This window comes from Gymnodraco acuticeps, unplaced genomic scaffold, assembly GCF_902827175.1.
Source record: "Gymnodraco acuticeps unplaced genomic scaffold, fGymAcu1.1, whole genome shotgun sequence".
In the NCBI taxonomy this organism is placed as follows: Eukaryota; Metazoa; Chordata; class Actinopteri; order Perciformes; family Bathydraconidae; genus Gymnodraco; species Gymnodraco acuticeps.
Window position 1 is genome coordinate 1,104,145 of NW_022990334.1, and position 144,179 is coordinate 1,248,323.

General features: G+C 41.3%; 9 protein-coding genes across 9 annotated transcripts; 7 read left to right on the forward strand and 2 right to left on the reverse strand.

The window, feature by feature from the left end:
* The first annotated feature begins 10,962 nt into the window (after positions 1–10,962).
* tbx22 (T-box transcription factor 22) lies at positions 10,963–17,960 on the forward strand. Its single transcript, XM_034223274.1, has 8 exons — positions 10,963–11,232; positions 11,628–11,886; positions 13,067–13,168; positions 13,239–13,413; positions 14,963–15,127; positions 15,821–15,885; positions 16,108–16,193; positions 17,080–17,960. Exons 1-8 carry the CDS (start codon positions 11,013–11,015, stop codon positions 17,580–17,582), a joined length of 1,575 nt encoding a protein of 524 aa, XP_034079165.1. The 5' UTR covers positions 10,963–11,012; the 3' UTR covers positions 17,583–17,960.
* Positions 17,961–28,368: 10,408 nt separating this feature from the next.
* LOC117550735 (charged multivesicular body protein 1b-like) lies at positions 28,369–36,085 on the reverse strand. The gene is made up of 8 exons (XM_034223255.1): positions 35,967–36,085; positions 35,545–35,642; positions 35,310–35,456; positions 33,708–33,776; positions 33,522–33,629; positions 32,069–32,112; positions 31,387–31,459; positions 28,369–29,173 (listed from the first exon to the last, which is right to left on the reverse strand). The coding sequence occupies exons 1-8, from the start codon at positions 35,980–35,982 to the stop codon at positions 29,126–29,128; spliced, it is 603 nt and encodes a 200-aa protein (XP_034079146.1). The 5' UTR covers positions 35,983–36,085; the 3' UTR covers positions 28,369–29,125.
* Positions 36,086–37,669: 1,584 nt separating this feature from the next.
* LOC117550689 (bromodomain-containing protein DDB_G0280777-like) lies at positions 37,670–43,057 on the forward strand. The gene is made up of 3 exons (XM_034223179.1): positions 37,670–37,994; positions 40,564–40,878; positions 41,185–43,057. The coding sequence occupies exons 1-3, from the start codon at positions 37,977–37,979 to the stop codon at positions 42,775–42,777; spliced, it is 1,926 nt and encodes a 641-aa protein (XP_034079070.1). The 5' UTR covers positions 37,670–37,976; the 3' UTR covers positions 42,778–43,057.
* Positions 43,058–51,492: 8,435 nt separating this feature from the next.
* On the forward strand, positions 51,493–54,858 carry LOC117550695 (piggyBac transposable element-derived protein 3-like). The gene is made up of 4 exons (XM_034223190.1): positions 51,493–51,695; positions 52,201–52,434; positions 52,535–52,675; positions 52,851–54,858. Exons 1-4 carry the CDS (start codon positions 51,638–51,640, stop codon positions 54,410–54,412), a joined length of 1,995 nt encoding a protein of 664 aa, XP_034079081.1. The 5' UTR covers positions 51,493–51,637; the 3' UTR covers positions 54,413–54,858.
* A 7,858-nt stretch (positions 54,859–62,716) lies between these two features.
* On the reverse strand, positions 62,717–65,992 carry LOC117550700 (non-histone chromosomal protein HMG-14A-like). The gene is made up of 6 exons (XM_034223194.1): positions 65,819–65,992; positions 64,829–64,861; positions 64,614–64,643; positions 63,923–63,970; positions 63,719–63,838; positions 62,717–63,623 (listed from the first exon to the last, which is right to left on the reverse strand). Exons 1-6 carry the CDS (start codon positions 65,831–65,833, stop codon positions 63,576–63,578), a joined length of 294 nt encoding a protein of 97 aa, XP_034079085.1. The 5' UTR covers positions 65,834–65,992; the 3' UTR covers positions 62,717–63,575.
* Positions 65,993–66,804: 812 nt separating this feature from the next.
* On the forward strand, positions 66,805–76,444 carry sh3bgrl (SH3 domain binding glutamate-rich protein like). Its single transcript, XM_034223193.1, has 4 exons — positions 66,805–67,107; positions 73,726–73,911; positions 75,117–75,197; positions 75,585–76,444. Exons 1-4 carry the CDS (start codon positions 67,063–67,065, stop codon positions 75,618–75,620), a joined length of 348 nt encoding a protein of 115 aa, XP_034079084.1. The 5' UTR covers positions 66,805–67,062; the 3' UTR covers positions 75,621–76,444.
* A 1,850-nt stretch (positions 76,445–78,294) lies between these two features.
* Positions 78,295–80,359, forward strand: si:dkey-237j10.2. Its single transcript, XM_034223192.1, has 2 exons — positions 78,295–78,528; positions 79,186–80,359. The coding sequence occupies exons 1-2, from the start codon at positions 78,369–78,371 to the stop codon at positions 79,875–79,877; spliced, it is 852 nt and encodes a 283-aa protein (XP_034079083.1). The 5' UTR covers positions 78,295–78,368; the 3' UTR covers positions 79,878–80,359.
* A 2,117-nt stretch (positions 80,360–82,476) lies between these two features.
* LOC117550697 (sodium/hydrogen exchanger 2-like) lies at positions 82,477–90,041 on the forward strand. The gene is given in 14 exon segments (XM_034223191.1): positions 82,477–82,729; positions 83,325–83,547; positions 84,565–84,805; positions 84,883–84,948; positions 84,950–85,134; positions 85,747–85,964; positions 86,065–86,261; positions 86,380–86,469; positions 87,422–87,492; positions 87,691–87,828; positions 88,314–88,410; positions 88,511–88,624; positions 89,022–89,085; positions 89,816–90,041. Coding segments are annotated over 14 exon segments (2,154 nt in total). The 3' UTR covers positions 90,013–90,041.
* A 472-nt stretch (positions 90,042–90,513) lies between these two features.
* Positions 90,514–101,017, forward strand: LOC117550740 (transmembrane protein 182-like). The gene is made up of 5 exons (XM_034223262.1): positions 90,514–90,814; positions 92,375–92,498; positions 92,762–92,860; positions 97,066–97,203; positions 99,469–101,017. The coding sequence occupies exons 1-5, from the start codon at positions 90,647–90,649 to the stop codon at positions 99,687–99,689; spliced, it is 750 nt and encodes a 249-aa protein (XP_034079153.1). The 5' UTR covers positions 90,514–90,646; the 3' UTR covers positions 99,690–101,017.
* The last annotated feature ends 43,162 nt before the right edge of the window (positions 101,018–144,179 follow it).

Consider the following 144,179-nt stretch of genomic DNA (forward strand, 5'->3'; position numbering starts at 1 on the left):
TTTCCAGGCTGAGAATGGATCTCTTTATTAACACTGACGGAGGCTCATTATCTATAAATACAAGCGGGAGCCACTAATAAATCATTTCTCATGGCCCTGATAGAGCACTAACCACAAGGCATTAAGGCATCGTGAATGCAAACCACAAGTTGGCAGGCAAGTTCTGTGTGTGTGTGTGTTTGTGTGTGTTTGTGTGTGTGTGAGTTACACCACGCTTTGGCAGGCAGGATGATGGGGCTAGAACGAGGCTTTTGATTGAAATAGCATGTTGTCTTTTGAGTTCCCATTTCGGCAGCGTTTAAATTATAGTGTCGCTACAGGGCTGCAGAAAGTCTCTTGGGGTGGGAATAAAGTCAGAAATGTGAAAAGGCTTTTCTATACATGTGAGGACAATCTGGATGTGACTAAATAGTTGTTGAATGTCTCTGATTTGTCTTGTGAAGATTGACTTCAGCTCTGCAGGAGCAGGATTAATTAGTTTCTACAGATATCAATGTCAAAAGACCTTTTTGTGGATTTCTATGTGTACAGGTGTTGTGTCACAAAGCATCACTGTTGATGGCTCCAAGAGGAAAGAAAGAGATGTGAGTTCTACCAGCTACATGAGAAACCATGACGTTTATGTTTAAAATCCTTCCTGTTACTAGCTAGTTTCTAATTAGTGACTCAATATATGGACATATATGTTTGTTTATATCATTGTGAAGCACCTTGGGGCAAAAGCTGTTTATTTTGAATTTGCTAAATAAATGAAACAAACTTGAATTCAATTAAATGTCAAACTTAAACTGTGTTGCACTATTTATACTTAAGGAATATGCTGGCTAAAGACTTGTAATGTGTGAATCTGAAACATCTGTAGCATATCTAATTATGGGGCAAACGATGCATCAAACTTAAATGTCAATCATTTGTTAATATCAAGGCATATTGTGTTTTAGGCTTGGCATTGTTCAATCAGTTTAAAATATGTGGAAAATATCTGATGATTATAAGTTAAAAGCCACTACAATTACATTTTTAGTGAAATGTTATATAAAGTATTCCTAGTTAGGCTACCTATAGTTTTATGAGTTTGTTCAATTATGCTGATCCTTTAGCAAGAAGTTATTGGCAAGTTTTCGTAATTCTAAATACATGTTGTCTTATTTTTATACATTAAAAATCCTCCCAGTTTACCTGATGATGAAGCAGTATTTTATCAAGTGACGGGTCAGATGTATAGACCATGTTCCAAACGACCTAACTTATCCCTCTCATCGAACAGGTCACATCCGTAGACTGTATATATAAATGGACGTAGGGTCCGTGACGTCACCCATAGGATTCTGCAGAGTTGCCGTGAAGCCCTTGGCGCGAGAAAGCGCCAAGCCTCAGACACGCCCAGCTTCAAGCTTTTTCGACGCCTGTAGTGTAGACGGGCCGTTAGAGTTCAACTCCCGCCTTCTCCAAATAAGGGCAAAGAGGCGGAGCCGAGGCGGGACCTGCTGCCACCGAGCTGAAAGTTCCAGAGCTAGCTGAAGCTACCAAGCTAAGCTAACATGCTCCCCATCTGCACGCTGCCGTCGCATTTTACGTTTCTAAGGTAAGCGGACATGAAACTATAAATAATAATCTAAGTTATTGAGTTTTTAGCATAATACTTCAGAATCTTAAAACCCCTTAACGTTTGTATGCAATTGTGCTAAATTCAACACTGGAATCAAGCAAATATTAATATGTTTGCATGACATTAGTTATTTATATTTTGATATCACTTAACTATATGTTTAATACATTTAAGTCAAGCTAAGGTACATGTGATGGTAGCTAGTTAGTGCTCTTACCTGTGAGGCCTCCTCCAAACAGCATAATAACCAGACTATATCATTAAAACTAAGTACCAGTTCTAGATCATTGACTTTAGACAAACAATTCAAAAGACAAAATGTATTTAAAGACCAATCTTTATTTGAATGTGCCTCTTAACCTGAGATATTAGTTATACAGTAATAGTATTGACAATCTAAAAAAACTGAGCAACTCAACAGTCAACTTTATGTTTCTTATTGTCTAAAGCATTTATTATTTTCATTTTCCCCTTCTCATATTCAGTGTGGACAGATTGAGACAGCATGGTGTCCAGAGAGCTGCAGAGACTTCAGGGAGAAATCTCCGTGTGATGGACGTCCTGTCTGTTGGTTTGGAGAGGACTGAGGGTCTTTCCTCTGCGAGGAGGACTGAGGGTCTTTCCTCTGCGAGGAGGACCAGGGCTGATGGAGGAGCCCATGCTGGGCAAAGCTGATATCAACTACACAGGCCTAGTCTGTCACTTTATTTGACTAAATGTGTTTACTTATACATTTAATAGGTTTACACCTTCTGTCCATATGTGCTTTTGGTTCACATTTCAATAAATTGTATTTGTATTTGCACTCCTTTTGTCCATTATTCTTACTGAAAATGTTAGATTACACATTCACATCTGACTGAAGATTGGCCCCATTTATTTGTGACGTTGCAAAACAAGGTACATGTTGTGAAGCTCATAAAGTGAGGCAAATAGAAATAATCAGCTGATGGAGTGTAGATGTGGAAATAGCTGCATTCGATCAGCTGACTGTTTTTACAATAAAAGTAGTTTCTTAGTGAATGTCCTGTACTGGTCTTGAAATCTCATAACATCAGCTTTTAATGTTCCTCTTGGATGTTCTTCTTGACCCTCAGAGAAGGAGAACATGTTGTGTCTTTCAGGCATGTCCTTTCCTAACAAAAATGACAGGAAACATAAAACATATTATTGCAGAACAAGTGTATTATTTATGAAAGTGGTGTGTTTGTGTGTTTTTTATTTCAACAATGAGCTACAAAGACAATCAGATTATGAATGAACAGTATGAAGTTCATCAACATTGAAATATATGTTATTATCAAAATAATATTTAACTGTTATCAAAACGTAGTGCAGCTGTAGAAGCTTGCTCTGTTGTCTCACTGAAAGAATAACTTTTACCACGTTTTTTACAGACAATATTGAGAGATAAATAGCAGCAGTTCTCACTATGTGTTAAATATCTTTGCCTTCAATACATTACATTAGAAAGCTGACAAAGGCATATTGCTAAATATCTAAATGTAACTTTTTGCATGGAAAAACCCCTCAACTTAACTGATGTGTAGGTGATCTAGTATATAGTATTGTTTAATGGAATGTATATCAGTGTATTCAAGTCAATACTTCATTCATTTAAACCAATATCTTTCTTGATTCTTTGTACAGTATGAAAAAAGAGTCTTTGTACCTGTGCTGAAGTTCACTGCTGTGAGGAGTCCAGTTCTGTCTCTCACTCTCTGGTCCAGCCTGCCTGCATCACCTGGACACCTTAAACAAACAGATATATATGTAAAGTACCATGTGTACAAACAATATAACTGATTCTCTTCTGTTGAACATGTTGGATTGTGTATTGTCCGAGTCAGGGTCCTTTGTATTTTACTGTAACTTTGGAAGTTGTGTTACCAATGCTTACTGTTTATTTGATACCCATTTGGTAATGCAATTAATAAAAACAACAAGGTTTGGGTTTGTTCTTCAGATGACTGTGACGTTAACGTGTAAGCTCGATAATGAACTCCAGCTCAACCAACCATATTGTAATATCTAAGTAATCATCTTGAAATATGACAGTAATAATTGTAATATACACACATCTTATTGTGAGGTTGATTTCACATACACTACTTCGACATTAGCTTGTCTACATACTTGAGCATAGCCAATTTAAATTAACCTTAGCGATGCATACAGTTCTACCTATATAATAAAATATCTCTAAGTTACAAGGATGTAACCTTATTTTATCAACCTCAAACAGAAGCCGTTTGTTCAACAGTATTATCCCACTTAACACTTGTCTATTTAGTTTTAACCTTTATATATACAGTCTATGATTTTAACTTGGAGGCTACGATTACAATCGTTAGCACCGATGTAGCTACCACTAGCCACTAACTAACCCAAGCCTTACCATTCATTACGTAGCCGATTAAAATCATTAACACATAAATAAAGCACTCGAATTTCACTTACCGCATTCATGCACCGTCTGTTTTAACCGCAGAGCGAGTTACAATAGTCCGATATATAAGCATGAAGAACAAACAACCACGGCCGGCTACAAGTTGTGTTTCCTGGATGAGCTGAGCAGGCAGAGTCCCTGTAGCTAGCTTCACGGAGCAGCTAGCAGAGAGACAAGAAGCTAGCAGCGGCAGGCACTTGACAGAGCCGTCACTCAATGTGACCACGCCCTAATCTATGCACAAACTTTAAGACCTAATATAAATAAAAGGGTCGCGTTAGAAAACAATTCACTCACAGATCCATAATTATGAAGGTGGAATCTAACTATATCGCTAATAAAATGTATGGAGCCAGGGGTAGAAACATGTTTTTTTCTGCTGTAAAGTTGGGCATTTTAACATGGGGGTCTATGGAAATTGCTCCTTTCTGCAGCCATCGCCTATCGGCCAATATATGAACTGCAGTGTGTGGCACTTCCGTATTGGCTTCCCGGCTCTACCCCACAGTTTGCCGCTTGGTCACATCATGTAAAAACAAGCTAACATTTTAACAGCAAAAGTGCGTCTTAATGTAAAGAATGGCCAAATTAACTGTAGTGGGTAGCAGGATGGTGCATTCCAAACTTTCAAAAGGTTGAGTGTGGAGCGCTGAACAATTCTCTATCCAGCGATCAGCATTTTGTCAACGTTACAATTGCCCCCTGGAACTAAACAAATAAAAGTTAAACATATGTATTCTTTTTAATTATTTAATAAATGTACCACTATTCTTGTGTCGAAGAGAAGCCATCTGTATATTTTTATTTGGTAAATTAAGCGTTCTGTAGCCTACTGACTTGCTACCGCTAAGGAGTGTTGCTAACTAACTAGCTAGCCAGCTAACAACACCGATTGTTAGCCAGCTTCCGGTGGGTGCACATCAGCAGTGTGTGATTTCAGACGATGCTACGAGGACGAAATTCACAAACTGAGCAAGTGTTCAAAGTGTACCACATGCAGTGTACTAAGGGAAGTATTTGTCTTATAACTCTCAGTCCCAGGACAACATTAGGACCAACTTTTCTACAGCTACATTCTCGTCTTTGTGACTGTTGGCTTTATAACATGGAATTCTTGATAGATTAACAGTATTTTCTCTTTTCTTATTATTTCCTCAGTCCAGCCTGTCTACCCCAGCTAGAGTCTAGCTCGGGCCAAACTCTGACAGTTTAACCTTCCTCAGAGGTCGCTCCTATTCTTACAGCAGCCAGTCCAGCACAGCCTCCAGCTTCAGCTCAGGCCAGCCTTGTATAACCAATCATACGCATACACAGGCCCATTCTGCAGAGATGAGGGAATGAAAGGTCCGATTAGGGCCTGCTGGAAGTATTCAGCGCGCAGCCCCCGCCCCACCGGGTCCATCACCCCAGTCAGTGGCCCCTTCTAACCAGCCCCCCTACCCTCGGCCCTGCGCTGCTCTGAGCTGTGATTGGCATGTGAATTACAGTGTGTGGTGATGATAATAAGAGTGCTACCCGGGGCCAGGCCTGCTCCTTTCAGCCAGCAGCCAATCCCAGCTGGCACAGCCTGAAAGACGACCGCTGCCACCATCTGAAGAGGCAAATAAAAATGACAAGCTAACTGTTAAAGAACTGCACATTTTTCACATGTTGTTTTAAAAGCTTTTGTGGCTCTGCCAGATTTTTTTTCTCCTACATTTTCTCTCGACCACATCCAGATATATGAAACCCCTCATTTATCAGGGCAATCTAAAAATAATTCCTCTCCTCTGTGGCAAGGCTTTGATAAAAATATTTGTGTTCAGTATGATTGCGCACAGTGGGACAAAAACAGATGAAGACGTGTGCGATTGCGGGGTTCCTCACGACCTCAAACTCGATGGTTTCCCGCGATATAATTACTACTTCCTCTCACCATGCATGTTAACAACACCAAAAGAAGACATCAACACATTTGAAACCCTCCTTTAAATCAGCTAACAAGCTGAAGGCATGCTTACGCTTGAGTGCTGACAATGTTTTGCATAATTTCATCCAAACAGTCCAAAGTAATGTGCTAGTTACACATTATTCTATTAGGAAATGATACTCTAACACTCTGCAGATCAGTTTTCCACCCTTGACATCCTTCTGGGAAGGGTCCTGCTTGGCAGAGCTGCCCGTCTGGCCGTCCGAGAGAAGGAGCTCAACTGAGATCCTCACATGCAGAGTCTGATTCTCATTATCAATTACAGCTGTTTTTGTTTCTTTTTACCACAACCATTAACCACAGTTACCGGCAGCAAGGGAGAGAGAGAGAGAGCAAAAAAGAAACAGAAAGAGAGAGAAAAGGCAATTTTCATCCAAAAGAATTAGCTATCCAAACAAGTGAGATGAATGTGCCATAGAGCTGGATTCACAGCGGGCCTCATGAAAGTGCTGTGGACAGATGAAGATCTATATGTGTTTAATAGGAAGAGGGTGAGTAGCAAGGGATAACTCAAGGCTTAGGAGGAGAAAGGGAGAAAGAAAAAAAGGAAGGGGGGGGGAGATAATTCACAACACACTTGTGGTGAGAGGAGACTTGGCAGAGATGTTACTCTCCTCTCCTGTTTTCCTCCTCCCCCGGTACTCAGCCGGGCCGGGCGGAGGCAGCCGGAGCCAGTGAAGGCTGGATGCCGTGGCACATGAGCCATTAAATCTTCCTACACTGTGGGCAGGCTCCTCAGACACTGCCAGCCCAGGGAGGAGAGGTGATCACAGAGGAAAGGGAGGACAGATTACAAAGTTGTAGTACCTCTTTTGCACATGTTACACAACATTTTGGAGGGTCTTAGAGAAGCTAATTCTTGATAAGTTTAAAGGACAAGCCTGGCAATATTAAATATTTTTTCTTACAGGTAACACATCCTGTGAATCCCAGCTGGACACATACGTTTCTAAGAAAAGCTGCAAGTTTGATGCTCAAGTATCTATGGCAGCAGTCAATGTACGGTGCCCATGTAAAGTACGTTACCCATTGCAACAGTGTGAGTTAAGTATGTTTTTTTTTTTTACAGTTTTTGGACAAGCTTAGATACTAGAGATAGGTGAAGATGTATCATAAACAGAAAATTGTTCAGTAGGAAGAAATTAATGTTGCTTTGGGTATTTTCCCAGGCACCAAACAGTGTTTTGGGATTGTTTGTAAAATCAACTGGCCCTAAAAACTCAACACTTTTTGAAAGAGTGTAGCATGGGCTACATTTTGCAGCAGATCTGAATTTCACGGACTGGATACGTGTTTTTATTACATTAAAAACTGTGAGACATAGCTATGGCATTACTTGTTAAAAATAACATTATCATATTTTAATCGTATCTAGTTTCTGCACATTCATCTTCATTTGTTTACTATTCCAGTCAACTGTGAAGCACTTTCAACCACAATGATCTGCATGAATGATACTATTCAAGTAGTTTCACTGTTTACTTGATAATGAAGGGTGGTGACTAAGCAGATTTGCAGAATCTGAGACAAGAGGTAAGAAAATGTTCCTCTAACCTGAATGTGTCATTGTGTTAGTTGTGTGGTTCATAAGGTGATTTCTGTTTGTCTTTAGTCCTCAGCAGCCATAATCTGGATGCTTTTCAACAGCAAATCAAGGGACAAGAGTTCTGTGTGGGCAGACACAGTCGTTGACCTCCCATAGGCGGAGAAGGATGTGATGATCAGTGTTAGAGCTGCTACAGAAGCCATGAGGAGACTTTTGTTTCTGCACAGCGAGGATCCCTGTGGGGACTTCGACAGACCTCAGACAGCTGTACCCCCCGAGAGAGGGACACAAAAGAGGTTATGAGGAGCAGATGTAACACCATGGAGCTGATGACATGTCAGGGTCGCTGGAATTTGTCACTCTGTAATCACTCATGTTGTAAAACTCATGTTGTTGTCCTTTCTTATAGCTCACAGTGAAAGCAGAAACAAAAGCAGTCAACAGGAGTAAAAACAAAACAGCCATGAAGCTACTTCAAATCCAAGAGTGCATTTATGTAACCGGTGTTGGAAACAATTAGCACGTCATTGTCCCAGTATGTAAGAGTGTGTTCTCCAGGTGAGCCTCTGTTCATGTCCAATACGGATAACTCACATCCCATTAGTGCCACAACACACTAAGTGTTTACAGCGTTCTGTACTCAAACACTCAAACGTGTCACGGCGGACGGGTGGTGCAAGTTTGACGTTTGGCAGTGCGTGGGCATCCGCTTCTGCAGACCATGCCCAGAATAACTGTTGAGCACACACACACACACACACACACACAAACACTGCTCGGCATCAGGATTCAACTTAAAACAAACCATCAGGAGGCCCCGTCACATCCACTCAGCAACAGACAGACAGGCCTGTTTATACACACACACACACACACACACACACACACACACACACACACACACACACACACACACACACACACACACACACACACACACACACACACACACACACACACACACACACACACACACACACACACACACACACACACACACACACACACACACACACACACACACACACACACACACACACACACACACACACACACACACACACACACACACACACACACACACACACACACACACACACACTTGTGAGCATGTGCACCCATACAGTACAGACAGACGCCTACCATGAATGAGTGTTCGGCTGGACCTGATTACTCTTTGGGAACCAGCCACACACACTCAAATGTGTCAGTCATCAAGTCATAAGAATTTGTATTGAAAATGCGATATACATTTTAGTCAAGCCATATTTTTAAACAGCAACATTCCCCTTTATCCAACCACAGTGTTATATTCCTTAACGATGAATGTGTTGCACTCTGTGGTTGCACATGAAGGCCCCAACGTTTCATTGCAACCCAATTACCCACACATGATTAATAATTAGTCCATGGACACGCAAATCAACAGCATGCTAGCGGCCCTGAAGATGCAAAATGATCGGAAAGGCTAATTGCAGACTGATCATCAAACTTCCGCATTAATGGGAACCTGAGGTTTGGGCTAAATTGGATTTGAATCTCTCGTTTCCGCTGTTGTGCCTAATGAGAGGAAACACGTGTGCCAAACATACCCGGAACGGGACACTTGTAGATTTGCGCTGGATTAAGCATCATAAAAACAATCCAGCAGCAGTTTCCTGTTGTGTGCAGCAGCGCCAGGTGTCACTTGCCTGCACACCAGCCATCACTGGGTTGACATCCCATAATCCCGTGACGAAGATTTATGAGTTGACTGTTGAAGACAACATGGAAAAATAATCTCTCAGATTTGTGGAAACACACGTCACCAGCTATTTCTATCGAAGTCTTTTTATTCGGGCCTGTGCGCACGGACAGTTATTTCTGTTGCACTCTTTCCTCCGCGTGTTTAGCAGTTTTTTGTTCCGGTTTTGGGAGAAAAACGACAAGTTAGGAAAATAATAAACATAAATCCAGGCCACAGTCACAGGTTATGATGACAGAGAGCATGCGATTCCGGTTGGTCATAGTTCTCCATTTCCCGGCTGTTGTCAGAGATTTCCATCAGCAAGCAAACCAACCGTGTCGTAAACACAGCCCTCATTTGTTTTCTCCTCACAGCAATTATATCATGTGCTTAAAAAACATTTTAAATAGAGCCTTCGCTGACTTTTATTTGTGTAAAGCGGATCTATTTCATGTCGAGCAGTAATGTAATAATCCCGAGCTGTCATTACGGCCTAGTTTTCCCCCCAGTGCGCCGAACTCCATCTGATCTCCGCCCTTATGAGAACCAGACCAAACTCTCACCGGGAACCGCAAAAAGAAAAAAAGAAAACACTTTTATACCGGAGGAACGGGAGACAAGAGACCACTTTAGGAAAAGCCTTCAAATTAATATAAAAAATGTTAGCTTCAACAGAAATGCAGCCAGTTTCAGGGAGATATTTCACCTTCCAGATGGTTTGAATTAAAATAGCCTACTTAAATATGTGCGCCTCGGGTCCCCCTCCGGCGCTGCTCAATGCTCAATCTATTTATCCATCGGATGTTTAAAGGAAGCAATATGGACAACACGGAAGTCAATCAGAAAAAACTGACATTTTGATCACATTGGAAGCTTAGATCCTCTGTTTATGCTGTTTCGTCAATAATATATATGGCTATTTTTCATCTGTCACATTTCAAATTTGGAATCCACTAAATCTGCATTATATTAGGCTACATAATTCAATAAATCTAAAGAAAAAAGCCCAATTTTTACCATTCAGCCATAATTGTTTTACCAGTGGCACCGTGCGTAAAGATGCTGCTGCTTGTATTGGAAGCTCCAATGCCACTGACACCAATGAACACTTGAAAAAAAGTCAAGTAGGCTATTTACTGAGTGTCGTTTTTTTCTTAAACTGTGGGGACATAATAATTGATTGGACAATTTAACTTTAACGTTGCACATTCACTTTATTTGCCACCTGTTGATACTGATAAAGTGATCAACAGGTGTTTCAAGGTAGTGACGTTTCCAAAAAGTGATTTATTTTAAGAGGACATTTGTTTATTTTTTCACTTTTTCACTAACATTTAACTCTAATGTTGAGACAACAGTATTATTTTAGGCCGGGATAAGCATTAGGATGTAGGTTTTTTGTAGCGCAGGCCCATGAAGAGTGCACGCTGCGCTCTTCCCTCCCTCTCTGTGACGCGCAGAGGGGAACCAGAGGAACAAGCCCTCTGTGAGGCAGAGAGGAAAGGGGAGACACAGAAACGGATTAAGGGGGGAGAAGGGGAAATATTGTAGTGAGGAGGAGAGGCGTTCCAATAATCAAGGATTTTGGATGAAGGCGCGCGTCTCGGAGAACACAGGGGAAGGCACCGGATCAATTACGCAGCGTCACGGAGCCGCCGTGAGAGAAGAGGGGCTCCCTGAGGTGCTGCTGCTGCCTGTTCTACCCCGTCCTGAATGCGCTGGGACTCTGAAACTTGTGCGGAACACAATCCCAGATCAGACGGATATACGAGTCGCAGAAAGACGGGATCTTTCGCCAAGATGCAGGGTCTGAGTTCCCGGGCTCACGCGTTCTCTGTGGAGGCGCTGGTCGGGAAACCCTGTAAGAGGATGAAAGTGTCGGATGAGTCAAGTTCAGCTGCAGACACCGGCAGCGAGACGAGCACCTTCACCGGTGAGCCAAGGACTGCCGGATTTTTCGAACACCTTTACGCATTTTACGCACAGCATGAAACGATAACACAATCTTTGTTACTTTGCTTCAGACACATCCGTTGATTACTCTTTGACAATTTAATTGTATATATACAAGTAGGCCTATTCTTTAATTGTATCAGCTACAAATTCATTGTTTATCGAGAGGGGCCATTTTTTGCTAATACTCTTCTTTCTTCTTCTTGTCAAATTAAGCCACGGTCTGTCACTTTAAAGGACTATTAGTTGCAGCTTTTTCTAATAAATAGGAAAACTGTTAACTTTTAAGTTGACTTCTAAATGATTTTGGAAAACACAGCCTCAATAGGATTTGTTTCTCTCCTCACTCACCATAGTCTTTGCCCCTTTGTATAGGCCTGAACGAATATCCTGTCAGTCAGATGAAGAAAGCCGGTTCATCAACTCCGAGGAGGGCAGAGGACACTTCCTGTGTCCCAGAGAGACAGCCTGTCAGGTCCGGGGCCGAGGAGGCTGACCCCGGTGTAGAGGAGAGCAAGCCCAAGGAGAGCGACCTCCTCCCGGACAGAGAGGTCCGGGTGGATCTGCAGGGCTCCGAGCTGTGGAAGAGGTTCTATGAGATCGGAACCGAGATGATCATCACCAAAGCTGGCAGGTACAACATCTGGATGAGAAAGAGCACTTTAAAGAGCTCCAGTAGTATGGTGTTTTGCTGTAAACAGTGGCCTCCGGTGCCTTTATTCTATCCTGCAACACTTTCAAACGTATTTGGCCTATATACCCGCGGTCGTGGGAACAGGCATTTTCTCTATTTATTTACACTTTTAAATGTAAAAACTACACAAAAGTAATAGATAATTTAATGAGATTTAGTGTTGGGTCTTTTACTATTAAAATGTTCGATAGTTTCGTTCAATATGATACGAAAACGAATCCAAATTAACTTTAATAACATACAATAAGATCTGGCTTCCAGGCCCTTACTTTTTAAACGGAGATGACCTTATTTAAATACAAGTATTTTAATATCAAACGTATTATCTTATTTCATTTTAGTTTCCGTGTTCAAGTCAGTTATACATGCAATAAAAGCATGATAGGTCATTATCAGTGATAAGATGCATATTATAACATTTACAAGAACTTTTCTGCGGTCACATGGAGAACGGCTGTGAACAGCCAATCAGAAGTCAGCATCTTAATACAAAAAGAAATAAAGGCTTATCACCAGTTCTGGTATTATAGCTATGTTATCCTGCAACCGTTTTCATTTGTATAAATACAAGCAATTTATAATCTCATGGTCTATAAAAAGCTAATATTTTAGAATTTAAAAAAATAGTGCACATTATATACCATGTGATGTATATTTATAGGTTTTTTTGAATTATTAAATTGTATTGGATTAAATTAAACGCACATTTCTCGTCGTCATGGACACATTTATTTATTTTTTAAATAAGGATCCATAACTATCAATTATATTATGCAACCGTGACAGATGTTATGTTATGTTTCAGTTTAAAGAAATGTATTTGATAGGTTTTTTTTTTTTTTTACCTCTTCCAGGTATGAATTATAGGGACATAACTACCTGCTGAAATCTAAGTTCCGTTTATTCTATTACGGGGAACACGCGCTATAAATCTCCGCAGTGAATGTGCCCTCATGGCCCCTCGAGGACCCTGAGCTCTCCTCTGAACTTGGCCGTGAGGTCCTTTTCCTAAAGTATCTGATCTGTTTGCGTGATAATGTAAAATACAGGACGGCTAAATATCCTCTTGAGTAGAAAATATTCAATAAATTAAAAAAATGATTTCGTCTTCTCGCGTTAGGAGAATGTTCCCCTCTGTGCGCGTCAAAGTGCGCAACCTGGACCCGGGCCAGCAGTACTACATCGCGATGGACGTCATGCCTGTGGATTCCAAACGCTACAGGTGTGTATTTTATTACCTGAACTCCCTCAGTGTCTCTGGTTTACGTACTAACACGCATGTATCCGGGCAGGTATGTGTACCACAGCTCGCAGTGGATGGTGGCGGGAAACACGGACCACTCCTGCATCTCCCCGCGGCTCTACGTGCACCCGGACTCCCCGTGCGCGGGAGAGACGTGGATGCGTCAGGTGATCAGCTTCGACCGGGTCAAACTCACCAACAACGAGATGGACGATAAGGGGCATGTAGGTAACCCATCTGAGCATGCGCAGTATCACCTAATAACAGATATAAATCATGTAGATCAGACCATTTACATTTCTTCTACTCTTTTTTTTCTTTTAATTGCACATTTTTACTTAATATTTGTTTAATTCTATTTGTTATCCTTTATTTATAAATGTATTTTTTCATTGTGTATTGTGGAAACTGTCACAAGACCTAATTTCACCCAGGCTAAATAAAATATTCTGATTGATAAATGTCCTGGGATCGATATTTAACTTTTTCAAAACCCAGATATAACTTTATATTTCTTCATTAATCTATGAGAGATCTTGTTATATGTAAATGGGTTTTATTTTTGTAATTTGGTTGCTGTCACATATTTAACCATAGTGCCATACTGGCTGGTTCCACATTGAGAGCCAGTGTGTTTTTAGGGATAAAGGAAGTGGAAATCCTTCTCCGCTGCAGAACTTCCTGTAAAGATTAACTGATGTGCAGATGTGACAGATGTGGTGACTGGAGAGGCTGTAGGTGGATTTTTACTTGATCCCCGTGTTTATAAAACCACACTGGAATTGGTGTGTTTAGGCGATTCTTTTTTCTGGAGGAGTAGAAAGTGTAGAAACAGCCTCAGAATCTCGTGTGAAGCTGTGGTCAGTTCACCGCACCGCCTCTCTGGAACCATCACTACTTTTAAACACTAATATTGTGTTGATTGTAGTACATATTTAGAGCTGTTTGGCATTACATTTTGAAGTGTATCTGCTTTATGTATTTTGGAAAAAAATACTTTGTCCCTTGAAACCCTACATCAGTGTTTACATCTCAGGTAAACCCCAGGAAAAACCTTAGATTTTTTTACTTACCAACTTGAAAGTGGTCAAACTGTTAATTTCTTTATTCAACTTTGGCTGTTTATTATAATAAAACAAATCTACAATATGCAAAATGAGAATGAGGAGATTTATGAAAAAGTAATCTGTTAAATATTTGTATAATGCACTAATGTGCACATTATTTAATTTTTTTATTATAAGAAAAGCATATTAAAAAGATTCTCCACTAGTTTTACGAACGTAACAGCCATCTACTGCTTTTTTGCAAGTTAACATTGTGTGGTTTTAGTTTACATAGCTTGTTGTGAAAATAAATTCTAATTCTATTGCAATATTAACTTTAAATATAATTTGGATTACTTTTTTATAGAGCTTAATGGTGACATTGTTCAAGCCAAAATGCTCTCGGATGCTAGACTCTCAACAATGATTTATTTTCTCTGTCTAATGTGTGAAATAAATTGGAAATCTTTTGGACACATCCTTGGACCAAAAGAGCAATTTAATGACATATTATTTTTGCAGTTATTTTTTTACAATTCTTTGATATATTTCACGATTGTCTGAAACATTTTATAAAAAAAGTTTAATTAGTTAATACAAAATAATCTTGAAATAAATAAGAATGAAGTGAACCTTGCAGCCCTATATATCTATTTTAATGTTGCTTCTCTTAGAGATAGTGATATAATAGAGGTTCATCCAAGTGTCATTTTATCTCTCAATCCAGATCATTCTCCAGTCGATGCACAAATACAAGCCACGTGTGCACGTCATCCGGCACGACCCTCGCATGGACCTGTCGCAGATCCAATCGCTGCCTGTTGAGGGAGTGCACAGCTTCTCCTTCCCTGAAACGGAGTTCACCACAGTCACAGCCTACCAGAACCAACAGGTAGCAACCACTGAAACGAGAACAGCCAAACATGTAGCACACACTATGGATTTGAAACGGCAGCTGAAACAGAGAAGAATGGGATATATTGGAAATGTTTGGTTTTAAACAGCAGAATTTGTTTCTGTTTCTGTAGAACCATGCAACAAAATCCCATCCTACACCTTTTACGTGCCAGAAAGCAACACATGGCCATGGCCATGCCAAAAGTGGCTGTAGTGTCCTTCAATGAGCCAAATACAGCTCAAAAACACTGTGCTCTCAGATAAATCTTGAGTTGCAGTGTCTTGATTTTCAGTTCCTCGTAGCGGGCGTGTGTTCCCGTGCAGGGGATCTGACCCCACTGTTGGCCGCGGCTCCTCCAGTAACCAAGGCGTCCGCGGGGACTGCCAGCTCTTTTCATCAGGGCTCATTTTACGATCAGCGAACGTATTATTACAGAAACTCAATAACAAGCTGTGACCGGGCCCACTGCTGGAGTCCGCAGCCCATTAAAGCACCAAATAAAACCGTACGACCTCCAAGAACCCTGTTTGACATGGCTGATCGCCCTGGGTGCTGCTGGGAGATGCAGTCCCAGAGGGGGGAGCCCTGCCACTCTCCATGCTGTTGTAAAAGCTGAGCTCATTGTTGGCTTAACACGTCAGCGGCTGACACGTCCACTCTAACCCATGTTCTTCTTTCCCGGGCAAGATCACAAAACTGAAGATCGACAGGAACCCGTTCGCCAAGGGCTTCAGAGATCCAGGAAGGAATAGGTATGGTAAAACCTCACCAACCATCCACACTTTTTGTTTTAATTCAGAAAGTGGACCCGAGAGGGATTGGAGGTTTAACCGCCGACATTCGAAACCATGTAAAACCTTCCAATGAAGCTGAAATGTGTAGTGCTGAATTTCACACCTCTCAAAAGCAATATTTAAATACCTGGAATAACACGTTGCAGTGCTTTTACAGGACATGTGTGTTTGTGTGTGCAGGGGAGTGTTGGATGGCCTTTTGGAGTCCTATCCCTGGAGAGGCCCTCTCAGCTTGGACTTCAAGCCGTTCACCATACAGCTCCAAGGTACTGTGCTGCAGCTCTTATTACCTTCGCCAGGTGTTATATAGGGGGAGGGGGGGGCTCATAGTGTTTGGGTGTATCTATATGTCTATGTCTACATCCAATCTCCGTACAATTGAACCAGCCTAATATTTAAGTGCTGTATGACCTCTCTTAGGTGCGCTGTTTTGTACACAATTCTCCTAATTGGACGGTAGTGTAGTGCTTCAGTAGCAAATGTCAATCGGCTAGGCTAAAAACAAGCATTACCTAATATGTTCAGGCCACATTTTGGTCATTTCAGTAACTGACATCCATAACAAAAATTTGTCACATTTTTAATTGGAGTTATGATCCACTGTTAAACACAAAACGAGATGAATAAACCTCTGTTTTTGTGACCTCTGCCGCCTACTTTACTTTAAAAGGGCATTACATTTTATTTTTTTTGTGAAAAGAAAATCAAATGTATATGAAATACTTCATTGTTGTGAACTACACATTTTGTCTTATTTGTAACCAGAGCATCGTCAGATTAATTTCATTCCCAATAAATTGTGATTTTCTAGAGTTAGGCACGATACGAGATGAATTAGTCACTTTAACTGACTATTCATTACAAAAAGTCCAATCAACCATAAAGATATGCACTCAGAAAGAAATCAAATAAGCCGATCCTTTTTAAGTACTTTTTGGGGGATATTGGGTTTAAATGGCCTTGATACAGTCGAAGCAGGTGGGTTTCAGGCTACGACGGAGGATGTGTAGGATTTCAGCAGTCCTGATATCTAAGGGAAATGCCCATTTATCACAGTCATATACTCAGTTCACTTTCCTAGTGACACTCTGCTACCGTTTTTCTCTTTGTGATTCAAGTTTCTGACATGTTTTTTTTTTTTTATCTCGACAGGGAGCTCGGGGTCGCCGACCAGCAGTATAAAGACTCTTCTCCCCCTCTCCTCTTCTTCTCCCCTACACCCGTTCTCCGTCTCTGCGCGCTCCTGCCATGATGCCGCTCTCCACACCCTCACTCTGCCTCTCTACGGAAAGACCTCCACGGCCTCTCCGCTGCCCAGTAGGGCCTTCTCCTCCCTGGGAGTAGACAGACTGAGAGGCCTGCCCCCACTACCAGACCTTCCTTTCTTCTCAGCGCTTCAGCCAAAGAAACCTCTCCAATGTAGGGACCCATGTCCGGGGAGCCTCTTCCCCCTCCACGGCCCCTTTGGTCCTCACGGGCCTTCTCTGCTCCCTCATCTCTCTGACACTGCAGGCCCTTACTGTTTCTACCGCTACAGCTTCCCCCTGAACCCCCAACTCACAGCTCTTTCCCGGCACGCCAAACTAGCCGAAGACACCACAGACTGTCTGCTGCGCCCGTCTCCGTGGCACCCGACCACCAACCACTGCCTCTGACAGCTGGACCGCACTTTCAGGCTCCGGCCCATTGAGTGTTAGGAGCCAGAGCTTATTGCAACAACACAGAGAGGCCTTATGCTCCATTCGAGAAGGACTCAGAGGAGCAATAAACAGTTTTGTATGCCGTGTTGGACTTACACAAGAACTGATCCTGAAGCAGATCATGTTGCTTCCTCTCCACTGTTCACACCAGCCAAAAAGCCCATAGTGAACACAAATGTAGACAGGGTGTAGATTTTTATTCGGGACAGTTTGTTTATACCGCAGGGCAGATCCCTTTTTTTCCCCCATAACTAATTCACATGCTGTAACTAAAGGGCGTCAGAACCTGAGGTATGTAATATAAATATGAATGAATGACTGTTAAGCTGACCATATGTGCCTATTAAAGTATTTTACATTTTATTTTATTTGTTTTGATCACACACACCAGCCTTTTCAAAAATCTTCTTTTTCCGCACGAACAAAGGGGAAACACTTTTCGATAATTTTTTCCGGTTGTACTCACATGCATATTCAGCGTTTTTCAAAGAAGAACAGAAACACACTGCTTTTTTAACAAGAACTTATGCAAAATTATTATTATGCACTGTTCTAGGACATGGAAACACGTTGTGTTTTGTGAGCTCTAAACTGAATCTCAGTGTCAGGCTTGGCCACCCTTGACTAATAATATGAGCTCATCAGGATCTGTGATTTTTAGGGGGAAGAACAACAGCTGCCAGGTTTCAGGCAGCCAGTTTCCATTCCTGTACTTATTACCAATAACAGGACTAATCAGGGACGCATGGAGGTGAAAGGGTTATTCTATATAGGCCTTTATTAGGCGCAGGCTGGAAGAAGGCTCCTTGCAGCCATGTCATCATTATTGTAATCATGGTTGTAACATTGTTCCAGGATCAACAGTAAATCGATACTGCTGTGTGAAGACATGTGGAAGGCTTTCAGAGATCCCAGTGAGGAGCAGAGAATGAAAACCTACTGTGGGCCAACATAACGCTGTGTGTTTTTTTATCCATACCAAAGGGGGCACGCCCGTTCAGCCGCTGATGTGATAATTCCTGCCTTCAACTCCGACTCAAAACCCTGCACCATCCCTCCCTCCCTCCTCTTTACGCATAGCGAGGAACAGCGGTTTAGGCAAAGCGGGGGGAAATGGCCTGTTTCCCGACAAACGGTCATAACCAAACAGCAATTTACTTGTCATGGCGGAGCATGGCAGTGAGCTAATGCGCGCTGGACATGGAAATAGCAGGAAGGAGTTAATTGAGGAACTCAGGAGGCAGGGGATGGCCCCTTGTTTCAGCAGGCAGTCAGGTGCGCTGCTATCAAACAGCCTGCCCTTTGTCTGTACACACATAATCTGTGCGGGTTATTTGATACTGTCTGTCATTTCCATGTTCGGCTATATTGGACAATCATTTTAAACTCCTGACTAATTCCTGATATTTCAATTAGGCTGTTTGCTTTCATACCAGGAGAGCTCAACTCACCTGCTGCTCTCCATAGAGTGACACAGAAACACACATAACATGGCGTAAAGACCCCAGTACCTGTCATTGGTAGTGTATGTGTGTACAATTTGTAAATACAGCTATGCTATGGTTGCAGTACAACATCTACACATGCTAACATTTTGTAACAAATGTAGCTCGCTTAACGCAAATTTCAACAGTCTTTTTTAGTAAAAAAAAATGGTTTGACACTTTTTTGCGTAAAGTTAGTTAAGAAGAATGATACAACTCTAATATTTATAGCTAGTCTAAATATGAAGCTACAGCTAGCAGCCCATTAGTTTAACATAGCATAAAGACTGAAGACGGGGAAACTAGCATGGCTGTGCTAGGTCTGTGACAGATTTAGGCTAGCTCTTTAACCCAGTTTATATCTTTTATGCTAGGCTAAACTAACTAGCATCCCGGATATAACCCTCATGATTAACAACCATGAATAAGTATCAATATTCAAACACAACTCTCGGCAGGAAATTATATACACTATTTATTTATTTAATAACTTGTAGGCTATGTTGTCATAAGTTTTAAAAATTAAGTTTGTAAATGTTACATTATAAGATTATTTATATTTCATACTGACCTTTCTTTTCTTCACATTTGTTTGACTTGTTGAACAGCACTGTTGAGTTAACCTTTTACCAGCCTGTCGATGATTAACCTGTTCGTCCCATCACATCATCAATTTGCTTGATAATGTGTCGACATAATCCTCATGAAAGTGGCTGCAGGAATAACATGGAAACTGTGCTGATTCGACTTTTTAAGAATAACACAAGCTGGGACGTTCTGGGCCGTTTGACGATGATTGACAGGCAGTAAAGGGAGAGAAATCTGACCCTGAAGTCATTTGTTTCCAATCATGTGAAATGGCATCCTGAAACAGGAGAGAAGTCCGGCAGAGAGACAGGACGTGTAAATATACTCTGCCTTGATTAGATTAATTTACGCACACAATTATATAGCTAGGCTACATCAGTTATCTCCTATTAATAGTGCATACACACACACACACACACACACACACACACACACAAACACACACACACACACACACACACACACACACACACACACACACACACACACACACACACACACACACACACACACACACAGATGTTTGCACGTCCAGCATTGTGCCCTCCAGCCTCGCTCGCGTTTGGCTCTGCGAGGGTTTATACTGGACGCTGTTTTCTCAGCAAACTCAATAAAAAGCTAGTTATTTATCAGCTCAGATTATGGGATGTGACTAAACTCAGCTGTAAAGTTGAAAGTGAAACCAGCTGTGGCTGAAATTGAATTACACAGAGTGAGTAATGTGAAAAGCAAGGGCAGTTTAACAGTGATTAAGCGCTCTTGTACTACGCTATCAAGCAGGCATATTATGATCCGTCAAACTTTTCTCTTGGACAGTGAAATTCCTCTCGTCCCGTCCCTTCACTGTTTTCCTTTTTGTTATAATTCTCTTGCCAATTTTTGGGAATCTACTGCTAGAAACATCAACACGTTTTAAATATGGGCTAATATCCTCTGTTGTGATCTTGCAGGATTAGCTCAAAATGCTTTTTAATAAGCATGTGTGTGTGTGTGTGTGTGTGTGTGTGTGTGTGTGTGTGTGTGTGTGTGTGTGTGTGTGTGTGTGTGTGTGGGTGTGTGTGTGTGTGTGTGTGTGTGTGTATGTGTGTGTGTGTGTGTGTGTGTGTGTGTGTGTGTGTGTGTGTGTGTGTGTGTGTGTGTGTGTGTGTGTGTTTGTGTGTGTGTGTGTGTGTGTGTGTGTGTGTGTGTGTGTGTGTGTGTGTGTGTGTGTGTGTGTGTGTGTGTGTGTGTGTGTGTGTGTGTGTGTGTAGCTTGCAGCATCGCCACGAGTGTGTGCAGGACATGGGGTCACCCGGGTGTTGCATAGGCATGTGCTCCCTGACAGGCCCCTGTCTTCCAGGAGCAGAGGTCAAATGAGTGGAGGACAAACGGCTTTAACATGTGTCCGGGCACCTGGTCTGCTTGTTTTCTGTGTTTGTGTGTGTGTTTTGGGGTTTCCTCTGAGCGCTCCATCTGTGTGCCTCACACTTGTGCAATTCATCAGAGGAAGTGTTAATGACCGAAACAGCTCTCGCACTTCCCTCACGCCTCACCTCACCATTTACACCTTTCCCCCTCGTTCAAGTGATTTGAACACTCAGCAGTGCTGCAAGTTCATTCATTAAGGGCACGTCTCTGATTAGTTTAATAAACAAAGCACTGGTGCACTACGGGGTGTAAAGTAATACAGTAGGTACCTTTACTCAATTGATGTACATAAGAACGGTTTGGAGGTTTTTCAATGCTATGATACTTTCTAATTTGCCACGTTACAGAGAAGTAAATATTGTACTTTCACTACCTCTAATTACCCACAAAAGTGACTAGATTTTACGTACGAAAATATATGGTTGGGATATAACATAAAATGCAGTGATTTAAGATTAAACCAACAAAAGGCCTAAAAACGCAACTTTTTAGAATAGCCATTAACTAGATTTGTAAAACCCCCACATTATGCCATGCCGGCATAAATGTCACTGCTTTTATTCTGTTGTTTTAATAGTTTTTATTGTTTTTGTTGTTTTGTTTCACCCTTTTTAATTTTGTAGCACTTTTTGTGCTTATAAATCAAATGTAGAGGGAGAGAAATAGTATGAAGCAGTTAAAGTTGGATCTACTGTACTCGAATTTACTATACTTTTAAAGTACAGCTTACATATTAACCCATCTGAAATCATGATAATAATGATATAATAATATAACATCGACAAGGGGCATTCTGCTTAATGTGTACTTTCTGTGAACGTAAATTAAGATAATCAAATAGTTTATAAGTAGTGTTTCTATTTTGTTTTTTATCTTAAGGCGAGACACGGCAGGCAAAAACATCGTTTTTCAAGTACTGGTCAATTTGGAGATTTTGTGCTATTTTGATTCCATAACATGTTTTCTTTCAGGCTTTTGGAAGGAAAACGTACAAAATACACATTTAAGTGTTTATTTTACTATAGTTTGTCTATTTGCGTCTGTAGATTTCTCCTAAATTCACCAAAAGTTAGCATTCTAACGTAACATAAAGTACCGCGACCGCTGTATGCACCATGTCAACAGAGGTATCGCTGGAAAGCTGTGTCTCTCCTGCACAATCTCATCGGATCCAAATATGGTCATTTCCTTTGTATCAGCAACCAATCGTGAAAGCACAAAGGGGTCTTAAACCAAGAAACGAAATCTCATTGGCTGGTGTCAATTTCTGACAACGTGATTCGTTCAGATGCGTCACGTGGTGTGCTAAAACACTTCCTGGTTAGCTTTCAGCTAGAAATTGAAATCTCAAAATGCCAAAAGAACGGCGAAAAAAACGTTCACAGAGAAGACGACAACAATTGTCACTTGCACGAAGCAAGGTTATAAAAAAAAAAATGACCCTGAACATGAAATACCTTCACGAAGTGCGTTGATGCGCAAGCTGTCATCCAAAGAACAGGAGGGTTTAGCTAGCGCCTCACTGCAATCTTTAAAGGTCGTTTTCTCAAAATGAGTTTTTTCTCCTACTCTGAGTTCGAAATTTCAACTTCAGTAGCACGTAGATACACCAAACCTTCCAGTTATATTCCTATCAATATTATGAAGGCTTTTACAGAAGGGTTTGTTCATATATAATTCATAGCCTGAATTATACAACATTGTATACCTAAAAACATGGCGAAAATGGATATTTTAGGGCTGTTGACAGTATTTTCTGATTTATGGAATGATAAAAAGAGATATCAAATATCCCTTCTGTAAAAGCCTTAGATACTAATATGACTACAAAATGAAACAATAATTTTGAATCTGGCTATATCCAAAGTTCAGATTTCGATTCCTGAAATGTGTTAAAATATGTGCATATTTAATGAGATAATGGTTCATTTGCATATTTAAACATGCTATTTCAGAAAACTTGTAATACAAAAGACAATTGCCTTATTGTAAGTAATTAACTGGAGAAATTTCTAGCTGATGCCTTTAAGTTAAAAAAATTACCCTATTCACCTGGGGTGTCTCGCCTTAAGTTTAAAATGTTCTAAATCTATTCAATTTTCCTGTAAAAATCAAAAGGTTTTCCTTGAACATTCTAAACCCTCATTTGAAAGGACATGCTTTTCTTCTGACAGCAACATTTTGATAATATAGAAATACTTTGAAAAGGAAATGGATGTTTTGATACATATACATAGTGAACATATGAAAACCTGCATAACACTGCGTACGACGTTTAAAATGAACCCCACACTATTTATTGACAACAATGACTCACTCAGTATTTTACATTTACTTGATTGAAGGACCTAATTTCTTATTCCTTTACTCATATAATAACCTAAGCATTAAGTATATATATTGAATACACCATGAATTTGTCTTTATTACAGCCACAGTGACACGAATGCTCTTGTCTTTCCACGGCCTCTTGATGTAATTACATTACTTTAACCTTTTATTTTAAAGCCGATTGTTTTTCATCAATGGATCTGTGTGTTTGAGGGTGGCTGGAAGAGGGCTGTCAGCACTCAGCTTAGGACCAACCAACACAACGCACACTCTGACCCCGGCTGTCCATCACACACGACCTTCCCTCCCCCCTAAAGAGTGTGTAGGTATGCTAATTCCCTCCCGTCTAATGGAGCTGAGGGGGATCCTACAGGTGCCTGTGTGTGTAAGTGAGAGAATAAGAAAGCCAAAGAGAGGAATTGGTTTTTATTAAATGTAGACCCATAAATCAACCCTTTTTGGAACAAGAGATGTGAGATATTCTTTTTCTCTTTGCCCCTATCTCTGACAGTGGGATAGATGGTTTTTACCTCTTTTTGCTTCCTGTGTATGACAGGTTATCACTCCTGGGACAGAGTGGAGAATAAGGAGAGTGATGGAGGGAGAATGATGCTCCGTGGCTGATGTATCGGATGGCAGATGAGGGGCAGGGGGGGGAGAGAAAAGAGTGATTTAGCGCCGGCGTGTTCTCCCCTCTCCTCTTATCCCTCTTTCATGTCTCAACCCGAGGGTCGACCCGCCTGCTGCCCCAGATGGTGCTGTCTGTCTGGCTGCCCTCTACAGGATGTGCCCCCCATCACCCCCACCACTACAGACCTATACTCGCTTAATTGATTTCAGGGGGGAAGGCCCTGTTTCTCTTCTGTTTCACACACACACACACACACGACTTGCCAACAGCTAGTGCCCCCATTACACACACACATACACGCGGCTGGTGCTGTGCGCTGTCAACGCTAATTCAATTTGAGACGCGGGAGTGTGACTAACAGCAGACCTGCAGAGTGTTTTACCATATGCACAACACACACACACACACACACACACACACACACACACACACACACACACACACACACACACACACACACACACACACACACACACACACACACACACACACTCCTAACAGATTACTCCACGCACACACATTACTCTCTCACGTCCATAATAATAATGAAGGTCCAGAGGTATAAATACAGTTCATAGATTTCCTCTCTTCCTGTTTCTCTCATTATCATCCTGTCATCAAGCACTGAGTAAAGCTTTATTAATCCCTTCAACTTCAACTGCCTAATCCAAAATGAATTTACAAAACCAGCACAAGTGTGACACACTGTTATGGCATGTTAATGTGAAAAGGGGAAAGTTTGTAGGTTATAACAAGAGACTTAATACAACCTCCACTGATTTAGCTGTGATCATTTGAATTATGGCCTGTAGGGAGATCGTGCTGTTGGTCGGTGTGTGTTTCCAACCCAGTTTCACGGCATTTTGTGTAATAGTCACGACATTTAATCTATTGATTCGTGTTCACCAACACGATTTCCCCATTTTTTTCATGTCACACAGAACGATTTTAAAAGCAATGTATTTCTATTGGTAGAGTGTTTCGTGCCTGCACCACGTCTTTTTGTCCGGTAGGGTCTTGTTTTTATTTTAAATTGTAGGCTATAATATAATAATTGTATAATGTTTTGCAATCCGTGAGGAAAATAAATTGGGCTCAGAGCCTCAGAATACTGAAATCTGTATTTTTAAATCTTTTTTTCCTTCTAATTTGTTATTGTTTACATTGCTTTTAAAATCGTTCCGTATGTGACACGAAAAAAATGGGGAAATCGTGTTGGTGAACACGAATCAATAGATTCCTTTCGTGACTAACACGAAATGCCGTGAGACTGGGTTGGTGTTTCAACAATGTCTCCTTATGTACTGGACCTCTAACAAATGTATGTAATTTACAAGTTTTATACCATCATTGACAGTTTACTTTTTTTTTTTAATTGGCTGCCTCAACAAATTTAGCAAACAGCCTTTTTGGGACTTTGCTAGGCTAAAAACAAGTATTTGTCGTGGCTTAGTGTTAGCATGCTAACATTTGCTAATTTGAACCAAACATCAAATACAGCTGAGGTTTATGGGAAGTCAATAATTCTGCAAGTTAACTTTGATAAAGGCACAAGATGGAACATGAAGGAATTACCAACATTGTTACCTGACATTCATCAAAAACTATTTTGATGGACAACTGCTTTAACTGAGCTAGCGGTGCAGCTGAAGAGTCCTAGCATAGCAAAATAAGAAAATGCATGTTCTTTACAGTTTTGAAGCACAGGGGATAAATGATAACTTTAATTGGTTTGATTCAGCCTGAGACAACAGTTGCCTATGTAAGGATATGAATTATAATGTGATAAGGAAGCATGTGTGTGTGTGTGTGTGTGTGTGTGTGTGTGTGTGTGTGTGTGTGTGTGTGTGTGTGTGCGTGTGTGTGTGTGTGTGTGTGTGTGTGTGTGTGTTTCCGTGTATGTAGACACAATGACTGGCAGACAGCCTCAATAAAGAGAAATAGACAAGGCTACATGTCCATGTTCACGGCTTGTGTGAATGTAAGGGATATCAGGCTGGGTGAGGCGAGGGTCATGTGGAGGGTTGGCAGGATCAGGTGTGTGTTTGTGTGCGACAGAGGTTGTGACGGTGCGAGCAGGATATTGGTTAGATCTTAATGAAGCGTGCTATGAAGAGCAGGGATGGATAGGGCCAGCTGTGTGGGCGCGTGTGTGTATGTGTGTGCATGAGACAGTAAAACTGATTAAAAGCGGCGTTAACACTGACAGGAAGCAATGGTCAAGAGGTGAGTGGAAACTGGGGAAAGCCTTGGGGTGGAACGATTAGACACACACTCAGCGGCAGCAGATGCAGCCTGAGGAAAGCCCTGGGTAGCAGCGATTGGTCACACATGCCCATCGATATCCGAGTAGAACCAATCAGCTCGGCTTCCTGTGTTTGACCTGACCCTTCAGGCATTGTAAATAAATATTTCTAGTGAGGAGGCGATAGAAGACAAGGAGAGGAAAAGAGCCACTGTGTGCAATTTTATATCTCAAAGACTACCTTAAATAGATGATGATTGTTACTATCGACACTCAACACTGATGATACACTATTCATGTGAGCATTACATTATTTTTTGGAAGGATACCGCAAATAAACTGTATATATATTTTTAAATACATGTATTCCAGTGAAATCTACTATTTGATATAGAATTATTCCAAGTTTCTCTTATTTAGAAGACATCAGTTTAACTTATATATGCAGCATCAAGAGTTTTGTGATTTTGTATCTGTTGTATTTAGGAGGTCACTAATCGCTAATTATAAGGAACAGTTACATTTTATAGAAACAATTGCTGCTTTAAACACACGTAGTGCTACTACTGATTATTTTAATTATCAATTAATCTGAACTCAGAAGATATTGAGTTCTAAATTACATATTTAAGACAGATAAGCGTTGCAAACCTTTTAATGTGAGATGCTGGAAATAATGTTTTTCCTTGGATGCTTACATTTTGCTTGAACATTTTGTGATGAATTAACTATTGAAACATTCATGACTTTCCTGACTAATTAATTCACACAAGTGATTAGGCAACCTTTGTGAAGAAAATGTGGGAAACTTAATACTGTGTGTTTAATTCTTTGCTAGATAAGACTAAAAGACAGAAAGTTCTAAATGTATTTAAAAAACAAAGGCAAGTGTTTCTGGTGAACAATATCTATCTTCACTTTAGTATGACATTACATTATTGTTTCTAGAAAACATCTTGGAAACTGGAAGACCGACCTGTAAAACAGACCCATTTTATTCTCAGGTTGATCATTCTGGGCTTTAGGAACATTTATATGTTCCTGCCGAATCCTGCTGGACATACCGTATAGTTTCCTGTGTGTGATCATGCTTGTTATAATTAGAGCTTCCTCTCCTAGTCAGCGTGTTTGGCTCTCCCCTCCCCTCCCCTCCCCTCCCCTCCCCCCTGTGCAGCAGCAGACAGGTCGGCCGTGGGGACAGGACCACCGGCTCCCCTCCTGTCAGCAAGTTCCACTCCTCTAGGAACCCAGACAAGGAGGTGTTGACGGCCCTGGAGGAAAGCCACTTGGTATCAACACCTGACACACACACATAGACAAACACAGGCTTCCCTCGCGCAGGGGCCGTCTGCACACACACATCTGGAGGGAAGCATCCCCACACACAGCGCGGAGGAAAAAAACAAGCCGCATCAGGATTTAATCATACTTAAAGATTTGGCCACTGAAGGTTAGAAATTGAAAACAAAACGTACCAAATAGATTGCGTGGCTCTGACAGCAGAGGGGACGTGGAATTTAAATTCCAGGTGATCTAACTCCGAGCAGAAATGACTGACAGCTGCTGGATCACTGAGGAAGTATGTGTGTAATAGGCAGAATAGAGACTTGTGTCAGTCTGGGGGGCACTGATGATGATTGTGAATGTAGTTAAGTGCATGCTGATGATGATTAGGAAGGACACAAAAAGGGTCAGAGGTGGCGGAGTGTCACTCTGGAGGACTCCCATCAGAACGGGGCTGTTCATGTAGAGGTAGGTGTGTGTGTGTGTGTGTGTGTGTGTGTGTGTGTGTGTGTGTGTGTGTGTGCTCAGAGAGCACCTGTAATGGCTCCCAGCTGAGTCCTGCCTCCCCCTGGGATATGCTGAACTGTGTGCGCATGTGTGTGTGTGTAATGAGGCAGTGGCATGCGAGCGGCAGAGGGCCGCTTCCTCTACAGGTGACACCTTTGACCTCTCATCTGTTCCCTGTTGGGGAGAGAAAGAGGGGGGGGGGGGGGGGGATGGAAAGAGGGGGGACAGGGATGCACAAACAAGGCTATAAACTGACAGGTAAAACAAGTTTTAATGTTTTTAATTGACATTCAATCTTTGCATAAAAGCGCACAGTGAGCCTTGAGTGCTACATGCAGACAATCAGCTTTATTGCAGCTTTTTATAAAGCAGGTTCCAGGCAAACATAGACGATGAGCCCAATCATACAATACAACAAAATAAATAATAAATAAGTAAATACATTCGTTTTAGTTTTAGCACTACAGCCAAAACAGGATTCGACTCACATCCTCAGTCATGCAGGTAGGACATTACAGTTACAATACAAACATGCTCTCTTAGCAATCAGTCAGTTCATATATAAATAGGTACATAAATAATGTAATCTGGCATTATATACATGGTGTTCAACCACCTTAGAATGAGGTTATAGCTATTAAGTAGTACACAATTGTTTAATTCTCAAAAATGTGCGCAAAAAAATACCATTTACAAATACTTCCAAGGAGTAAAAAATAAAAGCCAGCACAGCCGTGTTATTGCTGAGATAATAAATAATCACAATACATGTGAAATAGGAGTGTGCAAATGAGCATTATTATAGAAACGCTGCAGGTGATGCAGTAGGTTACAGGACAGCAGAGGTCCTGCTTCCTCCTCTCGCTCCCTCTCTGCTGGTAGTCAGCTCCTTTCATTCTCACAACAGAGCAAACCTTTACCACAGAGCTTTCAGGCACACGGCACCACTTTCTGTTTGTTCTCCGCTTCTTCACCCCCTGTCTCTTCTCCTTCCTCCCGGTCTTGTGATGTTTGGACATCATTATGACACCTGGTCTCGCAGTCGGGACAGCCTCTGGGACAGCTCGTCCTGATAACAACACAGAACAGGAAAACAGTCAGAAAAAAACATTCGGCAGCTCTATACAAAAATGCTTTACCTCCGTGACTCTCTTCAAATGAGTTGCTCTTAGATTTCCTATTTCTACAACAAAAACTGCCATTTTATTTATTTATAACTGAATACAATCTTTAGTTCGCAAACCGAGTGTGAAGTGGCTGGGATGAGGATCAGCACCTCCAAATCTGAGGCCATGGTTCTCAGCAGGAAACCGATGGACTGTCCACTCCAAGTAGGGAATGAGTCCTTACCCCAAGTGAAGGAGTTCAAGTATCTCGGGGTCTTGTTCTCGAGTGAGGGAACAATGGAGCGTGAGATGGGCCGGAGAATCGGAGCAGCGGGAGCGGTACTGCAGTCGCTTTACCGCACCGTTGTGACGAAAAGGGAGCTGAGCCAGAAGGCAAAGCTCTCTGTCTACCGGGCCATTTTCGTTCCTACCCTCACCTATGGTCATGAAGGATGGGTCATGACCGAAAGAACGAGATCGCGGATACAAGCGGCCGAGATGGGTTTTCTCCGCAGGGTGGCTGGTGTCTCCCTTAGGGATAAGGTGAGAAGTTCGGTCATCAGGGAGGGACTCGGAGTTGAGCCGCTCCTCCTTCGCGTCGAAAGGAGCCAGTTGAGGTGGTTCGGGCACCTAGTTAGGATGCCACCTGGGCGCCTCCCTAGGGAGGTGTTCCAGGCACGTCCAGCTGGGAAGAGACCAAGGGGTAGACCTAGGACCAGGTGGAGGGATTATATCTCTTCGCTGGCCTGGGAGCGCCTTGGGATCCCCCAGTCAGAGCTGGTTGATGTGGCCAGGGAAAAGAAAGTTTGGGGCTCTCTGCTGGAACTGCTACCCCCGCGACCCGACCACGGATAAGCGGGAGAAGATGGATGGATGGATGGATGGACAATCTTTAGTTCTTATTTTCACAACCGATTATTCATGTATTTTCAGAATGTTAATCCTAATATGCCAGTTATTATAAAAAAACAACATTTCTTTATTATTTTCTGTATACTAAATGGTATAGTAAGGGTATGTTTTGGTATATGGTAATTCTTGGCAGGAATATTAACTTTAATGCATTTATTAACTCAGGCTAAAGAATGTATTTGGCTCATAGTGCAAACATGAGAAGATGGTTAAATATGGTGGAAACTAGCAAAAACTATACATTTGAAGCCAGATTTCTAGATGAAAAGTGTGATATAATAGAATACAAGATCATATGTTGTAATGAGATGTAGATAAGAAGGACCTTTATTCATCCCGGTAGGAAAATGCAGGTGTTAAAGCAGCTGCGGAATAAGAGAGTGTATATACAAATATGTAATGATGGTTTAATATATATACGTTTCTATGTGCCGGTACGAGTGGGGATGAGACTCATAGAATGTGCTATGCTTTGTAATGGCCACTGGATTCAATCTGAATGTGTTTCAATGGGGACATTTTTGCCATTACGGTCTCTGTTCTGATTTTGTCTATAAAGTTAATTAAATACTTAGACAATTCAATAAAAAAACACAATGCGATATGCACAGCCAGAGGATCGAAAATAATGTCTCTAGTGAGGCTCGTGGTGAAATCTATAGTTCTTAGAATATCCCGCAACTGCTGTAGGCTTTAAAGGTGAAGGCGTGACGTGTAGCTGTCCTTCACAAAAAACAGATGTGAACAGACTGAAGTATGTTGGCTACAATGGAGTCCAATTGTGGCTTTTCAAACTGGAAAATGTATCAAAACAGCTTAAGGGAGAACTCAAACACTTCCTGCCACATATTCCACTTTGCCGCTTTATGACCACAATGTTCCACACAGTCATTGTTTGGATGAAGAAGGCTGAATAAACACTGCTTCTGTGTCACAGTATCCGTGAAGACCCACAGCTCCACCACAGGCCGTGGGTTCTTTATAGTGATACAGTTCCTTTTTGAAGAAGATGAGCATACACAATGACAGGGAAAAGTGTTCTGAACTGCAGGAGTGTGTTAAAGAAGGGTCCGTCTATTCTATTGTCTACGGTCATAGTGACATTTAAAAATAACACCTACTACATCATTCTAGCTGATTATAGAGACTGTCATTCCCTACAGATAAATGTTAGAGAGACACCTTTCATAGACAATATGACAATAAAGAAAATGTGTATATAATCACACCAAAAATAGCTACAGCAGAAGAACGGGTGTGTTACCTGCTCTGTAGACGCCACAGATGAAGCCATTGAGGAAGTGTGGCCTGCAGGAAGCTCCAGGTTAAGATCCAACCTAAAAAAAGAAAAGGGAAAATAGACAGGAACACTTTCACCATGAGTTTTGCTTGGCTGCTTAGCTCTTAACGTCATTTAAATAAAGCTTAGTACAGCTTCTCATTTGTTAAAGGTCCCCTATTATACTCAATTTCAACAATATATTGTAGGTCTCAGATATTTACAAAACATGTCTCTGAAGGGTTTTGCTCGAAATACCGAACAGACTGGCCACGCCCCTCTGCGAGATATTTTTTAATAAACAACACAATGGTGCTCTAGGAGGAGATTCAGGTGTTCAGGGCGAGTGTTACTGGTTGGTGATTGGCTAATTGTTCCACAACCCAAAAAAACATTGTGACAACACAAAGTGGCCAAAATCATTTGTTGTTATAGATGGATCAGGATAAAAAGAGAGATCATATTTTTTCTGAATCTCTTAACATAGAGGAGACACATATTGCTGGCAAAAAAAAATACAAAAGTGGATTTTGCATAATAGTTTTATTAGTCTACTTAAAAAAGTTAGTACATTATTTTTTAAGTCCCTGCATTTATGTTTTTCTCCTATCAATGCATTTGTTGTTGCTATTACTGTTAATTGTTTGGAGGTATGGACCATACTCACCCTGCTTCATCAGCCATCTCATGCAGCAGTGTATCCACTTCATTCTACAGACCAACCAAGAGAACACTCATTTAAAGAAAGAAAACATGTTTAGAGGATTTATTGTGGGAATAATGATGGGATTAAAGGGTATGTTAGAGTCTTATCCATAGTCAGTGTATGGTAGATTTTGATAGTGGGATTCTTTTTTAAGGTGGCTAATTATACATTATACACTAACTATAAAGTACCTCATACAACACTGTCAAGATTGTGTACTTACAAGAGTCACTACCTTAAAATAAGGAGGGTAATAAGTACACAGAAGTCATGACCTGTCTAAGTTAAAGCTTTTTTCAGAGGCTTAACATTTGCTAGTTATTCTTCAATACACAAAAACAGACTTTAATTCTAACCCACTCCAAATAATGGAAGATGTCAGAACAAGAGCAGCAACTCGTTAAAAAGAAGGGTAAAACTATTTCCACTATTTGCAAGTACTTTGCCATTACATTTCACATCGCTAAAGATATGTGCCCAGTTAGCACTGTTAGCAACCAGGGCTTTAAGCAACTTGTCAACACGTTGGACAAGCGTTACGCGATGCCGTCTCGGTATTATTTCAGCAGGTCTGCGCTGCCTGCACTATATGACAAATGCCGTGGGGAAGTTGAGAGAGATGTGGCTTCAGCTGACTACTTTGCTACCACAACAGACCTATGGTCTAGCCCAAGGGTGCCCAACCAGTCGATCGCGAGATGTGTCTACAAATAGAACAACAATATTCTGTTTTATCGTTAATGTCCTGTAACATAATCTTCCTGTGCCAGAATAATGCACTTGAACCCAAAAAGCTTTGTGATTGGCCGGCGTCACCCCATGTGTCGGGGCGTGGCTGAGGGTCTTCAGTACAGGTGGCAATATCGTCACCTGCCTGCGCTCATCTCTGAAACCAGACCATGTAAACAACCTGGTGCTTCTTGCAAAAAATCTTTAAGAGATGACATGAGCAGTCCTACCAGCATTTGCCATGGTGGCCTAATTTTTTTTAATTTGGTCTTAAATTGTAGTTCAACATTTATTTCCTGTTACTTCTGGACCATGACGGTTGGCCAGCCTGAGTGGAATATGTTGAATATGTTTTACCAACATGTTGGCTATATGTTAAGGAGTTTTCAGTAGGTTGTGACAGTGCACTGCATCATATTTGATTTAATTTATTTTGGACCAATTTATTTATCATATTAATAATATATGTTTAGTATGGTTTTGGAAGTGCGCTCCAACATATTTGTTCTTGTTTATTGGTAAAATATTATTTGTTTTAAAGTTCAATGAATAATCGTCAAAATAATCGTGATATCGATTATTGACCCAAATAATCGTGATTATGATTTTTGCCATAATCGCACAGCCCTACCTCTAGGTGTGCCTGCATGAACGAGGTTTCCCTGCGTGTAGGAGGGCTTCTCACCTGAGGAGTTGTCAGAGTGGTGGTGTTTCCCATGGTGTCCTCCATCTGAGCCGTCTGCACGTCCAGAGTTTCAAACTGGTTTTCAAACTTGTCCATTAAAGCAGAGATCTATAGAGAAACATAGATACTGAACAACAGTCCAGAAATGGTCATATTTGTTTCCCTTTGTCATGTGAAATGTTTTACCTTCTCCAAGTTCATGCTTTTGAGTGTAGCATCCATAGACTTGACCACTCCAGACATGGATTTAGACACCTGGGCAGAAACACATCACATTGAGTATTAAAGCCTCTGTGGTCTTCTTACTGGTCTAATTTGTCTCATTAAAAACAGGATCAGTATTTGAGGTCGCTCAGGGAGAAGGATTTAATGGGACAAAGCTTGAAGTGCTGTTACCCTGTATTTCCACTAGGTGTCACTTTAAGCTCTTTAAACAGATAATTTGTTATGACTAACTCTCATCCTTGATATTTCAAAGATGATGCTGATTAATCTTGTCAAAACCAATTTACCAATAGTTGATATTATGGTGGAGGGGTTTTTCATCAGTGCTATTGTGTTCATGTGTTATGAGACGTACATTACAGCAACATAAAGAGGTGTTTTTCAGCTATACCATCTCGCAGGCTGCCTCCAATTCTATAGACGCCATTAGGTTATATTCTGTGAAATGATGCCTGCCCTGTAGTGAACCTGAATGAAAGCCATTTAAAGAGGCAGGTCAATCTCATACGGGCAAGAAGGTAATAGCCTCAGTCTGCAGCAGAGCTAATGACATTATGTAATTGGTGGCTTTTTGTTTGCATGTCTGCCAGACCCTTTTTCTCCTTCTTCCTCTCCCTGTTTCTTTTGTGTAGAATCCTATAATGAGTAAATGCCTACTTTCTGACTTTTTACCCTGTAATGGTTACATTATGAAGCTCTTAATTATGATGTATAATTCAACATATCAACTTTGAATACGATATATTTTGAAGGTTGAAGAGAGAGACACTTTGGGATTTTAGCCTTTGCAGACCATTTACATGCATAAAAACCTATATGACACTACAGGAAAGGGAAAAAAGGGTATTAGCATCTAAATATATTTAAAAAGTGAACGTAATCATGTGTAAAATGACATGTTTCACAATCATATAAATGATGTTATTGTATTATAAATAAATAAGCAATGATTTGTCTATCCCTTTCATGTTGCAGCTAGTAAAAGTGAAGCTCATTCTAAGAACTTCATTTATCGCTGGGTAGTTTAACCTATAGTAATATACAATCACTTTTAATTAATCATATTTTGTATTAATAACCTAAATCTGTCAAAAGTAACTAAAGGTTCCAAATAGATCTAGTGCAAGAACAAGTGCAATATTTGCCTGTATATATAAGTGCTCCAAAACTATAATGCAGCATTAAGTGAAAATACTTACATAAAGTAAAAGTACCTCATTGTGTATGTAAGTACAGTACTTTTTACCATATGAACAACCATATTTACTAAATCTGTACCAGGTTAGGGATTACAAATAAGGGTTTAATTTTGGTAGCAAACACCACACAAATAATGATAACAACAATTGAAAACAATGTTAACCAAGCAAGTCATATTGTCAAGTCACATTGTGCAATCTCTTTCTAAATCAAATGATCTCTGTACAAGAGCTTATCTTTAAAAATGATTACATGACTGCAGTAAATAGGTTGGGCATGTTTTCTTTATGGTTGTCATTTACCTGCTTTACCAAATAGAAATGAAGGCAGATCTTTGACAAAGCATTGACTTGAACTCCTGACCTGTTTCATGGTGACAGCAGTCTGGACCCTGGAAGCCACAGCATCCACACGTGCACTCATCCTCAGGAAGTTAAGAGACTGGTGCTTCTGACGGATGGCGTTCTCTGCATGGATCTTAGCTGCCTCCATGTTACCCTTCTGGATAGCCTGAGAGACAAACAGAATAGGAGTACATAAACATACATAATACAAAATATCTGCACTGTAGCCAATGGTCTTTCATAGAAATAAGCACCTGCTTCACTTTAGCCTTTTCTGCCTTTTCCTCTTTGTCACATTTCTTGGAGTTGCGTTGTAGCTCCTTTGTGGCAATCTTGAGGTTGAACAGTTGTTCTGCATGGTTAGTCAAGGAATTGTTTATTTAAGTAGGCTAATGGTTATACATTGAATGATACATGCATTTTTAGGCTGGCTGAATATAAACTGTAAAAACATTGAGCTAACCCAAATCACTGCAGGCAAGTTACTTTGTTTTTCCTATACAAGTGAAAATGTAAGCTACTAGCAAACCCATCACTGTTTTCGTTCGTAGTTGAATGACTGGGCAGAAGTTACTAGCTGTTAGCTAGCAAACCAAGCTTACATTTGGCTAGCTAACACTCTCACTAGGTAACTGTTTCTACCGATATGCATGTCAGACTTCCCAGGAAAGGATACTCTCCATATTCGACATGATGAAGGTATTTTTCAGTGACAAAAACTCTGGCCTGCTTATGAACAGATACAGTCAGTGACTTGTTTCCCAGAGATGTTTGTTTTGGTTTTTTCAAACTGGTGTATATTCGCCACTTGAGCTAAGAGGATTCCCCTAAGCGTACTTCCGTTTTTGCTTAAAAGCACATAGACAGAGCGGCAGTAACGTTGTCGCATTGGTCTTGATGCCAACGTGAGTGTGTCTTATTTTATAATAAGAACATATTCTTACTTTGGTAGAGCTTTGATAACATATATAGGTAAGAAACAACTTTGTATACCGCCTTTAAGCTGTTACAAGTAGGCTTATGTCACGCATGCGCAACTAAGTGACGACCGACTAGGCGACTACTCAAGGTTTTTCCTTCATATTTTAACTGTTTTGCATTATAATAGCATGTCAGTTACCTTTAAATAAATTAAACGAATTCAACACATGTGTACGATGATGTGTGTGCTTAATATAGTCCTAATGGATAGAATCGCCAGAAATGTGTCTGGATTTAGTCGCTAGACAACGGTATGTGAACCATCTTGATCCAACTTTTATCTTTGAATAAAACTTCTGTCTACCCCTCACCGTCGTCACCATGGATGGTCGTCACACGGTCACGATTTTGCATGGCGTGCCCGCGCCTTCTACGTCACGACCGTTTGAGAGGTGGACGGGCGCGCGTGTCCAAAGCAGACAAGTTCCATCCAAGCTAAAAATAGTTTGTACCCGGTTTGTACCCGGTATCGGTAGGTTGTGGTGCACGTCTAGTGACGTCATTTTGTTCTTTTTTTGTGAGGGAGTAAATTGACCTTTTCTACAGCGCCTTGCTTTTTAATGACGTTTCTTTCACAATGTTTATGATGCGTTTACGAGAATGTGACATCTGTAACCTTGTTTTTTCGGTTGTACATGGAAAAACAATAATTTGGACTGGCCTGATGGAAAAAAATGAAAGAGGGCTTTATAGGCCAATTGTTGTTGAAAGAGACAGCAATAAAATGCAGCATGTGGAAAATAGGGATCATCGGTTGTCCAGAGAGAAAGGTTCCGGTGTGCCAGTCGAATGGGACTGGGGGATTAACGGCTGGGCCAGGGGGGGGGAGCAGCATGGATGACTCATACTGTATGTGCTGATGATAGTCGGACACAGCACTGGATACAATGTGAGCGTTAGGGACAGTGAACAAGTGAATGAAAAATGTTGTAGAAATAAATACAAAATACATTGTCTCATTAGAGTTTTCAGTTAGCTGCATAATAACATAGAAGTCCTTTATACTGTCCATTTTGACTCCCATTTATACAACAAACAAGGAGAAAGCAAATACAAATAGGCCTAATACTTTTTTGTCTATCCTGGCTAGGCCTTTAGCTAAAAGTTCCCTCTCTCTGTCTTGAATTTAGCCCGCTTTTTCAACTTTTATTTACAATAAGGATACACAAGGGGCTGTTAAAAACGTTTTCGAATTAGGCCTATATCATAGTCTATCTGCCCAAAACACACTACACCATCATTGTTGTAGCCTACTTCTGCACACACACACACACACACACACACACACACACACACACACACACACACACACACACACACACACACACACACACACACACACACACACACACACACACACACACACACACATACACATACACACACACGCGCGCACGCTCCCCAGTCATAACTGAATGACGGCATGTCGCTATGGAAACTGCGTTACGCTCCGGGCGGCCGGAGGAGAAAACAAGAGCGCGAGGACTCATTTCAGTCTTCACTTCAGCACCAAGCGAGCTCCTGGACAGCGCCCGGATGAACTCGCGCACACATAGTAGTCTCGTATGCCTTATAAGGGACACATCAGCACCGAGCCTCACCGGAGAGTGTAGGGACTTGAGAAGAGAAACAAAGCCAGTCACTGTCGGGACCTGAAGCTCGGAGGAGGTTCTACTATCAAACCGGGAGACAGTCGCTCCCTCAAATGCCACAGCAACAACAGGTAAGGACATTCAGTTCTGTAAAGTTTGGATATTTTACTTTTTTGGTGTCTGTCTGAAGCTTACAGACAGTTTATAATGTGCTTTAAATCCTGGAGCTCAGAAGTGTGCCCTTTATTCTGCCAGGCACTTAATTGCGGTTAATTGCCCTCAGGAGTGAGTAAATGCGTGATTAGGTGATTAGAGTGAAGACCAGCGGGGCAGAGTGCATTCAGCAGTGCTCGTTATCACTCCACTACATTTAAGGCATTTGTGGACTGTGAAGCAGAAGGTACAAAACTAAAGCCTGGTTATTTTACAGGGTAACAACTCTTATTATTTATATTTTTAGAAGTGTTGCCCATGTACAAGTTTAGCAGTAGGCTACTATTTAAAATATTCTAAACTCCAAATATGTAAGACTAAATGTGTGGTGTGCAGGCATTGTAAATGCATTTGGTGGGTGGACACAACAAAGACTGAGTTGTTTCCTTCTTTAACAGCATTACCCCAAGTTCATCATAACTGTTTAAGTAAATGGAAGAGACAAACATATAATATCACTATTAATAATAATAAAAAGTCAGGGACACATTGTCATTTTTCTATAGTTTTCTATAAACAGGACATCATTGTTTGTTTCCTGTATTTATTCTGCTGTAAAAAGTGTATACCAGAGACGGCAGCCTGAGTCTACAGAGCGTCTTTGTTTGTGTTGTTAGCTCAGTGAATACAAGACCCTCCGTATGTGCTGGGTTTTCAATGGCCATAGATTATGTGCGAGCTGAGCCGATACGCCTGGATGAGTCACTCAGGCTGCAAGTGTGCAGAAGAGTGCGAAAGGGGAGGGGGAGATACAGGGGCTAGCTTGAAAACAGTCCTGCAGTGCCTCTCTGCCTCCTCCAACCATTGTTTAATGACCAGTGTCAACACCTAGGACTATATTTATTGCCTCTGGATGTATGATTACGTTTTTTTTTGCAACTTGAAGTCCACCTTGTTAAAGTGTGGCACAGAGAGGAGAGAGCGTTGTGTTCTCAGACTCAACCTTTCTGTCTTCTGGAAAGCTATTAAGTGGTTTTACAGTGAGTTTGGAGGCTAAATGAAGTGCTGTTTTCCAGCTGAAATGTACGCAACACAGTTTAGAAGACTCATAAACACTTCCTAGATTGTTTGTGGTTATCACAGAGTATCACTCTCTGATGCCTGACAAACTGACCTGAAAGCATCCCATAACTGCCCATTAGTATCCCAATGTTTACCCTGCTGGTATTGACAAATCATAGTAATCAGCAGCATTCAGCCACAGCACTGACTGACATCTATTGATTAAAACAAACAAAAGATCATAATGGGCTGCCATGAACCACATTTGCACACTCAGAGGCACTCAAGACGTTTGCATGTGCCTCTACTGACTGACTTGAAGAATAGATAGTTTGTAGAGATTGATAGATGGAGTCTGGATGCAGAGGCTGTGTGCGTAACTGCCAGGAGGAGGATTACGAAGCCTAACAAACATAATTGACTGATATTAAATCCCACTTTGTTCCAATTTGTGTTACGATTTACAAAGGTATTATATAAAACAACCTTGTCTGCACTGCACTCAGAGGAGTGTGCGCAAGAGCCATTGTTTGTTATGTACACAAATAATGTGCTTCGCACACGGACACAGAAACAGATGTGTGTCTTTAATTAGTGACGTTGGTGTGATTAATGCAGTCTGCTGGGGATGACTCATTCAGCTTAACCCTTGCGCCTCTGGTGGAAACAATCAATAAACAAAGATTTACTCTGCCCTTACATGTCATTTTAATTATATACTTCATACGATCTTATCAAATAATGTATTATCTGGTATTTTTTCTTTCTTTCAAATTGAACTGATTCAGGTATTGTATGTAACTGTGATTGGGTAAAAATAAAGGAACTAATTGGTGTGATTCCAGTCAAACTCTTCCTCTTCCTTTGTTGCGATCTGGTTGAGCTGTGGATCAATATTCATGCAAATCACATGTACGTGGATCCCTCCATGTGTCAGCATGTCAACACAGCAGTTACATTAGCATTTTTGAAAAGCTGTCAGCCAAGCTGTGACTTGCAGACAGCAGACTGGCTGTGTGTGTGTGTGTGTGTGTGTGTGTGTGTGTGTGTGTGTGTGTGTGTGTGTGTGTGTGTGTGTGTGTGTGTGTGTGTGTGTGTGTGTGTGTGTGTGTGTGTGTGTGTGTGTGTGTGTGTGTGTGTGTGTGTGTGTGTGTGTGTGTGTGTGTGTGTGTGTGTGTGTGTGTGTGTGTGGTGTGTGTGTGTGTGTGTGTGTGTGTGTGTGTGTGTGTGTGTGTGTGTGTGTGTGTGTGTGTGTGTGTGTGTGTGTGTGTGTGTGTGTGTGTGTGTGTGTGTGTGTGTGTGTGTGGTGTGTGTGTGTGTGTGTGTGTGTGTGTGTGTGTGTGTGGTGTGTGTGTGTGTGTGTGTGTGTGTGTGTGTGTGTGTGTGTGTGTGTGTGTGTGTGTGTGTGTGTGTGTGTCAGAGTTAACTCAGAATTGGTTGGTGACTTGTAATAAAATCTTGTCATCCTCCTTCCTCTCCCTTCAGGGCAGCAGCATGTCTGAAACTAAATCCAGTCAGCGGTTCCAATGCCTGAACGCTGAGCAGGTAGAGGTCCTCCATCAGGTTCTGTCAGAGGTGGTTCCAATTCACGGCCGCGGGAACTTCCCCACGTTGGAGCTGCGTCCTAGAGACATCATCATGGCTGTGCGGGCCAGGCTGCAGAAGCAGGGAATCACAGTGAGAGATATTCGTCTGAACGGATCCACGGCTAGCCACGTCCTCTTCCGAGACAACGGAACGAGCTACAAGGACCTGGACGTCATCTTCGGAGTGGAGTTGCCCAGTCAGGAGGAGTTCCAGGTATGATTACTGCTTGTTAGGAAATGAAAGTAGATCAATGGAATATGAGTGGAGCCTTAACCAGCATTCATTTTGCTGAGCCATCCTTGAGCACGTCTTCTATCTCAGAGTGTTGCATTATAGATTTTTATAGTGCTACATTGATAATGATTTTTCTGTTATCCTTACCTTCATTTAACTGTAGAACATCTTATTTTGTATGGTGAATCAATGGCATTGGCCTTAATATCACATTCTTCAAATGTTAATTTCCCCAAATTCTAGTCATAACTTGTTCTGTCATGTTTTGACCTTTTCTTCTCTAAGGTGATCAAAGAGTCAGTACTGAGCTGTTTGCTGGACTGCCTACCTGCTGGGGTCAATCGAGAGCGGATAAGCAGCGCAACAATGAAGGAAGCCTACGTCCAGAAAATGGTCAAGGTCTTCAATGAGCACGACCGCTGGAGCCTCATCTCGCTCTCTAACAACAGCGGCAAAAACCTGGAGCTCAAATTTGTAAGCACGCTGAGGCGACAGTTTGAGTTTAGCGTTGACTCCTTTCAGATCATTCTGGATCGTCTTCTCGAGTCCTACATGCAGCAGGAGTTGCAGCAGAAAATGAAAACTGGTGAACTTAGGGAGCAGCCTGCAGAGAATCAGAAAAAAGACTCTTCGTCTCTGCTCAGAGAACCTACTGCCCCGAAAACAGAAAATGCCTCTGGTAAAGACTTATCCATCAAAGCAGAGGCTCAGATCAGCCAGACACAACAGAGAGATGAGGTACATGAAAAGCAGTCCAACACTGTACCCAATACACAACAAATTGAACAGTCCAACCAGACGAAAGACTCCAAAGTGGAGAAAGACAACAAAGGCATAAAACCTGTTGAGCTGAAAGAAGCGTCAGAACACAAAGAAACATTCAGCTTTTCTGACCAGACTTTACCAAAACATTTTTCAGAAGAAAAACAAACCTCTGAGAATTCTGACCAGACTTTACCAAAACTTTTGTCAGAAGAGAAACAAACCTCTGAGAATTCTGAACCACCAAATCAGATTGAACTCAGACACGAGCCAGAGCTCCCAGACATCACCAAATGTCTAACAACGGTAGAAATGTCAGAGCCAACCCAGCCCTGTGATGACCAACAACCAGCACATTCAAATCACCAGGAACTCTCTGTCCAGAAAGAACAATCCAACCACACAAAACCCCCTGATGAAGGAGAGGAACTCACAGAACAGATGGCGCACTCCGAGTCGCCAAAAAGCTCAAACAAAACCCAGGCAGAGTCTCTAAACCTGGCAGAAGAATGTCACAGTGCAGACTTCTCCGAGTGTTTCAGTGAGGATCAGAGTAACGATGAGAAAGATAAAACACAACATTTGACTGCTCCTGACTCCAGCACATCTTCACCTGCACAGATAGAGACACAGGTAGAAGAAGAGAGACAAGAAGAAACAGAGACAGTTGAGCAAGAAGAGAGAAAAGATGAGATGGGAATAAGAGAAATGACAGAAGAGATCACAGCCTCAGAAGCTACAAACATAGACAACACACAGGGTATTGATTGTTCCGGCTCCACCTCTTCTTCTATATCCCTTTCTCTTGACAACACAGAGCCTGCCGGTACACAAGATACAGCAGAGATTCACAGCACACTTGACACAGATAACTCAGAGAAAACACCTAACACACTTGAAGCTGAAAGCCCTCCAAATACTCAGGATGGTTTACCTGCACCGCCCAGCCTTGTTTCTGACCAAAGACCTCCTCTTCTCCCTCATGTAAGGCCTCAGAGAGACTTGCTCACATGGTGGTGCTTAAACACATCTCTCCCAAACCCCCTCGGAGGATGTGTAGGAAGGTATCCCCCAATAGTGACCCACATCAAGTCTCTGATAGCGAATCTGTCGTAGATCCAAACCCTTGCCCTAGCCCTGAACCTGAGATAGTATCCGACCCAAAGCCCAGTTCAGACCCTACAACTACCCCAACAACTGGTAACTCTACGAAAACAAACCCTGAGCATGAATCCACCCCTCCCAGTAATCTTACTTGTGACATAGGCCTTACTCCTGATCCAGCCCCTGATATAATCTCCACCTCTGCAGTGGATCCCATTTCTCATTTAGCTCAAGATCCCTCCTCCAGTCAGCTAATCACAGAGAGTTCATGTGAGACAAGTATTCAGAGCATAAAAGAGACCCCATCCACACATTGTGATGAGCAAAGCAACCCTTCAATGAGTGAAACTGTCCCTGCACCCAGACAATCAAAGCCACTTGGTTCAGTGGACACGTTAGTTTCACTCACCAATACATCCACCTCCAACACCCAGGAACCTGTACACACCTCAGAAGTTGAGTTCAGCGATGAAGATCAAATCAGAGTAGTACAAACCAAAAAGATGGACTTTAGTCAGCTGATTGACAGCCCACACGAGACCACACTTGTCACGCCTCCTGTTCCCTGTCCAACCCCTCCCCTCCTCAGTCTTTCCCCTCCCTGCTTCACACCCTCGCCCCCCAGCCTCAGCCCTCCCCGATGTCTGACCCCTCCCTCTAACTTCCTCTCATCTGCGCTACTGAATACTGTCAGCCTCGAGACCAGCTTTAGCTCTCCACCCCTGAGTTTCAGCCCTACCTCATCCTGTCTCAGCTCCCCTCCGTACCTCACCCCAACTATGCTTAGCCTCAGCCCTACTCCAGTCTGTCTTAGCCCGCCTTCCCCCTGCCTCAGCCCTCCCATCCTCTGCCTCACTCCACCGGTGGAGTCAGAGGACCTTGTACCTCAGGTATCTTCGCATATGGAGCCTTTGATACTGAAAACCGACAGCGAGGATGAGAATAAAGAGTCCTCCCCTCAGCCTGGAAATCCTATCCTACAGTTGCAGGATAAAAAGAAACACGATTATATTTCATCGTTGCCTGGGGTTTCAGAGCCAGTCTCTTTTCCAATCACAATTCCTGGCACCACCTCACATGTGCTTCCTCACTCTCAGTCTGAAGACTCCGGGGAATTTGCCCCTCCAGAAGCCGATGAGGCATCCAGCACTGTGCCTGAGAACAAAGAGGCCCCTAAGGTAAATGCAGTCATGCCTGAACAGTGCATCGCTCCTCAGGCAACTGCCTCAGTCCCTGCTGTCGAGGTCCTAGCAGAGAGCATGTACGGTGACTTTGAGGCAGCCATGGATCACCTGCGCTACCGCCTAATCGCTACTAGAAACCCTGAGGAGATCCGGGGTGGTGGCTTGCTCAAGTACAGCAACCTGTTGGTCAGGGACTACCGACCGGCCAGCGAGACTGAGATAAAAACACTGGAGCGCTACATGTGCTCACGCTTTTTCATCGATTTTCCTGACGTGCAGGAGCAGCAGAGGAAGATCCTGTCCTACTTGAAGAACCACTTTATCGGGGAGGAGAGGAGCAAGTACCAGTACCTGATGACGCTGCGGCGCGTGGTCGACGACAGCACAGTGTGCCTGATGGGACATGAGAGGCGTCAGACTCTGAATATGATCACAGTGCTGGCGCTGAAGGTTCTGGGAGAGCAGAACATTATCCCCAACACAGACCATGTGACATGCTTCTACCAGCCTGCCCCATACCTTGCTGATCACAATACCCCCTATTTAGCAGAACCTAGCTACTGCAGCTACTACATACCCCAAGCGGGATCAACTCTGCTTTACCAACCCTACCCCTTACACTTGCACACACAGACTGGACTAGTCTAAAACACACACACACACAAAAGTTATAATTACACAACTCACACAATCTTGCAAGAAGAAGGTGCTTTTCATGAGGAAAGAGCTGGAGAATGGAAAAATAATCCAGGGATAAACTGTTTGGTCTATAATAGACCTATGTGGGTGGGATTGAGTGGATTTTTACAGTAAACTCCCTGAGTACTCTGTAAGGTTCTAATATGATTAAATGTAATTATCTGGGCATCGTGGGAAAATAATAATTATTCCAATATTGCCGAAATTCCAGAAAATGCTTTATGCACTGCATGAGTCTTAGCCCTTTGGTCTCCCTGGGAAACCAACTGTGCTGTTGACATTCAAAAACATTCACAGGCACACACACATATACACAAAACTCACACTTCCAGGTTCTTGAATTCTTGTCACTCTTTTCATGTTCTTACTGTGTTGTTCTTAATGGGTTTGTTCAGAATGTGGACCTTTCCTGTGGTTGATATTGTGCATGGATAAATTAGGACTGTTCTCTCACTGCCAAATACTGTTACTACTATGCTTCTTAAACAGTTTCATGTAACTTTGTTAATCCTTTACTGAAGGGGTGTACTCTGAAAAAAATACTTAAAGGGACAGGTCTACCAGTGTGTACAGTACTTTAATCAGAACACACAAACATGCATGCACCACACATACACACATATGTGCACACCAACTGGCAGGCTGTTTACTGTATTAACACAGTTAATGACGATGCATGAGTAGCTTAATATATACAGTAGAGTAGACCACATCCTGAAGTCAAAGCGAAGACTTTTAATTTAATAAAAATGTATCTATTTTTGCAAAACTTTCCAAGATAATACTCAGTGGTAAACAGACTGGTTAATTCCTACAGAAAAATGCCAACAACAATGCCTTTGCAATAGACTGTACAGTGTATTGATTACAGTATATCGTGTGCAGATACACTGCATTGTTTTCAGGTAAAATGTATTAAGATGTAGTGCTTGATTCCTTTGACTTGTGAAGTCCTTTCTGTAATCATGTGAAGTACTGTACCATCTAGTGTTGATTTATTTAATGCTAATGTTTACCCTATGGAGGTGGTCAGGTTATAACCATCTTTGGGTCACCTCTAAACATGGCCAATTGAGATCGGTCTAAACTGAAGGAGTGCATTTTAAACCTCTGTGACTCCTATCAGCATAAATCAGCATCCTCTAATCCACAGTCAGAATCAACATGAAACAAGTTTAAATCCACCTCAAACCTTTTGAATCCAAGTTCAAAGCCAAACAGCAACTATGACCAAAGATGGTTTGGTAGGGAAATGAAGTGCCTAAATGTGAGACATCATTGGCATGTCTTTATCTCACTGCACTGGGGGTGTTAATGGGGTGGGCCTGGGGCTGGGTTGGGTATGTGTTCAGTTGTTGACCCCTGTTATTGCTGCCCATTTTGATGTCTTCTTTAATGTGGTCCTTTGTTGTCATTTCTTCATGTACATTTTGATAAAATAAAGGCGTAACTCAACAAACCTTCAGATATGTAATTATTGCTACAAATTATTTTAAAGGTAACATGTCGAAATGTCATGAAATCCTAATAAATAATAACTGCAGTGGCCACTAGGTTTCGGCAGTCATTACCCTGTTCCTTGCACATGTCTCTACACTCCATATTCCAAGCAGCCTTTCTAGGCATTGGCCAAAGCATGACAAAACATTAAAATGTTATATCATTTTCAACATGATGTTACTAATGTTTCTATATTTTATTTTGATCATTGGCTTCATGATAATAATAAAAAAAACTAGCTAACCATTTGCATACCTTTCTTAGCTATTGTTTAGAAGCAAACAACATAAGTCTCTAAATAACAGCTAGCTGGCTAATCTTAGCTTGGATTAGGTTATAGTAGCAATCATTATCAAAAGTGATATGCCTACGTCATACATCATAAGCCTAGACCCCTGCTTATCAATTATTGTTAGCTAAAATCCATTCAATGGGCAAAAACACATAATTTGTGACTATTTTGCTAGCGATAACGTTAGCCAGCAACCAAGCTAAGGTTAGCAAACTAGCTCTCACTTAGCTACACTGCATACATCTGGCATTGGTTGTGTCAAAGGTTACAAAGTAATGTACTCAAGGCAAACGGGCAAATGTACCTGCCAGATTAACCTATAAATGGGAGTGTGGATTAATTAGCAGAAATTATCCGCTCAAAATTATTTCGCCACGCCAGCTACTCACTGTGAGTTTAAGAGAGGCAGGGCAGTCAGACGTGTACATAAATGTCACATCCTTTGGAGTCCTGTTTAAGATAATTGAAGTTTATAAACTGCGTTAAAATCACACATTGCCAAAACCAAGTAATTGATGTGTACATTTTAACTAACAGTTCCTCTGAATTGATTGTTTCACATCTTTGTGCTCCGTTCTCATACACCAAGCTACTTTCATTTTCTCCCCAAACAACATGTTGTACAGCTGACGTATCCTCCTTATGATTGCTCTGCAATGATCCACTTTAGCGTGACCGTCAAATCACAATGGTGCCCAGGAGGGCGACCCAAAGCTGTGAAATTCTGTCTGTAGGAGTCCTATTATCACAAATCACCTGTCCTTCAGATGCGTTTGGATCGGAATGACGCACGTTCTACACAACACAGCAGCCTCCTCATCATGTAATGTATGTTCGATAAATACGGTCTGTGAGGTGTGAGACTAAAGGGGAAAAGGGGGATGAGAGGTCTAAACGTGTGTGTGTGTGTGTGTGTGTGTGTGTGTGTGTGTGTGTGTGTGTGTGTGTGTGTGTGTGTGTGTGTGTGTGTGTGTGTGTGTGTGTGTGTGCTACAGAAGGGAATATGTGCAGAGGTGGCATCAGGTGGTCCCCTTCTCCACTGAGTAATTGAAGAGATCTACAGGATAATGAAATAATAGGACTCCCTCCTTACTCCCACATTGCCTGCTCCCAATTCACAACAACGATAATTCATAGGCACAAGAGAAGATGTGGGTGTCTTTTTTCATCTGGTAGGGGAGGACTTGTGTGATAGCAGGTAGTGGCCCCGTCATCCTCCATCATCTATTTACACACACTATGGGCTTGCATGCGCCAGGTTGGAAGCATGTGGCTCACTGGGAGAGAAAGAGATGTGTGAACTAATAGGTTCTGTATCAGCGTCTCACAGACCTCAGAGCTACTCTTGTCCACTCGGGGTTTCCATAGAGACAGAGACAGGCAGCACGGTGGGCGCAAATAGCATGACGGAAGACAGGGAAGACCCACACACCAAATGAGGGGGTGAGAGATTAAAAAACAAGCAAAGAAAAAAGAGGTGGGCGAAGTAAAAAGAAAGATGTTGGAGGGAGAGAGATGGATGGATAAGAAAATGTAGAGAGGAGAAGAAAAAGGATAGAGTGAGAGGAGGGCGAGGTTATAGATAATGCAAGCCGAGAGGGGCAGGGGAGTTTATGGGGAGAGCGTGGGAGGATGTCAGGCCTTCAGTCACAGGGGAGTCACTGTGAGGTGGCTGCAGTGACGCCTGCAGTGATGTTAGAGCAGCAGCACATACACACAGCGGCATGCACATCAATTTTCCTAATGGCCTGCCCACCCGTCCACCGTCAACAAACAGTTTTCAGTCTCACTAAGACTAAAAGAGAACATCACCCACACATCTGTCCTTATCTCTTTCTGTCCCTCACATGCTCTGGACAATACATTTAATTCCTCTGAATCATTTCAAAAGAAGTATTTCTTCAGATTTCCAAATAGATTCATACCTCCTAGTTAAAAAAGGAAAGGTTTGTAGGCAGCCTCTGAAGTATAAATGAAAATCATTAGCAGAGGCTTAAGGCATGAAACATGTTGCTCTGTCTAAAGTGTGAATGTAGGTAATTATGGCTGCTGGCTTTTCTCTATTCATCTTGTTGTCAAAATGAATTCCTCTATAACTTTCTGTCGATTAGCAGCCCCCTGCAACTCTCACCTGGGAGTAATGTTTATTGAATGCCCAGACACTGATCCTGCTATTATAAAGCACTTAGTAGCACACAAAGAATATAAAACATAATCATTTGTGAGGGCTTTATGCTTCCTAGCAGACAACATTTCTCCATAGTATTCACCATTCATCTTTTCATTTACTACAGCCTCCTCCTCCCCCTCCTTAACCCGCACCATGCACCCACGCCCTCTACTTTTCTCACCCCCTGCCCGCTGTGTGCCTCCCACCCATCTTCCCCCTTGACTGCTATGACTCAGTCCTCTTCCAGCAGAGGGTACAACAGGATAAGACCGTGATGAAAAACAGCCAAGAAAACCACTTAACTTAAAGAACTAGAACAATTGGCAAGGCAAAGTAGCTGCTGCGTCTTTAGTTCTAGTGCCACCCACCACACACACCCTCCATCAGAAATACACACACTGCCTCCACATTGTAATTGATGCACTCTTATTTTATTTGCTAACAGCAAAACTTCGAAGGCAGCGAGGAGTGTTTCAAAAATAGTTTTTCATTTCTCTAGATAGAAGTCTGTGTCGTCATGACTCCGTGACATGGATGGATGGTTTCTTAAAGGCGAACTTGCCAAATGCACGGCGTACATGGAGCCTGATTCAGTAAACCTTGAGGGATTGAACCTGTCGATCAAATCACTCTGTTATTCCACTCAACACATCTGTGCTATTTTCAGACTCAAATTCACCATTACTTTAACTCTTCTTGCATCAAAAGAAATTATGCAGTGATGCAGATTATAGGGGTAGACGAGTGTGTGCTTCCTGTCTGTCTCTTTGGTATTAAGTCCATTCAAGAACATTTGGGTCACAGAGACCTTACTTTAATTACTATGCAAACTAGATGCAGCGAAATAATGGATCATAATGTGAGCCATGTGACAAAGAGACAAGCTTACATAACAAACGATCAATCAGGCGGACAGGAAGGCACGTTTACAAAAAAGTGAGGGACACTGTCAACCCAGTCTCACGGCATTTCGCGTTCACCAACACGATTTTTAATCTATTGATTCGTGTTCACCAACACGATTTTCCCCTTTTTTTTCGTGTTGCACAGCACGATTTTAAAAGCAATGTATTTCTACTGGTAATGACGCTCATGGAAGCACAGCATTCGTTTGTGTCGGCTGCCCTTAAAGGCAATGTGAGCGTCCATTCTCATTGGATAACGGAGAATTGTACACCCGGAAGTAAGTATTCCCCTTACTGTCGATTGATTTTACAGTGATATCTGCACTACTCATCGACTAAAAAACACCAGATTATCCTTGTTAATTACACAACATTGATTGGTTTAAATTGTGTGCAATGCTTTTGTATTTTTCCCCTTCGATTCGGAGAAACAAATATTTTTTCGGAGTAAAGGATGGCAGAAGACACTAATCCCCAGCTATCGTTTGGACTACACCATGTGCTCTGTTTGACAAACCCCGTTTTTTTCACCATTCATTCCAATGGCTGGCGTCTATGTCACGTGATCTTCAAATTTCTCCCTGCAGAAAAAAAAAACATGGCCGAACTTCGTTTTATTCTCGGTGGAAAATGCCTATTTTAAAGTTAGTTTGGTCATTAAAATGCGTTTTGATGTCATTTGATGCGAGAAATATGAGTTGTTATTTCAGATTATGTGTGCAGTGGATGTACATGATCTTTAGTTTGCTAGTTATTACGAAGATTACTTCAGGAAATTGCGTCCATAGAACGTTTTCATTGTTACCAAGGTGGTTGCTAGGGACGCTGCTATCGATATTATTTCTGTTATGTTGTGTAACTGTTTAATGGTGTTATCTTTATTGCTACCCCCTTCCCCGTCAATGTATAGTGTTGGTCCACAGCGCAAACATATTAGTTTAACAAAATCCGCATCTAAAGATAGCCTAAGTTATTTCCCCCTGTGCAATTCCAGTCTCACATCTCACAGCACATCGTCATTAACAAATACCGGAAACAGACCGAAAACATTTTTTAAAATAAAATAATACTTTATTCCGAGTGTGCTTGCTTTTCTCTTTGGAGGTCATCACATAACGGCATTGTAATACACGGTTCGGCTGCATTAAATATTACATATCTGCTGTAGTTCTGTATTTATAGAGCCCTGATGAGAAGACTTCTAGACAAACATGAGGAACTGAAAACGTGACGTGGATCATAAATATATCAGCCATTAAACAACATCTTACATTTATTTTCACACAATACGTCTCCTTGCAGTATCAACACTAATTCGGCTGACTTTTATATTTGATCCAATTGGTAGATAGGCTGTATTTACACCATAAAGGTGCACAGCTGATATAAAGGGACACCTAGTGGTTAAAGCATGTTATTGAATTTCATTATTTTTATCATTAGATATTAATAGGATCCCTATAAAGTATATTAATTACTCGTTATTCTCTACTAATAGTTCATTAAAGACTGTATATAATGACTATTTTGCACATCCCTTTCAAGATTTCAAGATTTTCTAAGGTTTATTGACATATCGTATAGGCCTACACAACTATGGTGTAGTTATGCATTGAATGAAAAACTTGGGTCGCAGGTTCCTCAATAGCGCATTACAAGACATCTATCAATATTTGTGCATACCTCCAGCAATGTTAACTATGTTGAAGCACTTAACTGATATTATACATAATGTATTATACTCTTATAAGATGTATGTAGATATTTCATCTCCGGCCTTGTCAGGTATTGAACAATCAATAAATAAAGAACACAGAATTGTTAAATATAAAACACAGAATTTGTGTGATTATACTAAATGATTTACAAATAAACACCACTGCATATTTACAACTGTTACACATGCTGATGTAACGCAAATGTTCCAACTTGGGATCAATAAAGTATATCTTATCTTACCTCCTAGGGCTTGGCGTACACATGCGTGGACATCACATTTTTGGTCATATGACCACAGTCGTTTAATTCTGCTGAACTGGGGCCTCATGGCCACGTATGTGGGCACTTACACTGCCATCTGGTGGTGTCAGAAGAGTACAACACACTACGGTAAAAATTCAAAATGGCGACAAACTCAAGGGATCATTCAAGTGGCAGCTCCAAATACAAACCTCGACAAGGTAAGAAGTCCTATCATATTTCAAGGCTTTTTCTGATTTAGATATGTATCAAAGCATTGTACGTTTGTCATGACATGCAAATTTGACAAAAAATGTGTAAAAATAACAATTTGGTATGCTGCTAAACATGATGTACATGTATGTGTACATCGGGACTTAGGTTGGTCGAAAATGCTAATATGTTAGTAAAAATGTGCACAAGTAAAATAGCTTATAGCTAACTCTGGTGCAGCTAAAAAGCTGTACATTGTCCCGATGAAATAAATAACAATTAAATAACTAAATACATACATACATACATAAATTAGTTGGGTTGAAAATGTTAATATGCTAGTACAAATGTGCCTTGCTATAGCTAATAGCTAGAGTTGTTTATAGCTAACTCTGGTGCAGTTGAAAAGCTATACATTGTCCCAGTGAAATAAATAACAAAGAAATACATAAATGCATACATATATAAATGACATTGGTTTGTATTTGATTTTTTTCATGTTTTTATTTCCAGAGCGTTTTTCTGTGCAACAAACATTGGAGCTACTTGGGTTAATCGATGGAGACAACTCAGATTTGGAAGACTTGTCTGACAACGATGATCCCATCCTGGATGTCAATTATCAACCCCCACCACAGGAGCAAAGCAGCAGTGAGGATGAGGATGACAGTAGTGATGATGAGGACCCCATTCCTCAGCCCACTGAGCACAGCAGAGGACGTAAACGTCTCCGTGGTGCAAATAATGGTTAGCCAAGACCCAGTGGATATTTGTTTATTTTAGGCAGGGCCTCAGGGCTAGGTGAAGGATAGGAAGCAAAATGTTTATTTACAACACTTGTTGACAGGTTCAGGTTCAGGTTCAGGGACAGGTTCATCCCGCACTCCCAGACGGCGCCGTCAAACTCAGCAGATCGAGGCTGATCGCTCTGATGATTACTCGGAAGAGCCAACACCAGGACCAAGCACTCTGGGACAGCCCAATAAAGGTAATTGTTATTATTTTAGCATGCCTTGAGGGTACATTTTCAAATTTCATATAAATGTCCACTCAGATTCAACTACGTTATGCACCAATAAACCTCAGTGAATTGCTTGCATGGGTAACAATATGTAACTTACTTTGCAATAAGTACTATTTGTATTCTGATTCTGGTTGTGCAGGACGTGGGTTGCGCTGGAGGGCTACTCCATTGACGCCAGACCTTGCCCAGTTTGTGCACGAGGACGACACTGAGCTAGACAGGAATGGCTGGACCCCACTGGACTATTTTGAACAGTACATAGATAGAGATTTGATGAAAATGATTTCAGATTGCTCTAATGCTATGTCACTGTCTAGGAGTGGGGATCCACTCAACACCTCTGTAGATGAGGTTTACCACTTTTTTGGTGCCTGTATTTTGATGTCCTGCATCCGATACCCAACAATCAGGATGTACTGGTCCAAAGCCTTGAGAATCACTGCCATCACTGACAAATTCACGCGCAACAGATTCTTCAGACTGAGGGGATCAATAAAAGTGCTAATTGATGATGATGTGCCAGAAGATCTGAGGAAGAGGGACAAATTCTGGAAGGTGAGGCCTTTTCTGGATCGGATTCTGCAAGGCTGCAAGTCTCAGAATCGACCTGAATGCGCATCCATTGATGAGCAGATGATTCCTTTCACAGGAGCCTGTCCATGCAGACAATATCTGCCAATGAAGCCAAACCCAGTTGGCATCAAGAACTTCGTTTGTGCTACAGCAGATGGCATTGTGCTGGACTTTGATCTGTATCAAGGTAAAGGTGCACTGCTTGAGCAGGTCGAAGAAGAAGAGGTGGGCCTGGGGTTGGGAGGCTTAGTCTTGGCTCGTCTGTGTCAAACTCTGCATCGTGGCACGAAAGTGTATTGTGACCGGTTCTTCACAAGCATCCGATGTGTGGAACAAATGATGAAGAAGGAGATGTACATTACTGGTACAATAATGAAGAACCGACTCGCTGGCGCGAAGGAGAAGCTAGCCTCTGACAAAACCATGAAAAACACAGGAAGAGATACCTCATCAGAACTTTCCACTGAAGACGGAAAGTTGTGTGTAGTGAAGTGGTACGACAACAAACCAGTGTTGATGATGTCTGTTGTTCATGGCACAGAGCCTGAAGACACCTGCCAGCGCTGGGACAAGAAATTGAAAGAATATGTGACTGTCTCGCGACCAAGCATTGTCCGTGAGTACAACCTCAAGATGGGTGGAGTTGATTTGATCGATAGAATGATTAGCTACTATCGCATGAGCGCCCGTACTAAGAAGTGGACGATGCGGATGCTAATGCACTTCACGGATCTGGCTTTAGCCAACAGCTGGCTGCTCTACCGCAAAGACCTCGCAATATGTGCTGCACCAAAGAAGAGCATCATGCAGTTCCTTGAGTTCCGTACGGAAATGGCTATGACCCTCTTGGCCCAGCATCACGGTCAAGGAAGCGATGCAGACCTCTCTGAACAGTCAGAGGAAGAAGACAACTCAAATCAAGGGAAGAAACGTTTTGTGACGGCAGTGCCCCATGTCTCGGTCCGCAGGAGGGCGAATGCCCATCTCCCAGAGATGATCAGCCTGAAGAACGCGGCGCGCTGCAGGGTAGCAGGCTGCACTGGAAGAACCCGAGTGCGTTGTGTGACCTGCAAAGTGTTCTTGTGCTTGCAAGGCGATCGCAACTGTTACACAGCCTTTCACACATAGGTGTGTACATGTTCCTAAAGAAAAGGGCATTCCTATTTATTTTTTTACATGACCAATGCAACATTTCACATAAGCCATACTGTAACTGTCCAAGTTTTTGTGACTGTTTTGTTTTTTCACAATGATGTTCAAAACACATACAACAGTAGCCTATGTGGTATTATTAGATGCAACAGTGACAATGCAAAATGCTTTGAATGTTTTATATTTTGTTACAGGCATATGATGTCTTCCTGCAACTGTTTGTAGCGTTTTAAATGAGCCGTACTGTAGTTGTGACAGTCCAAAAGGAGCAAAAATGCAGTGTTTTCATGTTGTTTTTACTCTCAGATGTTCAAAACATGCAAAATGATGTGTGTATAAGTTATTAATACATGCAAAAGCAGCCAGGAAAAACTGCTGTGTTCAAGGTGGAAATAAAATAGTTTTTCACTCTATTACAAAAAGGTGACTTATGACTTTTTTGGAAATTCAGAACGAGTGTCCACATATGTGGACATCATTTTTCTCTAAAAGTACATCATGTCAAAAGATGATACTTAGTTGTTATACTTATCAGGTTCCAATAAGCCCAAATAGCAAAGAGAAATAAAAAATGCATATAAAAAAACAGCTTGGGTCTTAGGAGGTTAAGCTGATCGATGGCTACTGCCATATTTGCAAAATTTGCCTCTGAACCTTGACAAGTGCATGTTTCAGGCTTATCAATTAATGTAATGTAATGTAATGATATCAATTAACAACAGGGGTCACAAACATAAGACCAGCTGTTAAATAAAGCTCTTCTGACCTTAGCTGGCCCGTTCAAATCCAGTTTTGGACAGTCTGCCGTGGTTCCATCCCATTTCAAGTGCTGTTCGAGGCTCGGCGTAACCCTCGGAGCACACTCTCCAATCACAGAGCTTGAGGACTATCACGGGGTTTGTCAAACAGAGCACATGGTGTAGTCCAAACGATAGCTGGGGATTCTGGGTAGTGTAGTGTCTTCTGCCATCCTTTACTCCGAAAAAATATTTGTTTCTCCGAATCGAAGGGGAAAAATACAAAAGCATTGCACACAATTTAAACCAATCAATGTTGTGTAATTAACAAGGATAATCTGGTGTTTTTTAGTCGATGAGTAGTGCAGATATCACTGTAAAATCAATCAACAGTAAGGGGAATACTTACTTCCGTGTGTACAATTATCCGTTATCCAATGGGAATGGACGCTCACATTGCCTTTAAGGGCAGCCGACACAAACGAATGCCCTGCTTCCATGAGCGTCATTACCAGTAGAAATACATTGCTTTTAAAATCGTGCTGTGCAACACGAAAAAAAGGGGAAAATCATGTTGGTGAACACAAATCAATAGATTAAAAATCGTGTTGGTGAACACGAAATGCCATGAGACTGGGTTGGCACTGTAGATGATGGTTTAGAAGAATACCAAATGTTTTACCTCACACAGCAGCATAGGCCACTTTCTGCATAGTTAAAGCTTAATAAGCTCTGAATAAAGTGAAGGTTATTGTTTTATATTGGCATTCCATCTGGTTGGCATAGAAAATGACATTATTTCCCATGAACTATTGAGCTTTTAGGAAAATGATCAAAGTTTTCTTGGCTTGAGACTTCACATTTTCTGACACTAAGGCCGCTTTTTAAACTTTAGCTTTCCCATTGCTGGAGACGTTGATGTTTACCATGTATGTTCTAGTAATCAAAGATGATATTCCGATGCATCATGGTAAACGTAGGATCCAGTGTCACAGTGCCTGACCCATAACTTAAGATCAGCACATCTCTACATCTGTTGCTTTGATTTTGACTATTCATTTTAAAATCTGTTCTTCTCAAGCCCAAACTCATTGTGGAGTTGCTAAAATAAATTGCTGCAAAAAAACGAAAGCGGTTAACAGAAGGAGAAAAGTAGATTTACTTAACTAGTACTTTACTAAAGTACAACTTTGAGGTTTGGGGGGCTTGTGACGTAGTGGGTTGTCCATAGGTTTTCGGATCAGGGGGGTCACAGGTTCAAACCCCACTGCAGTCAGCATGTCGTTGTGTCCCTGGGCAAGACACTTCACCCCAAATTGCTCCTGTGGTGATTGTCCACAGTATTGAGTATGTAAGTCGCTTTGGATAAAAGCGTCTAAACAAGTAACATGTAATGTAATGAGATACTTTTGTTTAAGTATATGTGACTTCAAAGGGAGACATTCTACTGCATTACATGTATCTGATTGTTGGCATAAGTTGCTTTAAAGACCAAAAAAAAGAAAAATTGACATGAAAAACCTAGCATAAGCCTGTAAACACAATGATTAGTGAAGATTAAACTAGTATTTCCAAACCTTTGGGCCTGCAACCTATGCCTCAGTTTAGCTCTCTGTTTAACATATATATGAGTTGTGAGCAGTTCAACCAAAATTCTATATTTCCTCTTTAAACTTCTCGGATTGCCTCTTGGATCCTTAGCCAAATACTCTAAATAATTTAATATTTATACACATTTGAGTAGAGGAACTGACTTCTTTACCCTATTCATTATCTCACAACACCCAGAAGTATCTTGTGAGGAACGACTAGATTATAAAGTAGTTGCAATCTCAACTACAATAAAAGTCAATTTTCTTAATCTAATACGATACTGATAATAACCAACACAAATTGGCATACCTCCCTAACCGTATTTGTAGAGTATATTTTGCTTTACTAATGTATGATTTAAATGAAGGACTTTCAAGTGTAGGATTTTGTACTTCTCCTTGTGGCAATTTTACTTGTAGGCTATCAGTAAAGTCAATATTTGAGTACATCTTCCACCTCTGAGGTATACACATGGACAATATTAATACCATTTCCTGTCAATATGCCTTGAGCCTTAAGAATTATGATGCTATATGTTTACCCCAAAAATAAGTTTTTATTACAATTCTCTAATCACTCATTCTAGCACATATTACATTGTTTCTTATGAATGAAAGAAACTAGAGTCTGACATCATCAGCCAGGTCAGAGTTTGTCTGTGTGTCTCTGTATGCTTATCTGTGTATATGTGTGCTTGTTTTTATGTGTGTGATCTGTGTGTGGCACTGCTGCTGTTTGCACTGAAGCATGTATTAGCATGGGACCGGTGGAGGAGGGGAGTGTGTGTGTGTGTGTGTGTGTGTGTGTGTGTGTGTGTGTGTGTGTGTGTGTGTGTGTGTGTGTGTGTGTGTGTGTGTGTGTGTGTGTGTGTGTGTGTGTGTGTGTGTGTGTGTGTGTGTGTGTGTGTGTGTGTGTGTGTGTGTGTGTGTGTGTGTGTGTGTGTGTGTGTGTTTCTATCTACACTGATTGACGTCACAGACGCCCACTCATTTCCATCTTGTATGCGTGTGCTGGAGAGAATAGATCCCCATCTGCATCCAGCTCTTCTCCCCCACCCTCTCTCCTCACCTCCCGGTACTTTCTCTTTCTCTCCTTCTCACCCTGCCTCTTCCCATTCACTCGCTCTTGTACATCCCACGTAGGGTGCAGCCAGCCTCGCAGATAAACAAGAATGTCGAACAACACAAACAATTTAAGGCAGCCAGACAGCAACATCCTCCCTCAGAGTGCAGAACCTTGCTACGCAACATCTGGTCACTTCAAGCATCACTGAGGATGGGAGGACATTTCACTTAGGCTTTTAATGTCACACACAACAATGTGTACACTGAAAAAACTGAAACATTGACTTTAATTAAATGTGTTATGTCAACAAATGTCACTTCACTTTATTAGTTTAGTTGAAGCAATAACATTTGGTTGAACCTAATATTTAAAGGAATCATTCTGTAAACTTTCATTGTTATACGGATGATACTCAACTATATTTATCAATCAAGCCTGATGAAATTAATCATCTAAATAAAATTCAAGACTGCCTCAAGGACTTAAAAACATGGATGACCTTACATATTTGATGTTAAACACGACCAAAACTGAAGTTATTGTACTTGGCCCGAAGAATCTACGAAACAAATTATCTAAGGATATACTAACTATGGATGGCATTAATTTGGCCTCCAGTGAGACTGTAAGGAATCTTGGTGTTATATTTGATCAGGATTTATCCTTTAACGCCCACATAAAATCAATTTCAAGGACCGCCTACTTCCATCTACGTAACATTGCAAAAATCAGGCATATCTTGCCTCAAAACGATGCAGAGAAACTAGTCCATGCATTTGTTACTTCAAGGCTGGATTATTGTAACTCCTTATTATCAGGGTGTACCAAGAAGTCAGTCAAGTCGCTTCAGCTGATTCAAAATGCTGCAGCTCGTGTACTAACCAGAGTTAGGAAAAGGGACCACATTACTCCTGTTCTGGCTGTCTTACACTGGCTCCCTATAGAACACAGGATAGAATTTTAAATTCTTCTTCTCGCCTACAAAGCCCTTAATGGGCAGGCGCCATCTTACCTTAAAGATCTCATTATACCCTACTGTCCTATTAGGGCATTGCGTTCCAAGAATGCAGGGTTGTTGGTTGTTCCTAGAGTCTCTAAAAGTACAATGGGAGCCAGAGCCTTTTCTTATCAAGCTCCACATTTGTGGAATCAGCTTCCAGTTTGTGTTCGGGCGGCAGACACCCTATCCGTTTTTAAGAGTGCGCTTAAGACCTTCCTTTTTGATAAAGCTTATAGTTAGGGCTGATTAGATTCAGCCCCTAGTTTTGCTGATATAGGCTTAGTTTGTCGGGGGACATCTTACTTCTTCCTTCTCTCTGTCTATACCTGTGTACTCTCATGTTCCGATTAACCCAGCTTCCCCACATTTCTTTCTTTTTGGTGTCTATATACCCCGGGATCCGGAGACATGGATGATCCTGCGGTCCTGTGTCCTGGATCGCGAGCCCTGGATCTTGAGTCGTGGCTGTGGTCCTGGATCATAGGTCATGGATGGATATCCTCGTGGATTCATCTTCCTATTATACACACATGCATTTCCAAACATTTGGTCTACCTATGTTGCAAATGTATTATCTTTTCAATTTACACACGGCATCTATTGCACGTCTGTCCGTCCTGGGAGAGAGATCCCTCCTTTGTTGCTCTCCCTGAGGTTTCTCCCATTTTTCCCTTTAAACTGTGGGTTCTCTCCAGAAGTTTTTCCTTGTACGATGTGAGGGTCTAAGGACAGAGGGTGTCGTATTGTCATACTGATATTCTGTACACACTGTGTAGACCACTGAGACAAATGTAACATTTGTGATATTGGGCTATATAAATAAACATTGATTGATTGATTAAACGTAATATAAATGCTTTCAACTAACCGTATACAGTTATGTGCAATCTGTTGACATGATACATTTAATTAAAGTCAACATTTCAGTGTTTTCAGTGGATCAGTTGGCAACTTGTGTAAGCATGTGCAAAAGTGTGACATCCTTCTTTTTGAAAACAAATGCTCAGTCGCACACTGGTATCCCTGGTGACGACAGGACATCATTTAAATCACCTCGTGAAAGGTCATCTTTTTACGCAGAGAATCCCCCACCACCATCCCTCTCTCCATGCCACACACCACCACTGACACTAACACACAGCAGCTCACACACCACCGCTGCGTGCCGGAGTAATGTGGACGCTGGTTTGGGAACGGATGACTGCGGGGAGGAGACAGGGGGGATGGAAGTGCGTGGGATGACATAATAGGAGATGCGCATGTTTAAAAAGAGAAAATGTGCTATTTTAGTCATATATCATAACCCATCTGAGAGTCAGAGAGGACAGAATGAGAGTGCACTCATCCCTTTGTGATTACCAGAAAGTCAAAAGTGACTGGCAGATGGTCAGACAGACAGACAGACAAAAATATATACTGATATTGAAATAATTAGCTCTATCATGTGTCTGCCTCTCAGTATCAAAGCCGTTAACGAGTCACAGGGCTGATCACAGGAGACAGCATGAATGGTCGGATCAATGAGAGGAGGAATATCAGAGATGAGGGAAGGTGGCGCGGAGAAGAAAGAGTCTTGGATCCAAAAACTATCTATCTGATCAATAATATATTTCCATTGATCAACAGATAAGGATGCTGAAATCACAGCTTGAGATTTTTCTTTGTATAAAATACAGGTAAAATAAACAGATAGTACTGACAGAGGATTAAAGTAGGTAAATGTAGATAAAAAAGGACATTGATTTTGTTGTTGTTGAAAGCCTGAAGGTATCATTTTGAAGTTTGTTTTCATAATAAAACCTATGATCTGTCTCCTATCATCTGAATACACACAGCCTGTTCACTTTGCTGCCCCCTGGCAAAAGAAAAACAGTACGCACTGCTTTTTAGCAAACTTCATTTAAATAGTTTGAACAAGATTACAATACTACATACACAACATAACACATAATACACAAATCAGAAACACAATTCATAAATCACATACATAAATACAAAGGAACAGGGCTGTTAAAGTTCAGAGGGCCAAAGGTCCAGTAGCCTATCAATTAAGGTATGAATTAGTCAAATTACAGACTAAGCACGTGCCATGGCAGTGTCTGGTTTTTATCGAAGCTTCTCCTTCTACTGAGGTACACAAGAACATTTCTTATTATCACTGTTTATTATGGTCTTGTTAATGACTTTAGTACATATAATCTTCCCATACCACCCAATACAAAGCTGCTTCTCCCCCCAAAAAATTGTTTTCTGCCTGTTTATTCGTTTACTTTTTAGCATGACTGTATTTGGTACAATTATACCGTGCCAAATTACCACTGTATCATTATTTAGCTGTAATATGCTGTGGGGAAAGTAGTAACACTTTTTATCAGTTCATAAAATGTAATCTAATATGCAATAGCTCCTCTGTGTTTAGAGTAGATTGTAAGGCAAGGCTGCCATCTAGCGTCGGTGCGGTGCTATAACGCTCCGCATACACAACCAAAAATATATCGACAAAATGGAGCCCGCCGCTCGGCCATGACAATGCAGGTCAGAGGGGCTGATACTGCTGCACAGATATAGCGGAAGAAAAACAAAATTGCGACATATTCTGTGGAAAATGTCAGCCGTGATTCATAGATAACAGAACACTTACAAGTGCTCGTTTTTAACAAAAAGGCCTGCTCCTTTGGGTTTGATATGCAGCTAAATGGTAATGTTTTACTATCAATATAGAAGGGATTGCAAAACGTTTGAACCTTAAATTAAAAAAATATGTTCCCTTGCATATTTGAGCATAAATGAAATGAATTTGTGGCAAAGAAAACATGCATTAACATCTACATTCAACTGTCAATGCTTGAGGACACAAACAAAGCTTAGAAAAATAAATAAAAAGTAGACCTATTCATCAGACAGACACTTTCTCATGTCTGCTTCTGCCTGCCAGGCTTCTAACACATGCTAATGCACGCAGCTTTGTGAACAAAATATGGAGCTCTCTTTAAGTGAAGCTGCTGAATAGATTGGTGATATTTTGTGTGAGGTGAATGTGGTTCACAGCAGCACTCATGTTTGAGTTCATGTAGAGTTAAAGGAGAATGTGTAGTGCCTAAAGGGGAATTAAGTGGAAAGATAGTGTCCTTCAGTGGGTGTAGGCCTCCGCACTTCAACTTCCTCTCACATAAAAGGAACAGGCTTGAGTTGAGGCCTTATTACTTGATTTTTTTTCAATGATTCATTGCAAAGGTGAATCATTCTTTTAGGGTGGAGAAAGGGGAAGCTAAGTGTCCCAGGAGTATGCGTAGTACTTATTAGAATAGTGTCCCAACCTGACTTTTTCCTGACCTGCCTTCTTCATGGATCTGTAGCAACATATTTGTGGGATCAATCCTGGTTGTTTGAATCCTCAGCTAAACCTACAGCGAGTTTGGAGGATCAACAACTTCCATTGTTGAATTAGACAATGCTAAATGCCACGTTTAAGAATCTGTATCCTGCAGCAGCTGTGTCAAAGCAAGGTGGTCTACAGTTACATTGCAGTACAAGCATGTTTCATTTAGTCAGGTCACAGCTGCCGTCTGAATCCTGTTTTATGTTTTAAAGGTCTAATTTAAATTTCTGCATGCAGATTAACACCAACAAGCTCTTACATGTGGTTAATAATGGAGTGCATTAAAATAGAACTAGAAGTTTTAAAGCTACAATGTAGCATTATAATTTAATTTTAAGATGATACATTTACTTACAAATCACAGGAGTTTAAATAAGAGCCTGAAGAGGACTTCAAAGGGTTACAAAGAAACCTTTTTTACTTTTTGTATGGTCTATATTGTGTTGATTTTGAAACAAACTTCAATCGATTTGAATCTTTTGAAGAAAGAAACTCAAGACACATGATATCGAGGAAAATTCCCAGGACTCGTTTTTATTAAGAGAATTTCAGAACATAAGAGAGGGACCAGACACCTGCATTTTGTCAGAGAGGGTTTCCAAATTCGATCGTTTAAAAAAACCAGAGTGTTTTAGAAAAGCTGACATGACAGCGTGGATGGAGCAGGAGCTGTTTCCGCACGCAGTGTCGTCTAGGAGACAGGTCGGAGGCCATCACTGTTCCCGGAATGTTTCACATGTTCGTCTTCCTCTTTCTTATGGACAACACGCTTCAACACGCTTTTTTTTTTAAAACACAATTTCAATGAAAAAAAAACAACAACAAAAAAGAAAACAGACAGAAGCAAAAGGGAACTCACTGCACATTAGAGGTCTAGAAGAATCACCCACTTTAACATGGCTGAACTGTTAATAAAACATGGATAAAAGGTTGAACTGTAGAGGGAGGAAGGTCTAATCTGTGGCGAAGAGGGAGGGTGAGGAGAGATCGGGAGAGGGAGGAGAAACACAGGAATACACAACTCACGACATAGCCAATCCGGCAGGGACGCACTTTCTACACCAAACAAGCCTTCAACAATCATGAAATGCCATTTAAAAAAGATTTTAGTGTGTTCATCTTGCTTGCAGACACATGATATGACCACTGCAAATCTGCAAGGCGCTCCATAATCAGCTTTGCTTTTTGTGCTAAAAATCTGTACGGATACTTATAAAATCATTGATAAAAATATTCCTCTGTTAACAATACGCCTTGGAGGGAAACCGTGTGAGAGACTTGGGGAGGGGGCTGGCTGGCTGGGGGGATTCAGGGGATGGGAGAGGGGGGGGGACTTTTAGAGGAGGAGAAGTTTGGGCAGTGGTGCTACTCGGACTTGGCCTCCTCCTTGGCCTCCTCAGGAGCTGCCTCCTCCTGTAAGACAGAACAAGTTTAAAACTTTGAGCTATTTCAAATCGTTACTGTTAGTGTCAGTATAAACTAACGGATGTTTTTCTGAGTCCTCGTACCTCGTTGGTCTTGGCGTCTCCGTTCTCAGAGTGGTTTTCCTCGTTTGCCTCGGCCTCTGCGTTCTCCTTCGCCTTCTTGGTCTTCTTGTCCTCTTTCTTATCGTTCACAGCTTTTTCTTTCTGCAGGGGCAACACAAGACACCTGGTTAGCAGGCAGTTTTTTTATATACATGTTAATTCCGGATCAAGGCTAGCATCTTTTACCTTTGCTGCCTTCTTAACCTTTGGTTCCACCTTGGGAGCGTTCGGTCTCTGTGATGGAGAAGAAAGGAAAAGGGATCAAGTAAAGGCTACACATTCTTTGCAAAATAATATTTTTTAAGATACTACAAGACTTAGGCTACCATGACACTTAACTTTTTGGGGGATGAATAGGAATATAGGCTTAAATATTCCCTTTAAATGTTTAAACTGTTTTTACATTAATATGACTGATCCTCTGCGCTTATTAGGGAACTTATGCAATGTCAAGTTCCTAAAGGTAATTAGTCTGAGATTATACACAATATTGGTGTTTAGTATGTACTCTAACAGCCCTGTAAGTTTTACTACCAAAATAACTTTCCAAATGATGTTTAATTTGTATAATAAAGCATTATTTTAGCTCTAAGGGACTCCTGATCACTTTATTTCTACCTCATTAACGACTTACATACTCATGACTAATTATTTGGCTTAATTATGTAAAAATCGCATGTTTTTTTATTTTGGTATGGGTAGGAATCAAAATTGTGCACATTATGAAAAGAAAGCCATTGCTTTAGCTGTTTTTGATTCTTTTAGGGCAAAATATAAATGTTTTACTCATTTTGAGCATTTCCCCTGAATACCATGTTTTTTAACTGAATTTGTTCATGTAAATTAGTTAGTTGACTTTGTATGAGTGCCTTCTTACCGCTGATAGCCGAGCTGATCTCCTCTGAGGCTGAAACAGAACAAAGACTATTATTATGGATCGTTTATTGTGACTTTGACTGTATTCAGGAAACACACATTTAAATGCAATACTAGTGCTTTATTCCTGATAATGCCCCCCCAATTACCAAATAACAATACAAATTCAATTTTAATCACATGTATGAGGTTTTACTTAGGTGCACCCCTTCTTACCTCATCCCTCTCGCCTCCGTCTGTTACCGTTGCCTGAAAAACACAAATACAACAGGTTAAAATCAAATACAAATTAAATAGCATTATTATGGCAACAAATGGTGTTTAAACTAACAATAAACAGTTGTTAAAGACTTTAGGCACATATTGCCGATAATTACAGAGCTGCCGAAAAAACTTGTTGGTTTCATGAGAAAACAAAATTTTATGTGAAATATAGGTCATTTTAAAGGCTTACAGCCCATAAATGTGGAGGTAATGCATAATTTCAGTATTCTGCTATGAGAGCTCAGACATGTGGGTCTCTTGAGCCATATTTTGAGGGCCCAGGCCCTGTTTCTCCCTCTCTCTCCCCCATATCTTTCTCTCATTCAATGCATGAAGCTCAGATTTGAAAGGAGGCGCGGGAGTCTTTGAGAAGGGGGAGGGACCTGCTCGCGGCTCACGCGCGCCCCCTCGCGACAGAGCCACGTCATTGCAGCCATTTGGGACCATGAACAAAGAGAGAAAATATACAATTTTATCGAAACGCGACGGCGAGTGTTTGTTTTTGCGACCAAAATGCAAAGTAAAGGCACTAAAGCATTTTCTGGTGCCACTTTTCGCCGGTTTGGTGGCGAATTGGCGATAAGTGAAGCGTTTGTTCTCGGTAGATCGGCGACGAAGGTGGACAAGAGCTGCAAAGCATGGCTGCTGCTTGTGCTTTAACTGCATGGAGACCGAAAGAGACTTCTGACTCCCCAAAGGACAGCGGTTCTAACGAGAATACGCGTTTTAAAGGCCGGGTCCGAGCGGGAAAATATTCATTCTAACGCATAAAAAATGTACATTATATCTAGAAAATAGGCAAAAATTACCAGCGAGCAAAAACGGATATACATTACGTTATAATTAAGTAATGTCTCAGAGGGCTGTCTTCATAATCGTTTGCAATGCCTTCAAAGCTGATATACCCCTCAAACTATTTATTATTATTTTCAGAATACGTACCTTTCTCTTGGGCATGTTGATCTCTTGGAGGTTTTCTTACAAATACAACTAAAAACTGTTTTTCTCAGTGGGTTCAGTGCATGTGAAGACGAGTGTCTCCCTTATGCTCGGCAGTGTAGTAAACACACTGGAAAAGAGAGGCGAGTGGTTGAATGGGGGGAGGGGTGCGGCTAAGGGCATGATTGATAGGCTCTCAGCCAATCAAGTGACGCCATTCGGGGCTGCAGAACACTTGGAATTTTGGAGCCGGCGATGTTCTGAGGTCTGCGCGAATGGCTTCTTGCAGGGAGAGAAGGGAGGAAGCCTGCAAGAATGAAAGGACATATTGCCACCATACAAGTGTGTTCAATTACAGTAAGAAAAGAGGCCTGGCAGAGAACCTGTCCGCCCCGCCATACAGGCCCCCTCGGCAGGCAACATGCCCCAGTGTAAGCCATTCATCCCCGCTGGCTTATCTTAAAACTACCCCTCACATCTGCTGCGGTCAGCGAGGAGAAAATTCACCTCAAATTCACTTGGTGTTTGAGTCCAATATGGCGCTCACTCCTCTTCGACACATTTTTTTTTGTTTGTCAGTCGGCTTTCCTAAATTCGTTTCAGAGAAAAGCCTCGCGACGTCTGCCCGTGACGCCTGCAGGGGGCCCACAAAGCCCGTCTAATGTTATGGCTGCTCGAGAAGGACCTTAAAAGGGCTGTGCTGCTACACTAAAGCACCCAGAAAGTGCTCAAAATCATTGCAGATGTCATGTTGTTATTGACATAACATCCACCTATTAACACGACTTAATAGAACACGTGCAACTGGGCACACGTGCACGGTTAAAAAAGGGACAATAGCCAATAATGTCTGGCTTGCAGACAATGGGGTCGGTGCTGAAATATTCAGACAATATAACCCTGTTGTCTTGCCATAATGATTGGCCCGTTGCCCCCCTGCGTGTGCGTGAACGTGTCTCGGAGTGTGTGTTCTCGCTCCACAGAGAGAGAGAGGGACTAGAAGGGGCGGGGAGGCACAGTAGAGGCGGAGGAGGAATGCGAAGCTCCATCCAGTGCTGAGACCAGGAGCATTTGCGCAGATAGCCTGCGCTGCCTTCATCAGACACACAGCATTTCACACGGGGAAGTTTATTGTTGTTATTTTTTTGTCCTCGCTGTCGATCAATCCGCCTGCAAAGTTTCTGCGAGGAGCAGGAGCAACCAACCACTGCGAACCGGACTCGTGTCAGCAGCACCAGGGATTTACCATGGTGATCAAAGTGTACATAGCATCGTCCTCCGGATCCACTTCGGTAAGGCACTAGCATTGCTTTTATAAATGTGCTGTTTCAGCTGGATTCACCTGCAGCATCCAGTGCTTGTTAGACAATAGAAAAGGCAGCTAAACTTTTATTGAGCTCACTTATTAATGTCCATGCAACTGTCATCCTCTCCATCTGGAGTGGTCGGACTCCTCATGCTGCCAACTTTTGAACACAGATGGGCTTTCCACCTCTCTCTCTCACTTGTTCCCCCTTTAACTTTGTCACAGAGAAAGAGACAAAGAGGATGTTTGATGCTGAACTGAATAGAGAAAACCTCTCGCTGTTTGTCACAGGGTTTACTCAATTCACAGCTCTGGGTTTTTGCAGCTGAAAGCAGGCTGACAAACAGGAATGGCATGCAGTTAAAAATCCATAAATGTACTTAAAAGGTCCTGTCCAGTCCCCTGATACCAGGATAGGCTGGTTCACAGTCTGTGTGTCTGATTGGAGGACACACATACATTATATGTTGCATTCACTGTCCTGCAGCCCCATCAGCTTCAATATTGCAAGTTTATTCCAGAGTGGAGAGGAACGAAGGTGATGCAATTCCCCAGGGCCACTTCTTAAAACATGCAGCTGCAGCCCAGGACACTTAAGCTCTATTTAGGACTTGTTGGAGGTCTTGATTTGTAGGAATTTGCTATACTATAAAAGTGTAGTAAATGGCCCTATCCTACTATAATAGTGCACACATTTAGTCTATTGTTGCATTTTTTTCTCCCACAGCTAACACAACAAGTCTTATCTTAATCAGCAATATTACTAGCAGGAGATTAGTGCGTCATAGTGCAAAGTAAAAAGTGATGGAAATGGCAAAGATATAACAGCCTTTCGGTCAAAATCACTTAGTTAAAAGTCTGTGAGGTCACATTCAGGATGATTTACCCTCATTGGGCAGCTTGTCTTTGCAGCTCACATTCAGAGGAAGTAATCAAGCATGAAGCCAGTTTTCAGTTGGACAGCTCTGAGTGACTTTATTGCCCTTACAGTAAATGACATTTGCAAAAGTTCAGCAGCAGCAGCAGCAGCAGCCTTACAGGACGGGAGCTTCCTGTAAAGCCAGAGCGGTCTCAGGGACGCATCGCTGTGATGGAGCCTGTCTGGGAAAAAGGCATTACCTCTCATTGATCCGTGTTAAGTAGAGTCTTCTAGAACAACTGGACATATTTATGTCCTTGTAAAAGATGAAGAGAAACACATATACTCATATCTTCCTCTCCAGATCTTCTTTTAGAGTTGGCAAAAAAACAATAGCATTACTGATTAAAGTCAAGTCAAGTGCCATACAAACATTGTTACTTTGCTATGATGACATATTTCGTAGGTCCAACATAGATATAGGTTATGCTGTCACTTTGTAGAGTTTATTTTAATTACTCCATGTCTGATTTAAATACAGTCTTTATATTATTATCTCTCTCAATGCAATTTTGATTTTGATGTGGTCCATTAAAAAGAGATATTCAGACTAGTAAAAAAGCAAAACAATGTGATTGCATTCCACTATCTACCAGTGTGCTGATACATGAATCACTCCAATGTGAATGGAACAAGAGCCAAAACAGACAGACAAGTAGGAGTATTTCAAAAAGCTACGTTCAAAGTGTTCGCTCCACTGAGGAAATGATTGCAGGTCACAGAGAGACACAGTGTAAAATTAGCCAGATATCAGATTTAGTGCTTGACAAGCAAAAAAAAGTCAGCATTATTCAGGCAGATTTGTATTTTCCGAAGATATAAAGTTCGGTTCAATGTCAGTGTATATTTGTATCCATTGTTGGTATTGATTTTAAGCAGAAAAGGATCCATATAACAGCCACACGTAGTGTTTTAAGGTTTAATTGATTACATTTCTAATACAAGACAACCAAAGCTGATTTGAAGAGGGTGTGTTCTAACGCACAAAGGTTTAATAGACAGAAGTACAGTATGGAAATTACAGACAATGAAGAAGTTAGACGAGTTCTGTCAACATGATTGCACCTCAACATTTCCCCTTTGTATTAATGGTTAATATATCAGGTCAGTCCAACTTCATATTCCTGGAATATGCTATCTTTGTGAAGCTTTGATGCTGTATTTTTGGAAATAATTATGTAATGAGTGTTGTGACTCGCTGTGAATTCTCCAGAGAGACTTCTAGGGTTACTGTCAATGGCTTTGTAAAGATAAGGGCATGCATGGTATCTGCTTCATATGCTGCATTTTCACTGCATGGAACAGCTCTGATCAACTCAACTGTCTTTCTTTGGTTTCCCCTTAGCAATTTTTTTTTCTTTTTTTTTTTTTTCTCATACTGATATTCTGAACAATCTGTGCTATTGTATTAGCTGTAAAGTGTCTCTACTGTAGGCTATTTTTATTTTATGTACAGCATTTTGGCTCGACCAAAAATCTTTATAAATGTGCTATATTAATAAAACTTGATTTGATTTGATTTGATAAGATGAAGATTAAAGTCCAAGCTAGCTTAGCCGATACTAGAAGTAAGAGCAAACCACTGATTGGTCAGAAACTCATCACCAAGGCAACACGGGACATCCTGCACAAACCCGGGACTTGTAACTAGCTAAGCTACCATCAATAGCGAATGCAACTTTTATTTTTCACTAATATAAATTATATGTCACAGCAGTTACGAGCGGCATCACTTTAGCAATCAGCTGATCACCCCACCTATACTGAAGAAAAGCACCTGGTACTTTTAGTGAGTCCGAGCACAGGTGTACCACACAGTTAAAACAGGGCATTAGGTTACATTAAGGCCATGTTTGAATAACAATATGTAAATAAATACACACATGTACCAAATGCATCTCAACTGTGGAGCACTAATGGAAAAGAGCCAAAAACCGTTGCCAGCACCAGAACATATTTACTGCTCCATTTCCCTTTATGTTCCGCAGCAACACACATTTCCTCATTGCCACGATAAATGTACTAAGAAACGGTAACGGTTTTATGGCTATAAAGCATTGTTTACGCCCAACTCTACTGAGCTCTGTTAAAGATGTACTGTTCTTCTTCCACTGTACTTCTGACATCAGGGCCTGTAAGTCAGGCTTTAGTCAGTGAGTCTGTTAGTCTGTATAAAGTGTTATTTTCTGGCCTTTTAGCAGTTAAGGAAAACCAGCCAAAGCAACAGTGTAAGGCTCTTTTGTAATAATGTTGTAATGCTGCCTGTGCTCTAGATTGGGTGGAGGCTTCTGTTGCTGCTTAAATTCCACTGAGCGTTGATCTTGATATAATCAAGACAAAACCTTTATCCCTACCAAACAGACTTGCCTGGGGTTGAATCATGTTTCCTGAAACAAGAAAGTAGATTTTCCTACATTAAAACATTGGACACTCATGCCAATACCATTAGAAAAGTCATTTTGTCTGCAAAGACTGCTTGACAAATTAAGTTTAAGTTTATTTTATTTTATGTGTGACTGATTTGCACATGGATTGACCCCATTCCATGGTCGACAAGGCTGATTGAATCAGTCTCCACTGTATTGATCCAAGCCTGTGCTGTAGATACAGTGCATCCAATCAATGCCTGCCATTGTCTGGCAGCTGTTAAAGCCAGAGTTCTACTATTTATACAGGGATTTATCAACTCTCGACCTGATCTCATGGCCCTGCCACAGCTCACATGATGATGATGATGATGATGATGATGATGATGATGATGACAATGTGGAATTTAAACCAAAGAACGTGTGTTGCAGATTTCCTCTTCAGATCTGTGTTCTTTTTTTGTTTGCCTACTAGGATAAGGATCTATGTAACAATAGATATGTTTAACTGCAACAATATCTTTTACTTTTTCTTACGATGTTTAATTACTCATTTTGAATAGTAACTGTATTGGAAACTAGAAGGGCACTAGTAGAGCGCAGACCTCAGCCAACTGAAAAATGTTTGGGTATTTAGTTTGAGCCCGTGATTTGGATACGCTCCAAAATGTAATAGGTTCTTCTCTGGCCCTTACTACAACCTTCCATAAGGATTTATGAAAATCGGGCCAGTTGTTTTTCCGTAATCCAACAAATCAACAACTCAAACCGAAAACATAACCCCCTTGGGGTTGGTAATGAATTAAGCAAACATTTGAATGTAAAAATAAAAGATCTTGAATAATTTAGAACCCTTTTAGTGTGCTAATGACCATTCATATTGTCAGATGTATATATCCAAAGGCAGTCATCTCTTTTCAGACTTTATACACATTCAATCATCTAATGATCTCTAGTTCTTCCCCCGGTGTGTACGTGGACGTTCTTTGGAATGTGATAACACACCAGTAGAGTGCCAGGTCAGTGCTGATAAAATTAATATCAGCAAGAATTGAAACAAGCATTTGTTTCATGCAGTTTCTGTATCAGTGTATGGAAACAAGATTTGAAAACTAAAGTAAACTTTAGTGGAAATTACCGTGGTAACACCTTAATGTTCAGAATGCTAGCATTGTCATTTTTCAACATGTTAGCATGCTAATATTAGCATTTAGCTTAAAGCACCCTGCACAGCCCTCAAAAAGCTGCTATGCTCTATACAAGAGTCTACATGGTAGTTCTTGAGGAATTGTTCATTTATTTATTATCAAATGTAATGGAAATCTACGGTTGTTGAGCATTCTGGATCAAAGTAGCCTACTGACAAACCATTGCCATCCACAGAGCCTGGCTAGCATGGCAAACACAGAAGGGTTTCTGATGGTTCCATGCCAAACAAAACCTACACCACAGAGACACAGTGTACTCAATATCAGTATATATTTGCATACCAGGGCCAGCCATTTAGGTATTGTGAGCATGGATTCAGTCAATAGTAACCTGAGGCCTACACGCTCTGCCTTTGGAAATGGAAACATTCAAAATACTTCCTCACAGGGCTTTTTAAGCTCGCCTCAGTTTTTTTTCTGTTTAAATATGTGTTAATTTGCGTAACCATATTTTGAAACACCTTTTCCAAATAAGTTCTGATGGAACATGATTGATCAGGGGTTTCAATCTATTTATCTTTGCCCTGGAGATCATCAAACATGGCCAATATTACATGCCTTGTTTTGTTTCGGACAACTGCTGACGAAAAAACGCTTTGCATAGCCAAGGTTATGTGCTCCAAAACAGTTTTGTAAACAATCTGAATTTGCATTTCTTTTTTGTGACACTGCAAAAGTCCACCTGAAATTAGCTGGACAAGTACATGGAAACACCAACCTGGCTCATCTCCCTCACTCTCTTTGTTTTTTCTTCTAGCATTCCAGAAAGAGAGATAAGGAGTGACTAATACAGGGAAACAGGAGAAGATTAGTGGTTTATTGACACACCCAAAGACAGTGGAAGCCTTAAGTCTTCTTCCATATCACCAAGAGCTTAACCTAAGACACCAGAGAGCCATTCACAAGGGAGTAGGGGGCAAAGCTGGGAACTCTCACTGTGCAATTACAGTTAGGGGCCAGCTCACCTTACACATTAATTTTACTTGGCAACAATCCAGGCTTTCAGGTCAATGGCCAGAGTGCACAAAAAGAAAGGAAAAGGGAGAAAGTGGAACCGTTTTGCTTGTCTTTTGAGGATAGTCAGTTTATTGTTGTTTTGGGTACCAACGTCATGTGTACAAAATGGAAAAAGAGATGATTGTCTGTGTTCAGAGAAAGCCAGTGAAAGTGATTCTGAACTCCTGATGTCCTACTCCGTTGCTCCGTCCCGCGATGGTTTCCAGAGCAGGTGGGCAAAGAGCTTGTTTTAGGACTTTGGCCAAGGGAGTGCAACTAAATGATTCAAACTGCACCACGGCTCATTTCCATGCTTTAGTGTTGTTTCAGCTGAATATGAACTCATCCACCTGTCTCTTCTGCAACATAAAGCGGTAGGAGCCATGACGTGGAGGTGTCTGGACGGACAGGAAGACAATAAATTGATTATAAACCAGAGAACCTTGTTGTGCTTTTACCATGAGGTTTTAGGTGTGTGATCTTGTGTGTGTGTGTGTGTGTGTGTGTGTGTGTGTGTGCAGCTGAGGCTGGTGGTTGTGTGTCTCCGTGCAGCAGGCCTTATTTGGCTCGTGTTTGACCAGTTACCTCCTCTCAAGTCCCGGAGGAACTCTTGCTTCCGTGTGGCCTTGTAGGGCCATCCTCCCTCTTATACACACCCACTGAGATCTCATTGGACTGCTGTTTCATACACTTCATAACACACACACACATCCATAAAGATAGAGGCAGAAGCAGGAAGAACACATCCAGACAAGCACGCATTTCTATCCAGTCTGTGGCTTTTTTAAATTGCCTTACTGTTTTTACTGTCTGTGAGTTGCCATCTTCCTCACTATCTGACATTTTTCATGCAGATAAATGACTAAGCATATCGGCTTAGCCTTGCCCGAGTTCACCTTCGTCAATTATCTGGTTGTATCACATCATTCACTTCTCAGTAAACGGGTGGTAACTTAGTAACAGAGCGGCAAGCAACCATTTCTCACTTATTTGCAGCAGACCGATGACAGTGTGGTGAGCAGAGGGCCTTATGTTTCCTCATATGTCTGAAAGTAAACACTTGTCTAACTGACAACTTCCCCCGTGTCACCCTCTCTCGTCTCCCCCGCACGCAGATAAAAAAGCAGCAGCAGGATGTGAAGGGCTTCCTGGCGGCGAATAAGATCGAATTCGAGGAGTGTGACATCGCGGCGAACGAGGGCAACAGGAAGTGGATGAGAGAGAATGTTCCGGAGGAGTCTAGGCCGGCCACGGGGAACCCTCTCCCCCCACAGATATTTAACGAGAGCAAATATTGTGGGGTGAGGCACACATGCATGTGAATTATGAATTACAGAACTAATTTAATATGTCACACAGAACTATAGTTCATGTTCTCAGTACACACAAATCCTGCATGGTGGGTTTTGAATGCTTATTCTGAGGTTTAAATATGTTTAAAGCTACACTAATCAGCAAATTCATATAAACAATAGATTAAATTACTAGAATTGTCACGCAGATATCTTTTTTTTTATGGCCTACAACCTCACTGTTTTTGTCAATTTTAGCAAAAAATATTGGATGTATCAAAAATGCAAATGTTTCGCTTTTTTATGATTTCAAGAGCATATTCTCGGCTTGTAGGAAGGTTATTGGGAATATGTGTTTATGATACTTTTGCCACAGTCTGCAACCTTTTGAGCACCTAAAAATATCACGATCAGTTGTAATTTGCTCCACCCTCTCATGTCACTTCTGGGTGCAAAAAACAAGATTGGGATATCCCAAAAACACAATATGCCGCTGACCAAAACGCCATCTGCGAAGCTTCGAAGTGGTAGTCTATAAACCAGTGGGTTTATACATCTTTTTTATATACAGTCTATTGTTTGGACAGAGGCAGTTGACACATTTCCACCTTCTTCCAGTCTTGGAAATAAAATTAGTGTATTTATCAAAATGTCAAAGTATTTTTGTTAATAAAACTTGAGAAAGTCAATTACACAGCCTTCTCTCTGTGTTGGCAGGTGATCTTTTGTTCCCATTAAAATGACAGAAGTATAAGTGGGATGACTGTAAGTGAAGTTGCAGAATGGGCTTTATAAAATGTCACTGACAAAGAAAACAGCCCCTTTTATCAAGATCTGTTTGTGTGTGTACCGGTATGTGTGTGTGTGTGTGTGTGTGTGTGTGTGAGAGCCAAAGGAGTGAAAACAAAGGATTGAGAAGGAGTGAGGGATCAGGAATGAAAGAGACAGCAGGCAATTAAACAGTAAACTGGTGAATGTGTTTGCTTGTTTACCGTGGGTAACATTCTCAAAGACAATACCCTCCTATCAGAATCAATACGGAGGCCTTTCCTTGAACAAATACCTCAACCCCGACTGATTCTCACAAAGAGTTCTTCATGCATTGCCGCCCAGATTGTCACCCTGAGGCACTGATCCCAGGCCTGCTTCACATTATCATTCCACTCATCGATGTTCATTTTGAAAACTTCTCTCCGTGTCTTCCTCTGTCTCAGAACTACGAGGCCTTCTTCGATGCCAGAGAGGATAACGCCGTGTATGCGTTTCTGGGTCTGACCGCTCCCCCGGGCTCCAAGGTGAGCTTATGAAGAAAAGAAAAAACACACACACTGATATCTGTCCGTTATTCGAACCGCATTCCTAGAGCCATGTTTCCTGTAACACCGGCTTACTGGCCTAAATATATATTTATCCAACCCAGTGTAATGTCCTTACAGAAACACACATATTACATAATACATCTGTTCCTCATATCCCTACACCCAGACAGGCGTCCTCACTCCTTCACGCTGGCGCCTCCTCTGTGCCGCAACAGGAACTGCAGGGAGGTGTGCCAGTTACCATAGAAACAGAGGGGGTTTTCCTCTGTGCCGTGGCAGGGGATGTATAAACCAATATCCTCCATTTTAATATAACCCGCTCTCCTTTATCCCCCTCTGTCTCTGCCTCTGTTTTCTCTGCAGGAGGCCGAGGCTCTAGCGAAGAAAGCCCAGCAGTAGCAGCTTTGCGTGGTTTCTGCCTGAGACCTGAACCCAGACCTGGACCTGGAACTGATCCAGGACAAAAAAGAAGAAGCAACATTTAAATCGGCGTATAAAAATGTGGACTGTTTTGATCTATTTCACTGTTTTTTTTCTATTAATCTGTGTTCAGCTGTGCCTTATCAGTTGTAGTGAGAGGAGGTACTAAAGCAGAGCATTGTGGGTATCTACAAACCACTCTGCTTCCTACAGTTTAACTCAGCCCGTTAAGCCTATTGGCCTAATGACATGTCAATCAACCATAAGCTTGAAGATGTAGCTTAATTCTTTAAGTATACATCATTAGACACAACAAAATGTACACACTTTTTAAATTGTAACACAGATTCATAATTTGGACAACAAATAAATCGCCCATAAAACATTTCCTAACTTATTTCACCCAAGTTAGAATAATTAGAATAAATGGTAGGCCTATCTGTTGACATTGAGTGAGATGCTCCTGCCAATCACATCATCGCCAAACCTGCAGCACCTTCTGTAAAAGTTCTCCTATACAATCCTAATCTCTCTTTTTATTTACATTATAATGTCTTAATGCTGTTTTAAAAGCAGACTTTTTTCTACAAGATGATGTTTGTTTGAAAATTATGGCAAAATGACAAGTCTGCATAAACAGAAGGATGTGAAGCTGAGTTGTTTTGTTTAATTTGTTGTAATGGTTTTTAGGGGAGTTGGATAGCTTTTGTTATGCTATAAGCATCCTGTGTTGCCTTGTGTTGGTAGTCCCTGTTTTTCATTATGTTCTCTAAAATAAAATAAAATAAGACTTCAAATGAAAAGCCTGACTTTTGGTACTCTGTAGTGGTTGTTATGAAATTAGTTTTAAGCCTTTGTGTAACACACTGATTTATTTTATGTAGGAACATATTTTGACTTAAATTTGGGTTGACTGTGTGCTGGCATTGAAGTATTTGCTATGCCAGATTGTATTGTTTTAGAAGGAAAAACACTGTTAGAGAAAGCAGGATTAGTTTTGAAGAAGTCATCGCTCATTGAGTTCATTCTATGTTTGTTTAGTTGCAACACTTTACAGATATTCCCCGGAATGTCTTGTCACTGCTTCTCAGCAGTTATTTTTTATTTGTAATAACTTCCCCATTTGAATATGTTTTATTATTACTCAATCACATTATAGGTAAAATGTTGTGGTTTAACTACAGTACATTTTCGTGAGCTAATTAAATATTCAAGAATACGATTGCATTACAACGCGTACCTTCAAACTGATATCAGAGCATCTTCATGTATGTTGACCTTTTTTGGTTATCCATTTGCAAAATAATGGTTTTAACATCAGAGCCTGGATTCCAGTTTTGTGGTACAACTTGTATTGCATTTATTGATGTTTTTATATCCAGGTTTTGTAGATGCAAATATGCCTACGCTTACCGTAACCAGCTCCAGCAACGGAAAACGGGTCCAATGAGACTTTTTTCACCCCCAATTTGAGGTCTTATGGGTATTTAAGTCAGGTATTATGGTCACAATCAACTATTAAGATCACTTTATTAACTCTGGTGTTATTTACAATTGCACACGGTCCCGAAATACACCCATGCTCAAACAGGACTATAGACATGCACTAACACAGAATGGCAGAGCGAAAAGGCTGCCAGTGTGCCGCCGCTTGGGAGCAGTTGGGGGTTGATGCCTTGCTCAAGGGCAGTGGCCAGAAACAATCTGGCACCTCTCCATCTACCAGCTACCACACTCTGTATTTTTGATCCAATCTGGACTTGAACCGGCGACCCTTTAGTTACCAAGCATAGTCCCTGCAGCCCCTTTTTCTTCATCTCTAATTCATATGAAATGAAAGTACTCCGACCTCCACATTCATTTTATTATGAATTGTGTGTAAAGTTTGAATGTGCCATTCATTTAAATTCTTTGTCTAACCCTACTAAAATACACATTTTGCTGAGTGAAAATCACAACAGTCTGTATCAACAGGAGTCATGATGTTTCGTTGGCAGCCCTTTGTCCTTAATGCTTAATGTAGTGAATGAAGCATCTCTAAGAAAATTGTAGAAGGCCTTTAGCAAACAGCAGTGTCTGTTTGAGGCCAAAGAGGGATTTGCTTTCCAAACTTCTCAGCTGGTTTCATTCAAACAGTCCAATATCTTTCAAAAAAGTTGTATTGTTGTGTGTAGCAGAACATTTATTTTTCTATCCATACTATTTGAATGCTATCACGACCCCACAGATGTACTCTTCAAAGGGTTCCAACCCCAATGTTGGAAAAGCCATTTTAGTTTACATAAAGTAACTCCAACTTGACAATTTTCCCACTGTAACATGCTACATTAACACCAGTATAAACAATGTATTAATGTAATACATTATAATATATAAGTCACTAGTTAGAATACTTTAAATGCCTTCAGAAATACATCCTCACATTCACTGGGGACGTGATAATGGAGTATTTTTAGATGTTGTGTTGTTTCTTCAACTTCTACCCGTTTGTTCACAATATATGTTCTCTCAGAGAGTCCATAGTATGCTGTTCTCCTTTCTTTAACCTGTGATTTTCAGTTACAGATTAATAAAGGAAGTATGTGGGTGGAGGCACCAGTTCTCAGTTGCAGAAGTGAAACAAGCTAGTAGAACATTACATTTGCCATTTGTACTTAAGACTGACAACCATAAGGAGCAACGGCAGGTAGAAAGAGACAGAAAATAAGAGGACAGTCGCTCTGTGTCATGTTGGCAGAAGGTTTTCTCAGAGTGCTGCATTACAAGGAGGAGAAAAGGTCTGCCTCCAAGAAACAGAGATCACAGACTCCCTGTACAGATTCCTTCAGAAGCTGTATTCTCTCTGAGTCAATCTCCACAGACCTACAGGCAGAGTCAGCAGAAACAGGTAAACAGCCTCATTAAAAACATACAAACTGTCTAATGTACTGTTACATGTAACTGTTTATAATGTGAGTGGTGTACTGGTGTTAACTTCACACAATCTACTTTACTTGCTTCCCTTTTACAAAAATGCCCTTCATTTGTCAGATATATTCTTGTTAATGCTTTCATGCTAAATAGCAAATAAGTCACACCAAATCATGAAATGAAATCGTATGGAAGCCATAAACGGACATTTAATTATTTTCACATCTTATTTTTTCTTTCTTTCTAAGTAATGTGTTATTTCCCTGATTCAGGATCATTTTCTTAAAATAATTTCCAGCCATGCTAAAAAATATGTTTCATAGATTCATTGAGAGACCAAGGCGTATAGCTTACATTTTATATTTCGGATAATAAAGAAAATAACTAGTGTTCTAGAGAAAACCAATAAAACTTGTTATCACGGGAAATTGAGGAAATAAAATATTTGAACTTTTACCGTTACCTGTCATTTTGGGAAACAAAATGTACAGATGCAAACATGTATAACTTGTGAGCTAGAAACAAACGAATAAAAGGAACTTGAACAGGTAATCGGATGTAGTAAAGATTTGAAACATGGCCGCTTTTGGCTTCCATGGCATACCCAAATAACCATTTCACTTCCTTTGGTCAGCTCTAAACCAGGATGAACTAGATCCCAACCAATTCCAGGGCCTGAAAGTGTTGCCTCAAGGACCTGCAGGCCTATCAATCCCTGGGTGTCCCCCTGTCCTCCATCTGGACCATGACCTCACATTGGGCTTACAGGACTGTAGCCTCCTGGAGCAGTACCCAGACCTGCAGGTTGCCGACAGCGGTCGCATCTCCTACATGACGCGCACTATCCCCCAGCACAAGGAAGACTCCTGGCAATACCAAAGAGTAGGTGTTAGTTGGGCAGCCCAACAGGGGCCACAAGGCAACCACCATGCCTCCATACCAGACCAGGGGTATCTGGTCATGGGGGCCAACAGTGTGAACATCAGCATGGATCTGCCCGGGTCAGGGTTGGAGCCGATGTCTAACTCGGTGCTGAACGGGCTTCTGGAGAAACAGCTGGAGGAGGTGTACATGCAGCATCTGACTGACAACTTGGCTCGATGTCACTCCCACCTGGGGAACAGCCTCCTGCACGGCCTGGTTCCTCTGCCTGGGACCCAGCCTCAGGGCCCGGACTCACTGGAGGCCGGTCTGGAGCAGGGGTCAGGAGGGGACGGCGGCAAGAAGATTAGTTATCTGAGCACTCAGAACTTAAATCCCTGCTCGTCCAACTTCAGCTCCCCGGTGCTGAGGATTTCAGAAGCTGACAGTACTTACCTGCAATGAATCACTCCTGCAAAAGAATGAAATGTGACGCTCCACTGGGCTTTTTTGCTTGTCTTACCTCCAAGTTTGCATATACCCAAACGCAACTAAAACATGACAAATAAGTGCAGTTTAGTTAATCAATGCATGCTTTTATTTTGGTTTACCTTTGTTTACTTGCTTGATAAAATATGCCTCAAATGTGCCTGCTCTCATGTGCCATCTGCTGTCAGCTTTGAAGAACTGCAGCATCCTACTTTTCCATGATACACATTGGAATGTATTGACATATAAGAGGGCGTGTGACGTATTTAGTTTTTTAAGGCAAAGTCTAATCCAGTGATATATTTAGATTTACAATGCACATTGAATTTGCCTTGTAAATATTGATTTAGAGAAATAAAACTAGTTACCAGTTTGCAAATAATAAATTGTATCTAATTCTGCTGTTTTTATTATAAATGTGGTCTTTTATTCTGAATAAATAACATTTTCAAATTCAATATTGTGCCGCCATGTCTCACTTTTGTAAGTGATGTGCGTCTCAATAATATTTAGAAACAATTGACATGTATTAAATGCTTAAGTAAAATGGGTTGTCTAATTTGTATGATTACTTGTAAAAACAGATATCAACATAAGGATTTTGTTACAAAAAAAGTCAGAATGTAATTTACATTTTTACTTAGCTTTTAGTTTGTGTTATTGTTATATCAGGTGTATGAAGAATGAAAACAATATTATAACTTTTTGTCAGATTTTCCAAATAACACATGATCTGCAACATTATGCTGTGAAGAAATCAAAGGCAATAATACTTTATAACTCAGTATTATGTACGTTTTTTTTACATAAGCCCTTCCTGCAACCCATTATAGATTAACCTGGAGGTAAAATAACATATTCAGGCTGTGAAATGAATTCTAAAAAGTAAAGGGTGGTTTTTAAAGACAAATGGCCATTTCAGGTACAGCTGAAATAAATTATGAAACTTTGGCTAAAGCACAATTGAAATGATATTTAAAGTGTCTTCACGCCTTCAGAATATCTCAATGTAAACAGATATTACTTGAAAAACAAACTTTCATGACTTTAAAAACACTGAATAACAATGCTGTTGAGGTTTAAATAACCAAAGAAATGTTACTAAGCTATTTATAACCTACAAATACTGTAAATGGAAGTGATTTAGCCAATTAAATCCTGCAATGAGCACTAATGTGCTTTAGCGAGGACCCGTGCATCACAATTTGGCAGGCTCCACATTTCCACCATGCTTTTGGCTGAGTGTTGAGTCTTCAGTTGTCCTGCAGGCATCTCAAAGTGAGGTCCAGCATAAACTGACAAAGCAACAACCCAATGATTTATGGTTTGTTTGCCTGCTTAAGCTTGATTTGTAACCTGTTAAGCACACATCCTCACCGCTGGACATACTCTGTACCCACAGAGAAGGAGATGGTGATCCATCAGCATGCACTAATTCACTAATCTCTGCAAAAAGATATAAAATAGAGAGGGTTTTTATGTAAGTATCAGATTGGGGCAGACAGTCTAACAATCAGACTTTGTTACATATTGCCTATCTACTGATTTGGGAATCTATCTTTTAATTTTCAGATGTGCAACTGCAAATCGAAAAGTTACATTTAATCAACAAATATGTTATCCCTGGGAGATTTGAAACTCCTATAGGTGCTACATGAAAACTACAATCCTGTACTTTTCAAGCTGGACATAAAACACCCAAATGCAGTTGTCAATAATAGTTGTTATTATCCTTATCTGGCCCTCTTTGGACACCCCTGGTCTCCGCTATGAATTCTAGAGGCTGCTCAGCTTCAAACTCAAATGTTTAGAAGTCTGGTGTAGACCTTTTATCAACACATGTTATAAGATATTACAGTCTATACTTGAGTTGTAACTTTGCACTGTTCAGTCTCACAGTGAGCTTATGAAGACATAATATAGAACCATAACCTTGTCATAATATGCATAAGATTTACTCAGGTTGAAGGCCTTTACGGCAACAGGCCAATTTCACAGCAGACAGAGCAGAAACCTTCTTCAGAGTCATTATTCATGTTATTAATATCTACTCGGCTATGTCAAATTCTCAAAGTATCTAAAAGCAAAGTGAGGATTCCACTTTTTAATGGGCTCCCTTAAGGTCAATGAATTAGGTTCCTTAGGCCTAAGTGTAAGTTTGTAACCTTGTACCCAAACTGGTACTATAAAGAAGATGGTTTTACCTAAAATAACCGAAAAATACAACATGGGTGACGTTTGTAATGTATGGATGGTGGTAGTGTCCTTCTAAACCACAAAAAAAATGGTGTCCCCACATAGTCAAGAATGTGGGTTTCTGTGTGTGTGTGTGTGTTTCTGTGTGTGTGTGTGTGTGTGTGTTTCTGTGTGTGTGTTTAGCTCTGTGCTGATGGTTGGCTATCATTGCTAGCTCAGGGATTCCTGTGCACATTAGTGACTGCATGAGTTGGTGTTAGGTTGTTTTGTGTGTGTGTGTACATGTGAGTGTGTGTTGTGCTTGCCCTCCCTTTATCTCCATAACCCCTGCCTATTCTCTCCCGGTCTCTCTCTCCTGTTGTCCCAGCATGGCTGCAGGATGGCTGCCCTGTGGACTCTCTCTCCTCTGCTCTCTGCCTGTCTGTTTTGGCCCGCATGTTTGGCCCTGACTCCCGGAGCCGAGCCTCTGCACCCCCAAAACCTGCCCTCCTCGCTGGGCTTAAACAGCAGCGATGGCAGCCCGTCTGTGGATCTTCCCTTGGCTCTAAGGGTTTTCAGCGTAGACTATCACCATGTGCAGGCTCCCTTTGAGATCGTGCTGTGGATCATGCTGGCCTCGCTGGCCAAGCTGGGTAAGCTTCAATTGCTCTTCTGCTAATACAGTCTGTGAAAAGCCAAGAGAAGCTTTAAGGGTGGTGGGATGAAGTTAAACGAGGCAGTGCAAATATCACAACAACATTCACTACTTATGATTATCAAACTTTTTAAAAGTAAAGAAAGAAATAATGAAATGCAGCAATTTCAGTTTTTCTACATATAAGTTTCGATCAACTACCTTTTGAGTAATCCGAGAGGTTGGCCATTATCATAATCATTGTTTAAATGTCTTATTTTTACAATATAAAGGTACAAAGGAAATACTCATACTGTCATGTGTTTTTTAATTGAAATTAATGATTTTCTGACAATAACTCTGAAAAGTATCTCTATTCAAAAATGTCTTTCTACAATTAAATGTACTGTCTTCACATTTAGGAGATACTAGTATCCCATTATTATCTTGCTGTGTGCGCTAATTATATGATGTTTATTAGTTTTTGATGTAGCTGGATGTTCGTGCTTTCAGCCAGAGTAATGAAAGAACAATTATTGCAGCTCCAACATTCACAACATGGTTGAAACCAACTAGCATGATATCCTTTTACCTTCTCGGTCTCTAACCTCCAGGTTTCCACTGGTCAGGTCGGGTCCCAGCAGTGGTCCCAGAGAGCTGTCTCCTCATCATGGTGGGCCTTCTGGTTGGAGGAGTGATCTATGGCGTTCGCCACTCTGCCCCCCCAACCCTCAGCGCTGATGCTTTTTTCCTCTTTCTGCTCCCGCCAATTGTGTTAGACGCAGGATACTTCCTGCCAGGGAGGCTGTTCTTTGAGAATCTTGGCACCATCCTCTGGTTGGTACATGGTCAATGTTTTCAATTTGTTTATGTTTGTGAGTATGCTTGTTGGTCTTTGTTTAAAAGATTTAAAACACTTGTTAACATATTATGGATTAGAGAAATTTGAGGATTTTCAAAGATAATTGGGTAAATTGCCCCAAAATGTGTGTAGACGTTCAAATAACCCACTGGATTGTGCACTTCAGAAGAAGAAAGTTGAAGCTAGGGCCTACCTCACAACCAAGTTGAACGCATTCCAGTGCAAATGAGAAAAGTTTGTGACTCAAGTTCTAGCCACGTTAGCTACTGTTAGCTGTTGTTAGCAATACTTCTTGATAACAAGGCATTACGCAGTATTTTGCACCTATAAATACCATAGCAACATGTCCAATGATGGAAGTCGAATAGAGAAGAGGAGAGTAGAGTGTGTATGACTAATTTTACTTACATTGACATTTTACTGGATTTGACTTTAAGAAAATTGTGGTCGCTATTGACATTAGCTTGTCAAAAGATCTGTGGATTTGAGCAGGTAGTCTTCATGCTACTGATGATTCTCTCTGACCATTCAGTGGTCTGCAGTGTTTCAACACCAACCTTAAGTATTGCCTAAACTCTCTGGGAACCTCTAAAGAGGTGGTACTATTGCTTTTGGGTCTGCTACTATTGCTAATAGAAAACCAAAGAAAAGTTCAGTTCAGTTGAGTCGTGCCATACCATTCAATGGAAATGTAGTAATAGTGAGAATAGGAAATGGAAGAATGGAATGAATTACTCTTTAATTATCAAACAATGTACAGTGCCCAGGAGCAAAACTGACACATCTCACAGTACCATTCCACACCCGGTACTTGTTCGTGTTTCTGGGACTTGAACCAACAACCCTCCAGTTCTCAAGACCAGTCCCTACAAACTGAGCTACTTTAACCCAGAAGTTTCAGCTCAGGAGTGTTTTTGTTTGTCTCATCATTGTTTTGAGTTTGCCAAGCAGTATCGTTCCTGTTTCCTGTAAAGCTGCTGATGTGTCTCCAGGTATGCGGTTCTGGGAACCCTCTGGAACGTGTTGGGCATCGGCCTGTCTCTGTACGGTGTGTGTCTGCTGGCCCAGAGCTCTCTGGGCGACGTGTCTCTGCTCCACTGTCTGCTGTTCGGCTCTCTGATTTCTGCCGTCGACCCCGTGGCCGTGCTCTCTGTCTTCCACGAGATGCATGTTAACGAACAGCTTCACATCTTGGTGTTCGGAGAGTCGCTGCTCAACGACGCTGTTACTGTGGTGAGGGCAGGAGTGGTCACCAGGTGGTCTCAAAACATATCTTATTCTGTGCAGTAATACATGTCTCTTCCTACCAGGTGCTCTACAAGCTGTTTGAATCCTTCCTACGTCTGCCGGCAGTGTCTGGGGTGGATGTGTTTCTGGGGGGGGTGCAGGGTTTTATTGGTGGGCCTGGGTGGACTGTTCGTAGGCCTCTTCTTCGGCCTGCTGGCAGCCCTCACCTCACGGTTCACCTCCAGAGCCCAGGTCATCGCCCCGCTCTTTGTTTTCCTCTACTCATATTTGTCCTACCTGACCTCGGAGATGCTTCACCTCTCTGGAATCATGGCGTGAGTGCTGCCAAGTATTAACCTAAACTCAAAGACCTCCTTTTGTCACCAGTTAACATGTTATCAGCAACTAAAATGGCAAACTTCATCTTTCCGCAACTTGTGAAAGGGTTGTACTTTCAAACAGTTGGTTAACAATGTGAATTGAAACAAAACTACTGGGTAAGGTTTAAAAAATATCATGTTTTGGTTATAAGGGTTAGGTTGAGGGTTAAGGTTCTATTTGTTACGTTTCCCAAATAAAATACGTAAGTAAAGTGATCCACATTGGCTGAGTTAAGTACTTATGAAACATTAGTTTGCTTACCTACTCAAGATATGTTTCCATGTTGACTTTTGGTTATTCTACGCTACGGGATACAAACATCGATATTCTGGGTGAAAGACCAAAGTAATTTTGACCCATTCGCCTCACAATTTTGAGCCAGTTCCACAGTTTACCAGTGTATATAAACAACGCACTGAGCCCATTGGGAGGGTAGAGCAGGACCATACCCCCTAAAAGCTATGCCCCCAATAACAATTGATAATGGCCATATAATGAGATGATGACAATCAAAGTGTGTGCTTGGTCATTCTGATTATGTTTTACATTGTTTTCCCCTTCTGCAGCATTGTGACCTGCGCTGTGACCATGAAGCAGTATGTGGAGGCTAATGTGTCCGAGCGCAGCAACACCAGCATCCAGTACTTCCTGAAGATGTGGAGCAGTGTGAGTGAGACCCTCATCTTCATCTTCCTCGGCGTGTCCACAATACAGGATGTCCACATGTGGAGCTGGCCCTTCGTCTGCTCCACGCTGCTGCTCTGCCTCGTCTGGAGGGCCTCAGGTAGCTTTAAAAATCTTTGACTTTGTACGTGCTGTTTCTCGCCAAAGCTTGATAAACAGTTGTCCAAATAAAGAACAGACACATTTTGCTTCCTCTGAAGGTGTTCTCCTGCTGACCGCTGTGGTGAACAAGCTCCGGAGGAACACTGTGACATTTAGAGATCAGTTCATCATTGCTTATGGAGGCATGAGAGGGGCGATCTGCTTCTCCCTCGTCTTCCTGATCGATGACTTCCCAAAGAAGAGACTCTTCATTACAACTACCATCGTGGTCATCCTCTTCACTGTCTTTGTACAGGTGTGAGAACTATGTCACTTCAGAAAAAACATGATTATTTTTTTCTTTTTCTTTTCTTTTTGGTTACATGAAGTACTTTTTTGTATATTTGTTGAGTTTGGTTTTGTCTGCTTTATAGGGGATGACTATTAAACCTCTAGTGGAGTTACTGGATGTGAAGAGGAAGAAGAGAGGTCTAAATACAGTCAGTGAGGAGATCCACAGCAGGGTGAGGAATTACATCATGTATGGCAATATGGTGGGCCTTCAACATTGTCTGCAAGTGTAGACAGTATAAACTTTTAAAGGTTGCATCAAAATAATTAATTGGTATTTTTTCCTTCGGACGCAAATAAGTCTGCATAAAATCCAGATAATTACAAAATACAGTGTAGGTAATTGTAACAATTAGTTATAATTACATTTAAAAGTGTGCACCAATTAGCTTCAGACCTTCACTGTAATACTTTTCTTGCTTTGGGAATCATGCTGTCACACAATGTTGATATCAAAGCATATTAACTACCTAATTAAATAAAGGATGATTGTTTAGTGTCATCGTATAGTGAACATTTATCCATCTTGTAAGTAAAGGTGCAACAACAATGAACTACAGTTGATTCATTACATTGCATTTAGCTGACGCTTTTATCCAAAGCGACTTACAATAAGTACATTCGACCAGGAAGACACAACCTTGAAGAAAACAGAATCATATAAGTACATCAGGTTTCATAGAGCCAAACATTTCAAGTGCTACTCAACTGGCTTTAGGTAAGCCAGTCCTTTATTAGTATAAAAGTGCTTCGTTAATAGTTCTAACGCTCGAAGTGGAGTCGAAAGAGATGAGTTTTCAGTCTGCGCCGGAAGATGTGTAAGCTATCTGCCGTCCTGATGTCAATGGGGAGCTCATTCCACCATCTTGGAGCCAGGATAGCAAACCCACGTGTTTTTGCCGATGGGAACTTTTTTTTAGTAAAAAAAGAATGCGCCCCTTTATCTGTGAACACCAAAAATAATGATAAATACCCAGAGATAGTTATCTTTCGGAACCTTTGACAATACTTTCTTAATAGATATGCAGAATGCATGAATGAAAACCTACTTTAAAATAATCAATGAACAATTACATAATAGGCAAAATGTAAATGAATGAACTTTAAATGATTGTGTCCTTTCAGCTCATTGACCACCTTCTGGCAGGAATAGAGGATGTGGTTGGTTACTGGGGGCAGCACTACTGGAAAGACAAGTTCGTTTTTCTTGTTTTACATTGACTTTACAGTTTATGTGCGGCAGGTGTTTCTCCTAAAGTTATATTATTTAAGACCTGGTATGGTCAATAGGTGGCAGCAAATATCTTATGCAAAAATTCCTGACCATTTCCTACTGAAAGGACTACTAATAATGTCAAATGACGACTGACATGTACTTTATGTGTGTTTGTGAGGTTTGAGCAGTTCAATAAGAAGTACCTTCGTCGTTTCCTGATCCGTGACGATCACCAGGCCCGCTCCAGCATCCTCAGAGTTTACCAGGAGCTGGAGAGAAGGGAGCAGAGGGGAGACGAGGAGGCCCCCCCGCCAGTGTGAGAAAATGTTTTTACTTTATGTCAGAGTCTCTTGTATAAGGCTTAGGGATCCCTTAATCTTAAGGATTAAGAAGAAGAGTCAAGACCATGATTGGAATCTGTGTTTGTTCATATCTTTTAAAAAGTTTCAACAATTGCTTATTCCTTACAACATTATGTTAATGTGTTTCTTTATTATTTTTTATTTTTATTTAACCAGATAAAAAGCATTGAGATAAAATCTCATTTACAATGCTGACCTGGCCAAGAAGGCAGCAACGTTACACATTATTACACATAACACATACAGAGAACACAAGTCTCAACTCAACTAAGTAAACAAAAAGACGAAAAGCAGTTTGAAAGTGAACGTTAACATAATCTCCACCGTAGCTTTTTTCTTACTTAAACCCCCATTCATGGCACTGAACATTGATGAAATATCAGTTTTCTCAATACAGTTTTTGGCTAAATGGATCTTAATAATCACTGCTCACTTTTAGAGTGGACCCCCGCTCCCACAGCCGCCCCCTCTTGCCCGAGGAGATGGAGAGCATCCGGCGTATTCTCTCAAGAAACCTTCAACACTTCAATAACATGGTAAATTCACAGCTTTGGTTCGATGAAGAATTAACTGAACATGCACTATAGGTATGTGCTATTCATCTGCTGTTGGTGTGTGCTTGTGTGGTCCCTCCAGCAGAGACCGGCCTACAGCAGACACACTTTGCACCAGGACGCCACCATGGGCCGAGCGAGGAAGCCTCTCCACAGACACCAGAGTCTGGGAGAAAGATGCACGTATAACACTCAGGTACTGTATCCATGAAAACACAAATTGAATTGTTCTTAAAGCAAGTGAACATTTCAGCAAATCAAGTTACTGTCACCATTCAAAAGTCACGTAAGATTTAGTCAATTGAAAAACATAAATGATTGAATCCTTACTAATGTCCCAGAATAGTTTACAGAGATCCTTTAAAACCAACTACATATTGTTTGCTATTGTATTTCTTTATGAATCACTTGAGAAAGAAAGATTAAAGAAAGACAGTGACATGTATTCATTATTCATGTTGAGAAAACAATTTCACTCGAGGAAAATTAATACGCTCCATTAAGGCCCATTTATTTCAACAGACAGATTTAGTTAAAACCTCCAGGGTTTTTTATGGTGTACTTTCATTGCCTGTTTTGCTCTGTTGTGACAGGGGGAGGATGGAGAGTTTAACGGCTCACGCAGAGGGAGAGCAGGACTCAGCAGGTCCCACACAGGTACAGTTCGTTACATATAAATCTACATGTAAATCTTATGTTTTGTGTGTGTGTGTGTGTGTGTGTGTGTGTGAATCTAAGTTACCGCTGTGGGAACTATAAATGGGAAAACAAGTAAATGGCTGACAGAACGTTTTTTTTAATAAAGTGATGTATTATTATAACATATTATATATTAACATATTAGGGCTGCATAATATATTGTTTTTTTAAATCATCATTGCATTATTAATGTAAGCAATAAAAACATTAAAGACGACAATCATTTATTTTGTTTGTCTAAGAGAGGAGTACAATCAGCAATTTTAAATAAGCCATCCCTTATTTTGATTTCACTTCAATTTCTTCCAACATTTTATACAAATAATCTCCTTAAATATTTGTTTTAATTCAACAAACAAGTTGTTGTTTTGGCAGTATTGTCAAGCAGCAGAAAAATAGAACTGATTACAATTTCATTTGTGTTTCTTTATCCAAAGTAAAATCGCTATCGTTTTATTTATAACTTTATACATTATATTAATATATTCATTGCCTATTTTCCCAATATGTTTAAGCCCTAATCAATAAACAGTTTTGCTGACCCAGGCCTTTGTCTTCTTTAATGCTGTCAGTATTCATTAACGAAACACAGGCTTAAAATATAGAAAACTTGTCTCACTCCGCCTCCTGACCTTTGACCTTGACATCTATAGCATTCTGACTTACACTGCAGCTCTCTCTCTTGCAGTGTGCTCCATGAGCCCGAGGCCTGTCCTGCAGGACGCATCAGTCCCAGCAGCTTCAGCTCAAACCAGAGGACGAGTGGATCCGGACTCTGAAGCTTTCAGAGAGGAGCAGATCTCTCCAGAACAACATGAAGCACCTGCGGAGAGAGCCGCGAGGAAACAACTCAGCTTTGTTTTGGAGAGCGAGAAGCAGCCATGAAGGCAGAATGTGACAAAGAAGACATTTAAAATGGATCAAAATGGCTCCATAAAGTGATGATTACCTCATATGTATTTATCCATAGAGTTGTGGGATTTAAAGGTTGATAAAAGGTTTAGCATTTTCATGGATACCTTCACATTAAAACTTTTAAAACGCAGCGAATAATTCTTGGTTTTTTCATTTTAAGCTAAAACAAATCTCACCTCATGAACACCTTTGCCAGAGGTTTGTGGGTCATTTGCATCTTTAGTCTAATTCGTTTTCAAAGTTGCGCTTAAAGGTTAACAACTACCTTAGAAATACCTTGGCTCATACTGGCTGTCTACATTATAAGCACATGCACAAACCAATCCTGCCTCTTCTTGTTTCCTTGTGAAGCACACCCACTGGTAATTTGACGAGGACAGGCTTACTGCTTCCTAAAATAACTCCTGTCCCCCTGTCTGACCTCCTCAGTTACTGGTGCTGCTTTTCCCCACAGCTCCCAGCACGCCAGGGAGTGGCAGACTGTTTGTGTTTGAGATTTAAGGGTCTGGGCAGAGGGCTGCAGAGTGGACACCAGAGAGGAGCTGAGGAGAATCAGACTGAAAGCTGAGGTTAAAGAGCAGTGAAGGACTTTTGTACTGGAGTTATGAGGGTGGGACCTGCAACCTTGGCTGGGGGGATATTTGGGGTAGTGGGGACATTGTGTTTCTTCATTGCCTTCACTACGGAGTACTGGCTGGTGGCCAGTGACAACTGTGGACCGTATACATGGCCGACACAAACAAGACTGACAACAGATGCCAATTGGACTGAGGTAGGACGGAAACATGTGTGCACATATTGGATATTCACTAACTCAATTAGATATTCATGAATGGAAACCTCACTGCTCGCTGTCAGAATTAGTCAGTGAGCTCCAACTGAACAAATGCACATAATAATAGTCACAACATCACATGCAAGAACCACAAAAAGACCAATGTGGAATCTGATCAGACCATGGTGTGCACGCTATATCACAAAGGGATATTTAAAGAGGTACCAAAATAATTTGGAAATGCCCTTTTGTCAAGTTAGAGGACTTAAAGGCACAGGGTATGGATTTCCCTTTCAAAAAATATGTAGAAACTCATAGAAAGATAGGTTTATACTTTATTCATCCCAAACTGGAGAATTGTTCAAGGACTCTGCATTCAACCCATCCTTGTATTAGGAGCAGTGGGCAGCTACTGTATTATGTACAGCGCCCGGAAGGCAGTGTAGGGGCGGTGCCTTGCTCATTGGCACTACGGCAGGACTTGGTCGTTCCAGAACTTGACCCTGCAACCTTCTGACTTCAATGCCAAAACCTGATTAAAAGATGAGTCTGTTTTAAGCATCTCTTATGAGCCCTTACAAGTTAGTGGTGATGTCTGTATGTGTAGCTCTTTACCTAGATTTTCAATATGTTTTCCTTTTGTTGTGTGTCTGGTGTCAACCGCTACAAAAATGCAGCCACCAGGTGTCACATGGTAGAAGAAAGTTACAAAAAAGGCAGAAAAAAGGTTGCAAGAACGGAACTATAGCTAACGCAAAATGCCAAACGAACATTCTGTAGCTCATCTTGGGATGGCTTTTATCCGTTGGCGAGCATAGTTACTTTTGGTTTGGCAAGTGTAGGGCAGTGTCTTCGGAGCTTGTCAATGTCTCGATAACATCCCTTTGTTTTCAAGTCTTTTAAAATATGGCTTTATAGGACACACTTCGATCATAATGATACAAGATTTTATTTTCACAGCAGTCTTACGAAGTTGTACATTAGATGAATTTAGCATGTTAGCATTCCAGCTAAAACATGATGAGATTGTAATTCGTTTGATGACATCATCTGAGTTATTTTCTCCAACAATGACACAGCTGTTTTCACATGCAGTCTAGTACTGAAATATCTGAGTGTAAACTCAGCAGAGAGCCCCTGTAATTTCCCAGTCTGTTCAGCCATGCAACATTCTGAGAAAGTTCACAAAATGCAAAGTAAGAGATATATTTATAAAAAGCTAATCCCTTGTTGAACTCCTCCCTAACTCTGCAGCACAACTAAGTCTTTCATTTTCAATAAAAGAGGAGGATTTAAGTTGCTGTGCGTTATTCAGCACCATCAATCATTCTTTTGACAAGCAAATGGAGAGTATCACTCATGCGTGTTTCATGAGTTCCCCTCAAAAACCTCACAGACGACGGGAGGCCATAATCAGAACCATGTTTGATGCCGTGCCCCTGCTGAAGTGCTGAGTCACTAACAGAGAAGTGTTGACAAATCTGACACACATTAAATCTTCAGACATTTCAGTAACTATCTCTGTGTTTGTGTGCTGATATCTCTTCTTTCTTTTAGATCGAGATAGTGGAGGCAGTCACTGTTTCTCCTCCACCTCTCACTCTGCACCACGAGGGCTTCTTCTGGCGGTGTGTGTTTCAGGTGGAGCCCTCGGCGAGCGCACACCTGGCCATTCTCTTCAGTATGTATGCCTTCTAACAAGGCGACACACATTTTTGGTTAGGGCTCGTTCAATGTGTTTGCACTGTGCTAAGCAGTGTGGTCTGCTTGACATGCAACAAGTGCAGGAAAGAAAAATGTGTATAATTTTGATATTGGACAGAAAATATACAGGAGAACAAGAAGAATGTGTTGGCATCTATTTAAGTGTGTGGAGTATTTTAGCTCTTGTGTGTTTAAACACTCTATAGTAGTTCTTCAAGACTTTTCTTTTTACTTTTTCAGCCAACCAGCCAGAATCCAAGGTGTGTATCCATGGTTACCTATTTCCCCTGCCTGTTGCAGTTGGACAGGTGCCTCATCCAAGTTATGATGCGACAGCAGGTAACACACTCACACAAACAGACCCGGCGCCAGAACAAATCTAAAGGGAGGGCATATGATTTTCATGGGAGGGCACACAAAACCGTCACGTGCTGCGGGCCTGCGGCACAATATATATCAAACAGCAAGGCCAACAGCATTGCGCAAAGACGCACACTTATCGCAAACATCAGAGTTGGGTGTAACGCATTACAAAGTAACGCGTTACTGTAATAATATTACTCTTGTCGGTAACGGAGTAGTGTGGCGCGTTACTTTTATAATTTAGTAATCACACTACAGTTACTAACATTGCCCCGACACGCGTTACTTCGTTACTTTTATAAAATAATCACACTCACTGACAGACAAGAGGGGTTTCCGCCGCAGGTTTATTTACATGTAGGCCTATGTAATCTGCGCGACTTGCGAGACCACATCTCCACGTGCAGTGCTGCATAAACATGGCTGAGTCTTTTCATCTGTAAACTCCCTCAACGGGGCCGCTCGCTCTCTTTTGTTGATCGCCCTCTCACGGGTGAACAGTTCAATGTCCCGCTTCATTGTAGGAATTCTGCCATGTCTCTACCACTTTAGTTTGACCATCTCTGTTACTAAGTTATGGAATACTAAATAAATAAGTAATTAGATACCTTACCGTTATGCGCTCATAAAGAATGATAAGAATAATGCGTCTTGAACTGGTTTCATTAATTAGTGTCTTGACGTTTCACAGACTGTTAGCTTGTTGTGTGGCTGGTAGCCTATTTTAGAGCATATACAAAGAAAGACTTGTGTTAGGTCTTCCTTAATGCAATAGTAATTGGGGGTGCAAGTGGAGTCTCGCAGAGGCAAAACTGTGGCGCGCTTACACTGTAGGTGCACCGCAGTTATGGAGGTTATTCCCTATCTTTATTCAAGAGCGTGGTATTTAAATTTGAGAGCATACTTTTGTATTTATTTCCCTCAAACCCTGTCCTCACACTCAAATAGTGCCTGCTTGCACTTAGATGTGCTCTGCTTGTGCTCAAACTGTACGCTTGCACTCAGATATATTGCTGCTTACATATTTGTTCTGCTCTCAGATTTATTCTGTGCACGCTCGAAACTTTTGTGCAACAATCCTGTCAAAATCCCTCAACCAATAGGAGGCCAGGTCCTTGCGGGTGCGTTCGCTTTACTTATTACAGCGTCCCGTAAGGGCGGTTACTCTTTGGTTTATAAACTCCCGCCCTCCACGGCTTTATAACATAGCATGTACTTCACTTCGCTGTACAACTTTTTTTTGTGGGGGGGGGGGGGGGGGGGGGGTAAACACACTTAGTATATGTTTATAAAACGGACAAGTCAAATCAAGCAATCTGATGTTTCTTAGCCGTGATATAATGAGCGTATATCCCGAGTATAATTGTAGTTACTTTTCACAAATCAGTATCCCTCCGCGTCTGAGAACCGTTACAACTGTTACATTACGTCCGTTATGAAACTAACTAACTAGGCTAACTAACAAAGCTTAAGATGGAAACATTTAAGGTTAACTTCGACCTCCGGGTGGCCTTACTATGGAGGAGTGGATTGAGAAGTGCCTATCTCCAGAAAAAAAAGCACCTAAACGACGTCTAATATGTTCTCTAGCTGTTATTGTTGTTGCATAGCAACCACCTCGCACTATGTTCTGTGCAGAAGGCAACGGAGGGACTATTTTATTTTGAACATCATTATTTAATAATTAAAACTATTTAAATTGGAGTGTGTATTTTTCTTTCACATTGTCAGCCACACGTGGTAACCGTTTTATAAATGCAATAGCTCACTTCAGGCCGTGATATACGAATATCTATACAATATGGGGTTGTCGACACTCCGCTTCGCGTCGGGCCGAACCAAGCCGTAGCACAACAGTGCTGGAGCAGAACAACAGTCTGTAGGAAGAAGTGGGCCGGTCGGAAAATTCACTAGCAATCCCCCCTCCCCCCGTTGACAATTTACTAGCAATAACGAGGGCCGGTCGAGATTCCCGGGCTGATTTTTAGTCCCAGTCCGCCACTGAACGTAGCTATTATGTAAGGTGCTGGTATATATATACTAACTGTGCTTCCCCCCCCCCCCCAAAAAAAAGTTGTAAATCAAACAAGTGAAGTACATGCTATGTTATAAAGCCGTGGAGGGCGGGAGTTTATAAACCAAAGAGTAACCGCCCTTACGGGACGCTGTAATAAGTAAAGCGAACGCACCCGCAAGGACACCTGGCCTCCTATTGGTTGAGGGATTTTGACAGGATTGTTGCACAAAAGTTTCGAGCGCGCACAGAATAAATCTGAGAGCAGAACAAATATGTAAGCAGCAATATATCTGAGTGCAAGCGTACAGTTTGAGCACAAGCAGAGCACATCTAAGTGCAAGCAGGCACTATTTGAGTGTGAGGACAGGGTTTGAGGGGAATAAATACAAAAGTATGCTCTCAAATTTAAATACCACGCTCTTGAATAAAGATAGGGAATAACCCCCATACGCAGTCTGCGTGATCTGCCTGTAGGGAGGGGCGGGCCGGCCCTGCGAGTAAAGTAACGAGTAAAGTAACGAGTAAAGTAACGAGTTACTTTATGTAGAGAGTAACGAAGTAGTGTAATATATTACTTTTTTAAAAAGTAATATGTAATATATTACTTTTTTTTAGTAACGACCCCATCTCTGGCAAACATACACAAATAAAGGGCAACCACTTTGAAACATTGTGTGCGTGGCAGCACATACACTGGTAAATCACGAGCAAGACACACTGGTTAAGGTTGGCAGCTTCCTCATCGCTGCACTCGGAGAGAAATAGTAGAGACGGAGACGTTGAACTGTTTAGCCCGCCTTGGGCATGGTTTATGTTCCTATGCACTGCACTCGGACATGCTGTGGAGTGAATCGAGTCACCTCTGAGAGGGAGTTGGTTGACTGCTAAAAAAGCTATAATATCAACGACAGCTGACACGTAATAACGGTTCCGTGCCAGCTGATCTGCACCAAAGTACTAATTTCCTTATTTGATTCCTCGCGTATCTCTCTCTCTCTCCACACACTCTCACATGAAATGTGTTCTTTTGATGCGGCATGCCTTAGCAGTCCTTTATTAGTCTGTAATGCGTGTTTCCAGTCGCAAAAACCTTTGACAGTAAAAGCCGCATCAGATGAAGACGTGTTTACTTTAAAGTGTCTACAGGGGAAACAAAAGGCTGCGTCTGCTTTTAACAAATCTTCAAGCCATGGTCTGTTGTTGTACCATGCAGCGGCAAAAGTGCGCTTCTTTCCTGAAAACAATCTCCCTGGATAACGATCCAGCTTCACCTGCTTGGGTTTATTAACCCCAAAATCATCGCTAACTCAGCCCCGGGGTTTGCCGAGGTCAAGCTTGTGACATTAAGGCGTGCTCGCCAGCAGCACCATCGGCTGCAGTTCTTTCATCGCTATTTCGTTTTAATAAATCATTAGAGCTTTTAAGCCAATTTTTGATGTCCATTTTGTAATTCAAACAGAAATGGGAGTCTACAGAATGCACAATAAACAAATCCAGAATAGGCGGCAGAGTGTGACGCTGTGATTGGTCTATATGGGGACGAATCACAAATCACAACAGACACATGCATTTATTTGACGTAGCATGGCGCCTGCGATTTTTTATGACATCACATACATCGTAGCATAAAAGTTCACAGTTTATTTATAATTTAAAAAAATATATATATATTTTTTAATTGTTATAAATAATTTAAAAAACGTGTTTGGGGGAGGGCAGGAATGTCAAATGGGAGGGCCTGGCCCTCCCTGGCCCTCCCACGGCGCCGGGCATGCATACATATGCTTTCAACATAACTTGAAGGTGGGAATGTTTCCAGTTTAAATGTCCTACTTCGGACCTCAAAGTGTTTCAAGTGCGTGGCACCAAACATAAACAGAAAACCTGGTTGACCATGAAAGACTAATGTTTTGTTTGCAACACAACTCATCTGAACTATCAGCAGTATGTCCTCTATATTTAATTTGGATACTGTAATGCAGGGAAGCTATGGATATGTCTAAGGCAATTATTGTGTAAGGGAGATTGTGACAAATATGGAACTATACCAGCTCAAGTCTTAATGCTATGCTAGCCCATCTCCTGAATGCAAAGAATCATAACTATGCCATATAGATAGATAAATTACTTATTTTTGATGGTGACCTGGTTTTATTTCTTGCAGTGTTTCGGGGTTTCTGGACCGTGCTTATAATCTTTGGCCTGGTCGCTGCTCTAACTGGAGGCTTCCTGTTGGTCTGCGGCATCCCCTTCTTCAGCCACAAACTCTACAAAGTGGGCGGTGCCTTCCTCATCGCTGCTGGTAAAACATCGTCTTTGTACATCAATCATCACAACACTTTATTAATCCCAGAGGGAAATTAGGTTTTGTTGCATTTTAATCTTTAAAATATAATAAATAAACGTTGTTGATGGAAACGTTGTTTATGTAAACATTGCACGAGCAGTCCAGAATCCATTGATGGAAATGTTGTCCTCTGATACATGTTTTCATAAAGCACAGTTCAGATATTCTCCCTTACTGCTAGCTAATGCCGTTAGCTCGTCCATTCCATTAGCCAGTGATCTTTTACGTGGCCCATGATGAAAGGCGGGAAACAACTTATATCTCCTTATGTCCATAAATCTGGACCCAGCTCTCCTCCTTCTTTGCCTGAATCTGAATCCTTCAGATTTCACTGGGGGTAGCCGTTGTATCGACTGCTATGCTAGCCCTGCTATCAGCTGTCCCTGGTGTAAACAAGGCGTTTATGGGAAACAAAACCTTCCCTACAAGAAAGTTTAAAGATGGCACAGCTTAATAAGTTACTATGGAAGTTAGTAATAGAAAAATTACAATTTAGATCAAATAATACAACTAAACGTTTGAACCTCCAACACATTCTCACGGCATTTCGTGTTATAGTCACAAAACTAATCTATTGATTCGTGTTCACCAACACGATTTCCCCATTTATTTCGTGTCACACATAACGATTTTAAAAGCAATGTAAATAATAACAAATTAGAAGGAAAAAAAAGATTTAAAAAAAATACAGATTTCAGTATTCTGACACAGAACTATTTTAGAAGCAATGTATTTCTATTGGTAGTATCTTTCGTGCCTGCACCAAATAATAACAAATTAGAAGGAAAGATTTCAGTATTCTGAGGCTCTGAGCTCCATTTATTTTCCTTGCGGACGGCAAAAAAACTCAGACATTATACAATTTAAAATAATAGGGTTAGGCTTAGGGTAAGATATTGAGAACATTTTTTATTAACCACACAGCTTCCGGTCTCCGAAACATACCACCAATATAAATATACGGCTTTTATAATCGTTCTGTGTGACACGAAAAAAATGCGAAAATCGTGTTGGTGAACACGAATCAATAGATTAAATTAATTTCATGACTATAACACGAAATGCTGTGAGACTGGGTTGAAACCTCACAGGAGCAACTGCAACAGGCTGCTTTCACATTTAGCAGATGCGCCTACATGTGGGGAGATATAACCATGGTATCTATCTGCAGTGTGAAATATGCTGCTAGGGGAATAGGTGAATGCACAGACACTTACACATGCCTCAGTCATCCTGCTGTCAGCTGTTGATTTCGTTCACATGACAAACACCAACACACAGAGCAGCAGATGTCTACTGTCGCCAAGGGTGTAACTTTGGTTTGAGAAGTGGGGGGGACAGAAAACAGGTGGTCCTCCGCAATGAAACATTTTCTCGATTTAATTCCATTTCCTGCCTTTCTACAAATATATTAGGGACTATGGTGTTAAAAAATCCAAGAAAAATGTGTAGTGTATTAATGAGTGTGCAAAATGATCTAGTATCCTATCCTTGTGAACCTGTTTTATTTGTGGGTGGACTTAACATCCTCTAGGGGGGTCCAGGGGCATGCACCCCCGGGAAGATTTATTTATTTAAATTGAAGTTAAATCACTCAGAGAGTCCTTTACCTCACCTAAACTGGCGGTATCTCAGCCTCTCAGTCCGACTGGAGTGGACCCTCCCTCTCCTTATTGTTGAAACAGCTTCTAATCTCCTTTAGCTCCGAGCTAGCACCAGATGCTAACAACAACCCCTGTAACTCTCTCTCTCTCTCTCTCTCTCTCGAGCGAGAGAGAGAGAGAGAGAGAGAGAGAGAGCGAGAGAGAAGAGAGAGCGAGAGAGAGAGATAGAGCTAGCTCGCTCTCTCCTCTCTCTCTCTCTCTCTCTCTCTCCTCTCTCTCTCTCTCTCTCTCTCTCTCTCTCTCTCTCTCTCTCTCTCTCTCTCTCTCTCTCTCTCTCTCTCTCTCGTACACACAGACGCTCCTCCGTGACATTGGCCGCTTGCGTAAGAAATTAATAATAAACACATTGGAAAAGTGGGGTGGACACAGACGGGATTTTGAAAAGTGGGAGGGACATGTCCCCCCTGTCCCCAGTAGAAATTACGCCCATGACTGTCGCTATAACAATAGCGGGTTTATACACTGCTACCGTGGTAACATTAGAGATGAGTAGGAGCTGCATTCCTCTGGTGTTACTCACAAGAGTGATATCTGTGTCTCTCTAAAACTTCTCCAGCCCTCTTGTTCCTGTTCCTGCTGCTGCTCTACGTGCTGTGGATGGAGGTGATGGACGTGAAGCGCTACGTCCTGCAGGAGAGGGGGGAGACGTGTCCCAATGCTCAGGTGTCTGTGCTCTACGGCCTGTCGTTCATGATGGCTGCCGCCGGCATTCCTCTGGTGCTCGTCTCTGGGATGGTCTTCATGCTGGTGGGCCGTGCGTTGAGAGGCAGCAAGTGAGCCTGCCATCTGGCCTGCAGCGGAAGAAAGGACTGACCTTTTTTTCTGGTGCACTGGGACACAGCAGCACACTCATGGGATGTTAAACTGGCTGGAGAGACGTGATCAATATTGCAGTAGCACCCTTTGGATGTCAAAACAGTCAGATACACTACTTTTCTGTTTTCTATAACTTACTTTGCTTTATTTATTTGAGAAAAATATTAATTTCTAAGAACATCAATGTCACAACAAGTTAGTGTTAGAGGGTTATTCAGATTAGCTGAAAAATGTAAAGCAACTGTTCTCAACTTTAAATCTTGCCTCATCCTATAACAGTAATGCAAAGTTGTTACAATATGATTAACCAATCGTCAATTGGGTCCATACAGGCTAAACTAAGAAAAGTCAGCTACTTACTAACAGCAGAGCAAGAATACCACAAACTCAACCAAACTGCTATCAGGGTTAGGGTTAAGCTGCATTCACTTGACAAGCTGTAAAATGGCTCTGCGCTGATGCTGCTGTTGTGTTTTTATGGTGCTCTGACCCCATTTACCACTGACCTTTCGCCACGCAGCCAAACCGATAACAGCTGAATAAAGCGCCACAAGCGAGCAGGGTTAGTAACCGTAGAAACAAAAGTTAACTAGCTGTCATCAACCCCAACCTCAACTTCATGTGAGCAAAAAACAAATCGCGTTTCACGTGACTGCAGCTTTAGGGTTAGGTGTCACTTGATAGTTGGAGGTTTCACTTGTTTAATGCTTTTCAACTCACTTTCTTTGCCGCCAAACATTTTAGCTTGAATGGGTGCTTTGGGTGGTGTTAAAGGTCGCTCACCAAGAGCTTTAGCTATTTTTGTATTTTTATTTCACTGATAAGCCCTCTGGCAGCTCAACTTGTTTTTTCTCTAATATTGAACTCAGTGAAGACTACACTCTTCTGTAACTCACTATTATTTCTCATGGAACAAGTGTTATAACAAGACAGGACGGGCCATTGGTAGTCAGTTAGCAGTAGATATCTCTTCAACACAATACATTGACTTATTGGACATAACGTCAAAACTGTTACTTCTTCACATTCTGTTGATTCTTTTTTACTGTTTGTAAGTGAAATTCTGGATATTTGTTGGACATTGTACCTTTAAGAAGCAATATAATAATGTAACAACATTGTGTTGTATACATATATTTCTTCCACTGCTGTCATTGTACAGATGGATGTTTTTTTCATTATTGCTGCAAATGATGAGTCCAAACAGCTGAAGGTGAGAAATGTATGGCTGAACCAGCTGTGTCTCCTGTCTTGATTTTGGAACATGATCAAAGTAGGCTAGCTGGAGTGGGGTGAGATGGGAGGGAGGGATGGCTGGATGGACTGGGGACAGAAATGGTGGCTTTAGAGGGTGGGGGTATTGCAGGAGAGGGATGTATATGGGGGATAGAGGGAGAATTGATGCTTGTAGGGGGGCACAAGGGGGCTTTTGAGAAATGAACAGCTGTTTGTGGGTTTGGTCAGTGTACAGCAGGCCGGCCACCTGCCTCCTTCACACCAGTCACATTTCACTCCCCCATCGTAATCCTCTTGCGTTCTCTTGTCTGTCTCGTTTCATTTATCTGTCTCAACCTACACTAACTTTTCATTCAGAATTTAAGAAACCCATTTATTGACACACATCCATTGCAAACAGAGACAGAATGACCCACACCCTTAAATGGTAACCGCAGACTTGTGATTGTATCAGCAATATTACCTTTTTTTTAAAATACCTTTTCATTGGTCTGAATTGGCAGAAGCAGGCGGGTGGACTCTATCTATCACACATATCAGCTTTCATCTGCGCTACTGGGAGCAAGAGTGAGGGGGCATGTTTGCTTCAAAGACCTCGCTGATCAAACACATAAACTCACACACACGCGCACACACACACACACATACCATGTATACATTACTTCAGGGGACATTACATTGACTTACATGCATTTCCTGGAGACTTATCCTAACCTTAACCATAACCAACACATGCCTAACCCTTACCCTTACCCTAACCCTAACCAAGTCTTCACCCTAAAATTAATGATTCCCCTTATGGGGACCTCCATTTTGTCCCCATAAGGGAAGCCAGTCCCCACACGTGACTGTGTAAACAGATGTAGGTCCCCACAAGGATAGTAATGCTAGGCCACACACACACGCGCGCTGTGATCAAACTGTCCACAACACCAAGTGTAATTATGAATATATAGCCTACTGCTGACACTAGATGTGACTTATGTAAGACATTGTACATCCGAGTGTCATTCTGTAATATAGCCACCAAATGCTAAAGGTCAACTGGGTCTTCTGTGTCACCTCTGATGTCAGCGTGTTCATTTTGGTACATTGTGGTTCTAGACATTTTTGTTATCTGTGTTTAACTTGTGTTTTTACATCTGTTATGATCATTTCCACACAATACATGTTAACCTTTTCACGACACTTGTCTAAATCTGATTTGTTGCTGCCTTGCCAGCCATAGAGACTTTGGAAGAATAGTTTTAAAATCGGAAATTCTTTCATGATTAAGTATGGTCATACATAAGATTTGACTAACTAAACAAATATACAATAAAAGTGTATACACCTCTGAAACAGAACATTTTCAGCTCCTCTGTTGTTTTACTAGTGGTAATTCTCATTACTGAGTTCAGTTTAATCTGATTCCAACTTTAACCACAATAAATATATTTCCTATTGTGATATAGAAGCATAATGACAGTAACATAGATTAAAAAGGAAAGATACCAGAAAAAGACAATCTTTCTAAAACAGAGGCAAGCAATTTGAAATAGTAGCAGAGCTCATGGAGGACAAATCTGCGCAATCTAAAGAGAACGTACAGTAAGGGCAAACCAATAAGCATTATACCAAAGACTGTAATCACTTTCTCTATATCCATGTCCAGGACTTATGTCAGTATCCTGAAACAATGGAGTTACATACAAATATGTAAAATGTTAGTGACATGTGGTTTTAGGTTCATTTAAATTGCATGTAAACACTCAACAACATGTCTTCTTTGGTGTGTGTCCCAGTTACCGATACACAGACCTCACTGTGAAAGGTTTCATTAAAACACTATTTACAGAAGGACTTGTTTTTATTTGTTGACAGCAATATTCAGATTATTAAACCAAAGGATTTGATATGGAAGATAAAATCACTGTTTTTCATATTGTACAATGTTTTGAACACAATAAACACAATTGATTGCATATCTGTTGTTTTGGGGTGGCAGCAGAGACAAGTATCTCAAAATCTTAAAGATGACACTGTCTCAATGGCTAGATAATATTGAGTTTTTCGTTGTTGTTATCAGCATCTTCTGGCTAAAAAGTAGAAAATGTTATCTGCACGATCATATTATGAAAATAAAAACAAAACAAAAAAATAGGAAAAGCTACATTTCCTGATTGACGATTATGTAAGCTCACTTCGGTTGAAACCTTAATTGTTCATTGGTACAGGGATGACAAGGAGCTTTTTTCTAGTGATGGAAATGTCTAATTTGAATACCAAAGGTTCAAACAAGGCTATCAGCGAAAAGATTGACTATTCTTATATATGATATTTTATGCTGTTCACATATACTGTATATGGGCTGGTCACCAGGTCCCATTTCCCATGCAATACTACACAACTATTAACAGCACGCAGACTAGAAGAGCCAAGGTTTACATTTTTATAGAGAAAGTTTTAAAGGCAGTATGTTAGAACTGAAAAGCTTAAAGGGCATAACACGGGTGCCACAGTGATTCAACATAGGCTGTTTGTCGCTACAGATGGAAAGAATTGCAAGATTTAAAAGGTTTCAAGCCTGATCCTCAATCATCCATTAATTCTGTAATAATATCTATTTTATTTATGAAATATATTGTGAGACATAGTTTTATAAATTAAAATTGGCAGCTAAAATTACGTTTATTTTGTTTTACCATCATTTTATTACAGCTACAGTAGATAACTTAATTGCTATGCATCCAGCAACCAATTGTTGCACCTTGTATGAGTTTATTATAAGAAGAAGTTGCATCTTTATTTCACTTGCTTCAAATAAAATGGACACTCTAGCCATTTGAAGATCTTTACGACCACAGGAGGAGGTGATCATGGAAACACAGCCGCTATTGTGAGCATTGAACTGCAGGTGGTATTATTTAGTGCTTTTTCTCTTTTTACTACTGCCAAAATAAGACTGCTGACAGCGGCTGGCAGCAGCTTAGTCAAAATGACGTTTGGTCACTGATAGGCCAGCAGTGGTAAATGAGATGCCAGTGGTGTGCTTGTCACTGACGTTCCTAGTAACTCACAAGCCCAGTTTGGAACCATCTTATCCACTGCATGGCACACAGTCCTGAATGCTTATGATTGCAAAGTTTAAGGAGGCCCCTGTGCATTGCTCTTTAGTGTAGATGGAAAACGTATTGGTGGCCAAAGCAATGTTGGCTATTGGAATTGCTGAGAAATGCAGTTACAGTAGTGTAACTGGAGCCTTAAAAGTAATAATGTACCAGTTTGTACTTAGGATGGTACTGGATGAAAAGTTGTGGAGTCATTGAAGTCTGAAGGGTTAATCCTCAGAGGAGCATGAACATGCTTAACAAGTTTTTTTTTCAGAGTGGAAATATTGGCTGGTGGGTGAAAAGGTCAGGGGTTACTACCTTCATCCTTAAAGTATTATTTATGTCCACCTAAGTATGAGACAAAGAAATACCATTTAGAAAATTAAAGCACGTAAACATGTCACAGTAGTAGAGTAACAAAATACAATTTATTTAATACGAACCGAGAAACAAGGATATTAGGGCCCTTTTAAAATAAATCAAGCAGTTTTCATAATCTTGCTTTGGGGAAAATACATTGCCATACTAGAGCCATAACTCTTATGTGGTGACAGTCAACAATTATGTTAGAAGAAGAATGAACAACTTAACTAAATTGTCAGGATGTTTGCTGCCGATGGTGACTACAATTTTATTTTTTAAATAAATGTCTTAACATGTTACTTCTGTTTTGCTTCAAAGATATTATGACATTTTCTGTTTCTGATTGTCTTGAATGTTAAGGTACCAACAACCCCCCCAACATCTGGAAGACAAATAGATATTGCAGTTTGTTAAACTTCTTAATAACTTCTAATTGTACTTTTACTGATGGTAACTGGCTCACTTCACTTAATTCATGGCTGAGGCCGAATTACCCAAACCAGCCAGCAGAGGGCTCTCCAGCTCTCTTCTTCAAAAGAAACATCTCCCATGCATGGATGGTCAGAAAGGAGAAACCATATGAGGGAGCAGCGAGTGGAAAGGAAAGGAAAGTGAAGGAAAGGAAAGGAAGCAATTACTGAGCAGAGTAGTGAACTATAGAACCCAGCTGGTTCAGTGATTGTAGCTCTTCCTAATCATACTTAATTAACTCTTATGTCTCCTCCCCTGTCATCCACAACAATGGAAACACACTATCACTTCATTTAAGGAAGAAATAATCTTGCACTTGAAGTGTCAGCAATTATGGCGTTATAATATTATGCATACGGCCTAGTGAGCGTCGTGTGAATAAAGACATGACATGATAATAAAGTAATAAATGGTTTGCAAATTAACCCCAACAGACCCAAGAAACCCAAAGAGCATACGCCTTGTTGATTAGTGGTAATGAGTGTGTGTTGTATGCATGTGTGTCTAATGCATACATCTGTATTTCCAGACATGGCACTGTTATTCGCTGCTAATTTTCAGTATTTGCTGAAGGTCCCATGTATGTGATGTGTCAGACAGCAAACAGCAGGATGTGGTCTCACACTAGGTAGGGAAATTAACCCTTCGTGGACCCCTCACCCCTCTGTCCTTTGGAACACCTGGTCTGAATACTGGTGGGCTCTAATCCAGTCAAAGAGGGAGATACACTTGCTGAGAGCTCTTTCCTTCTTTTCTCCATGCCGCTAACTCTAATAGTGAGCCGATTACCTGCTCTGTGTGTGTAAGCCCCAGTCTGCATGATGTGTGTGTATGTGTGTGTGCTTATGAGGGCCAGACGGACACAGTTCCTCCCTGATAAAGGTTTTTCCCCTGTCAAAAAAAACTGATAATAAGAGCTGACATGAGAGAATACCAAGCCTTATGGCATCACTCGTGCTTTTTTTGTTTCTTTTGTACACCCCAAATCACAAGAAACAGCCTCACAACCCCCCTAAAACACACACACACACACACACACACACACACACACACACACACACACACACACACACACACACACACACACACACACACACACACTCTGTTAATCTCTATTGGGGAGGAATTGAGGTAGAGAGGGAGCAGGTGGAGGGATAAAAACGAGTTTCTGTGTGTTCTTTTTTTCTATTATTGAATAAATAACTGTGTGGTCTTATTATAGACATTGCTCCCCTCAAACACCCACCACACACACACACACACACACACACACACACACACACACACACACACACACACACACACACACATACACACACACACACACACACCAACGACACACACACATTTCATGAAGACAGATTATGTCTCAGACAGTCAGAGCTCCTGCCTTCAATTAACCTCACAAGGACAGGATCACTTACACACGTGATGATAGCGAGTAAAGAGGTGTGTGTCTGTGTCTTAATTGCTGCTATGTGTACAACAGACAAGCTCTAGCAACATTTTACAACAGTCAATTTATTAATGAAGGACATTAATGTAATTAGTCTTCTCAGAGAAGTTGCAAACATTACTGTGAATTGCCCAGCGTGTTTAACTTCTGGCTATTCAGATGTTGTTTCTGCTGCCAAAAAACATTACAGGTAGAGTGTGTTCCCATGTAAAGTCTAAGTAACATTAATTTTGGAGGTGAAGTCAATGAAGGCTGGTAATCCGAGGTTCGTATAGCAGCAATGCTAAAGAAGAGCGCTAAAGCACTAGCAAGTAGCTGCTCTGTATTTTGATGTATTAGAACGGTCCACACTGAGAGGAAGTGCGGCTCAGACTAATCGAACAAACATGGGACCTCCACACAGGAGACAGGTGTGTGTGTCCCTTGTGGAACCAAACCCAGTTTGGAGTTATCATCAATTAGCCTACATAACAAATATAATGATTGTACTCAAATCGAAAAAGTTTTGTTAAATCCAAGAGGCTAAATGTAAGAACTTAACATAATCAAGATTTTTGTTTTAAATCCTGTTGATTGTAGTTGCATGTTATCCCTGATATGTCCCTTGTTTTTTATGCAAGTGCAATTCTTTAACTCTAGTATTTATAAATATTGATCCTTCCAGTGCTATCTTTACACCAATTACCATGCAAAAGATTGCAGTTTAGGACCACATTTTGGAAATGTATTGTCTGTGTGTTTGTGTGTGCATATTGCATATGTTGTGGGGACCCTAATCTGTTCACACATTCACATTATGGGGACTCTCCTTTCTATTTGGGAAAAAAATGGAAATCCCCATAATATAAATCATACATTTTGGCTGAAGTCTTGGCAAGGTTAAGGTCAGTTTAAGTCTCCAGGAAATACATGTGTCAACACATGTCCTCTATAGCGATAGAAACAGGACTGTGTGTGTGTCTTGTTTGTGTTCAGGTCAGCTGCCATGACAGAGCTGTCTCCAGTAAACTCAGTAGTGAGACTGACAATAATCGTTTTTTTCATTTACCAACTGCTGATCTGTAGGGGGATGTAAAGATGGTTTTGCCCAGTCCATGAATTTTGGCCCCACACACACACACACACACACACACACACACACACACACACACACACACACACACACACACACACACACACACACACACACACACACACACACACACACACACACACACACACACACACACACACACACACACACACACACACACACACACACACACACACACACACACACACACACACACACACACACACAGTGACTATTTACACACGTTGTTCACTCTTGGAGCTGTCTGACAAACAAACCAAATCCAATGCATATTCTGTAAAATCCATTAAAAAAAAAAGAAGCTTAGCAAAGGAAGAGCTTTGTGTGGATAGAATAGAGAGGATACACTGCTTTGGGGTTTGTGACTCATCCATCCTGTTTCTTCATCTCTACTGTATGTCTTTATTTTCCTTTAACATCTCCCTATATACACCCACCCACCCCCCATCTTCTTTCATTTCTGCTGAAGGAGAGGAAGAGGAGGGAGGAGGGGGTTACGATTAGTTTCAGGGTTCCAGCCCACTTGATTGGCAGCTGGCAGCATATGGAGCTGTGAGGAAGGTTTGCCCACGCTCACTTCTGAGGAAACAAATATTTGCCTGAAGGGGAGAGAGAAAGAGTGAGGGAAAAAAATATTAATTAGTTTGCAGACGCAACGAGAGATAAAAGTCGGCAAGACGTATCCATCAAAAGGCTGCAGAGTTAGCTGCAAAATGGAAATGTTCCCCAAGTTGACAGATCCACTGGGCTGCCGGCAGAGCTGAGGGGAATAACACATGCGCACTGGGAAAGCACTGAGGTGCACAACACAAGAGCCCAACGTGGAGTCTACATTAACATCTGTGCATACGTTAACATATTCTGAGTGGAATTAACATTTGGGCATGCATCTTCCACGCTTGAGAAACATTACTCTAGCCCCTTCAATTATTTCTTAATTATCGCCTCCAAATCCACAGTTGTGTAAAGATGAAATTGACACGTATGCAACAGATCAGATGTAAACATACGGATGCCAGTCAAGATGAGTTTGCAGTCACCACATGATTCCAAACGAACCTAAAGGATTATGATTTTATGAGGGGACATCATTTATTTATATTGGCTTGGAGGTTATTCTCTTACATTCATGGGCTACTCTGCTAATGCCAACCACAAAGAAGGGTTAGTGGTTGGTATTTTACAAGCGGTAGAGATATTTACAATTTCAAGTAAAAACAGCTATAAAGCTAAGTTATTTGCATTTTTGTTTCTAGCAAGACACTACTGGCAAATAGATTGTGTTTTCATGCACTAGTCAATTTTGGGCTATTCTGCTTTCATAACATGTCTTTCTCTATTGGAATGGAAATATCCAAAGTACACACTTTTTATATCTCTGTAAATAGATTACAAAACAAATTCACAAAAAGTAAAGATTAGATCATTCCTGTTTTGGGTAACTTTATTGTTGCATAATGTGGTTAAATGTGGTTCTCACAAAACAATACTTTTTTATTCTGTTCTCTAATCTCCACTGGCACTTACATACACCACCCTCTCTAGTTTTAATTATATCTGTATATTCTGAAGGTTGCTATTGAGGGGTTTATTCATATATCAATAATAACATGATTATATCAAATATATCTTTTGTCAAAATATGGCGGAAATACACATTTTAAATGGCTGGTAACAGTATTTTCAGGTTTTATTGAATGATTCAAAGATATGTGCAAAATACAATAAAACATGTTTTTGAACTTGGCTTTATCCAATTTTCTGGATATGTATGCAAATGAGGATTTCTTAAAAAAGATAATGCCTGACATCAGAAACGGAAAAAAACATTTGTATTTTACGAAATGATTAGTTATCAGCTGTATAATTCCAAAGTAATATCTATTAGTTAAAATCTGAAAACTTTTCACCTGTCCAACATACACCATGAAAATGTAAAAACAACCATTTTTGTTTTCATGGTAATTTAAGTGCTGTCAATATTTTGGCACGCAGCTATGTCTTGCCCCTGTGAGGATGCCAGGTTGTGTACAGTTGTGCCTGTGAAGAGACCAATGGCAGACTGTACTGAGCAACCATAAAGTATCTGGAAACCTGTTTGTTGCACTGAAGTACACAGTGACAAACCATTATTCATCAAGAAACAGAATGAAACCCTGCTTAAACCACCGCAACTTGTCGTTCTTTACATTTCAGTTCAGCTCTGCTGAAATCACTAATCAGCACCAAAAAAACTGATGAAAGAGACTCGCTCTGCTTTGATGGCGTTCAGACACTGACCATGGGATTATGCGGAACTGATAAGGCAATTAACAGACTATGATAGTGTAATTAAGCAACATCTGAGAAGAAAGGCTGTTGGAGTGGTGTGTTGGTGTGGGCGCACATCAAAGCCCGTGGCACCGCTTTAAACGCAGACTGGCTGTGCAGAACATACGCTTTAGCACCAGTCCTCTGCCAAGGTATGGCCAAGGAAAGAAAGAAAGCGTGTTACACCATTGAGAATTAGCTGACAGCACTGTATAACATCATTGTGATGGAAATCAAATGCTTTATTTTGCAGCAATTCAGTTGTGTAAAATGGACGGAGATCATATCGAGGAAACTCAGAGGCATTAACTGATAGCTCCATTGTTAGAGAGCCAAATGGTGTCTCTCTATCAGTGCAAAGTCTCAACAGATTTCTCTGCATAAATGGAAGTTGCATGAATTCACTTAGGTATTTACCTTGCTTTGCTTTATTGAGAAAGCATCTTTGTGGGGTTCGTCGTTGGGGCCTTGCAGAGCGCACTCCCTCCATCCCCCTCTCCCTATGTGTGCACTGAACCAGCACAAATTCTGTTTTATTGTATTTGTTTGTTTATTTACTCTTATCTCTTTTCCATTTCAGAGGCTTCCTATCAGAGACCTGCAAACCTCAGAAGCCGAGTGGCAGGGGAGCCGCGGGTTTACATTTGTGTGTGTGTGTGTGTGTGTGTGTGTGTGTGTGTGTGTGTGTGTGTGTGTGTGTGTGTTTCATGGGATTGGTATAAAATTAAAATACAAATAGAAAGGAAACATTGGAATCATCACTTTTGTTATCGCCAGCTATACGGTTTATGGCTCCCACAGTTAACAAACTCCTCCAGGGTGATGAAACAGAAAGCGCTGAAATGTACTCACTTCATGACTGAGAGAATATGTTTTTAGGTAATATTATAAACACATGGCACTGCAATGGGCGTGAAGATAATTGTAGGTATTAGATATATTATAGCAGCCAACAATAAAGTGCTCCGCCTCTGATGAATACATTCAAAGAGTAGTTTAACATGTTTAGTTCGAAGCCAAGAACATAGGATTTGCAAGGAATAACACCAGATATGTTAGACCAATTGCTATGCTTCTAGGATCAAACTGATAGGCTTTAAAAAAAACAATGGATGGTAGTACCTAGAGTTCTACCAAATTCTATTAACTGAGGACAATAAAGGCAATGGGAATTTTACTCAAAATCACCAATCATTACCAAAGTCATTAGGCTGTATTTCCTGGGTACCATGAATATCTGTAGAAAATTGCATGGCAGTCTATCCATTGGTTAGATATTTAAGTGGAGACCAAATTGGTGGACATGTACTGGTGCTTTGTCCCATGTGCAGAATCCGGGTTTCAATCCGGCCTGATACCATTTGCCCTGTGTCATACCCTTTTCCTTCATTTGTCAACACTGTCACTTTAATAAAGCTACTGGTTGCCCAAATAAACTTTTTTTAAAGTTCTCCTCATGCTTAAATGAACTTAAGGTTCAGGATTTACACTATAATAACAAACAATGGAAAAATACTAACAATCGTCCAATCAGGCCTGTGGTCAAGCAGCTTTATTTCCATTTGTGGGGTGTATTATGTTTTTATTAAACAAAACATACTAGCATGAAGCTTTGGGAAAACTGATAGGATGAGGTAATGCTGTGATTACTGTGACCACTTCAAAGCATTTTTTTCTAAGAATAAAGGGCACCAAAATGTCAGGTTTCTGAAAAGTGGCCAAAGAGACGTCTAAAACCATATGACAGTCACACATTGGTGTTCAAAACACACATCTTTTCCCTTCGACATCACAGTCTGAGACCAGAATGTTTTAATGTTTATATTTTGGAGAGCACTTTCCAAACTATCTGTTTCTGCTGGATGAATTATGAACATTGTGTAGGTGGAGGGCTTAAACAGGAAAAACTGATTATATTGTTCATGACCCGAAGCCAACAGTAGCAACAAATTGCATTTGATGTGTTGTTAGACTGCAAATGAATGCAAATACCACTGAAATTATACTATATACACTATACTACTAATGCCCCAGATATTTGCGTGAATGTGTGTCCATGCCCAAAGAAGAAGCTTGCGGTTCACTGTATGAGTACGCTAGAGTTCAAAGTTAACTTTTAAACTAGTCAAACTTTATGGAGATGAGGATGAAATTCAACCCGAAAGGATATATAATATTGTTGATAGCCAAATGTGGTTCTTCTTCTCTGTCTCCACCAGCCATTTTTCTTCTGCACACAGATTTGATTTTACGTGGAGTGGGCTCTCATACTGGTGGTTTAAAACAGTGCAGTAAAGAAGCATGAAGTCCCATCAATCATTGCCTCATTACCACCACTACCGACATCCTCGCCAGTCACCCCAAGTACTTAAGCATGTGTGTGTGAGTGTGTGAGTGTGTGTGTGTGTTTGCGAGAGTCTTTGGTCCACTCAGGAGGAGAGAGCGAGTGATCTCGCCAGGATCTGAACTGCCTCTTTGATCTCCCAAAGCCAAACAGAGGGAGAGAGACGCTCGCCCCTCACAGAGAGGATTAAATATCCCTGAGTCGGGACATCACAACTCCCTCTCACCGCCGCCAACCCCCCTCCCTCCATCCCTCTTTCCTCCACTCCCTTCTTCCTCCCGTCTACCCTGGTTATCACTGAGTCTCCAGAGGGGCTGCAGGGAAAGGAGAGCAAGCGAGGAAGAGAAGGGGAGTAAAGAAAGTAAAGGAGAGACTGTGCGGTTTCAAAAGCCAAGAGGACATCTGGGTCCACGAGGACTTTGACTAAGTTTCACCCACACAGGGTCAAAGTCTGGATAGGTCACAGCTCTGCCCCGAGGAGCTGTGTTTGTGTCTAAAAGAAGAGGATTTGTTTAAGAAAGAAGGATTGAAAGAATGGAGGGATGTTGAAATAGGCACATGAAAGAGTGCACAAGGTCCGAGCTGTTGTGCTAACCCCCGTACACTGGGAGGGGCTCCCATCCGCCCCACAAATATCACTGAAAAACGATTATATTAAAGTCTTTCCTTTAAGAAGGGTTGTCCCAGACCAGTGTTTTACACAAGTGATACAAGATATGTCTCCTATCTGTTGTACATTTCTTAGCAAGACCGCCTTCATTCTTAATGTTTTTTGTTGCCCTTCTGAGTGATGTCGGTGATATTATATTGTCAGGATATAACATGGACAGGGGGTCACAGGGAATAGATACACAAATCTTTTTTAAACATGGAAGTGAAAAATGATAGGGTCAGTCGTAATAACTCTGACACTACAGTCAGAGAACTCTCTTGAGCGGTTGGCGTGAGAAAATGAGGAGGAAGCCAGTCCTCTAACAAAATAAGGCATGAAGTGAGGTATGTTGGTGTTTTTTAAAATTACACTACTGGAGATTTAGGAAGCTAATGTTACATGTTTCAGATTAGAGTGAGAAATTACAGATTACTGCTGGTCAACAACTTTTTTTGCAGTTCAAAGGCTCTTATGTAGTTAGTTTGCTCTAAACTAAGTGTTCACATCACTGCTCACCAGCCAACAGAGTTATCATGTAACAATTGTGTCAGTGCCTTTTTTATGTACAATCATAAGCTTTTATCAGAATGGGGTTTATCTGCATAGCTACAGCCTCATGCCCATCATCTCCGTCTGCCCCTTTCACTTCTCGAGTTTCGTACAAGATTTAACATTGAAAACTGTGAACACCAGAAATGATCATCAGGAGCCACACAGCCTTCACCAGCAGTGGCGGCTGGTGGAAATTATTTTAGGTGGGGCTGTGGAAATGGTAACCAAACAATACTAGGGGGGTCCGGGGGGATGCTCCCCCGGTAAAATAAATTGAGAAAATACCCCTTATATTCTTCTTCTGGTGATATTAGAGGGGGGGGGGGGGAGACTGATCAATACCTCCATAATCTTCAGTGTGGTTAGCTATGAATCTTCCAAAACTTCCAAACACCTTGTCCTGGACATAGTTTCTATAAACGGTGCAACAGTACAGTAGGCCCACACAAACTGCATTACATCGGGGCTTTGGGAACACTCAAAATTACTTAAAATGATTTAATTCCCATTTAACCTGTTAAGGGGCTTTTCCCCCCGTTTTTTTTCTGACGAAACTGTCTCAGGGCTTCTTAAAATGTAATAAACTATTCATGTGTCCTACTCATTTAACAGGAAGAAACTCAGCTAACTGATGATATGAACCATGTTTACCGAAACAAAACACAAGTCTGACAAGAAGTGTCTAAATGAGCCCCGAGCGAAAATATGCTAACGCACTATAGGTATAAATCAATCGATATACTTATCGGATATGCACAAACAAGCTTAGCAAACAAGCTGAGATTCCACAGATTCTAGAAATATAAGTATCATCACTGAGCGATCAGAACTTGCGACAGGGGAAGCAAATACAGACATCACACAACGTAGCTTTAGGTAGCAAAACACGGAGATATGCTCACCTTTTGCTGTTATTCTGATCAAAAACGAGAAAAACGCGGTTGAAGGTTAATCCATAGGTTACTCCAATGTGTCTGTCACTTTGAAAAAAAAGTATTGATAATCCATAATTCAATTCCGTCAAAAACTGAGTTTTCATTAGCTGCCAATGATAGCTTCCAGAGTGAATGACAGCTTCCTGTTTTGTCTCCTTGGATACGAGTCCAAAGAACTCACAGACTGCACCGGGCGCTGACGTAGGTGCCCTGTGACCATCAGATTTGATGACGCTGATTGGCTGAAATTATGTTTTGGCGGCATAGTTTAAAGATAGCAACAGTCGGCTTCTGCTGCACTTGCTGCACTCTCATCTGGGCGCTGTGCATAGCGCCCAGACGAGAGAGGGTAATGATACACGTACACGGGCAAGGCCAGGCAGGAAACAAGTGACTTATCAGTAACTTTAGACATCGTAACACCATTTTAAACGAGATTTTATTGTAGATTATACATTTTACTGATACCAATTATATAATATTTACCTTGTTTATTGTTACGGTTGCTGTTTGTCTGCTCCTTAATCTGCCTGTGAGTGTTTTCAGCTGTGTGTGTGTTTATGCAAATGAGCTGTGTGGTTGCTCCAACATTCTTGGCTGCACATCCCCTGGTCCGACTCTGAAGACGGTGATTGGATTGACGACGTCCAATCGCAGCGCACAGCCGGCGCACACCTGCTGGGGAGGAGTACAAAGGCTGCGGACTATCACCACTCTGGAGGCTCTGACATGTGGACAGACGTCTCTCGCGCTAATATAATTCTGTTAACTGTGGTTAAACTTGTGTGATTAGTAGTGTCTAGAGTAGCTTAGTTAGAGTGTAGAGTAGTTTAGTTAGTGTTTAGAGTAGATTAGGATTTTGTGACTGTTGCCTTTTAGTTTAGCTGTGTGTTTTGTATATATTTCCTGTGTTAGTCTGTACCACTTTTAAAGTGAGGTTTTGTTTCGTTCTTTAGTTAGCATATTAGTATTTATTTTCCCTGTATGCCTTTAGACTCCTTTTGAGTCCTCCCTTAGTTTGGTTATCTGTCAACCTGTGCCCTTTTGGCCCCTTTTGTTTGTTTCAGGCTGCACGCCTTCCATTTTGTTTACCGCTGCTATTTAAAATAAATCACCTATAATTATACCAATACCAATCTGGTTGTGTTTCTTCCCTTTAGTTCCCCTAGCCCAGGGGTTTGCAACCCGCGGTCCACGGGCCGCATGCGTCGCTTTAAGCCCTCTGCTCTGGCTCCCTTGAGCTTAGACAAAAATAAGAAGGAAATAAAAGTATTTGTAGGACTATTTATATTTTGTTGCATGGTTGAAAATGTTTCGTATCTTGTATTTTGAGGTGATACTGTGACACATAAATAAAAAACAAAACGGTTTTAATTAGGTCAACTAAAATATGCGTCACATCCTGCTACGGTCCCGCGCGAGCGCCTTTTCTTGGAGGCGAATAACCTGACCCCCGGCTCGATGAGCGAACTATGGATAAATCAAAGAAAAGTACCGGAGGAACACAGGATTTAATTCTGTGTGGACAGAGTTATATGCTTTCACAGCAAACAATGCTGGTTTACCGGTATGTTTGATATGTAGAGAGAAGTTGTCAACGGTGGTGCAGCCTTTACTATCGAGGAACAACAAGGGAGAGGAAGACAGCTGACGATCTTCAGTCATAATTCAATGGGGTATGTAATTTATTTCAGAAAACAGTTTTTGTTCTATTTTATGGAATGCTCTTAACGTCCCGATAGCAATGAATATATTAAATGCTTTGACAATAAATACATACACAAATTAATCTCTGGAAGCCGTAGTACTGTAAAAAGCACAACCAATCATCTGAGCCGGCCCGGCTAAAATAACTGGATGGCCGAACTGCCTGTCAGCCTTTCATCTGTGCACAAACGTATCTCGTGCCCTCATTGGTCATGTGCGCGTTCGTGTGTGTTGGAGGAGGGACTCTGTAAGAAAGTCTGAAGGAAGAGGCATATTTTTTCCGGTTGGGAACTTTCAAATTCTAGCACACTCGAGCTGGTTTCTCCATTCTTACCTACCCTACCTTTAACTCTTTTTAGGGTGCAGCTATATGTTTTATTTATTTCAAAGTGGGCCCATTTTAATAAAATTTGTTTTCCTTCAAATGTGCAGAGGACTCCCCAAGTGCTGTGTTTAATTTATTTTAAAGTAGGCCTGTGTATTATTTGTAATTCTCCTTATAAGAGTTATTTGTTTCTTATGAGAGGTTAACAGTTTTATATCATGTAATAAATAGCCTAATAAATGCAAAAAACTGTAGTTTCTGTCTGATATAACAATAAAAAACTATGAAATATGACAAAAAAAATGTTTTGGAAAAGGGAGCAAAATGGCTCTTGGTCAAAAAGGTTGCAGACCCCTGGTCTAGAAGCAAGAACCGCATACGTCACACTTACGTCGGAGGGGGCGAGATTGACTTGAGCTAACAGTAAAGGTGAGTACGGCAAATAAAAGTTGTAACAAGCAGTAGTGCTGACCAAAGTGACTAGAACGCAACCACACACTTATAAAAACAAAAAAACACTCTTTATAAAGTGAGGCAACACTAACCAGGGGCCTGTACTACGAAGCTGGTTCAACCTAACCTGGATATGTTTGAGTTAGCCGGTTGGCCTAATCCAAAACATACGCGCTCTCGCTAAACGGTACTACGACGCAGGTTATCAAGTGGATTGCTCAAGCCAGCCGTGTCCTATCTAGTTAGGTGCGCGTTCACATGAAAGGGGTGGTATCTGGAGCATTCGACCAATCACAAACATGCAGAAGCATACTGACAGCGCAGCGTCATCCTTCCTGAATGAAAAGTCAACTATAATATTAGACATATGAAGAAGTTAAACTTTAAACATCCATGACTTAAACACTTTATCCAGGATAAAAGCCACATAGCTGCACCTGCAAGGTGAATACAGCTGGTAAAAGAAAAAGTGTTTGAATGCGTACATTAACAGGTTTATGATATCACTGCCCCGTCTAAAACACGAGTGGATCTGACTTTAATTACAGTGTGTTTCGTCAACTTAATGTGTTGCTTAAAATAATACTTCTGCATACAGTATGTGACACTGTGAGTGTTGCACGGCCAGATACGGCTCAGCTGACTCAGATAAGGAAATATATGATACATTATGATGTGATATGCAGCGGACTGTACTTAGGGTAAGATATTGAGAAAGAAAATGTGTTTATGAACCACACAGCTTCTGGTCTTCCAAGACCCGACCGGAAAAAAAGACGTGGTGCAGGCACGAAACATACTACCAATAGAAATACATTACTTTTAAAATCGTTCTGTGTGACACGAAAAAAATGCAAAAATCGTGTTGGTGAACACGAATCAATAGATTAAATACATTTTGTGACTATAACACGAAATGCCGGGAGACTGGGTTGCATGCCCGACAATCACAAGTAGAATCATAATGAAAAATATGCAGGTAAAATGTGCCTGTAGAAAACGGCTTATGCCACAATAGGATAGCAACAAGAAGTAGTCAAGATAGTCAGTTTAGCTTTGGTTGCTATGCTAACATCACCCATTTTATACCAGAGAAACTTTAATAACAGCGTTGTGATGCCAAACAGCGTCAATTCAGACTGAAACACATTCACTTATGGGGAATTGGGGATATGTATCAGCTGCTTGTGTGACAGTCAGACAGTGAATACTTTACATCGGCCGCTGCCGTGTGAGCAGGGGCGGATCTAGACAAATATTCATGGGGTGGCAAGAGGGTGGCAGGAGATTTTGAGGGGTGGCATCCCCTGGCAGAAGTATATGCTGATTTAAATCGCAGTGTAACGGTACACGTACTGACATTATTCGGTACGGGCCCTTCGGTTCGGTACACGTGTGAACCGAAGGGTACCGAACTAATATAACGTTAAATGTAAAAAATTGAGAACATGAACAACTTTCTGGAAGTAATCTTAGGTATATATCATAGAGCGACCAAGTCATTTCATTGGACGAGAGGCATACTATGAGAGCTGGTCACAGGGATGCGTTCAAATGTAGTCAGTAATTTGAGGAACTATCGAAATGGTGAACGCAGATAAAGTTGAGCTCAAAAATCCTCCAGCATCATTGAAGTCTCCGGTTTGGGAACATTTTGGTTTCGCAGTTACGAACAAGGATGACGGACAAAGACAGCTGGACCGAACCAAAGCTGTTTGTCGGCATTGTTCAACTAACATTGGTTACGCGGCTGGCAATACATCAAACTTGCACACTCATTTGAAAAGGCATCACCCGAACGTGAATATCACCGGTACCAAAAGAAAAAAGACTGAAGTGCAAACCCAACTCCCGCTAGCATGTAAGCCTCCACCACTCGCAGAGAGTTCAGACCGAGCCAACGCTATTACAAACGCCAAATATCCTTATGTTGCCATGTTAGCAAAGCGCTACCTGGCTGTGTCTGCTACCTCTGTCCCTAGAGAGGGTGTTCTCCACAGCAGGAGACATTGTTAGTGCCAGCAGATCTGCCCTTTCAGCAAGCAATGTGGACAAGTTCATCTTTCTTTAAATAACATGAAAATACAATGAAAAGCAAGTTCTAATGTCAACCTGGCTGCTTAGGTACAGTACAGTTCAAATACAGATCATTTCAGTTCATCGACATGCTGCACCTTAATGTTTATTTTATTATATTTTGTATTTATTTGAGTGAATATTCACAGTTTAATAATAATTAAAAAAAAAAAAAAAATGTTTAATGTTGTGAGAATTTGTTCTGCTGTACCGAAAACGTGACCTAAAAACCGAGGTACGAACCGAACCGAAATGTTTGTGAACCGTTACACCCCTACAATCAATGTTAACTTGGAAAGCCACAATATTAATATTTTAACTCAATGACATTAGGTGATATTATTGTGGCACATCAGTAAAGCCTTACATATGTAAGGTGGCAGACGTAATTTAATGAATTTCAACTGAACAATAACTGAATGAGTTTGTTTCACTCTTAGACCAGCAGGGGAACCAAATCTATGCACTGCTGCAATAAGTACATTAATTAACTGTCTCATCGATGTTTGTCTGAATGAATATGATACTATTAACAATCATATTATTCCTATCAGCTGTCAATCACTGTTATGATTCACATATTCATTTATTATTGAATAAACTATATTTTTTGGAGGAGTTAATGATGAATGTTCATCAAGATGCTTGCTCACCCTCCTTCAAATTTGAAAAACAAGTAATTATATCATTATTGATATACAGTTACAACCTTGACTTTACATCAGAAAGAACAAACATTAAAGAAGTGACTAACTGCCTCAGTTAGGGTTAGAAAACGTGTATTCAGCTAAAACATCGCTGCAGTTATTATCCAGTGGAAGGTCCTTACCTACTGGCCTAGTTAAATCAAAGTGGTTACTTTCTGTTGGCTGGGCAGTGTAGTTTTACACACCGTCTGATTTTACTTCCTCAGGACTTAAAACTGTTTTTTGGGGGCAGACCCCCACAAAGAAAAAAAATATATACACGCATACAAGGTCATCATCTTAACAGTTTGTTATGCTCATCGAGTCATCCGTGAGCAGAGCATCAAGTTGACATGCCTATTACAGCTGAATGCGGCGATTACCATTTTGTTCAGCAAAACGCCTCACAAACGTATTAAGATCCAAAGCTTTAGTGCGTTTTGATTCAATGCTGAGTACAGCCAAACTTGACATTCTCTTCTCTGTAATTGTAGATCGCAACTACCTCATTCCTTCCGTCTACTTGGGTCCGAAATGCTTCTCGTTTTGCGCCGTCCACCGTTCAACTGAATTCGCCATCAATCATATTTCCAGTCTCGCGCCAGGGCCGGGGGAGGGGTTACAAGACTCGCGTCTTGTGCTGCATTCACTTGCACTCGGACATTAGAGATTTTCTCTCATAAATGTCCGATGAGCCACAACTTTTCTTTCAAAACAAAGATGCCAACTGGGGTGGCAGCTGGGGTGGCAAGGCTATTGTTTAGGGTGGCAGTTGCCACCCCATGCCACCCCGGTAGATCCGCCCCTGCGTGTGAGCTAACCCGGAGCTAACGGGAGAATGACGGAGCGTCCACACAGCAGCGTGCGTTGACGCTTGGCGGTGGGCATGTCTGAAGCTTGGGGATTTTTTGCGAGCAACGCGACCAACAACCAATCACATGAATCTCCCGCCCCCAACATACAAAGCAATAGCAATGTTAAAACGAAGTAAACTGGATATAAAATCCCCAAACAGGCGAAAACCTACCAGTTTCACCCACTGTCTCTGCCACCTCCCTCCATGCCTCGCTCCTCCGGTTTGTATCCCGGTAGATGAACAGAGACTGATCATACAGCACCGGGTGATTATCGCTATAATGAATTTTCCCTCCATTTTTTGGAATATGAGGAAATGACCTGCGTAGTCTCTCCCATCATACACGCGGTTTGATTGGCTAGCGCTTGTACTGGCAGATTTGCATAAACGGGATTTCATTGGCTGACGCTTCTGCCGAGGCGCCAAAAGTTGAACATTGCTCAACTTTGAAGCGAGCAACGTCAGCAACGCTCCACGTCGCTTCCCAAAATGCAGTTTGGCTAAAAGTGACGTCACCCCATTCAAAGTGAATGGGCAGAAGCGTTGGAAGCTTCAACGCACGCCGCTGTGTGGACGGGCCGTAAACTCCCGTGGAAGAGCAGCCAGCACTGCAGCGGTCGGTAAATGCTGCTGAAACACATTAATAAACAATGAACCACGGCACTCTGGAGAAAAGTATAAGGTTGGAGAAGTCGTTATTTAATTTAAAGGAGACCTATCATGCAAAATGCACTTTGTGATGTCTTTTATACATAAATATGTGTCCCCGGTGCGTCGGGGAACTCATGCAGCGTCAGAAAATAAAACCCTCTCTCTTTTCCTCCGTACTCAAATCTTTTAAAAACAGGGGTACAACGAGCGGATACAGATTCAGGGCTCGACATTATAAATGGCCCGCTGGCCCGGAAGCACTATTTATGGCACGTTTCCACTGCAGCGGATAGCTCGCTTTAAGCGTGCCGAGCCGTGCGGGGCCCGTTTTTTGGTTGCGTTTCCACTTGGCCTAGTACCGGCTAGCGGGTCCTAATTCACAAAAATTGTCCTGTGGTATTGGTATTTTGACTGGCAATTTAGTTAAATTGTTTCGTTTATTAACGCTACAACATAGTGTTTCGTGAGTCGCTTGTCATTGTTGGGTGAAAAGCAAACAGCTGTTTGCTGCGGAGCGCAGCGCGAACAGGGTCCCGTGAGCGGGAGCGCGCTCGTTCACTACAGACTATCGCGCCACCTAACCATTCGCCAAAATGTTTTTAATCCCAGCGGTAACCGGCCAAGCGCCGGGCAAAAAACAATCTTCAAATAAAAGAAAGTCACCGGAGGAGTTAAAGGAGAGTGACAGGGAGCATGAGAAGAAGAGGGAGAGACAGTTTCAGCTTGATCGATGGAGTTGGCTTCTAGTGGTGCAGTGACGTGTAAAACCCTTTTATAATCTATCGATTAGATTTATGATTAAAAAATTATAAAAGTAGGGTAGACATGTGGAGATTATCTGGCTGAACAAAACGTGCATTTATCAAACAGGTTTGTTTTCCACAGACCTTATTTCCAGCTATTTTCCAAAACCCTGGAGAAATCCCATTGCTTTTTGTCGAGGGAACCAGCAGCTTACTTCCTGGTTTTAGGATGCGTCACTGCACCTCTCAATATGATAAACAAGGTCTTCTGTCGGCTCTGTACATCAATGCCGACCTATGCTGACAAGTAAGTGAAGAGTAGAACATATAAAGGTATTGGTGAAATGTCCCAGCAGTTTAGGATAATGAAGGGTCTAATCTAATCTATTACATAGCCATTACATTTCTAACTCCTGATAATGACAGGAAGGCAGAAAGCGCATTATACAAATAATAATACTCATAATAGCAGACATTTTTTAACAATGACCACAATATCATTATTTTAATAAACCAAATATGAACAATTGAGGAAAATGAGGAAGAACTGATGATTCAAATGTTGTAGTACAAGTAGTAATGTAGTTAAATTAACTATTGCAAAATTACTATTGCAACAAATGTGTTAATTTTCTTCATTATAAGTCGATTTGTTTTGGACGAATGCTCCGGGCCAGTGGTTACAATGGTGGGGCCAGTGATAATACAATTCCACCGGCCCGGAGGGCCAGTGTCATTTTACCCTTAATGTCTACCCCTGCAGATTCCATCCGAACTGACGTCAAATCGGCAGCGGACCCAGAGAAAGTTGCTTTCAGAAACAATGCCTGACGTGTTTTGGACGTAATCTCATCTTTGTTTACATTAGCCAGCCTCGCTAACACTCAGAGCTAACCTATACTGGATAGCACATGTGTTTTAAAAAGCAGGAAATAAAAAAACCTGCGATAAACCTGCAAGAGAAAAAGCATTTGAACTCCATACTATTTCAGAAATAATCCTTGACGTGGTTTAAACAGGATGGCGTTTTATTACAGCAGAATTGAACTTTATATCCGGTAGAATTCTGATCAGGCATTAGCTCCGCCTCCTCTTCTTTCTTTTTTTTCAAGCTAAGGACCCAAGATCCGCGTTTCTCTAACAGGGCTTCAAAAGAGGGGTTTGAGCAGTATGAGGGATGGCTACAATGGGTGATCTGTTTGGTATTTTGAAAAAGGTATGGCCCTACAATATATTTTTCCAATATAGTATGATAGTTCCACTTTAATCTGGCTTCGTATGATTAAAAGCAACACGATCATCAACCCGACGCAGTCCCCCATTGTTGTTGTAGTGAGCGCCGTAACGCCGTTGGGGAGAAAATCAGCGACGTAAACTGTGACGTCATGAGGCACCAGTGGCAGTCGGGCTCTGGGCGGTGTGAACAAAACGGGGATTGAAAATAAAAACCGGTTCCGAACCAGAAAAGCTCTAGCACGGAACGGGAATCGCGTTGGTGTGTAATGGCGCATTTCCACTGCAGGGCCTCGCACGGCTTAGTACGGTATAGTCAGGCCTTGGTAGGCCAGGCTCACTTTATGCTGCGTTTCCATTACAGTTTAGGAACTGGGGTAGTAACTATAGTAACGCAGTGTAGGCGGAGCCGTGACGTCATCTTCAATGCGAAACACAAAACCAACATCAGCCGTTAGCTGTTAGCCCTCAGAGCTCACAGCTTTTCATATCTGTTCAGAAACTAGACAAAAGTTAAACAAGTACAACCCACAGACTGTCTGTGTCATGGCGAATACAGTTGCTGGTTTATTTATGTCTGTATAGGCCGTTGTTGTGAGTGTGGATGGTCGGAGCATATATAACGTTAGCTTAGCCGATCTCCATTCGAAAACACGCATTTTAAAAGGATTTTTCGCCTGCCGTCTTGTCTGCAGACTTGTCAAAGCATTAATTCATGGTTTTTACTAACCGGTATCAGTATGTTGTTACTTCGGCATCATTTTGAAACGTGCATTACAATTAAATCACGGTAAAATATGTTCATTTTGCCAGCGATTCTCTCACTAGTTTAGCATACTCAGCCCGGTTGTTGGCCCAGAAAGAACCTCGATTTTGGAGAGCCAGAAAAAGTACCCGCTAGCCGGAACTACGCCTAATGGAAATTCAACCAAAAACGGACCTGGCACGGCACGGCACGCTTAAACCGCGCTGTAGTGGAAATGCGCCAAAAGCCCTTTAAGACGAGACGATGACGAGCTAAAAATAGATTCTTGATAACGAAAACTATGACGAAATTTATATTTAGTTTTCGTTGACGAGACGAGACGGGACTAAGGTGTTTATGGTGGACTATCGGACATTCAAAATGCAGCATATTTTCCCCCAAGTGTCCGTCTTGTCTGTCAAAATGCATCTTACGTTTTTAACTTGCAATATCATTATTTCCGCTCTCTTCACTCCAGAAGAGCGATCTCCCTGAAGGCTTCTCAATCCTCTAATTTCCCCTCTTCGACTCCCCTCCTCGACTCCTATCCTTGTGTCTTAGTCCCGCCCACAGGAGATGCGAGCGGAGGAGTTGAGGAGGGGAACCGAGGAGAGAGGAGTGGAAGCAGCAGGCGTTTAGAGAAATGATAAATCCTCTCCTCTGAGCGGTCATTTTAAAGAGACGTCGATTAATGATGACAGGAGGCACAGCAGCACTCTGTCTGATGGACAGATGTGTTCATGATGACTTATATATTTACTTTGAATTCATTCACAGTGCGGTATAATGAGACAATAACAGGCTACAGATGCGGACATATGCACACACATATATTTATATAAATATATACAATTTCACAATCAAGCAAGTAATGGGGAATTGGAATTACGGGCCATAGGTTTTATTTACAAGTATTAAAAGTAAGCATAGGACACCAAACCAACTGAGACCTGTCTGTCCGCCGCATCTACGCACTGTACAACACACACCTGCACACTGTACCACACCTACAGCTCCTAAAGCATATAATATATATCAGGCAGCCGTTGTGTATTTTATTATGTGAAGCACTAAATGGTCTTAGAAAAATATCGACCCTTTGTTTGTAGATATCTACTAAACTAAAGCATACAAATAAGATGTCCTGGCGCGCTGAAATCCATTTCCGGGTCACTACCGGAGGACCGAGGAGTCGAGGAGGGGAAATGAGAGAATTGAGAATTCTTCAGACACTCTACAAGGCTCGATGTGGACAAAGCTTGTTTGCCATTAGTGTTTTTGCGTAAGCGCATTGAAAATAGTAGAGTAGTCTGTCCAAACAGCTGGCCAAAAGGTGTCATATTCAGTCGGAGAAATGCACAATTTTCGACTTCCTTAACTCGTGGCTCTGTTGCCCCAATTACGAGTAACGTTGTCACATCAGGTGCGCAGAGGTGGGAGAAGTACTCCAATCTTATGTAGTTCAGTAAAAAAGTACCAGAGTGTAGGAATACTCTGTTACAGTAAAAGTCCAGCATTCAAAATGTTACTCAAGTAAAAGTAGAAAAGTATTATCATCAAAATATAGTTAAAGTAGCGACAGTAAAAGTAGTCATTGTGCAGATTGGTCCATTTCAGAATAATATATATGATATGTTTTATAATGATTGATCATTAAAATGTTATCAAAGTTGGTAAAGGTGCAGCTAGTTTGAATGACTTTGTATACGGCAGGGTAGCTTGTTCTTTCATTTAAATAAAGCAATTAATTCGGTTCAAGGTTCTTTATTTCATTTAAATAAAGCAATTAATTTGGTTAACAATTTGTTTAGTTTTCCCCTTTATAATATAACAAAAAGTCCTACAAGAATACCATTGAAGTACCAGATTGATAAGCAGTATCGATAAGAGTAGTAGTACCGTTAAAAAACCTTAAATATTACAAAAGTAAAGTGTTAAAAGAGTGAAATGTTGCTTTACGAATTTCAACACTTGATGCTGTCACATTGATTCCAATTTCAGATACCTGTATTTGCCTAACTGAATTGGTTTAAAGAGAGAACACATTTTGACTAAAAGTTGACTAAAATTAAAATTGTCATTGACTAAAACTAGACTAAAACGTTTTGTGTTTTCGTCGACTAAAACTAAAACTATGAAGGATAGAAATGACTAAAATGTGACTAAAACTAATAACCATTTTCGTCTAAAGACTAAGACTATGACTAAATCAAAAATAGCTGCCAAAATTAACACTGCAAGTGATGTTTTTTTTGTATGTGATCGTGATGAGAAGCCTGAAATAAGACCTGTAGTTAAGACAAGCTCATATTTACATAAAACATGTCAGCAAACAACCCACTTGTGAATGTCCGAAGCTTCTATGTGTCATAAACAATGGTTGCTAACGTTGTTAGCGGTAGTGATGTGCTGCCATGCAACCGTAATATAGGTGCTTTATAGCGTACATTACATTTGTATTTCTGCCTACTGGACTTTACTCTTCGAAGGTCACATAGTGGTGTTATATATGGAGATTATCCTGCTGATCAAAGCATGGTTAGTATCTTAAACAATGTTAGCCACAAGGTTTAATTCCTGCAATGTAACGAAATCCAATCAGGAAATCCCATTGGATTTTGTCGAGGGAGCCATTATAACGTCTTACTTCCGGGTCGCCTTACAAAACGAAATCATCACTGCTCAAACAAACATGAGAATTATATAAATCTTTATCTCTTCTTTTAAGTTATGCCCTTTTTAAATCATGGGTCTGTCTCTTAAATTAATTTCTGTCAAAATAGTTAAAAGAAAATCAACATTCACACCAATTTAAAATACAAAAAACACCTTTTGGGTCAGAAGAGTGCACTCCACCATCATTTGGATCCATTGCATTCGCTATTGACCTATTTAGTAAACAAAGCTAATAATGTTCAATAGATTTAAAGAAAAAAAAAGTTTGGCGGCTCAGTCTGAGTTTGTAATATATTTCTACTTTCAACAAATGCAGAATTAGGGAGGTAAGAAGAAAAGCTTTTCTTTTGACTTACAGTGTGACAAAGGGGTTAATGGTCAACATTTTCTCTATATTTTTGTCGAGTTGGAGAAACGCTGCAGTGACTTCTTTGTCCTGTTGTTTGTGTTGCTTAACCAAAACCATCATTTCACAGTCCAGCATCCAAAATGCAAAAGATAGCAGCCGTACATTTCATCAGCTCGAAAACATCTATGTTGCTAAAAAGTAAGGATTACGTCACAATTCCCGTAAACAACAATATCAATTTGTTAGCATTTATCCGTTCTGTGTTCACATGTAGGCCTATGTACAGGAATGTGCATTTGAGAGTGCTTGTGTGTATACAGACACTCGCAGGGAAACAGTTAGCAGCAGTGCTACAGTAACCTTTGCAATGATCAGTTCTGTCTGATGGGCCTCTTTAATTAACCTTGTAGGAAATTAATCCCAGTGTTAAATGGACAAGAAAAAGATGTTTGATTACCACCGCGGGCCAACTGGGACTTCTCCCTCTGTCTAATTGCCCGGGAAGAGAGAACAAGAAGAAAAAGTAGCGAGAATGAGTAAGGAAGAAACAGATAGGGGGAGATAGGCGAGAGGGGAGAGCGAAGCACCACGAATCCTGTGGTGTCATTAGCGTCTGTGTGAATGTCAGATAGTCCCCGGAGCACTGATAAGGCTCCACCACGAAGAGAGGGGATAGAGCAAAGAGGAAGAGGACATTCAGGAAAAAGAAGGAAACATTTTGATACACTGAGTGACAAAACACTCTACATAATGTGCAACAAATCCTGAGTGGGAATAAGTACGAAACTAAGTGTTTGTTATACAACTTGTTAGCACGTGAGCCTGTTGAACGCTGAGAAGTTTAGCTTCATAGTGTCATCCTGGCTAACGAAATGGACATGCTAACAACGTTAGCTAGTAGTCAGAAGGACAAGCTAACGGCGTTAGATAGGAGTCTGACAGGATACCTGCAGTGTAGTTTAATGTTTTTTTGAAAACATGGCTGAACATCGATATATCTGACAACAACGTTTCCATCGACAGCTGCCAGACTGCAAGGAGTCCATCCACAACATTTCAGAGAGTCTCCGTGGCTACAAGACTGTTAACCAGGTCAAGCAGGATGACACACATTACACCCAGGGTTTCTCACAGACTTTACTTGGGCGGGCCACCCATATTAACGTCCGCCAAAGTATATTACGCGACCCATTTAGGTTTAATCTTTTTGTATCCGTCTGCGGGCACGACGCCATCTGTGATCGACTAACTACCCCTCCTGTACCTGTCCCCTCCGCTATCGCGTGAAGGATCTGCTTAATGCGCTCCGCAGTAACTCCGCTGTGAGGCTCTGGCGAACAGTTCATGAGCGTGCTCCACTAGCACGTCCCGTTCTCGGCTACCACCACAAGTATATTTCAGATCTGTGGGAAACACTGACACCAATTTTAAAATCATTACATTGGCTCCCCACTCATTTCAGAATTGATTATAAGGTTCTGGTTATTACATATAGAGCCCTGCGTGGAAATACACCGGTATACACAAGTGACCTTCTCCATCCTTACATTGCCAGTAGGTCCCTTAGGTCTTCAGACCAGGGCCTACTGGCTGTCCCACGATCTCGTTTAAAAACGAAAGGTGACCGTGCCTTTCAGGTGGTGGCTCCAACACTGTGGAACTCTCTCCCAATAGTCATTCGCTCTGCAGTCTCTGTAGAAGCTTTTAAAAAAACTACTGAAGACCTATCTTTTTACATTGGCTTTTATTTCTATTTGAAATGTGTGTGATGTGTTCTGTTATTATGTTCGTTCCTTTCAGGACTCCACGTGGTCTGTGTTTTGTTTTTATTTTGACCTTAAAAATGTCTGCCGCATTTGGTTATTGTATTCATGTTTCTGTGGTCTTAATTTTTACTTTTGTTCTTACTTGTGAAGCACTTTGTGGATTATATTTCTGTGAAAGGTGCTATAATAAATAAAAGTATTATTATTATTACAAGGACTTTTATTGCGTATATTACTGAAATTACAAAAAGTATGCTGCCACAAACCTAATATCCCTCTGGGATTTATAAAGTATTTTGATTGATTGATTGATAGATATCCTACTGTTACTTCATGAAAATGGTATTAACATATTATCTAGCAAGTAGTGTATTTTTGTGGTGTGTAGATAATAGGTATTCACTATCATGAGAGGATTAAGTTTAAGGTGGCTTGATTGGTTGTTTAGGATGTTTAAAACAGCTTGACATGCTTTTCAGTGACCTTGGTTCTTTGATTTCATTGATTTCATTGTAACTGCTGTCAATGCTGCAATCTACAGAAAGATCTACTTAGTTCCACTAAGTTCCTTATCCTTGATAAGTCGTTTGTGAGATTGTGAGCATTATTGTCACAGGTTACTATTTTCTTTAACACACTTTTATTTTCACTGAGTGTCTTACATCCATATTCCCCCTTCTCTACATCAATCTTCTTTTGGTCTCCATTACTTTATCTGCCTCTCTTCCCTCAGGCCTGTCGGAGCAGGTGCTTCCCTTCTTTCCTGACTAATGTTTCCAGATCTCTGCACTGACCTCAGCTATCCATGACTCATCCCGCAGCGTGCTGGCTCCGTGTGTCAGTATGTGTGTTGGCTTTGTTCATCCGTGTGTGTCGACTTCCCGGATCCCTGCGTGTGTCTGTAGCAATAATCTAGAAGACAGAGTGAAGAGAAGCAGCGGAGGCCACGTCCGCTGTTTTAAGGTTTGGCTGTTTAGTCTATCTGAATGTTACGTCAATAAGTTCTCTTTCTCTAACTCTTTTTATATAAAGACACTTTCTGATCAGTCATAGAAAAATCATTGACTATAGCCTACTGTATGTTCTAGTTATCTTATTCAAGGAATTGAAGTAAGACAAATGATGCAGACTTTGACTTTTATATTCAAACATGTCGAAATGACTGATTATTTTTATTTAGTAGCCGTGTAATTAGGATTCAAGACGTGTTCACCATTCATGTTAGTGTTCATTTCACAATAATTACCAACTCACTTCATTATCCCTCCCTTTGAATACGTTTTTACTTTGTTAAAAGGTATTATAAGTTATCTCAAGTCTAGGTAACTTAATCAGTAAGCATAAATATTTGAAGATCATTTTTAAGAATCAATACTGACCTTGACATAAACTGACTTGATAGACATCTGTTTTTTAAATCTGCATTTATATGTGAGTCCCTTTGAATAGTGTTATTGTCAGTCGTGCTTCTACTCACCTCTTTGTTTATGTCTCACCTTGCGTTTTCCTCTTTAGCTAACAAGCTTCAGAAGTTCGTTAGCGTTGACTCATCAGCAGGGTCAACCACTAAAAACACACATTACAACACAGCCAGAAGATCACATTACACTATTTGAATAAATACAAGGCAATTTGTCACTGTCATGTCAAAGTTGCCCCTTTCTCTGTCTGCCCTTGCTGGCTCTCTCTTCCCACCCCCTCAATACCCAGACTACCTCTGCCCCGGCACAGCAACAGGAAGCAGTAATGGTGATTGTATTAACCCCTCGTAGAGAGCGCTGACCTTCACTTCTGTTCAGCTGGAGGTAATCGTCCAGGAACACACACACAGAGAGTTGTGTTTGAATACTTACACACTCACACTAGATTACTAACTTTCAAATTAAAATGACTTACAATTACTCACTACTGCACCTGTTGGCATCTGTTCAACATCCAAAAAGTGAAGGTAATTGGCTTGCCCATGATAACATTTTAGGACATAAGCACCATAATTCAGATAAAACAACAAGGTAAGTTAACAAATGTCCTGTTTAAGTGCTTTTTCAAGACCACTATAAAAGTATTTTTTTAAGTCCTCCTAATTGAATGACAAAGTATTTGATTTTCTGATCTTTGAATTTGCAGGGACATCATCAGTGCCTTCTTAAATTGTTACAAATCATTGATTTAAAAGTGTAACCGTTTTATGATCTTATACCGCCAACGCCAAGATTGGTTAGGTCAAGTCAGAAAAACAACTTGGTAAAGGTTAAAAGATCATGCTTTGGTTTCAAAGTACTAATTTGTTTAGGGACCTTACAAACCTAACAGGTAAGGTAACAAGCATAGTCATTATTAAAAGAAACGTACAATGTAGACGGTAAAGGAACAGCAACTTCCTGTGTTGAAGTCCAGTATTTTGTTGACTCAGTCAATTTATAATAACATCAAATGCCACTTGAACATCAAGAAATGTGCATTGACCGATATAACTGACTTTTTCGTTCTAATTGCAAGCTTTATCATAATTTACAACATTACCATGGCAGAAGGTGTAGTCTCAAAGTAGAAATTATCTTAACTCTTTGCTCTAATGGCTTAAGTGAATGCTAAAAACTCTGTGTAAACCACATGTTTAAAGCTGAAACCTTTTCCCAATGTGCAGGGAGGTGTAGTTTTCCCCATCTAAAGCATTATAATGGTGCCAAAAATAACCGATGATGGCCATTTCATTGGCTGATATAATTTCAAACACATTCAATATCCTGATATATATACGGGAGTATTCTTACAGATACTGTATGCTGTACACACCACAGGCTTCATGCCATGGGCAACTTAGACTTTTCCCCAATTCTGCATATTATGATCAAATAACCTATTCGGCCTTTTGTTGTTCGTAATAGAAGCTCATGCAGAGGATCTTCTCGTTGCAGTTTTTTCATTTGTGTTGCGCTTTAGCTGCTCTGTATAATAAGTAATTGGCTTTAATAATTAGCTAGATAAGGAAAACTGTGAGCTTATGTAGGCTGTTCTCATGGCACAGATAAGAGTGGTGTGTAAGTCATGGAGTGATACATGGTTGATACTGAACTCAACATTTAATTATGTGTGAGTGAATATTGAGTGGTTAGTTCATCCACGACTGATCTGTGATCTGATCTTAGTATATGCTCTGCAGTACAGTTTATATATACTACATGCATACACCAATCATTAACACACAATCTTCAGACGAGGCTGACAATAATAAATCATATTGTCACGAGCAAATCTGATCTGTACCTTTTACCAGTAGAGCTGCTTTACTATCAAAAACCAGCACCCATGGTGGAAAATCGGTGGGTTAAGTATAGTAACCCTAGTTCTATAAGCACAGGCGGAGCCCTCTACTGGACACTATGGGTACTACTCTCATCAATGATACGCATGCGTTCACACACTGAAGTTGTATAAACGTAGCCGGCCAATCAGGGCGAGCCTACCTGAATGTGTGCGCAGGCTCACAGTATGCAAGGCAAGGCTATTTATATAGCACCTTTCAACACAAGGCAATTCTATGAAGGTAGATATGGTGCAAAATGCGAGAGCGTGTAAAACCTGATGTGAGCACTTGCAGAAAAAAAATCTGAGCTTGTGTGCATACATTTACACTTGTATAAAATATCCACGTAACTGTGAACCAAATGTACACTTGTATAAAATATCCACGTAACTGTGAACCAAATTTACACTTGTAAAACATATCCACGTAACTGTGAACCAAATTTGAAGTCACAGAAGAAAAAAAAAGTTGTGTAGCTTGTAGAAAAAAAATGAACTTAGTGATGAAATGTTCACTTGCAGAAAAATACATATTTTTTAAATATATTTTCCATTACAACTGCAACTTTATTTATTACAACCTCTCAAATCAGTCATTACAACTTGGCGAATCTGCTCTGTGGCAGTATAAATCGACGAATCTGCGGTCTTGACTTTTGCTACACTTCTTGCGATAAATGTGTCGCAAAAGTAATTTTCACCTGTAGATGTTGGGGGAGGGAGGGGGGTTGGAGCGAAGGGGCGGAGCTATCAGAAGGACGAGGCTCGGGTGACTGGAGACTGCGGGGCTAACGGTTCGTGTCGCTACCAGTCCGCTGACATGGCGCATCAATCAACGGTAAATGTTGCCCATTACTTGCCCAGTATTACTTTGAATATTATTATTGTGATTGAGGATTAAATCCGCTTTGAAGACCACCGTTTTATATCGTGCAGTTTAGCGGCAAAATAACGTCAGTCAGCCAGCTAACGCTAGCTTTGTTGTGTTTATGCTAGCTAAACAAGTAGTGGTTGCAGTCTACAGCAGTAATTAATATATTATAGCCTACTGCTTTGGCACTAACGGTTGATAACCGTTTATGAAAATAAAACCCATTGAACTGTACTGAAATAAAGACAAGTTTTATAATTGTCTTGGGCTCCTGCTGTTTTTAAAGCCTTTGTAAATTATCCATGCTATTTTCTATTTAGAACGAAGACTTCAGCATCTTAAAATCCCTTAATGTTTGTATGCAATTGTGCTAAATTCAACTCTGGAATCAAGCAAATATTAATATGTTTGCATGACATTAGTTATTTATATTTTTGCCATCACTGAACTATACGTTTAATACATTTAAGTCAAGCTCAGGTACATATGATGGTAGCTATTTAGTACTCTTACCTGTGATGCCTCCTCCAAACAGCATAATAACCAGACTGTATCATTAAAACTAAGTATCAGTTCTAGATCCTTGACTTTAGACAAACAATTCAAAAGACAACATGTGTTTAAAGACCAATCTTTATTTGAAGGTGCCTCTTAACCTGAGATATTAGTTATACAGTAATAGTATTGACAATCTTAAAAAACTGAGCAACTCAACAGTCAACTTTATATTTCTTATTGTCTAAAGCATTTATTATTTTCATTTTTCCCCTCTCATATTCAATGTGGACGGATTGAGACAGCGTGGTGTCCAGAGAGCTGCAGAGACTTCAGGGAGAAATCTCCGTGTGATGAACGTCCTGTCTGTTGGTTTGGAGAGGACTGAGGGTCTTTCCTCTGTGAGGAGGACCAGGCCTGATGGAGGAGCCCATGCTGGGCAAAGCTGATACCAACTACACAGGCCTAGTCTGTCACTTTATTTGACTAATGTGTTTACTTATACATTTAATAGGTTTACACCTTCTGTCCATATGTGCTTTTTATTTAAAACATTTGATTAACTTTTGGTTCACATTTCAATCAATTGTATTTGTATTTGCACTCCTTTTGTCCATTATTCTTACTGAAAATGTTAGATTACACATTCACATCTGACTGAAGATTGGCCCCATTTATTTGTGACGTTGCAAACTCTGCGGTACAAGGCACAAGTGATGTGAAGCTCATAAAGTGAGGCAAATAGAAATAATCAGCTGATGGAGTGTAGATGTGGAAATAGGTGCATTCGATCAGCTGACTATGTTTTTGGCCACACTTTATAAGCCTGACTATAACCAGGTGCAGGCAGCGTCACAAACAAATGATGGTCCTGATAGACTACAAAAATATTCGGTGTGCAGATCTTTGTTTTCACAATAAAAGTAGTTTCTTAATGAATGTACTGGTCTTGAAATCTCATAACATCAGCTTTTAATGTTCCTCTTGGATGTTCTTCTTGACCCTCAGTCTTTCAGGCATGTCCTTTCCTAACAAAAATTACAGGAAACATAAAACATTATTGCAGAACAAGTGTGTTATTTATGAAAGAGGTGTGTTTGTGTGTTATGGGGCTGTTGATATAATTATTTTTTAATTGTAATCAGATTATGAATGAACAGTATGACATTCATCAACATTGAAATATATGTTATTATCAAAATAATATTTAACTGTTATCAAAACGTAGTGCAACTGTAGAAGCTTGCTCTGTTGTCTCACTGAAAGAATAACTTTTACCACGTTTTTTACAGACAATATTGAGAGATAAATAGTAGCAGTTCTCACTATGTGTTAAATATATGTGACCCGCTCTATCGAAATCAGTCGGAAGTCGCAACGGCTCATTTCAAAATAAACGTGGATTTACGTAAAAAACAATTTTTTCGGGGTTCGGGTGTTTTGTTTGATTTTAAACAAACAAAGTCTTGGCTTTCAGAATATGAAACTTTTATTTCCAAAATCACACAATAAATACATTTTTGAAGCTTGTAAAGGGACGAAGACAGGCACCTCTCACTCGCAATCTGCTCTTCCGCAGCGCCGCCCCCCCTCCCTCCGGCTGAAATTATGAATGTAAGAGTATAGTAATCATAGATAACACGGCAGCGTCCGTTACAGTTTGTTTTCATCTGATTTCAATTAAACAAAGTCTTGGCTTTCAGAATATTAAACTTGTTTCGGCAAATTCAGATGATAAATACAACTTTGAAGCTTGTAACGGCATAATTACAAGCGGAGAACGGAGTAATTTAACGTCACAGCAGGCATAACAACAGCCGGTGTTTCTCGTGAGGGGTTTCCCCGGGAAACAAACACAATACACACAAACACAAAATTACACAAACACACACACACACACACATATATACTTATGGTATACACGCACACTCGCGAGCTTCCCCTCCAAACGAAAATATCTTCCCTCCGTAGTATTTTGATCATTTGCTCCACTAATAATCAATCAGATCGATGGATTCCAGAGAAGAGGAAACTTTGAAGGCCTTTTTCTCAAAATGATGACTCTGTGACAGTCATTATATAATGTGACATATTTCGCTTAATATTTGGAGTAGAACAACAATCCTGATATCATTAGAAAGCTAGGAATATCCTCTTTCCAACAGTGTATACAACTCAAAATGTGTCTTCGGGTCAATGCGACTGATTTCGATGGAGCAGGTCACATATTTGCCTTCAATACATTAAATTAGAAAGCTGACAAAGTCATATTGCTTGTTAACATCTAAATGTAACCTTTTGCATGGAAAAAAACCACAACTTCACTGATGTGTAGGTGATCTAGTATTTAGTATTGTTTAATGGAATGTATATCAGTGTATTCAAGTCAATACTTCATTTATTTAAACAAATATCTTTCAATCATGAGAGACGTGATGTATGAAATACATGTTTAATACCGGACACGTGGTATAGAAAATTATGATGACAGATTACAACAATGAATCAACTGATGTTTGGAGATTAGGCCCCGGTTTGTAGGATAATCATTCGGGAGGGGAAAACCGCTCCGATGAACCCCCCGTGGTCTAGACACTGGTGGTGGTGATAATGGTTCGGTCTGGTCTGGAGGAAGAAGGATTAGCTTGGCCCTGAATTAGGAGACAGGAGGCGAAGGGGTGGAGGCGGGTTGTGCGTTGACACCTGAAATGACAACTGACAGAGAGGGAAGAGCAGATTTAAAGGGTTTATCAGGTGCAATGATTGCTAGCTGGGGAGTACCGCCCCTGATTACTTAATGGGAGAGGAGCTTGCAGTGACATGTAACACCAGGGGTATGGTCTTCCTTCTTGAACTTGCGCTAAGCTTCATTTCTTGATTCTTTGTACAGTATGAAAAAAGAGTCTTTGTACCTGTGCTGAAGTTCACTGCTGTGAGGAGTCCAGTTCTGTGTCTTACTCTCTGGTCCAGCCTGTCTGCATCACCTGGACACCTTAAACAAACAGATGTATATGTAAAGTACCATGTGTACAAACAATATAACTGATTATCTTCTGTTGAACATGTTGGATTGTGTATTGTCCGAGTCAGGGTCCTTTTTATTTTACTGTAACTTTGGAAATTGTGTTACCAATGCTTACTGTTTATTTGATATCAATTTGGTAATACAATTAATAAAAACAACAAGGTGTGGGTTCGTTCTTCAGATGACTGTGACGTTAACGTGTAAGCTCAATAATGAACTCCAGCTCAACCAACCATATTGTAATATCTAAGTAATCATCTTGAAATATGACATTAATAATTGTAATATACACACATCTTATTGTGAGGCTGATTTCACATACACTACTTCGACGTTAGCTAAATAGAAAATAGCATGGATGATTTACAAAGGCTTTAAAAACACAGCAGGAGCCCAAGACAATTATAAAACTTGTCATTATTTCAGTACAGTTCAATGGGTTTTATTTTCATAAACGGTTATCAACCGTTAGTGCCAAAGCAGTAGGCTATAATATATTAATTACTGCTGTGTAGACTACAACCACTACTTGTTTAGCTAGCATAAACTCAACAAAGCTAGCGTTAGCTGGCTGACTGACGTTATTTTGCCGCTAAACTGCAAGATATAAAACGGTGGTCTTCAAAGCGGATTTAATCCTCAATCATAATAATAATATTCAAAGTAATACTGGGCAAGTAATGGGCAAAATGTACCGTTGATTGATGCGTCATGTCAGCGGACTCGGAGCGACACGAACCGTTAGCCCCGCAGTCTCCAGTCACCCGAGCCTCATCCTTCTGATAGCTCCGCCCCTTCGCTCCAACCCCCCTCCCTCCCCCCACATCTACAGGTGAAAATTACTTTTGCGACACATTTATCGCAAGAAGTGTAGCAAAAGTCAAGACCGCAGATTCGTCGATTTATACTGCCACAGAGCAGATTCGCCAAGTTGTAATGACTGATTTGAGAGGTTGTAATAAATAAAGTTGCAGTTGTAATGGAAAATATATTTAAAAAATATGTATTTTTCTGCAAGTGAACATTTCATCACTAAGTTCATTTTTTTTCTACAAGCTACACAACTTTTTTTTTCTTCTGTGACTTCAAATTTGGTTCACAGTTTCGTGGATATTTTTTACAAGTGTAAATTTGGTTCACAGTTACGTGGATATTTTATACAAGTGTACATTTGGTTCACAGTTACGTGGATATTTTATACAAGTGTAAATGTATGCACACAAGCTCAGATTTTTTTTCTGCAAGTGTTCACATCAGGTTTTACACGCTCTCGCATTTTGCACCATATCTACCTTCATACAATTCAAAGTGCTTTACAAAAAATGAAAGACATTAAGAAAATGGCATTTAAAATCAGTCATTAAGAAGAAAAGATAATAAAATAAACATTAAAAGAAAAAAAAATACATGGATAAAAGTTACAGTGCAGTTTAAGATGTGAATAGTTCAATTAAAAGCAGCGGCAAAAAGAAAAATATAAGGCAGCTACGCCTCCTGACTGTCATCCTACACCCTCTTCAGCGAGCGGCATAGGAAAGACAGTGCCCCTAGGTATAGGGCTCCGCCTGTGCTTATAGAACTATACCTTTGTCCACCGTTCTATCTCACACAGGCTCCGCCCTCTACTGGACTCTATGGGTGCAGTAGGTGGAGCCCCGATGGATAAACGCCCTGTCATCCCACAACATCAAACCACCACACTTCCCCTGACCGGCCTTTGGTTAACAGCCATCGCACCCCAACTTCCTATCGCCCGGTTGTGGCCGTGGAGAAGTCGCGGCCGCAGCTTACTTGGCTGTGACTACACACTGTGCACCACGTTTCCCAGATCCCTAAGGAGCATGGGAAAAATGTAAGTGTACTATGTCCCCCAAACTCACACGCTTACCTCGTGTAGAGTGTGCACGGACCCCAGTGGGAAAGGCTCTCCCCGCCTGCCCATAGGCATGTGAAATGCACTCGCAGAGCCATCCTGTCAGGCGTTTCTTGGACAGAGCTTTACCGGCCACACCATCTCCAAAGCACACAAACAGCTGTTCAGTGCGCCTAATAGAAGCCGAGCGCCCTACATAACATGCCAACGCACGAACTGGGCAGAGGAGGTGCAATTCTGCCTCCCTGTCCCCAGTATGGGGTGGAAGACTGTATAGCCCTCGACCTGAACAAACTCCATAGGTTCTTGGGAACAAAGGAGGGGTTCGGTCTGAGTGTCGCCCCGCGACCACGATCACCACGAATCAAAAGGCAACTCGGGTGCACCGACAGAGCGGTCAGCTCTTGGCCAAAGTCAAGACAAGCAGCAAAGCTGTTTTCAATGATAGTGCCTTCAGGGAGGAGAGCTCCAGAGGCTCAAATGGTTCTGTAACCAAAGCCTCGAGCACCAACGGCAGATCCCATTGCGGGGTGGAGACATGCACCACTGGGCGCTGCAAAAAACGTGTCATAAGCGGTTGACTAAAGGCTGACCTGCCGCCAAATCCCTCATGACAGGACGAGATTGCTGCTGCATACACCTTAACTGTGGAATGAGCAAGCTCCCTGTCCACCAGTATCTGTAAATAGGACAGCAGAGAGCCCAATGTACAGGATAGAGGCTCTAGACTCCTTTCTTCACTCCACTGCTGGAATCCCAACCACTTCGTCCTGTAACAGGCTGTGGTGGATCCTGCTCTTGCTGCCTGGATAGTCTGTATAACTTTGTCAGACAGTCCACCCTGTCTCAGCCTGTCCCTCTCAGGAGCCAAGCCTGGAGAGGTTGGCCCAGAGTGGGTAACGCCCCTAGAGCACCTGCTTCCTGAGACAACGCCCCCCAGAACTGAGGAACCGTCCAGGGCTGGCCCAGCATCATCTGTGTCATTTCTGCGTACCACGGCGTCGAGCGGTGACCTGGGGCTACCAGGATGACTGACAACCGTTCTCGTCTCACCCTCTCCAGGAGGGGGAGAATGAGACGCATCGAGCAAAATCCCCAGATACTCCACCTGCTGGTGTGGTATGGGACTGCTCTTCTTCCAATTGACCGCAAATCCCAACTTGGTTAGGTGTAGGATCAATTGGGCTGTGTGGAACATTGCCCATTTCCTGGACCTGGCCATGACTATGAGGTCGTCCAGATAAAACAAAACCCTCATGCCATGGTCGCAAAGTGGCTGAAGCGCTGTGGCCACACATTTGCTGAACGTGCGTGGGGACAGGGAGTAGCCGAACGGTAGTCTGTTGTACTCGTAGGCTATCCCCTGGAAGGGAAAACGAAAATACTTTCTGTGCTTTGGAGCAATTTTGACATGAAAGTAAGTGTCCTTTAGGTCGATGGTTGTGAACCAATCGCCCGGCTGCACCAGTTCCAGTAATTGTTTTATGGTTAACATATGGAACTTTTTGCAGGCCATGTGCTGATTCAGGATGCGAAGATCCAGAATGGGTCTGAATTCTCCTGTCTTCTTGGATACCAGGAAGTACATGGAGTAAAGCCCCTTTTCTCTGTCCTGAGAGACACAGCCTGTTTTTTTAACAGGGCCTGAATCTCTGTTGAAAGGAAACCTATCTCCTCCTGGGATGATTGATCTTTTACCCCTTAATGGAGGAGAGACGCTGCAGAACTGGAGTGAGTAACCCAGTCTCAGTGTCCTGTCCATCCACTCTGTCAGTACACAGCTGAGCTTCCATTCCCCGTAAAACTGTCTTAGGGGACATGCAAGCAGCTGTGGAGCCACAGCTAAGAAGCTGTGGTACTCTCTGGTGGCCCACTCCGCCACTAAACCTTCCATAAAAGGAAGTTTGGCCCATGGGGGGCTGACATAGAAAAGGCAGAGCCTCTGCTTTAGGTCCTTGAACGCACCGCGGCCAGCTCTCGCGGGGGCGCGCGCTCCGTAATAATGCCGTGACCACACGGTGGCGTGCGTTAAAGCTTGCCGACGGGCGTGTCTGAAGCTTGACCAACAACCAATCACATGAAACTCCCGCCCCGGACACACAAGCATGCGGTTTGATTGGCTAGAGCTTGTTCTGGCATATGATTTGATTGGCTGACGCTTCCGTCGAAGCTTCAAAAGTTGAACATTGCTCAACTTTTGAAGCGAGCAAAGCGAAGCGACGCTCCCACAATGCAGTTCGGCAAAGTGTGACGTCACCCCATTCAAAGTGAATGGGCAGAAGCGTTGAAGCTTCAACGCACGCCACCGTGTGGACGGGCCGTGACAGTGAAATGCATTAATCGGAGCTATCACACTAGGCGAGGTGTGTTTTCTGACAACAACATGCCGGCCATAATGTCCCTGCACCCGCACAGTGCTTTTATCACACTCACATGCGCGCGCCCACCGGCTGCCCCCTTTACTGGAGTTACAATGGGGGCGGTGAGTGGGGAACCGTGTCTCACAATGGGTGCCCAGTTAATATCGTATGAAACGGATCTTGCCGAATTCAACGAGACATTATGGGGAAATGTGGGAATGTGGAGAGAAATTACTCTTGCTCTGGGATAAATGCAATTGTTTTTATTAAACGCATTTGTCACACACACATCACTTTTTATGACATTACAGTGGGAGGGGAACTCACCCTCGCGTCCCGGTGGGTGGTGAGGCACACAGCTCTTGCCGCCGGGACGCTTCCTCCCACAGCCCGTCACTTCCGGGAGGACCGTCCACCCCACCCCGAAGCTCTCTGTCGACGCGGAGCCAATTATTCATCTGCCCGATGCTGCGGTCCAAATAATTGCTCCGATCCTGCGATGGAGAGGTGGGGGCGTCCTGCGGAGGAGTAATCAGCGAGACGCCCAACACACCAAGATTATTTGCCCATCCTGCTGCCTGTGGGAGCAGATGGGCTGCCAGGCTCTCATCAAGGGGGGGCACGCCGGTGCTGGCGTCTGAGTCGTGGGAGTGCCCGGCAGGCAGTGCAGGACGGTGAAGGCTACACGCCGTGGTCAGGCCCCAGACATTCAAAGCAGAGGTGGTGGGGATCGGCGCCCGCTATCAAGCCAGGGCACGAAGGACAGGCATGGGTCTCTTGAAGTGGCGACTCCATGGAAGTGAGATGCTTCTTCTTTACTTGCTCTTTCTTTCCGAAAATATGTATTTTTCTCTGTCAGGTGTTGTCTCGCTCGCTGAAGAGAAAAGGATGACAGTCAAGAGGCGTAGCTGCCTTATATACTGTGAGCCTGCGCGCGCATTCCGGCTACGTTTATACAACTTCAGTGTGTTAACGCTCGCATATCATTGATGAGAGTAGTACCCATAGAGTCCAGTAGAGGGCGGAGCCTGTGTGAGATAGAACATGTATCGGCTTTCTTGTCAATAAAGGTTTACATGCCACTGTTTTTCACCAGTGAATTGTGCATCCATATTGTTAATAAATACCTAATGAACTTATATTTAATATAATGCATCATGTCCATGCCACATGACCTCCAACAAGGAATTTATTGATATAACTGAAGCTTATTAAGTTAGCTAACATAACATTTCTCATCAAATGACTTGTTCCAACTTGTACGTTAGCTTTAGCAAACCCTTGAGCACTACTTAGCTAGCTATAGTATGTTTATATTGTTAGCAAACTAGTTAACAGTTTACGTTCACATCAAATAGTACATTACTGTAAACATTTTAGCTAACATTAGCTAACTCTGTTTGACTTGACATTACCTTACTTCATTATTTGCAATTACATTACATTTTATGGTTGTATTGTTTACCTTGCTGTTACTGGTGAACAGTGGCGGCCGGCCCATAGGGGCGCTAGGGGCGCCGCCCCCCCCCTCTTCCCACATTAAAAATCAAAACATTTAAAAATATATATATATGACGTATATTTTTTTTAAAATAAATGTTACGTTCCCTATTAGGCTAGGGCAGGGGTGGGGAACCTTTTTCCTCTCATGGGCCATTTCAATTTTTACAATATCCTCAGAGGGCCGTACAAATTATTGACCTCTGCTTAAAAAAACTAAAATCACAGCCCATTCATTTCATTCTGTGCAAAGAAAAAGCAACCTCTTAATCCAGATATCTCACCATGACTCGCGTATGCATGCACGTGCACGGTGTGGCATGCATGCATGACGTGCACGGTGTGGCATGACCACCAAAACAGAAAGATATGGACACAAGATGTGTACAAATGTATTTAGTTTCCTATCCATGTGAACATGATTTAAGTGGGGGGGGGGATCTAACCTCCTCTAGGGGGGTCCGTGGGGCATGCTCCCCCGGGAAGATTTTTTTTTAAATGTTGAAGTTAAAAGCATCAATCTGGTGCACTTTGGGAGCAACATTAGGAGATCTATGGATACATCTCTCAACACCCATATGAAACAGAACTGGAAGCAGATTTTTTTTTTCTTTATGAATATGACAAATCACTCCCCTTTCCAACTTTTTTTTACTGTCATATAGTATTTTATACCTGTTTACTTTATTCTCTTATTTTTTTATAACTATAATGATCATATAAAGATGTGCCTTTACCTCACTGGTTGTAGAAAAAGCTTCTTATATTCGTTAGCTAGCTAACCAGATGCTAATAACAACAAAGTTATTGACTGTATGATCAGTATGACAGATGAACAGATCTTCACTGGGCTTTCAACTAAAGACACAGACACGCAGAAACTATAGGTTACTTACGTAACCCCAGTTCTCAGAGTAACATGAAGTGAGATGTCTCACTATGGGATGCGCCTCATCGCGGAGCAAACAGAAGCATCAATCTCATTACGCCAATCCTGATTGGCTGGAGATCTTGACGTCAGCGTCAGGGAAATCACCCCCTATAAGTAGCTTGCGCCACGACGCATGCGCCATTCAAAATAAGCACCTCTTCTCGCTTCACCATAGCAAGGAGGGCCGTCTGGTGAGACATCTCACTTCATGTTACTCTGAGAACTGGGGTTACGTAAGTAACCTATAGTTCTCATTCATAACACTCCGTTCGATGTCTCACTATGGGAAATTGTAGCTCCCGTATTGCCAGACGAGCTTATCTCGAAAATCACCAAACCAACCAGAACTTAACAGGTAGAGCTCTGACTCAACCAGGTGCCCAGCACTGCTTGAGTCACACTGGGAGCAGAACGTCCAGCCTGTTAGGAGGCAGACAAAAGTGAGCGGCGAGGACCAGCTCGCCGCGGCACCAATGTCTTTGATGGGAGACATCCTGGACAGAGTCCAGAATGCAGCCAGACCCTGAGTCGAAAGAGCTCGCGGACCCGAGGGTGCCTGCGAACTCTGACTCGTATGAGCCCCAAAGCAATTGCTTCCACAGACCAGTGGGAGAGCCGTTGCTTAGTAACAGGCTTGCCCTTATAAGGGTTAGCCCAGGACACAAGGGGTTGGTCATTATGACAAAGCACCCTTGATCTGTCCCTGTACGTGCGTGAAGCACGGGCTGGACACGGCAAATCCGGCCGCTGTTCCCCGGAGGAATACAGTGGCGGGGAGGATGCCTCAATGTAGGGCTGTGCAATTAATCGTATTTTAATCGCGATTACGATTATGGTTTGCGACGATTAGGAAAACAGCATAATTGACAAAATACGATTATTTTGCTGGGTGCGCTTTCGCCCCTCCCTAAAAGCCCACTCGGCCACGTGGGAGTGACATGTGTTGTGAGTGTTCAGCGCAAGCGAAGATGTCAGAACAAGAGCAGCAACTAGTTAAAAAGAAGAGTCGCGGGGAGATTCCCAGTCGATCGCGAGATGTGTCTAAAAATAGAACAACAATATTCTGTTTTATCGTTAATGTCCTGTAACATAATGTTCCCGTGCCAGAATAATGCACTTGAACGCATCAAAGCTTTGTGATTGGCCGGCCTCACCCCATGTGTCCGGGCGTGGCTGGTGAGCAGTGCACTAGTTCGCTGACGTTGTCCGTGTCAACAGCATGGATGGTCAACAGGAGTGACAGTCCGCACACACACAAGACCGCAATTATGGCAGAAGCAAAAAAGCCCAAAATATATAATTTTCACTCCAAGTGGGAGG

Bases quoted from the DNA above. Each gene is read 5' to 3' on its own strand.
- tbx22 (XM_034223274.1), top strand. From the start codon at position 11,013: ATGCGCTGGGACTCTGAAACTTGTGCGGAACACAATCCCAGATCAGAC. The intron at 15,886-16,107 runs GTATGGTAAAAC...TTGTGTGTGCAG, and splicing joins AGAGATCCAGGAAGGAATAG to GGGAGTGTTGGATGGCCTTT. The intron at 16,194-17,079 runs GTACTGTGCTGC...TTATCTCGACAG, and splicing joins GTTCACCATACAGCTCCAAG to GGAGCTCGGGGTCGCCGACC.
- LOC117550735 (XM_034223255.1), bottom strand. The intron at 33,777-35,309 runs GTCAGGAGTTCA...GTTTCTGCCCAG, and splicing joins CTGCTGTCACCATGAAACAG to GTGTCTAAATCCATGTCTGG. The intron at 31,460-32,068 runs GTGAGTATGGTC...TTCTTTTTTTAG, and splicing joins GAGATGGCTGATGAAGCAGG to GTTGGATCTTAACCTGGAGC.
- LOC117550689 (XM_034223179.1), top strand. The intron at 40,879-41,184 runs GTATGATTACTG...TTCTTCTCTAAG, and splicing joins CCAGTCAGGAGGAGTTCCAG to GTGATCAAAGAGTCAGTACT.
- LOC117550695 (XM_034223190.1), top strand. From the start codon at position 51,638: ATGGCGACAAACTCAAGGGATCATTCAAGTGGCAGCTCCAAATACAAA. The intron at 51,696-52,200 runs GTAAGAAGTCCT...TTTTATTTCCAG, and splicing joins CAAATACAAACCTCGACAAG to AGCGTTTTTCTGTGCAACAA. The intron at 52,435-52,534 runs GTTAGCCAAGAC...ACTTGTTGACAG, and splicing joins TCTCCGTGGTGCAAATAATG to GTTCAGGTTCAGGTTCAGGG.
- LOC117550700 (XM_034223194.1), bottom strand. The intron at 63,971-64,613 runs GTAAGAAGGCAC...TCTCCATCACAG, and splicing joins GATCAGCTCGGCTATCAGCG to AGACCGAACGCTCCCAAGGT. The intron at 63,839-63,922 runs GTAAAAGATGCT...TTGCCCCTGCAG, and splicing joins AGGTTAAGAAGGCAGCAAAG to AAAGAAAAAGCTGTGAACGA.
- sh3bgrl (XM_034223193.1), top strand. From the start codon at position 67,063: ATGGTGATCAAAGTGTACATAGCATCGTCCTCCGGATCCACTTCG. The intron at 73,912-75,116 runs GTGAGGCACACA...CCTCTGTCTCAG, and splicing joins ACGAGAGCAAATATTGTGGG to AACTACGAGGCCTTCTTCGA. The intron at 75,198-75,584 runs GTGAGCTTATGA...TTTTCTCTGCAG, and splicing joins CCGCTCCCCCGGGCTCCAAG to GAGGCCGAGGCTCTAGCGAA.
- si:dkey-237j10.2 (XM_034223192.1), top strand. From the start codon at position 78,369: ATGTTGGCAGAAGGTTTTCTCAGAGTGCTGCATTACAAGGAGGAGAAA. The intron at 78,529-79,185 runs GTAAACAGCCTC...TCCTTTGGTCAG, and splicing joins GGCAGAGTCAGCAGAAACAG to CTCTAAACCAGGATGAACTA.
- LOC117550740 (XM_034223262.1), top strand. From the start codon at position 90,647: ATGAGGGTGGGACCTGCAACCTTGGCTGGGGGGATATTTGGGGTAGTG. The intron at 90,815-92,374 runs GTAGGACGGAAA...TCTTTCTTTTAG, and splicing joins CAGATGCCAATTGGACTGAG to ATCGAGATAGTGGAGGCAGT. The intron at 97,204-99,468 runs GTAAAACATCGT...AAACTTCTCCAG, and splicing joins TGCCTTCCTCATCGCTGCTG to CCCTCTTGTTCCTGTTCCTG.